This window comes from Eleutherodactylus coqui, chromosome 2 (genome assembly GCF_035609145.1).
Source record: "Eleutherodactylus coqui strain aEleCoq1 chromosome 2, aEleCoq1.hap1, whole genome shotgun sequence".
In the NCBI taxonomy this organism is placed as follows: domain Eukaryota; kingdom Metazoa; phylum Chordata; class Amphibia; order Anura; family Eleutherodactylidae; genus Eleutherodactylus; species Eleutherodactylus coqui.
Genome location: NC_089838.1, coordinates 208648708 through 208792886, shown reverse-complemented (window position 1 = coordinate 208792886; position 144179 = coordinate 208648708). Strand labels below are relative to the sequence as shown.

General features: G+C 43.1%; 3 protein-coding genes across 3 annotated transcripts; 2 read left to right on the top strand and 1 right to left on the bottom strand.

The window, feature by feature from the left end:
* Positions 1-54835: 54835 nt before the first annotated feature.
* ISLR2 (immunoglobulin superfamily containing leucine rich repeat 2) lies at positions 54836-57444 on the top strand. The gene has a single exon (XM_066589946.1). The coding sequence runs from the start codon at positions 54836-54838 to the stop codon at positions 56873-56875; it is 2040 nt and encodes a 679-aa protein (XP_066446043.1). The 3' UTR covers positions 56876-57444.
* A 20158-nt stretch (positions 57445-77602) lies between these two features.
* LOC136612186 (immunoglobulin superfamily containing leucine-rich repeat protein 2-like) lies at positions 77603-81625 on the top strand. Its single transcript, XM_066592366.1, has 2 exons — positions 77603-77697; positions 78668-81625. Exon 2 carries the CDS (start codon positions 78671-78673, stop codon positions 79772-79774), a length of 1104 nt encoding a protein of 367 aa, XP_066448463.1. The 5' UTR covers positions 77603-77697; positions 78668-78670; the 3' UTR covers positions 79775-81625.
* On the bottom strand, positions 80246-143856 carry STRA6 (signaling receptor and transporter of retinol STRA6). The gene is made up of 18 exons (XM_066592365.1): positions 143839-143856; positions 140128-140254; positions 139961-140027; positions 138339-138424; positions 138098-138237; positions 135650-135816; positions 134054-134173; positions 96886-96953; positions 95049-95119; positions 94889-94950; positions 94628-94790; positions 91495-91570; positions 89814-89947; positions 89583-89700; positions 87557-87652; positions 85912-86075; positions 85545-85661; positions 80246-80409 (listed from the first exon to the last, which is right to left on the bottom strand). Exons 2-18 carry the CDS (start codon positions 140226-140228, stop codon positions 80246-80248), a joined length of 1914 nt encoding a protein of 637 aa, XP_066448462.1. The 5' UTR covers positions 140229-140254; positions 143839-143856.
* Between the last annotated feature and the right edge of the window lie 323 nt (positions 143857-144179).

The window sequence follows — 144179 nt, the reverse complement described above, 5'->3', positions numbered from 1 at the left end:
CCCCCTCTTATGATCCCAGAATCTAGCTCTTTCCAGTTCACAATATTTCAAGATGGAGTTTGCCAAACAAGTATGTGTTAATATATAGCTTTGTTGATATATATATATATATATATATATATATATATATATATATATATATATATATATATATATATATAAAATATATATATAAAGTATTTTTGCTCTGTTTTGCTTTTAGTGAATAGTATTTGTTAGTAATAGTATGGTCAGATTGAAAGAAAGCAAAGGGAGATGGCAGACAGGATGGAGGGCTAGCTGAGCTGCCTATGTATATTCATACCCACACCCCTATTACACTGCTGCCTATGTTCCTGGCCTCTGGAGTATTCTAAGCTGTCGAGAAATTAAAATCTGGTTACAAAATCAATTATTTATATTGCTTCCTGGAAGGAATGATGAATAAGGTGGATAAAAATATGTGGAGTTAACCCATTATTCACCAGAATTCTCCAGACACATGAAATAAATAAATATAGGTGTGTGTCTGGCATGAATCACCAATCTGTTGGCTTGGAGCTATTTACATTCAATTACCCCTACAGGGATATGAACCTGAAATAAGGGGAGAGAGGTGCAGAACACAACTGCAGAGGGAGGGGTTCAGCACATGTATGGGGTGGAGGGACACTGTCTTGTGTCATTAATGTTTCATTGTATTTGCTGAGGGGGGCTCCTGCAGCTTTAGCCCACTCACAATCTACAGTAGTTGGGCTGGGGTGTGGGAGTGGACTAACCATAGTGAACGGTTTACTGATGGGAAACTGAGAAAACCCACAAAACCTTAGTTATTTCCTTCATGCCCTAACACATGCTGCCAATGTAGCCTATTATTGTTGATACCTCTGTTCTGTCAAGTTTTAAACTTTGGATAGCTGTTATACTGGAGCCCTGACAAGCGCCCTGGAGGCACAGACAGGAGGTAAGTCACTGCTTTCTAGGAAAAGAGCATTGGGAATGGGTATAGGTGATGAATGCAGATTGTGGCTGTATTTCTATAGATGACATGTGCTTAGTGATTAATTAGCACTATATATACATTGTATATCTAGTATGTGTGTAACAGAAGTATAGACACCAGGTGTCTCCCAACATGCTGCCGACAGAGCGGTGCGCACTATTAGAAGCGACAATGTGTGGTAGTGATCTGGGTAGCAATCTGTGGAGGGATTACACTGCTAGCATCAGGCAGCTGCAGGGTCTGATTCTTATCTATCCTCCGAGGAGATTTTACTTCCAACAAAAGCAACACGTTGAGGCTGCAACAATGTATTCCTTCAAGTGGCTGAGAATTAATCAGCGAGAATTTACTGCAGCACCGCGGACAGCTCCTGATGAATGCAATGAGCCTCTGCCGCCTTATGCCTCCCCTAGGAGGGGACCTGATTGTGTTTTATGGCTGCCTACATCCACTTACACATACTGTATGGGGCTCGTCTAATCACATGTGGTTGTAGAATAAAGACCTATTGTCTATGTGCTCATGTATTCTCACTTTGTGTATATGAATATATGCACGACTGGGTGTGATAGTATGATGAATATGTATACCTGTGTGTATAAAAATGATGTGTGGATGATTATTTGTAAGTAGATCTCTCTCTCTCTCTCTCTCTCTCTCTATATATATATATATATATATATATATATATATATATAACGTGTGCATAGGTCCATATGCGTGTATGTATGAAACTATATGTCAATATATGCATATCTAAGTGTGCATGTACATACGTCCAAATCTATCTTTTTTATATTTATTTATTTATTTATTTATTTAACTCATATCTATCTATTTATTTATCTCATATCTATCTATCTATCTATCTCCATATCATATATTATAAGGCTTACTTATGTACCCCTATATACATATATACTGTATACAGCTATGTATGTACACGCATGATCCTGTTAATATATGCCTGCACGTGTCTTTCTCTCTAGCTATCTATCTGTGACATTGCATTCATCTATCCTTTCCCCTCGATTATCCCTGTGTAGTTTCTGTGCCCCCCTTCCTCCTGCACTCTCCCACTCCCTCTCTGTTCTCCCTGTGTATGTTTAATGCATGTATAATTCCCTGCATGTCTGCATTAGTTTCTTTCTGGCCTCTCAGCATGGGACCACTGGTCTATTCAGAGTAGGACTGGCTTAATTTGTCCCCCCCAACCTGCTCTCTTTGTGGCTGCAGCATTTAAGGTTAATTTAGCAAATGACTGGGACAGGACAGAGAGAGCAGGAATGATGCTATGCAGAGCTGCGAGCAGAGTTAAGAAGAAAAACAAGGATTAAGAGAACAGCACATTTTCTTGCTGGCCTCAGGCGGTGTGTCAACTTTTAAAGGGTTTTCTTTTTTTTAAACCGAGATGTGGGCACCGGCCTGTTTTCTCTGGGGAAAGAGGGAAAGTCATTATTGAAGTGACATTTACTAGGGCAGGTTACATGAAAAAAGGAATGTGGAAATTAAATCAAAAGGAGGAGAGGGAGGAAATATGAGCGCTAAAGTAATGGATTGTGGATTAAAAGAGGGCAAAGGGATAGTCATTCTATTTGAGATAAATGTGAAGGAATAATGCCATCAAATATGAAATCTATTGTATAAACTGTCTTAATTGTGCCGGCACAGTAAATAGAGATCTAGTGGCTAAATATCAAGTGTAAGAACTAAAATGGGAAACGATAAAAAGTAAAGGAATGAAAGATAAATACAGGATGATACTGATGATAATGGTGGCGGTGATGATAATGTGTGTTTTAGAGGTGGGCTGGTAGTTTTGAAAGACGATAGCTAGTAAAGTGCAGTCTTCAAGTCTTATTCCAGAACGTGTGCCAAGGTCACATAGAACAATGCCGGAGAACATACTGAACTCTCATAGAAAGCCTATATGCAAATATAGCAACTCTCATCGTGTGCAGAAACATGCATGTTATATAGATAGAGGTGGTAAGATGCATAGATAAATACTAATTACAACAGACTGCTCAGATATATAGATGCGCTGATATTAAAACAAATAGATGACTAGATAGACAAGTAGATAGAGGCATAGTAGACAGAAATAGAAATAAATAAATCTATATATATACACATATATTTAGAGGATAGATAAATAATTTGCAATAGTTATAAATATTGAGCAACATACATAGCAGAGAGATAGTACAGTGCGACATAATGGATGCAATAAATAAGTCAGTAGAACACAAAAATTCTACATATAATGTTTTTAAATCCCCAGCACTTTAGGAGGAACATTTACATAATAGAAAGCGTTCTCATTACACGTACCTCTAATCTTTCATACCCTTACACAGGCATATATATATATATATATATATATATATATATATATATATACACACACACACACACACACGTAGCTACTGTTTTTGCACCTGCATTAAGACACCGATACGCTATAGGAGTGGCCGATTGCCGCAGTATCAGAGCTGGCTTTTGAAATACTGAAATTCACTGGTTTTCAACATGTTGTATCTGTAGTTTATATCCAAAAACACACTGATAAAATACATTATTTATCTAGATATCGGTCTGTTTTTGTTTAGTTCGACATATAACAATTTATTGTAGAGTTGGGACTGCTCCAAATTACACTGTTTCACTATTCATTCAGTCTTTCATTATTTAAATTCGATTTCGATCCATTTTTAAATGTATTACTTTTGTATACAGACATTACAGCCTTCTGACGAAATGTATAACATAACCGTGTAAAGATAGCAATAGACATATGTACATAAATACACATATATTTCTGCCGGTAAACGAACATTTCCAGCACAAGAAATAAGAAAATTACTTATTCCATACTGAAAAAATGTAATGTAATGTACTGATCAGAGGGCAACAAATTATTACATTTCAATACTTTAAAAAACAATTATAAGACAGACAGACAGATAGATAGATAGATAGATAGATAGATAGATAGATAGATAGATAGATAGATAGATAGATAGACAGACACACGGCATAAAGTTACCTCGATATATTAATTGTAAAATAAACCTCATTGTTTTGCAAATTTAAATCTATTTAATCATATAAGACCCTACTATAATACGATAGGTTGTTATTATTATGACTATATTACACCCTGTATACAATATAATTTATGCCAACTACATTACACATATTGATCATAAACTACACTGCACATCCCAACTACATGACAACTTGCGCTATATTGCGGGTTTTGATGTGCAGGCAGCATTCAGGGATGGCGTCTAAGGTGAGATGCTCTGCAGGGAGCTCTGCATGTCCCTCCATTAGATGCACAGTGATTACACGGCTGATAAGCTGCAGGCATCCTGGACAAGATAATAGAGACACTTCCCTCGGTGACAACGTGTCCTGCTCTCTCTAGCATGGAGGGATTAGCGGTGGATGGAAGGAGGGGGAGGCGGTCATTGTTCTCATGAATGCACACATTCCACAGGCACCTGTTGTCCCGAGTTGTCTTCTCCAAGGCTGAAGAATGCCACTACAGAATATACCTATGGCTCCTTCAATGTTAATGACCATTTGTTGATGTAACCAGCAGAAGTACAGATGCCACAATGGCTTTGTACCAAGACCCTATGTTGTAGGCTGTGTACGGGCTGCTGCAATTGCAGTTTTATTACTAATTTTTGCTTACATGTAGGTTTACATAATGAGTTCATGTTATGCAGGCACATTGCAGCTATCTTTACTGGGTGCTTCAGTGACATTAATATTTCCACATATATTCCCACACCATGTGTACATACAGGGCCAGCTCAAGGTTTATGTGGGCCCTTGGGAAACCCTTGGGCGACAGAATCTGAGGGGCCACTCTTTTTTACATTAAACACAAGATTAAAACAATGCATTAACGTTTTAGTGTTAACAATGTGTTTACTTGCTATAACAAAACATTATTGGCAACCCAATCGTTTTCTATAAAAGTGAATCTACAACTGCCAGTCTTGTAATAGCTATGCTGAGAGTTGTAGCTTCACAAGTTAGAATTCTGCAGACCTTACATGAGATCACTATACTGATGCGACGTGATCAGAGACAGAATACAGTGACAGAATACACAGTGACTCCGAGTGACGCCCTCTGGACTCCTTCCTATTCTTCTGCATGTGGTCCAGATTTTCATGACTTCTTCCAACTACATTTTGCCTCTGCGTACTATTCTGCTCATTTATCTTTAGCTCCTGTGAAATTATAAGCGTCACATGCTGCGTCACCTGAATAGCACTGCTCACTGTGTCCCCAGAAATAATAATCTACACTGTGCACATAATACATGGTCTGCCCCCTGAAATTATCATTTTTTCTTCGCTATCCGTGTCCAGTCTGCCGTGAAGATATCTTTCAGATACAACTCCTCTTTGCATATAAACCTTCTTATCTTGCTGATGCCTCAGATGTCCCTTTTGAGTGACATTTACACAACAATTAACCCCCACTTAGTCTAAAATAATGTCCCCTTTGCAGCCCCCAGCACATTAATAATCTCTTTGCTGCTGCACATATTGTGGATCATCAATAGAAAAAATAAAATTTTCCAGATTACTCCTTTAATCCATACTGTCATAGACATGCTGAAAGTTTTAGTTCTTTCCTCTTAAGTAGGGGAGTAACTAGGTGGGGGGAAGGGGGCAAGTGGGACATGTACCCTGAGACAAACAAAGATTTTCCTGTGCTAGACCATCTAAGGCAGTGGTTCTGAAACTTTTCCAGCCTTGGAGCCCTTTTTGAAGAAAAATTTTTGTGTGAAGCACCAAAACGGGGCAGAGGGTGTGGTCAAGGGAGGGGTTAGGGGCGTGGCTTATCACAATATATGATTTTCACCTCTGTCACTATAAAAAGGATAGGGGCATTAAAAAAAAAGGAATGAACGCTGGAGTGCTGGATGGGTTATTGATATACATGATATTTAAAATTAATATGCTGCGGAATTAAATCCCACTCCACAAGTCAATAACCGCACAGGTTTTGTGCAGATATTTTCCACAGCGTGTGGATGAGATTTTCAAAATGTCATCCACTTTGCTCCTACAGCTACTGTAAATTCCACAGCAACTCCGCCCTGTGTAGTAACAGTGACCCCCTATATTGGTCAGTAGTAATATAGTACTCTATATTGGCCCTAGTAGTAATAGCATCCCCTATATTGGCCCCAGTAGTACTAGCGTGCCCTATACTGGCCACAGCAGTAATAGCGTTCCCTATATTGGCTCAGTAGTAATAGTGACCCCCTATATTGGTGGCCCCAGTAGTAATAGCATTCCCTATATTGGTGCCAGTAATAACAGTGACCCCCTATATTGGCAGAGGATCGCAGAGTGACGCTATGCGGGAAACATATCGCAGCATGTCCTATTTTCCTGCGATATCGCCCATTGTCTTCAATAGGGCAGGTGGCAGCAGCGCTGACACCATAGAAAACAATGGGGGAACTATGTGATCCTCTGCTTTGGCTGTGAGAATCGCGGAGGGGGATTTCTTCAGCTCCGCAGTGATGCGAGGCTGTTTCCACATGGAAACGCCTCGCATACAGGGCTTTTTCAGATGGATGGTGAGGGTGATATTGGGCCGTGATTCACAGCCCGATATCGCCCACACCAGTGTGAAGGAGCCATTGGTCCCCGCTCTACTTACTTCTGTAGCGGTATCCAGACAGGCTGTTCTGAGCAAATGAATGTCCAGGCCCTGTTGTCGACACAAAGGATAGTGGGGACCTAGACCCTCCGTCAGAGCCCCTGACAATCACTCGCGGAGCCCCAAGGGCTCCGCGGAGCACAGTTTGGGAAACCCTGACCTAATGTGTGCCCCATTAAGTTTCCATCTGGTTTGTATGACTTTTTATACTCCTCCCATGTAATGTTCTCTAATATCATATAACAGCATGTGGGACCTGTAGTTCCACCTCTTATAATCTCTCTCTATAATTTCTTCTCTTAAAGACGTGATCCAATCTTTATTTTTTTTCCATTGCTCCCTGACGATCAGCTGATTTCCAGTGCTGCTGTTGCTATACTCAACACAGGAAACGGAAAATGCTGATTGTAGCATGGTGGCCAAAGTTGATATTGCAGGTGCAAGTTGTTTAATTCAATGGGAGCTGCACCTGCAGTAACAGCCTAGACAGCACGATCTGGTTCCTGCGCTGACCTAAATGACAGCGGTCCCGGGAATCAGCTGATTGGTAAGGATCCTGAGTGGTGTCACCCGACAATCAGCTATTGAGGACCTTCCAGTCATCAATAGAAAAGATAAAGTCTACCCCTGTAATTTTTGCTGTTAAAGGGGTATCCTGGGACTTTAAGAGGTGGAACTACAAGTCCCAGCACACTCATGCTATTACATAATATTAGAAAGTATTACAAGGAGAGAGAACAAAAGCACTATAACTTCCAGCACTTATGGATTATTATATTGAGAAGTCAAAAGAAGAGACAACTACAGCTCCCAGCATTTCCCTGGCTATAAGAGCTCACTAAAACATTGAGTATACCAAAACCTTCATGCTGCATATGGAGCTCCACCACTCATGACTACATCCCAGGTCCTGTTCCTTCCCACAGAACCCGCAGTGCTGACTTTCCCCTTCCTGTGCAGCCTGTGGCAAAAGGCCCAACTTGCGTCATATAAGAGGCTCAGCTGGCTGGGCCCTTCCAGGCATGGTATATATATTACAGTACTTTGCAGTAAAAGTTTTAGGCAGGTGTGGAAAAAATGCAGCAAAGTAAGAATTCTTTTAAAAATAGAAGTGTAAGTAGATTATTTTTGTCAATTAACAAAATGCAAAGTGAGTGAACAAAAGAGAAATCTAAATAAAATCAATATTTGGCGCAACCGCCCTTTGCCTTCAAAACAGCACCAGTACACTTGTATACAGTTTTTGTTGGAACAAGTGAGGTTGTTCCCAACATCTTGGAGAACTAACAACAGATCTTCAGCGGATGTAGGCTTGCTCAGATCCTTCTGTATCTTCTTGTAATTCCAGACCGACTGGATGATATTGAGATCAGAGCTCTGTGGGGGCCATGTCATCACTTCCAGGACTCCTTGTTCTTTACACCAAAGATAGTTCCTAAGGTTGTATGTTTGGGGGTCGTTGTGTTGCAGAATAAATTTGGAGCCAATCAGACGTTTGTCTGTTTAAGCCCTCGCGGTGGTTTCAGACGAGCACATGCACAACTATGTTCACCACTGCGGAGTGTAGTTGCGCATGAAAGAGGTTTTTTTTCCCCTATAGCCCAGGGCCCATGGTAGCCTTAATCCCAGTTACCTTTGTCACAGGCAGAGATAAACAGGTTAAAGGGGTATTTCCATTTCAGTGCCTTACACCATCCCGGTATTATTGTACCTTGAGGCCATGGGAACTGGTGGGTGTCCACCAGGGAAAGGCTGTTGGACAGCCGGGTGATGCCCCCTGATTGTGATAGGCTGCAGTGATAGGCTGCAGGGCTGGCTGCATTTCCTCAGGCTCACAGGTCTTCAGCACTCTGGTTTCCTGAAGACATTGGCCGGCTGCCATCTGCCTTTAATGTGAGTGTCCCTGGTGACCTCTCCCCTCATGTGCTGCGGCGCCGCTGCTCCTGCCCCCAGTCTCACTGTAGCCGCCGGCGTTGTCCCTGCAACAGCAAGCTTGCTCAGCTGGCCGTGCTGCTGCCCCCCATGTCAGTGTAGCCGGCTACAGTTTGCATGTCCTGCGTCGCCTGTGCTCCTGCCCCCGCTCTCACTTTAGTCGACAGCGCCCTGTCAGCGGCCTTGTCCCCGCTACAGCAACCTTGCTCAGCTGGCCGTGCTGCTGCCCCCCTGACAGTGTAGCCGCCGCTTTTACCAGCTCCCGGAGGCACTATAACAGTGCACGGCAGCTTCCCCTAGCGGGACTGCTGTCACAGTCCCCTGCGCTACGACCTTGTGCTGCATTAACCCTTTCCAATCCAATTTGTATCCTGGTTTTCCTAGGGGGCTTACTCTTTTTATGCCATTATACAACGGCGCTATCTGCTGGCTAAAGCCAGTACTGCATGAGGGGACACGTTGGATAGGCTCTGACAGCAGAGAGGCTGGCAATATACAGTAAGAGAACCCCAACTGACGTCTTCCAACATCCAAGCTGTAGAGCCTTAAATCATAATGTCTTATGACGTCAGACAGTGGATTGGAAAGAGTTAACGCTGGGTGTCTACGGACACAACAGTGCTCTGTGGCCGCAGCTGAGAGGGCCAGGATGGCAGCAAGATCTCATTACTCAGTGCCAGGAACTGTCAGGCTGACGGCGGGGAGCACGCTGCCAATCCGAAAAAGGGGGCGTCACCCGGCTGTCAAACAGCCTTCCCCTTGTGGACACCCACCAGTTGTGGTGGCGTTAAGGTACAATAATACCCACTATCCTGACCCTGCTGGCAACAATATTCAGACTCCCAAAAATGGATAGGCTTTACGACATCTGTCAAGCACCCTAGTCTACACTGTTTCCATATCTCCCATAGACGTCAGTAAAGCCTATGTAAACAACATAGCACAGTGGCCCACTTTGTTTCCGCTTCTCACATGTTAAGCTTTCATAGGCTGCTTACTTTCGTTTAGGGTATGCTCACAGATTTGACCCCTTTCATTTGAATTCAATTGAAAGGGTGAAATGTGCTGCAGATGTGTACCAAAATTTGTAGCAAATCAGCTACTTGTAAACAACCCCTTACTTCTATAGCAATTAAAGTAACAGCAAGGCACAGTGTGCTTGGCTGTTTCCATAAAACCAGGCCACCTCTGGGAGTCTACATGCAGCAGAAAGGAATATCACTTTATGGATGGCCCACTACTGTGTGCTTGTCCCCCTGGCTAAAATTTGTCAGCCAGCCCCTGTTGGAGGTATGCTTTTTGGGTCACAATTCTTCCATGAAGACCACTTCTGGTCAGACTTCTCTGAACAGTAGATGGTTGTACCTGGGTCCCAATGGTTTCTGCCAGTTCTGTGCTGATGGTACTGCTAGACAGCTTCTGATTTCAAATGGAAGGAAGCATGATGTATCTTTCATCTGCTGCACTAATTTTCTTTGGCCAACCACTGCATCTATAGTCATCAATGTTGCCCGTTTCTTTGTGCTTCTTCAAAAGCGCTTGAACAGCACATTTTGAATCCCCAGTCTGCTTTGAAATCTTTGCCTGGGAGACACCTTGCTGATGCTTTATAACTGCATTATGTGTTGTTCTTGTGCTAGAGACTTGCCATGGTGTATGACCTTTAATATGAAACAGTTTTCCACAACCTCACTTTTGTAGCAAAGGTTGGCTGTTCTTCACTCAGTTTTAAGCCTCCTACACAGCTGTTTCTGTTTTAGTTAATATCTCTATTTCAACCTACATATGAAATGATGATCATTGTCACCTGTTTGGTATAATTAGTTAATCCTACAGCTGACTGTAATCTTACAAAATCCCTGACTTTGTGCGCACCTAGAAGAACTGATGTGGTTTTGAAAGCAAAGCGTGGTCACACCAAATGTTGATTTGATTTAGATTTCTCCTTTGTTCATTCACTTTGCATTTTGATTTTTGTTAATTGAGAAACGTAAAATATAACGCTTCTATTTTTGAAAAAAATATAACTTTGCAACATTTTTTCCACACACACAAACTATGTAAATCCTATCCAACGACTAGGACTAGATTACAATTTGTGGAATTGGGAAGCTAACTCAACACCCTGAACTCTTTATTTTGATCTTCAAACCATTCTTGAACAATTTTTGCAGTGTTGTTAGAGCATTATCCTACTGAGGGAGGCCACTGTCTTAAGGGAACACCATTGCCATGAAAGAATGTACTTGGTCTGCAACATTGTTTAGGTAGATTGCATATGTCAAGGCAACAGCCACACGAATGTCAGGATCCAAGGTTTTCCAGCAGAACATTGCCGCCTTGAACATCTCACTGGCTTCGTCGACTTTCTTTCTTCTCATAGTGCATCATTATGACATCTATTCTCTGTGAAAGGGGAGCACATGCACCACTTTCTTTTATATCATGCCATCCACATGATATAAAAGAAAATGTGATTAATCTCAGCAAACAACCACCTTTTATTGCTGCATCATCCAGCTCATGTGCCTATTGTAGGTGCCCTAATTAAGGCACAGGGATGCACAGGGGCATCCAGACTGGTCTGTAGTACTGCGTATTGACACATTTGTATCACAACCAGATTAATGTTTTCAGAACCTTTTCTGTGGGTTCAGATTAAGTGGGGTAGCCTTCAATCCTCATGCACTTCAATAAGTCTTAGACACCCATGGCTCTGGGACCAGTTGACTTGTTTTTCTTTCTTCAACTATTTTGGCAGAGTATCAACTTACCACTACATGCAGGGAACATCCCAGTAGACCAAGACCTATTGTTTTGGAAGTGCTCTGATCCAGTTGTTGAGCCATCAAAATATGGTTCTTGTGAAAATCACTCACATCCTTACACTTACCCATTTTTTCTGCTTCTGGCACATCAATTTCAGGAACGGGCGGTTCATTTGCTGACTTGTATATCCCACCATAGACAGGTGCCACATAAGTAAAGTATGTGAAACCTTCCTTTGGAATTACCTGTATTTTGGCAGTGATTACTAACAAAATGTAGTCTGATTGAAGTCATAATTATAGGCAAACACAATATAAATAAACTGCTAACACACAAACTGTTTAACCCTTCATCTCTTTCATTAAACATGCTGAGTAAACATTCATGGTGCAGGCAAATAAGTAAGTGAACCTCTGAGTTAATCATTTCTTCAAGAGCTAATTGGTAGAAGGTTTTACAATTAAGTAGATGAGAGTGGAAGTGTAGGTTTTACAGGTACATTACCCATTAAATAAAGGCGCACAAAGCCTGGTTACTGACAATTTGTTCTTCTCAAGAAAAATTGTTTAGTGTGGACCATGCCACAATGCATACAACTTTAAAAAAAACCTTATAAAACATGCTGTACTGAAGCATGAAGCTGGAAAAGGCTATAAAAGCATTGCTAAATGCCTGAGTATACTTCACTCCATAACTGCATAAATTATCAACAAATGCAAAAAAATCTGCATTATTGCTACTCTCCCTAGGAGTGTTAAGATAACTGCAAGAGCACAATGGGAAATCCTGAAAGAGGTGACAAAGAACCCAAAGGTAACAGCAAAAGACCCACAGAAGACATTACAATTCCAAACCCTCTGTGTCCAGTATTAGAAAAATCACTAAACAAGAATTGTGTTAATGTAAGGACATCACAAAGGAAGTCACTGCTGTCCAAAAAGAAAAAAAAATCACTGCAGCCCATCCCAAGTTTTCCTGAGACCACCTGCATATTTCATAATGCTTCTGGAAGTGTTCTATGTAGACATGAGACAAAAGTAAATGTTTTAGCACAAATGTATAATGCTATGTTTACAGAAAACAGAACACTGCAAATCACAAATCTCATCCCAACTGCAAAACATGGCGGAGGGGCATTATAGTTTGGGCCTGTTTTGCTGCCTCAGGACCGGGATGTCCTGGAATCATTCAGAGAGCAATGAATTCTAAGGAGTTTCAAAACATTTACAGGAGAATGTCCAGTAAGGGCAGTAATTCACGACCTCAGGCTTTTTTTTTACGGCCGGCTAAAAAACGTGACCATCTGAGGCATTGGATTTCAATGCATTCGTTCACATGGGCGAATTTGCAGTGCATAAACACGTTGCACTGTAAAAAATAGAACATACGCAACCGAAATAGGCGGAAAAAGATAGTTCTGGATTTATCTTTTGACCGATATATGCTGGTGGCTTCCATAGACTCCTATCGGAGCTAGAAAAAAAGGAGGGGGGGGGGGGCAGTTTAATAGCATCCAATGCTACAAAAAGCTTACAGGTGCCTCTATTTAGGCATTTAAAGTCATTCCGAGGATTTATGCCGAGCGAGGGATTTCTGGGCTGTGATGTATTTTTTCGCTAATACGTCGCACCCAGCTGTGTGAATGGATGAGAAAACGCTAATTAAGCTCGGGACTTGATCGCAGAAAATCGGCCATTCATGCGAATTAACGTCGCGTACGAGCCTTCAGCCCTCAAGCTGAAGAGATGTTGAGTAATGCAACCCAATGACCAAAGTACACAAATAAATCAAGTAAAGAATGGTTGAAGAAGATTTGTGTTTTGCAATGGCCAAATCACAGTACTGATCTTAGCCCTACCGAGAGGCTCTGGCATCACTTGGAGAGTGGTGTGCGTGCAAGACATCCCATATTAATAAAATTAAGCATATTTGCAGGAAGCAGTTATCCAAAATTTCTCAACATTCAAGTTTTATTAGCAGCTACAGGAAACATTAAGTGAAGGTGATTGCTGCTAGAGAGGGATCTACAGGGTGAGGCTTCTTTCCCACAAGCGTATATTGGCTGCCGCTTTCATGGCTGGCCGATATACGCTACGTTGGGAGAGATAAAACAGGTGAACGGGCACACAAATCAAACGCTTGTGCGCCCGTTCAGACGGCATGGGTCCCGGCGCATATACGACGAGACTACCATGCCGTCGCCCCTTTCCCCTCCCTCCCCATCACAGGCTCACCTCCTCTCTACTCCCCACTTCTTCTTTGCAATGGAAGAGGGCTGCTAAACTCCCTCCCATGTCCGGCCGCTGCCATGGGCTCCCATAGGAGGACGACGTATTCCGGCCCAAAAGATATCTTTTGGGCACAACGAAAAAACGTTAAGCACTATATTGGCCTCGACGGAAATACGGCCAATGCATCAGATCACGATATACGCTCAGGGGAAAGAGCCCTCAAGGTGTGATTTACTTTCTCTGCACTGTGGATGTTTAGTCTGAATGTGCTCAATAAAAGATATGACCAGTACAATTGTTTGTATTTTATTGGTTTAGTTAGATTACATATGTGTATAATTGGGAATTAACAATCAGACCAAACAATGAATGCTGAAATGTAAGTTATTCAAAAGGGTTCAATTACGTTTTTCATTCAATCATGTATAGTAAAGACATTTGTTTTTTATAATGAGGTAATATACTTGTTTAGTAATTGGCTTCATTTAATATTATTTATAGTGATTTCCTGCAATAGTGAAGCTTTCAGATCAGTCTAAACCTATATTGAGACAGTGGGGTACATTTATTAAGACTGGTGTTTCACATGCCAGTTTTAGGGCTCTTTCACACAGCCGTAGGCGTTTTTATGTACACCCGCTGGCGCCATAAAAACGCGTGAACATGCGCACAAATCTAACATTTGTGCCCCCTTTCAGACAGCACAGTCCCGGCGCATATATACCGAGGCCGTAATGCTCTTGGGCGTTAGAAGAGAGCTTAGCTGTCTCCCCCTCGCTGGCTCACCTCCTCTCTCCTCCCCTCCGGCTGTATGCAATGGGAGGGGATGGGGGCGGAGCTAAGCTCCCTTCCCCTCCCCATCCCTTGTCCACAGCCAGCAATGGGATGGGGCGAAATGGAGCAGAGCTTAGTTCCACCCCTGTCCCGCCCCCTCCCATTGCAAACAGCCGGAGGGGAGGAGAGAGGAGGAGAGAAGGGGGAGGCAGTTTAGCATGCTGCTAAACTCCCTCCCTACTCCGCCTGCTGTCATTGGCTCCTATAAGAGCCCATGCAGCAGCTGACATATTTTGACCGGAGAGATAGTTCAAGGACTATCTTTCCGGCCCGGCGTAAAAGTGCCTGGTGCTATATTGGCCCGGCTGGATGCTTTTATGCTGTGGGAATACGGCCATCTGATCTGATGCATTGGCATCAGATCGTAGGGTATATCGGCCTGCCGTGAAACGCGTGTGAAAGAGCCCTTAATAAACAGTATGCCAGAGAAAGATGTGCCTAATTTATTAAGAGGCTTGTGCCTCTTAGCAAATGAGACGTACCTCTGACTCCCTGTGCACCTCAGGCCTTGTTCACATGAGCGTGGTTTTAGCGCAGAATAGCCGCATGAAAAGATCACACCTAGCGTGCTCCAAAATCGCATGAATGGAGGAATTTGCCATGCAGAAGGGCTGAGCTGCATTCACGCAAAAATTGCACATTCACTCGAGTGAATGAGCATGGCTACCAGCACAGTCTTCTCTCCATATTTGTAAAAAGGTATTTTGGGTGGAAAATCTCAGAATAATAGGCCTCGTGCAAAAACACAAAATATAAATGTCTGCCATACTTGAACAGCTATGCAATGAGGCTTTTTATAGTGGACGCCCATAGAGGCGAAGCTGTGTGCATAATTAAACATACTTAAAACGTTCTTGCGAAAGAACGTTTTGCTTGGGGAAAAGTGATGTTTACACATGCAAACAAACAGGAGAGCGCAGTAGGCAGCCATCAAAACACCTGATGTATATAGGGCAAAAACTATTCTCGCAGTGCGGCTTTCTGGCGAATAGAACAACCGCTCACATGCTTGCGTCTAACACCCTTCCCCATGGATTGCATTAGCAATTAAATGCCTAATTGGGGCGACCTGAAATCTAGTCAGAGCATGGTTCACAGCTAAACTCCCTCCTCCTCCTTTTTTGTCCTGCTTCCATAGGAGTCTAAGGAAACTGTTGTGCATCACGGACCAAAGATAGGTCAGGTCCTATCTTTTCTCGCAGCACAGACCTTAGCTGCGGGCATTATAGTCACGCATGTCCTATATTTGAAAGGTGCAAGTATTTTGCGCATCTAAAGTTCCTTCATCTGAATGTTTCCATAGTAAACCATTGGTTCTTTTAGACGCAATCTTTTCACGTGCCTATTCTGCGCTAAAACCACACTCATGTGAACGAGGCCTCAAACTGAAATCTATACCAGCTATTTGCTAGCGATAGTTTTCACTATAATTTACATCAATTTCTGACATAGGGGAACAGGTGAATCCCTTGTTGGACCTGTGCCAGGAGTGGGTCCCAAGCCCCCCAATGAGTGGTATACGACATGCCGAACAGCTGCAGGGTGTTGAAGTTTTCTTGCATTCCACAAGTAACCTTCTAAAGCGTGTGGTCACACAAAACCATGCTGACATGCAATTTTACTGCAAGTCAGAATAGCTTTTAAATTGACATCAAAGCCCTGGACATAGGGTTTTGTAGGTGAACTGTTGGAAAGCAATTAAAAAACTGTTCTGTTTTGCTATAAAACTACCTGTCTGCACACGTTTTGGCCATATTGTGGCCATTGCAGGATATGTATTAAATGCCACCTCTGGGATCTTCACCAGGTGAACAGGAGTCCACCAATTCCCACCCAACACATTCTCCATATACTACATTTGGATGCAGGGCTGTGAATCGGATAATATTTGCATGTACTGTACCTGTCCTGGTGGGCCCTATGCACCTAGTACGACACTGCTATGTCCTCTTCCACTAAGCACTAAGCCTTGCCCCGTTTCTCAACAATTTTCAAAAGTGTAGAGAAAATGTAAAAGTCTCACATTTTGCTGAAACTATGTCATGCGTCACAATTTGCAGCTTGTACACGCCAGTAAATTGGCACAAATAGTATGGTAAAACACCCCCGATGCTTTTAAAAGGTTTTGGACAGGTTATTTCAGGTTGTATGTACACGGGCACATCTTGGATGTTTTTCATGCTGCATTTCCATTTTACTGTAGCAGAATTATTTTTGACCTTGGCATGCTGCTTTTCATTCTTTAGCTCTGTTATGCTTTAGGCGTGATGTCTATCTCACTATTTTTGCATACTGACTTTCTAAAATGTAGAAAAGAGACTTTGTGCAGATGTTCTAAATATATTGTATAGTTATCATTGTGGTTTGCTACAGGCGCAATTCTAGGGACACTTCCTAGAACTGCTTGTTATAGTAAAACGTAACCAAACTTGTATCAGATTTTGACTTTTTGTTGCAGTTTTATTTTTGTAGATTGATCTGCAGACACAACACTATTCATCTAATTGCCCCATAAGTGACCCTGGCTCAAGGATGATCAATATAGCAATTCTAGAAATATTTTCTTGAAGCTCTGTTCTGCGCCATTGCTTCGTTGTTCCTCCTAGATATTTATGAATAAATTGACAACTGGCTGTTAGCAATGTGTGTGTATATTTGTGTATGTGGGTGTCCCTACACACTCTCAGACTGTCCAATGAATGCTGCTGGTGTCATTCTGTGTAGGTTGGTGGATTCCGCTCCATACAACATCAGGTGCAGGCTGCTTCTTTCAGATGGCACCCGGCCGCAGCAGGTCCGACAAGCCGCGCCGCTCGTCGGAACTGTTAATGCTTTAACCCTTTCCAATCCACTGTCTGACGTCTGAAGACATTCTGATTGAAAGCCGTACAGCTCCAATGTCGGAAGACGTCCAGCAGGATATTCTTACTGTATATTACTGGCCGCTCTATTGTCGGGGGCCTCTCCAGCATGTCCCATACCGCAGTACTGGCTCTAGCCAGCAGATGGCGCCATTGTACAATGGCAGAAAGTGAAAGCCCCCTAGGAAACCCTGAATCCAAAATTAGATTGCAAAGGGTTAAATGCCACTGTCAGAATTGACGGCGGCATTTAAAGCGCTAACAGTTCTGATCAGCGGCGTGGCTAGTCAGAGCTACTGCAGCCGGGCGTCGGCTGTAAGAAACAGCCTGCACCCAACGTTTGGGGGTCCCATAAAGCTTCCCACAATAAGATCCTGTGATAAGTGGTTGCCATGGCAGCCGGGGTCCTATCAAGCGTGATAGAATGCCTATCCAATCGCTGCACAGTATGATGTAATGCCATGGCTTGTTCGTACCTACTAAGTTTGTAACTCGAATGTTCGCAAGTAGGGGAGTATCTGTATATCTATACATTTTTGATAGGAATAGTAGTGGAATAGCACAACATAGAGTTCTAAAAAAAATAACTCATAATTGTTATTTTATGGGGAAGTATTTACTAAAACTGACATTTCACAATAGCTGATAGGTCCTTTAGGATCCTCAAAGGTCAGTAAGGTATATAATACAGGATGTGAGTATACCGTCTCAAACCTCCCCTTCATCTCCAAATTACTGGAACGCTTGGTCTATTCCCTCCTCATACGCTTTCTCTTTGACTCTGTCCTCGACCCCCTCCAGTCTGGTTTCTGCCCTGAACACTTGACAAAAACCGCCCTCACCAAAGTATCAAATGACTGGGTGACTACTCCCTACTAATCCTCCTTGACCTGTCTGCTGCATTTGACACTGTTGACCATGACTTCCTTCTCACTATGCTTCGCTCTATCGGCCTAAAGGACACTGCTCTCTCCTGGTTCTCATCCTACCTTTCTGACCGCTCTTTCAGCGTCTCCTTTACTGGCTACATCTCCTCTCCACTTCCTCTCGCTGTCGGCGTCCACCAGGGCTCGGTCCTTGGTCCCCTTCTCTTCACTATCTACGCAGCCCTAATTGGACAAACCATCCGCAAATTTGGCCTCCCATACCACCTCTACGCTGATGACACCCAGCTATACACCTCTTCCCGTGACAGCTCTGAACCATTCCTCTAAAATATCACCGACTGTCTATCTGCTGTCTGTAATACTATGTCCTCCCTTTTTCTCAAGCTTAACCTCTCTAAAACAGACCTTCTCGTCTTTACACCTTCCAACTGACCTCCCCTCAATATCTTCATTCCAGTATCTGGCACCATCATAACCTCCAGACAGCATGCCCACTGCCTTATGGTCACACTAGACTCTGACCTCTCCATTACCCCCTCTGCATCCAATCTCTGGCCCGAACATGCCAGCTGCACCCCAGGAATATTGCTAAAATCCAGCCGTTCCTCACCACGGACATGCTAAAGACACTAGTCACCCTCATCCATTCCCGACTCGACTACTGCAACTCGTTATTTATTGACCTTCCCCGCACCAGACTTTCCCCTCTCCAATCCATGCAAAACACAGCAGCTAGACTCATTTTTCTATCTAGCTAGTTCTCTGCCGGTCACTGCATTGGCTGCTCATACGAAATTTTAACTCCTCAACCACAATGCTCTCCATGGCGCCGCACCACCGTAAATTGCTTCCCTCCTGTCTGTACACCACCCAGCCCACATACTCAGACTAAACACCCCTCTAATATGAACCTCACATGCTTGCCTACAAGACTTCAGCAGAGCAGCACCGATCCTCTGGAACGCTCTACACCAAGGCATACGAACAATTCCTGATGCAAAAAATTTTAGACACACCTCTTCAGGGAAGCATACCAAATCCCCTGACCTAGTCCTCCTGCCCCTCCCTATGGCTCCCCACAACTTCCACCCTGCCAATCGCATATGACCTCTAGCCCTGAACCTCCTTACCACCCCACCCTGTTTGCTTCCTAATACTTGATTTCCACATGTAATTCCCATACTGCCTGTGTTCCCCCATGCCAATCTCCTCCTTGTACCTCCTGTATCATCACCACCCCGTTGACTTCAAACTAATTGTATATCACGTTATTGTTGTATTATCTGTGCTCTCCCATGCCTGAAAGCGCTGCTGAATAAGTTGGCGCTATACATATAAAGATTATTATTATTAATCTAGCCACAGACATTAGAGGGAAATCTGCTGTGAGATGTGTGACTTTCCGGTCATATGGCTGCAGTTTTGCAAGCATCCCTAAATACCTTCCCAACCTTGTACATTCAAACAAGTTCAAATTTTAACATACTTTCTTATAATACTGTACAATTGACTGTTGTCAGCCATTATTAGCAGTCCGCATCTCAGTTTAAGGCCGGATTCAGATGAGCATATTGTAACACATCTATAATATGGATCTCTAGCACAGATGTGTTACAGAAGACATTACAGCCTAAGGCCTCTCTCACACATACGTTTTTGTATAGCGTTTAGCGCTGCCTTTTCAGCCCTGCACTAAACGCTGTACAACGCTCCCATTCATTTCAATGGGGCTGCACACACAAGCTTCGAACCACAGCGTCAAAATGCTGCGCTTTGACAGCAATGTAGATTCTATCTTTAGCAGTTTTCAGCTGTGCATCGCTCATTGAAATGAATGGGCAGTGGTTTCAGCGCTGCTGAAAACATGGCACAACTTGGTACCACATTTTGGCAACACTAAACGCCGACAAAGCATCTATTGCTAGTGACAGGGATTGAAATCCCTGCTTCCAGCGAAAGATTGTTCTAATTGGCTGAGCCACAGGCTGGGCCAATCAGAGCTGGGGCTGGATGCACCAATCACAGCCATTCATTTAATGGCTGTGATTGGTGCATCTAGCGCTGGGCAATCAGAGTAATCTTTTGCTGGAGGCAGGGTCTTCAAAACCTGTCACTAGAAAAATATGCATTGTCGGCACTGACAAGTGCCTGCAAGCCTGCCCTGGAGCTCCAGAGAACAGCGGCAGAGATCCGAACAGCGCCACTGGGTAAGTATTGATTTTTTTTTTCAGCTTCCTTGGTTGCGTTTTCAGCTGTGCCGAAAACATAGACAAAGCGCTGACTAAAAGCATGCCAGTGCTGCTGAAACCGCAGTAAACACAACGTTGAAAAACGCTGCACTTCTACAAAGGCTATGTGTGAGAGAAGTCAGTAATCAGTATTTTGTCAGTATGTGATCTGCTTGTGCCTCTGAAAATGGTATTTTCTACTGGACAAAGACTGATCCGTATTTGCCCAATGTAAAATAATACCAATACAGAGGCAAAAACGGAAAAATAAGGTCATACTGCATTTCTAAAAAAAACAGCAATGAAAAATATGGCCATGTGAATAGGTACATTAGCTCCATATTACGGTCCGCAAAACTGTATTATACTTTAGGTGTGATGTCTATGTTACTATTCTTGCATACTGACTTTCCAAAATGTAGAAAAAACTGTTTGCTCAGATGTTTATGTGAATAGATACAGAGGTTTACATTAGCTCTTTGTTACAGTCCACAAAACATGGACCAAATATGGAGCTAAAATGCGCAAGTTTGAACGCAGCCTCGGGCAAAGAAATAGCAAAATAGAAAATCAAATTTTCAGAATGAACAAAAGTTTTCAGAAGAACCTATAAGAGCCAAACTGTTGTTTGATGGGGGGATAATGATCCGCTTTATTTACAGCGAAGTTCTTCCTATGAAGAATCTGTAAAGTATTTGCGGATACAGTACTGGCATAGATGTGCATTTCTATGGGGCTATGTGACTGTTTTTACAATGTGTGGCTTTTTCTCCTGAAGCAGGATTGTATTATTAACAGTGTGTAAGTGAAGGAGAAAATCACTTCTACCACTGTGAGGGGAGAAAATTATCTGAGCTGCTTAGAATTTTTTCTTCCGCAATCATCATTATTGCTACAATTGAGGATAGACAAGCTAAGAGAAGATCCTATTTTAAGGAACATCACTTTTTCTAGCTATAAAGGAATTATTTCATGTAAAGATTGTTCAGATGATAGAAAAGTATCCATGAAAATGGTCAATTTAGACAAAAAGCCAGAGAGTGAATTATAGAAATATTGGTCTGGGCGCAATACAGTCAGGCCTCTTTCACACGGACGACAAAGTTGCGCCTTTTTCTCGCATTACAACAATCACGGATCACATGTATGTGAAGCCCATGCTTTCCTATGGGTTCCTTCACATTTGCGATGTTTTGTAGGCTGCTACATTGCGAGTCAAAAAGCTTGCGGGTTTCACAATATGCACACGACTTGCAAGATTTTGTAGCCCATGTTTCCCTATAGAGCCTTCCTCTCTGCTGCATCGCTCCCCGACACTTGTTTGAAGTCTTCTGTCAGCCCTTCCTGGACTAGAGGATCATAATCCCTGCCTCCAGGAAGGGCTGGCTGTGATTGGTTCACGAGCTCCGCCAATCAGAGCCAGTGCTCAATGAATGAATGAATGGCTATGAATGGTTTATCGAGCGCCTGCAATGATTGCCTGAGCCAGGGCGCTCGTGAACCAATCAAAGCCAGCTCTTTCTTGAGGCGGGGATTTTGATCCTCCAATCTAGGAAGGGCTGGCAGAAGATTGAAGACGGGAGGTGAAGAGGAGACCCGCGTCGGAGATGACAGAGCCTCTTAGGTGATGTATTATTTTATTTTTTAAATGTTATTATTAATCAATCGGAACATATATCCAGCATTACAATAACATCTCAGCCATTTGTAACATTTCCAAGGTCCAGGATCCGGACCAAAACATGTAGTCTTATTACATAGAACCATCTTTGATTGCCTATTAGCAGATAGATATGTGGACACAGTCTCAATATATAATTTTCCTATTTTATAAACTAACAACCAGAAAACAAACAAACATGGTCCAAAAAATAATAAAAAAGAAAGAAATTATAAAATAAAACCCAGAAAGGAGAAAAAAGAAAACCTAGACCTGCTATGACCATAGAGTTGTGTATTGTCTCGTTTTCTTGTTTGATATGGGCAAACAATTTGTACCTGCTTTCAAGAGTTGTTACCAATACACATACATGCTTGGAAAAGACCCCCGGCTTATATATCGGAGACTTGGCAGAGAACATAGAGACCCCCCGTGGCAACAGTACGACAGACAGAAAACCCTAAAGGCGGAGATCCCCCGATGCTATTTGTTCCTAGAACCAACAAGTGTAATAGAAATAATCTCTCATTTTTCTCTTATTCTTTGCGGCAGCAGCTGGACAAAGGTCCTCCAGGTCTCGAAAAAAGACTGCACCTTTTTTCCTTGAAAAGCGTTGTTTCAGCCCAATCCTTTTGAAACAAGAAAGCTAATTTGTCCAGAAACATTTTAAATGGAAGGGCTGTCGGCTGTATCCACATCTGAAGGATAACCTTTAGTCCCGCCGCTGCCACGAAGTGCAAAAGCTTGTGTGCTCCCTTTGAGAAATGATACATGTTTGGGTCTAGATATCCAAAGATCGTCCACAAGGGCTCCTGTGGACAAAAATTTGTCAAATGTGTAGAGGTATATTCACGAACTCAAGACCAGAAAGCCTGAATCAGGGGTCAAGTCCCTCAACTGTGGTATAAGTTAGCATTTGGTGCTTTGCATTTAAAACAATTTGGGGTGGGATATATTCTCATATTGTACCCTCTCACAAGGGTTAGATAAGACCTGTAGACGACCTGTAGTCTCATTTCTAGGAACCTGGCTGAGGGCAGGTATTTGTAAGCCGACGACACAGATTCTATGATTATTATGGGTGTATTGTTTGGGTCATCCAAAGACCATTTTCCGACCCCTGGGTCAATGTCATTCTGCTCTTGCATATTCTGCATTGCTCTATATAGCCTAGAAATCATTCCCCTCATGCCCACCGACCTGGAAATCCATATACCACCCATCTGTGCCAAATTGAACTCCTGGAACTGCGGCAAGAGTCCCAAGATATAGTGCCTAGCCTATAGATATGAAAATAGCGGAACTGATAGGTCAGGGTACATCTTCATCATTTCCTTGTATGACAAAAAGGCAGGTGTAGCAGTTTGTCTGTCAAGTCAATGCTTGGAGTCCACCAATCAAGAAAGATGTTGTGTGGGTTATTGTCCTGACAGTTGGGGTTGTTAATAAATGATAAGTATGGAGATATATGTGGGTACGCATGGCTATCGTGACATAGCTTCCAAGCCGTGAGTATCAAAGCGTTATGCTTAACAGTCTCTGGCAATTCTGCATACGGGAGGTGAAGTATATTTTGTAGCTGTTTGTGAAATTCGACTGGGAGTATATCCAATCATTGATAATGCGGGCCTGTGCTGCTAGATTATAGTCCCTTATATGAGGTAGATTGATTTGGTATTAGTGTATCTTGATGCCACCGGAAGCTAGGGGTTTGACAGGAGGAACGCCCCTCTCACACCCCTAGCTCCCAATGGCTCAAGCCTGTCAGGTCCTTTCTTTTCAGTTTTGCCACTGGCCTTCAGCCTCCTGTCAGCCCCGCAGGTCCCCCACTCCCTGTGTGTCCGCGGCCGCTGCACAGTGCAGGGAGGGCGACAGGGAAGCGGCTCTGGCACTCTCCACCGCCACTCCCTCACTGTCTGCCACTGCCCTCCAGCCTCGCTCCCTCAGTGACAGTCAGGGCCGCAGGTTCCCCACTCCCTCTGTGTCGGCGTCCGCTCCAGAGTGAAGGGAGGCCGACGCTTCCTCACTGTCCGCCACTGGCCTCCAGCCTCCGCGTCCCCTCCCTCCGTTACTCACTGTGAGGCATCACAGTACTGCGGCAGCCACTGCTGCTGATGCCGATGCCTTCGCTGGTCCCCCAAAATCTGACGCCACAGCTAAGTGCAGGGAGCCCAATGGGGAAGTGGCTCTGTCGCCGCCATTCACTCTGTCTCCCCCACCGCTGCACAATGCAGTCAGGCGGCCAGGAAAGCCGCTGTGCCACCGCTCCCTCACTGTCCGGGTACGAAGCCCACTCCAACGCCAGCCAAGGCGCTGTTAGTGAGTGCAGTACCTGACAGGGGGAGTAGCCGGCCTCTCAAGAAGGCACTGTATCTTGTTGCCACTCACACTTCCGGTGGCGTCAAGATACACTAATACCAATTGATTCTACCATTGACTTTGTGTTTGTGTAATGTTTTGAGAGCTATGTGTGGACATTTCCCTCCCCAAATAAAGTTTCTATATAGGTAATTGCTCCTTTTTATATCTTTTAAATTTAAGAATATGGGTAGAGAGTGTAAAATATATAGCAGACGGGGAAATTCTGTCATATTTAGGAGATTGGCTCTCCCCAAGAAGGACACTGTAAAATTTTTCCATAAATTTAGAGTCATTTGTAATTCTTTCATGTAGGGTTCGATGTTTGTTTTATATTAATTGGAAGGGCTTTTTGTGACCTGAATCCCCAGGTATTGTATGGAATGCTTTTCCCAATGAAAAGGGTATTGGGCTGCCAACAAAGGCTTAGCTGGTCCTTTAAGCAGTAGAGCTTCAGTTTTGTCTAAATTTAGGGTATAGCCGGAGGGCCTACCTTTTTTTATTTTTTTTACTGCAGCTAGGGCTTATTTTCGGGGTAGGGCTTATATTTCAAGCCCCACTCCGAAAATCCTCACAGGTGGTGCTATAAAGTCGTGTGACTTTGTAGTGCAACAAAATCATGGTATCGCAGTGAGAAAACGCATCGATATCACACGAATCACCGATGCAATATTGCTGCAATTTTCTTGCAGTGATATTGCACCGCCTGTGTTAAAGAGGCCTTTACGATTAGCTACATCTTTGCCTAAAGACACCTAGAATCAAATTAAAGCAAGTTTGCAAACACTACAATTTTGTGCATACAGTACCTATGCAGACCTATTTGCACAAACCTGCTGCTGCTGGCCATGGATGTAGACCATAAACCTGACTATAGTCTGATTTTGCAGTCATACATGGCTCCTTCTTTCTATGGTCATAGGAGCATAGTCTCACACACTAAGGCCTCGCTCACATGGGCGTTTTTTCGCGCGATTTGCGGATCGCATAACGGATGCGCATCCGCAAATCACGTGACCGGGGCCAACGATTCGCTGAAAAATCTGCACCTAGCAGCGTTTTCAGCGAAAGGGCTGAGCGCTGCCCGCTATCCTCTGCCACAGCTGTTGCACAGCTGTGGCAGAGGAGAACGATGTTCGCCCATTGAATTCAATGGATCCGGCAATACAGCCGGATCCATTGAAAGCAATGGGCTGCCGGCAAGCGCTGTATGAATTTTTGGGGAAGGGCTTAAAATATAAGCCCTTCCCTGAAAAGCATCCTGAAAATGTGTAAGAATAAAAAAAAAAGTATACTCACCTTTTTTCTGAATGTATGAATGGGTGAGTGAGAGCTGCCTCTGATTGGCTGAGGGCTGTGACCGATCAGAGGCAGCCCATTCAGTAGGCGGGGATTTTAAATCCCTGCCTGCTGAATACTGCAGAGAGCAGTTCAGGAGAACTTGCGGCCGGACGCGGCTGAACTCTGGCTGCAGCAAAAAGGTGAGTATACTTTTTTCTTTTTTTTACACATTTTCAGGATGCTTTTCAGGGAAGGGCTTATATTTTAAGCCCTTCCCCGAAAATTCATACAGCGCTTGCCGGCAGCCCATTGCTTTCAATGGAGCCGGCTGTATTGCCGGCTCCATTGAATTAAATGGGAGAACATTGTTCTTCTCTGCCACAGTTGTGGCACAGCTGTGGCAGAGGAGAACAATCTTAGTATATGTTCTCAATGGGGTTGGTGCTGCTGCCGCCGGCCACATTGAGTGCATATACAAGCACCGATTTGCGCAGAACGCAGTTACATGCGTTCTGCGAATCGGTGTGTCATATAATTTTCGGCACATCCGCATCAAAAACGGACGTGTGACCAATCCCATTGCTATGCATTTGGTCTATATATCTGCAGATTGCAAATCGGACCAAAAAACGTCCATGTGACCGAGGCCTTAAAGCTCTTTTATGTGGGCGCTGTGATTTGCGGCTGCCCGCACTGCGGCTAAAAATCACATAAACAAGAGGCAGCTGCAACCAAGTCGCAGCTGCATCTCCAGTTTTCTCGCCCATTCAGACAGACGGGCTGTGGCATATATGCCCCGCAACCCGGAATACCGTCAACCGAGGGGAGAGAGTTCAGCTTTGCTATACTCCCTCTCCGCCCCTTGCCAGCAAAGGAGGGGGGGGGCTTAGCAGAGCTATTGCGCTAAACTCCCTCTCCACATTAGCTTATGGGAGCTGCCGGCAAGGGGAGGGACTTTAGCAACGCGAGCTGCTGCTAAACACCCTCCCCCTTCCCTTTTCTGGCGGCTCCCATAGGAGTCTATGGTAAGAGCCACGCATATTCCCGGAAAAGATAGGGCAGGTCCTACCTTTTTTCGGGCATGCGTAAAATAGCCCGGCCGGAATGCGCATCGTATGCTCTATCTTTTACGGCTGGCAGATTTTACGCACTAAAAAAATCGCCCATCTGAACAAATGCATTGGAATCCAAAGCTTCTGGTGGACCCGAATTTTCAGCTGGCTTTTTATCGCGGCAAAATAGCCGCGATAAAACGCTCGTGTGAATGAAGCCTAAGGGTGATTTCCAACGAGAGTATGCGCAAATATATTTGCCAGTACGGAACATATTTTCACATGAACGTAATCAGGAGATGGCAGAAAACTGGCTGATACATACATACCAGCAGATAGTTCGGTTATTTTGCGATCAAAATGCCAGTTCACACGCTCGCAGGTTACACCCTTCCCATGGAATAGAATGGCAATTACACACCAAATTAGGGCCAGCTGTCTTCTTTTCCTTCTGTTGTACACAGGGTAACTCCCCCCCCCTCCCTTTTTAGGCTGCCATAAACTTCTATGGCAGCTTTCTGCGTAATACGGACAAAGATAAAGCAGGTGCTGTCTTTTCTTGTACAAAGTTTTGCGTGGCAAAAACATGTTCCTCTGAATGAATCTATTGAAATCAATGCTTTTGCTTTGTTATGTTATACGGACGAGATTTTCACGTGCGGAAATGCCTCAGCAAATACATTCATCTTAAAGCGCCCTAAGGGCTTTGACAGACGAGCATGTGCAAATATGCTTACCACAACTAAGCATTGAGCATGAACAAGGTTTGGTGATGGCAACCATCCGGGTGATACACGCGTGTCAGCGCATAATAATGTCATTTTTGGGCTCAAATTGCGAGTTCACATGCAGGCGTTACTACCTTCCTGTGGAATAGAATGGCTATTTAAAGCCAAATAATGGCCAGCTTCTTTTCCCTGTGTTGTCCGCAGGGTCACATCCTTCCCTTCGATTTTTTTTCAGATGCAAAAATACAGAATGTATCTAAGGTTCCTAAATATTTACTTTGACAACTTTTCCCTTCTTTAGAAACTATTCATATTTAAAAAAAAAAAAAAACAGAGAATGGAACACTGATACTGATGGGAATTAAGGCTTTAAAGGGCATTTTGGAGAAAATACATATTTGTATCCTTGCACCCCTCACCTGATTGTCTGTCACACTCTGGAGGTCTCCTCTGTATATTGCAGCCACTTCTATACACTGCAGCTTCCTGTCTGATGCTTATCACGCACCATATTGATGATGAGAGTTTTTAGTTTCATTTTCAGTGAATCCCATGATGCATCCGCACAGCATTAGCTCGAGGGCTATATCATTTCTGCCAGCTGCGGGGCGGGCAGCTAAATAGTGAATGAAAAAAATCACCAGTGGCCCTTTGAAGATATATACAGTATGTTGCATGCTAATATCACACAATGGTGACATTCAATTGTATAATGGCTATTGTTACGAAAAAGAAAACTGGATGGTGACAAATACCTTTATCCAAAATTTAAAGGTTATGTACACAGTTACACCTTAATCAATGTGTTTATGTAAATGAAGACTTTTTGTAATTGATTTTCATTAAAAAATTTTGATTCTTTGATTTTTCTGATTGTATTGTTATGGAAGACACTGCAGACTGGAGAACTGAACTCTTAGCATATTCTTTCAGTCGGAGAAAACTGACAGCTCCTCCCCTAGCCAGCTCCCCCATTGTAAATGTTTGCATTCACTGCCTTTCCACTAAGGTATTACTGAGGGCTGTATAATAATGCTGGGGATGGTGGAGGAGAGCAGAGCAGAGAAAGCTACTACAACAGAAGGCTATATGATGGTGCTGTGGGATGTTGGAGGAGAGCAGGAGGCCAGAAAACAGAGAAAGCTACTATTGCAGAGGGCTGTAATTCACTCTGTGTGAATTTTCTGCTTTTATCAGCAGTGACAGGGAACCATTAAACAGCTACTCAGAGAGGGAGGATGAGAGATATCTGTGTAATATTGAGTAAGGGGGCATGGTTATGCTACACCAGTGATGGTGAACCTTTTAGAAACCGAGTGCCCAAACTACCAACCAAAACCCACCTATTTATAGCAAAGTTCCAGCATGTCAGGGGGTGGGGCTTATCGCGACAAATGATTTTTACCTCCGTCATTATAAAAAAAGGACAGGGCCAGTCAAAATAGACAGAGAGGAACGCTCTGTGTTTTTTTTCTAGCTGGAGCACTGGAGTACAATTGGTGCGGATTTCGACTAAAAATTGGTTGCATATCTGCAGTTCATTTCATACCATGTGGTGCTCCCCCTCACTTCACCTGTAGGCTTCCCGCTGTCAGCGCTCCCCAGTTTCTGGTTCTTAGCATCCTGTAATGGCCTCACTTGACCAGCGGCACTTCAACTGACTAGGCCACTGGGAACTGAAAGCTGCAGAGCGCTGACATTGGGAAGCCTTCGGAAGAGGTGAGGGGCAGCGCCGCATAGTAGGAAATCAGCTGTGGATACATTTTGGATTTTGACTGTATTTTTGATGTGGAAATTGCCATGAAAATTTCCGCTGTGGACATTCCACAGCATTTCCACCTGTGTAAAAATACCCTAAGGCCCAATGTCCACGTGCGGATTTTATTTATAAAGATCCATGCATCTTGCTGCCTATAGGGATGCATTAGCATCCGTAGGGCAGTTAAAAGCATGCAGATGGGATTTCTTCCTGGCGTGTAGGTCGCACGCATAGGAAGAAATCGCAGCATGCTCCATTTTCCTGCGGATGTGCTGCATGGACGGCTCCTGTAGCGTCCATTGAAGCCTATGAAAGCCCTCCGTATCTGCGGCACAGCCACAGCTGTTTTTGTGCTCTGCCGCAAAAACACGGGGGAGCAGGAGTTTAAAAGAAAAAAGCTGTGCACGGCGCATGCGGGCGGCATGCTGCCAGTGTGCTGAGCACATCCGCCGGCCTGCTCAGAGGACAGCTCTGCAGCATCAGGAGAGGGTAAGAAAATGTATTTTCCCTCTCCATGGCCACTTGCATGCACGGATTCCACTGCGGGATTCAGCAGTGGAATCCATGCGTGCAAGTGGACATGAGGCCTTAGGCTTGAGGTACGCTGCCATGTGCGGAGTGGCCTCAGTAGTAATAGTGTTCCCTGCAGTGGCTTCAGTAGTAATATTAACCCCTCTCAGTAGCCCCAGTAATAATAGTAACCCCCTCAGCAGCACTAGTAGTAATATTAACTCCTTCAGTAGCCCCAGTAGTAATATTAACCCCTTCATTAGCCCCAGTAGTAATAGTCCCCTCCAACCCATATACCTACCTTCTCTTTGTAGTCAGCGCCGCTCCTCCTCTTCTCAGCGCTGATCCTGGGTGCACACAGTGTGACATCAGTGTGTGAGCCCGGAATGTTTCCTCCATTGTCCTGTCCTGCGGAACTAAGGAGGAGAGGACTCAGGGGAGAAGTATCCTGGCTGCACACTAACATCAGAGTATACACCGGGGTCAGCACTGCTGCATCACTACGGGTGGAGAGCTGTGGCACCACAGCCAGTAATCACTACCGTGGTGAGTGGCCATTAGCGGAACATGCCAGCAGGGTGGTCTCTGCGTGTGCGCAGGTTCGCCACTACTGTGCTACACAATTTTTAAAGCAGGAGAGATGGGGGTGAGCTGATCTTGTGTATATTCATCAGAGAAACCAACTGATCAGTGCAGGCAATGTCCCCAAGCCAAAAACATGAATTTAGGAAAACCTCAAACCAAGTGTGAGGCTTTCTAAATGTATGAGAAAGAAAACTCCTTAGTTTTCTTCTGCAGGGACTTAGATATGTGTCTATTGATTTTTAATGCACAAAGGTTTCTATAGCCATTAAGTAGAAGGTGACATTAAATATCTTATTAGAAGCAGCACCTTCATTGATATAGCATTTGATAACAGTAGTTACAAGTATCTGTTGTGCCCAATGCCATGGGTCACAATTAACTTAAATATTAAAAAACGAAAGATGGAAGAGTGCACAGTTCACATGATGTAAATCAGTTCCAACTTTATTTAGAGCTCTAATGTCACCAATAACACAGACAATGACTTTTCAAGCTGATGTGGTAACTGTGACTGTTCTTTTTTAATATTGTAGATAATAATAAAGAGAACTAGTCACCTGCCTAAAACACCATAAACTAAGTTCTGGTGATGTTAAGACAGGTGATTAGGAGCCTGGTGAGTTATTTTTCATAGACACCCACTTCCTGTTTCCTATGGTGCCCGCCTGTGAAATCCATGCACCAGTTGAAAACCCAAGTCCAATGTGCACGCTCTTCTATAGACTTGCACATGACATAGCAGAGTGTGTACACGGGACTATAAAAAGAGCACCATGGGAACCAGGAAGCGGTTGAGTATGAAAAATACCTCATTGGCTCCCTGTCATCTGTCCCAACAGCACTATAAGTTAGTTTATGGTACTTTAGGCAGGTGACAGGTTCCCATTAAATACATGGGGAAATTTATTATACATAAATCAGCAAAAATGACATTAATTGCAACAAATTTATCAAACTGGCAGATTCAGCATAATATATTTGCAGATAAAACACTCACTCATTATAGCCATTGGACCCAGAAAACAATATTTTGCTCCAAAAAATGGATCACAAATTTTAAAAAATTGCCTTTTACCATAGCTCTTTGTTTCAACACTTGTTCAAACTGTAATCATGAGAATTGTTGAAAATAGCCTTTTTCTGTATTCTGTGATAGAATTCTGGCACATGTTCCTTCATTCTGAGGATCAGTCATTCTAGAAGAATTATATCAATTTCTAGGGTTGAAAAACCCATTTCACTACTTTTACAATTATATAAATGTGGCCATTCCTATGCAATGCTGCGAAATATGGTGAAACTTTATAATCAGAATTAGAGATGAGCGAGCGTACTCGGAAAAGCACTACTCGTCCGAGTAATGGGCTTTATCCGAGTATCGCTGTGCTCGGGTCTGAAGATTCGGGTGCCGCTGCGGCTGACAGGTGAGTCGCAGCGGGGAGCAGGGGAGAGCAGACGGGAGAGAGGGAGAGAAAGATCTCCCCTCCGTTCCTCCCCGCTCTCCCCTGCAGCTCCCCGCTCCGTGCCGGCACCCGAATCTTCAGGAACGAGCACAGCGATACTCGGATAAAGCAAATTACTCGAGCGAGTAGTGCTTTTCCGAGTACGCTCGCTCATCCCTAATCAGAATCAATCAATCCATATCCACATGAGTGTATAGGCACAGATATGTGTGTAAATAGATCAGCAAGATGCTTTACTGAAGAATAAACTAACAAAATATCTATCGACTGACAGTGATAATAAAAATGATAAGAAAAAAACATTAAAACCTCTAGTTTTCACATTTAATTACATTCCAGTATATATATTTTTTACGTGTATGTATTACCCTGTTTCCCTGAAAATAAGACATACCTTAAAAATAAGACATAGCATGATTTTCCAGAATTTTTGAGGATGCAAAATGATTTTTCAGGCTTTTTGAGGATGCTTGAAATATAAGCCCTACTCCAAAATTAAGCCCTGCTAACAGTTAATTAAAAAAGTCAATTTAAATAGTGTCCAGGCAGCTATACATGTAAAAAAGTTTATCCTTTTAAAACAAAAATTAATATAAGACACTGTCTTATTTTTGGGGAAACACGGTATTTTAATTGTATAGCTGTGCTCCCTATAAGGTTTGATGAAGCTTTATTCCATAAAACATTTAAGCTTAATGGGGCCTATTTACTTAGAGTGACTCCACCCACTTTTTAAAAAACGTGTTGGAACAGACGTAAATGTCTGAAAAGTTGCTGTTTTGGAACATATGTCAAAACTTTTGGATGCCAGAATTCTGGTGTCCAGTGCTCAATAAAAAGTTCCCATTGGATTTATAGTACCTACAAAAATGCTAAATAAATAAACCCATATATACTGCTAGGACTCCCACAATCATTAGTATGGGGATCCTAATTCCCCCCATTTCTATAGAAATGTATGGAAGATAGTAAACATGCTCAACATATGCTCTATACAAGCTCTGACTCACTGATGATGAGGAAGGATTGGTAACTTAGCACCCCTGTTTCACAGAGGTGCCAGTGGTGGGCCATAACCGATTCAATATATATTACCTATCCTGCAGAGAGGCCTCACTTTTAATAAAGACTGCCACTCTGGCATTTTATATAGATAGTCAGTAATGTAATGTCATACAGTGGTATGACATTGCAATAAAGTTAAAAATAAATATGTAATATTTCAAGCTCCCCGATGTGACTATGGAAATATAAATAGATTGCCTAATATAGAAAAAAAATTCACAAAAAAGACAATAAACATGTTTCTTTTAAATGTTTCTTCAATAAAAGTTCTAAAAAATAATAAATAATTTTACATGAGTTTGGTATCTCAATAGTTCTAACAACTGGCGCAATAAAGCTGTATCATAAATGGTCACTATACTTCGAGAAAACTTGTGTTAATAAATAGCCAGTGTGATAACTAGCAAAAATACAATTCACTTTATTTGCCTAAAATCCTGTTTTTATGCTGAAAAATCACTCTGACCAATAGGGGTCTCTTTTATTCGTAATTTGTTGTCCATTGCCTGTTATCAAGTGAAGACTATCTCTAGTGAAAGAGATAGCAAGATGGATAAAAGGAAGTGATGATTTAAGCTGCTCATTGAAGTCTACAGAGAGCAGAGGGAAGGGTAAGGAGATAGAGGAAGAATGGCTCACACAGATGTACTGCCAGAGAAAACAGAAAATTACAAATACAGCCTGCAGAGAAGACATATAATAACTAAAAATAGTGCTATTTCTTATGTATACACATGGCAACTAAAGCCCTATTTACACAAGACGACTGTTGGGCAAACGATGCCGATACTTGTCTCCTCGTGCACTCACTCCCGTGCTGTTGCACAGGAGCAAGTATCGTTGGCTCGCAGTGAGGCAGCTGGAAGAGATTTCCATACTGAACGGCTGATGTTTACACTGAACGATCATTGTTCAGGATTTCATGCAGCTTAAATGATGAGCAATGATCGATGAGTATAAACAGCAGCCATTCAGTACTGAACGGCCGCTATGTTAAGTGAATGGAGAGGATCGGGGGAGAGCTGGGAATGAAATCTCCTCCAGCCGCCCCGCTGCGAGCCAAAATACTCACTGATGTGCAACAGCATGTGAGCTAGTACATGCAGGGACGAGTGTCAGGCATCGTTTGCCCGACAGTCATCCTGTCTAAATGGGGCTTTATTCTGAAACTTCATCTGAAAGTGCAAGTACTATACATTTGAAGTAAATGGTGAAAAGCATACAACAATTTACTTTTTGTCCTTTATACCGTTTAAAGAATAAATCATATATATTAAACATTAACTTATGTTATGACACATTCAACAAAATGAAACCTAAAAATCTTGAACTCATCCCGTAACAAACAGGAACTCAATATACAATGTAACAAAGCATAAAAATAAAAATGCTACGGCTTACAGGAAGTATGTAGGCAGAAGCAAAAAAAAGTCATGTCTTTATATGAAAATGGACTTGGTCCTTGAGAATTAATATGTGAAAATCAATAAGTGCATTATAAAATGTATTTTCATGAATAGCATCGGAGTACTCAGTTAAAGAGTTCAGAATTAGAAGTGACCTATCAGCAGATAATTTTGTCCTCTTCTATCACTGACATTTTACTGTACATATTGCATTGTATTTTAGACACTACATTTATTATATATGATTTTATTATGGGTCCTGTGTTGACACTATGTGACACTATTACAGTATTTGGAAACTACTGTGTATCATCACTTGGGGCATAGCAATGTTGAGATCACAATCCGAAACATTTACTGCTACTCACTATGCTTCCCTCCCTTCATAATGACATTGTAGACACATGACACACTCATGTAATTTAATGCAGTGGGGGAGGGGTAGTTTTGTATGGAAGAACTAATCATGACTAAGAGCGAGCTAAAGCATAGAAGTGATGATATTAGATATAAACCATAAACTACATGTAGAGATGAATATTAACATACTTTTCCACATATTTGCTATGAGCTAACTAGCCCTTCATGCCTGAAATCCCATTCAACTCTGATAAAGTCCTTAAAGCATATTCACATATGGTGTTTTTGAAACACATTTTCACCTAATTTTTCTGTATTTTTCAAATATTTTTACTGAAATCTGAAGAAGAAAAAAAATAAGCAAAAAAAAAAAACAACAACATGCAATCATATCCTTAATCATAATTAATATTATTTTATACAATGTTGGACTGGGGTGCGCACGGCCCACTAGTACATTTTGTTCTGGTGGCCCACTGTACAGCTACATGCAAATATTACCTGATCCCTGTCCACAAATTACTTGCAGCCGCATTCTCGATATACTTGAATAAAAAGGTGGATATGTTTGTATGTGGCCCTGTTTCCTCTGAAGTATATGGAGAATGCAAAGGGCAGGAATTGGTAGTCTACCATATAATAATAATCTTTATTTATATAGCGCCAACATATTCTGCAGCCCTTACAAAACAGGGGAGAACAGATACAAAAAAAAAAAGCAAAGATACAAAAACCCCGGTTATCTCTAGTAATCAGTTGATGGAAATAGTAGGGGTGAGGGTCCTGCTCCAACGAGCTTATATACTACAAATAATGGGGTTATACAGAAGGTAAAGGGGCTGAAGTTGTGCACGGTATGGCGAGGTGGAGAGTGTGGGATACTATATACATAGACAATGGTCAGACATTTAGCCATATAGTGGCTGAATCGGCAGGAGCTGATTGCGGCTAGCAGGAATTGAAATACGTAGGACGTGGAGCATGCTATCAAGCGGAGTACAGAGGGGTTTGGTTTAGGAGATATGGTATGCCTCCCTGAAGAGGTGCGTTTTTAGAGCATGCCTGAAGTTTTGTGTTTATGAGATTGCCCAGATAGTTTTGGGTAGTGCGTTCCAGAGGACTGGTGCTGCTCTAGAGAGGTTTTGGAGGCAGTAAAGAGATGTTCGAATTAAAGGGTACGTAATCTGATTTCATTATACCCAATATCATAGAATCATAGAATGGTAGAGTTGGAAGGGACCTCCAAGGTCAAATCATCCCAGACAGATATTTGTCCAGCCTTTGTTTGAAGACTTCCATTGAAGGAGAACTCACCACCTCCTGTGGTAACCTGTTCCACTCATTGATCACCCTCACTGTCAGAATTTTTTTTTCTAGTATCTAATCTGTGTTTCCTCCCTTTTAGTTTAATCTCATTGCTTCTAGTCTTTCCTTGTGCAAATGAGAATAGGGCTGATCCCTCTGCAGTGTGACAGCCCTTTAGATATTTGTAGACAGCTATTAAGTCTCCTCTCAGCCTTCTTTTTTGCAAGCTAAACATTCCCAAATCCTTTAACCGTTCCTCATAGGACATGATTTGCAGACCGTAACTCTTCTCTGAACTTGCTCTGGTTTGTCTGTCTTTTTTAAAGTGGGGTGCCCAGAACTGGGCACAGTATTCCAGATGAGGTCTGACTAAGGAAGAATAGAGGGGGATATGTACAGATTCTGTGCTTAGCTCAGGCTGGGACTGGAGAACTGGGGGCCCATCCTGCCATCCTGGAGGATTCATCTGTTCCCCTGTGGACCAGTCTGAGCCTGGTCATAAATCGTTTACCCCTTCCAAAGACAGATCAGGCCTTGATGAATTTTTGTTAGGCTTAAAGTGTATCTGAGTCGCTCATCCATGGAATCCCCTTCATTGCAGTTCCCTACAGATACTTCCAAGGGTAATGGATGTTCCATTGGCCTGTGGGACTTCTTGAGCAAGTGTTTTGGCAAATGGTATGCGTGATGCTTATACAGCTCGTACAAGGTTTCATTGTCCACGTTCTGTTCAGTTTATGAATGTGGCTGCACTGGACACACACAAGATGTTTTTTTTTATTTTTGAATAACATTGCCAACAGTGGACTAAAAGCGCTGCCATGTTTTATACTGATTGGTTGCTCAGGTGACATCCCACCACCAGACCGCATTGGAAGACTGTGAACTCTACACTTTGTGGCATTCTGATTGTTCCCGTGCTGGGATATGCCCGAGTGATACTCTTCTTTATACTTAACGCTCACACATACAATTGGCATGTCCTCATCACCTGACAGAACAGGACTGATGGATGTCCCAATACTTCTGTCAGCATAGTGTAACTGCTAGGCAGCCTTCAAGGACAGATTACATAAGCCAATACATACAATATTATCAGGAGAAAAATAGTTTTGTTGCTGAGGTTTGCATTAATATGACATGATTTATAGAGGTAAGGATTAAGAATGCTTACCTGATGTAAATGTTTAGGGATAAAGAAAAGGTCAATTTAACATTTCAGCTGTGTTCACACTGGTTATCTCTTATCTCTATCTCAAAGAATAAGAATAGGATAACTTATCAATTGTTTTAAGACCTCAGCACAGAACTTTTCACTTTTCTATGAATTTAGTCTAACAATTGACTTATGAGGATCTATCTATCTATCTCATATCTATCTATCTATCTATCTATCTATCTATCTATCTATCTATCTATCTCATATCTATCTATCTATCTATCTATCTATCTATCTATCTATCTATCTATCTATCTATCTATCTATCTATCTATATCAGATTGGTTGCAGAAATATCTGTGACTGTCATTTTCACCCGAATAGGCCCTACAGGTATCCATGAGTTAGCAACTGAAGCAACTCCATTCATGTGTACTAAACTGAGTTTCAGTTGCAAAATTTTTTCAACAAATCTGGCATTTATGAAATACCCAAACAAAAAGGCCAAAAGGCGCACTATACTATTGAAAAAAGATATATTTAATCAAATATGGAAAAACACATGCAAGGAGGACAAAAGCAAACAGGACGATCATAGATGAAACTTGCACTAGATAGGATATACAGTTGTATAATAAATAATGAAGGGTAATAATATGGGCCAGCAAGGCGCAGCTCAATATCACAGTATGCAGGAGGTAAATACTCATAGCCAAGCATGTATAGTAAGCCCAGATTTCAAAAGTAACATGAACAGCTTTATACCCATTAGCAGGGTCAGCTCCAACATTTTGGGGGCCCTCGGTCAATAGAGTTTCAGTGGGGCCCGTTGTAGCGTGTCACAACACATGCAGCAGTAATAAGGCAACAGTCTACTCCACTACTGTTGTTTTATTGTATCCCATTTACTATAAGGTTAAAATAAAGTTGGTTCTGTAACATCATATGATGATGATTATCTCTTCAGTCGCATCCGACCTTCGGTCACTTTATGGATCAATGCTCTCCACACATTTCTGTCTTTCCCCACTTCTTTCAGGTCCACAATTGACATGTTCGTGGTGGCCTTGATTGTATCTAGCCATCTTGTTCTTTGTTGTCCCGATCTTCTCTTTCCACTGACTTTGCCAAGCATCAGTACTGTTTCCAGTGAGTTAGCGCACATCACGTGGCCAAAAAAAGAGAGCCCCTGTTTGATGATTTTGGCCTCTAGTGATATTTTCGGTTTGACACGATCTAACACTACCTTGTTCATGGTCATGGCGGTCCAAGGTATCCGTAGCATTCTCCTCCAGCACCATAGTTCAAACGCATCTGTTTTCTTGAGCGTCTAACTTTTGCAACCATACGTAGTTATGGGAAAGACGATTGCGTTGACCAGTCTGGTTTTTGTTGCAATGTTTATATCCTTGCTTTTCCAGATCTTTTCCATTCCTTGCATTGCAATCCTACTAAGTGTAATCTGTCTCTTGATCTCAGCTCCCATTGCCCATTGCAATCGATTTGGATCCAAGGAAGATGAAACTTGGTCTGATTCAACTTCTTTGTTGTTCATTTTTATGTTCGCTGTACCGTTGCTTACCATCATCATCACTTTCGTTGTCTTGCTGTTGAGGTACAGTCCCATGGGTTCACTTTCCTTTTGCACTCATCTGATAAGGTATTCCAGGTCCCTTTCACTTTCCACAAGCAGGGTTGTGTCATCTGCATATCAGAGGTTGTTGACGATTCTGCTACCGATTATGACTCAGACATCTAATTTATCCAGGTTGCATCGCCTCATAATCGTTTCTGCGTTAAGATTGAGAAGGATTGGTGATAGAAGGCAGCCTTGCCGTACGCCTTTCTCGATTCTGAACCAATCCGTGTTTCCATAAGCTGTCCTGATTGTTGTTTCTTGATTGTTGTGAAGCAAAATTATAAGCTGTTCAGTATGTTCTGGAACACCCATTTGCTTCAGACACTTCCAAAGCTTGTCATGCTTTACACAATCGAATGCTTTGCTGTAGTCGATGAAACACATGTACATGTCCTTTTGATAAAACATCATTTATAGTTCGCTACCATATATGTGCGTATCATCGAAATAATGTTTTGATATACTTAGAATATTACAAATATATCTTATTTCAAGTATATCATTATTTGATATACTTAGACTATCAAAGCATTATGGTAAGCAATGGTAAGGATATGCTGAGAGTTTTAATTTCACAAACTAGATAACAACTGTGTTTTCCTGAAAATAAGACCCTGTCTTATATTAATTTTTGCCCCAAAGGAGGCACTGGGTCTTATTTTCAGGGGATGTCTTATTTTACTTAACTAGCATGCTTGGTACAGGTCCCTCCCGCTGCTCTCTGGAGCTCCGATGCGCTGAGCCACGGCATTGATTGGACAATTCATAAAAACTGCCTCCAAAACGCGGGGGCTGTGATTGTTTTTTTTTTTTACCACTGCCCTGCCAATCAATGCAGCGCTCAATAAACGAAATCAGAGCTATAACTTCCTGGAGGTGGGATTTATGAATACTGTAAGCAGGAAGTGATCTTTTGTGGGCGGCCGAGGACTGCAAGAAGCACGTCGGAGCTCCGGAGAGCAGTATGAGGGACCTGGACCAAGTCTGCTAGGTAATATATTCCTTTCTTTTTATGTAATCCAGGTAGGGCTTATATTTCAAGCCTCCTCGAAAATCCTGAAAAATCAGGGTAGGGCTTATTTTCAGGGTTGTCTTATTTTCAGGGAAATAGGGTATGGACCTTGTGATTGCAATATTAACAAAGACACTGGGTGACTCACAGGTGACATCCTTTGGCCTCCTTACCTTTCTTCTCTATCTGCTTCAGACCTTCATGACTTCTGCAGCTAATTCTTGCTTCTGAACTTTTTGGCCCAGACAGCTTTTGGCTCTTCCCACACTGTTACTTGAAAATAATGCTACTCACTGGATGCCTAGAAATAAATTATAATACAGTATGCCCCCTGCAATAAACAATTTGCACTGTGCCTGTTGCAACATGTCAATGGCAATCAAGAAGTGAAACCGAGGTGGTATCTCTACATCAGCCTGTTCCACACTTTTTAAAAAAACATAATGAGCTTTTTCCTGCCCTTCTTATTACTGTATAATCACCTTTTCTCTATTGAGCGCAGTGTTAGGCAGCGTTTTTAACTGCTACAATCCTGCACCCCTGTCAACTCCTCCTCCAACGAGAGGGGAGCTGACTGGGGAGTGGTATTACAGTTACAAACGCTGCCAGACACTTTGCCTAATGTAGAGAGAAGCTCATTACTGTGCCAGGGAGGCACTAACTATACTTCTCTGCAGCTTGCAAGCAGGGGTGGAAGCTGTGACAAATGGGCCCCCACAGAAATAGTGGGCCCCAGCAGCTGTTTGGGTTCATCAGGTGCTGGAGCCAGCCCTGCCAATTAGGATGTTGGTCGACAGGTGGTGGGCAGTTCATTGATAAGACCATCCAGCTTCTCATTTTCCAATAATGCGCCCCTCTCAAACTTCGTTGAAAGGGGGAAATCTCTTTAATTGCATTGTAGAGGCGTCTAGTGGTCAACAAGCTCTACACAAGCGGAAAAAGAGGTCCCCTACACACATATAGCCTCTGAGAGCCTTTTTATGGGCCAAGGGTGGGACCACTTTTAGGGCCTCAGGTGGCAAGAATGTTCATCTAATCACACCACAACTCTAATCATTTGCATATCTGCCTAAGATGGAACAGCATGCTGAGTTTTGCAGCAAAACAACAACTCCTCCTAGGTGCTTGATTTTTTTTTGACAGAGAGTGTCTATCAGAAGCAAAGTTTTTGGTGGTGGCCTTGATAGTCTATATGGTTCTGTCATCATGGTAGACATGCAGCCTGCCCCGCACTAGACTCGCTCCACTCCAATCCATACTTAATGCAGCAGCTAGGCTCATTTTTCTATCCAGTCGTTATTCAGACGCCTCTGCATTATGCCAGTCGCTGCATTGGCTGCCCATCCACTACAGAACTAAATTTAAACTCCTCTACCTCACTCACAAAGCTCTGCATGGCGCTGCACCACCATACATCGCCTCCCTACTGTCAGTATACCACCCAGCCTGCTCACTCCGTTCTGCTAACACACTCAGACTAAACACCCCTGTAATACGAACCTCACATGCTCGTCGACAGGACTTCACCAGAGCAGCACCCATCCTCTGGAATGCTCTACCCCAAGGCATCCGGACAATTCCCGATGCACGGAACTTCAGACGTGCCTTAAAAACGCACCTTTTCAGGGAAGCATACCAACTCTCCTGACCTAGTCCCTCGCCCCTCCCTGTTTGCTTTCTAATAAATGATCTGTACATGAAATTTCCTATTGCCTGTTCCCCACCCCCTGCACCTCCTGTGCCACCCCCAACCCATTTGTGTTTAACCCAATGTATCTCATATTGTAATTGGTTTTTTTTTGCATTTATCCATGCCTGAAAGCGCTGCGGAATAAGTTGGCGCTATATAAATAAAGATTATTCTTATTATTATATTATAAAGCTATGATATTCACTGCCATCCAGACTGGAGGTGCTGCCACATCTCTCGCTCTTTCCACTCTGCTTTAATAGGATTGGGGCTCATCCCCTAATACTAGCCTAGTAACCTCTATTGGACAGGGGATTAGAATAGTCTAGACCAAATACTCTATAGATCAGACATCAATTCATTAAGGTCTATTATTTATCTTAGTTAGCAGCTACATAGTCAATATAGGATTTAGCTGGTCACTAGCTTGGTCTGTACTATAATCTCTCTACAGAATATTTCTTCTGTTCCAAGGGTTCTCTAGTACTAGGGAAAGAGTAAGCGAGGGTTCACAGTCTAAGGGCTACCAAGCCCTAGCCAGCTGGCCATTATTTTGGACTGTTAGATACCCTCAACTCAAACATACGGCAGCCACATTATACATTATTGGTATCTATGGGTCATGATACCCATCCTTTAGATGACAGCTATCTGATATTAGGTTCCTGATGAGTCAACACCTGACAGAAACGTGTTGAACCAATTTATATTTGAGAACCTATCCTAATCGTTGTCTGGGTTTCCTGTACAACATTTTTTCCAGTCATCCATCTGTTTCTAATCAGGGTATTTACCCAGGGTAAAAAATCTTTAGGTGCTTGGAAGTTTATGAGTCACTGACCATCATTCTATTCTATTCTACCTGGCCATACCTAGACTAAGTGACATCTAATATTCAGCATATGGTCACTGGACAGTGGTGGTGACCACGGATACACTGCGTTACCGGCTCCCTGACTGCTTACAACTAATCATAGAGCTTTTTTTCATATAACTTCAATCCCTGGCTTGACATTGAGCCTGTGTTTAGTCTTTGTGTTTTGTTCCTGTACGTGATGTCGTGTCAGTGAGGCACCAAAACGTTTTTAAATATTGTTTAATAAAAGTTATGTTTTAGGGGATACAGACAGTGAATATTTTCAAAGAGTGTATATCAGAAGCAAAGTTTTTGGTGGTGGCCTTGATAGTCTATATGGTTCTGTCAGCATGGTAGACATCATAAAGCTATGATATTCACTGCCATGTGACATCATTGCCAGCCAGTTTTTGCCTGGGCCTCTTATCCATCAGCAGTAAAGGGGTTCTGTCATTAGAAAACAAAAAATCTATACTTACCTATTCCTCCCCCATCAGTCTTCTTATGGCATCTTCTCCTCACTGATCTTCTCCTGGCTCCTGCAGTCCCACCCCCGAGTCACCTTACCTCCAGCCGTCCGATTCATTGTCTTGCAGTGACGAAGCATACATTGCTTGTATTCTGCTTCCTGCAGGGCAATGTAGTCTACATCACTAATGATGTAGCGTTCATAGCCTAGCAGGGAGTGCTGAGCTATTGTCGAGACTGCACATGCATGCTCTCTCTCTGCAATAGTATATGAACACTCACGGCGAGACAGCATACATGCAGAGTCTTAGAAATAGATCGGCATTCTTTCCCAGGCAGTGAATGTTATGCCACTAGTGACGTGACCTACACCGACCTGCCGGAAGAAGAATGCCGAGTAAGGACACATCATAACAAGAAGAAGAAGATCTGGATGGCTGGAGGTGAGGTGACCCAGGGGACTGGGGAAGTTCAGCTAGGAGAAGATGTGGTAAGATGGCTGGGGAGGAATAGGTAAGCATTAGAGATGAGCGAACGCGTTCGTCCGAGCTTGATATTCGTGCGAATATTAGGGTGTTCGGGATGTTCGTCATTCGTAACGAACACCATGCGGTGTTCTGGTTACTTTCACTTCCTTCCCTGAGACGTTAGCGCGCTTTTCTGGCCAATTGAAAGACAGGGAAGGCATTACAACTTCCCCCTGCAACGTTTAAGCCCTATACCACCCCCCTGCTGTGAGTGGCTGGCGAGATCAGGTGTTCGCCTAATATAAAAGTCGGCCCCTCCCGCGGCTCGCCTCAGATGTGGTGTGAGTTAGATGAGGGACAGTGCTGTTTATACCGGAGCTGCTGTAGGGAAAGAATTGGTAGTTAGTGTAGGCTTCAAGACCCCCCAAAGGTCCTTATTAGGGCCACTGATAGCTGTGTGTTGGCTGCTGTTAGCAGTGGGATTTTTTTTTTTCTCAAAATCGCCTCTGCAGACCGTTGCACCTGGCATTAGGGACAGAAGTGCTGCATAGGCAGGGAGAGTGTTAGGAGTGAGTGTAGCCTTCAAGAACCTCAACGGTCCTTTCTAGGGCCATATTTATCCGTGTGCAGTACTGTCCAGGCTGCTGTTAGCTGTGCTGCATTTTTTTTGGGCTTCTCAAAATCGCCTCTGCAGAGCATTCCACCCTCCATTGATACTGCAGGGAAAGAATTGTATAGGCAGGGCCACAACACAGTTATTATTCATAGAATATACGCAGTGCTGCCTGTTGGTGGGAAAAAACTGAAAACAAATCTATTTGTCCAGCCTCTGTCCGTCCTAACGCCTGTGGACACGTGTGAGCTGCGTGAAAAACATTGCTAAATCATACGCACCCAGCTACGCTTTACTGCTGGCTTCGCCATTTGCTTTCCTTAATTGGGAAAAAAATACCTGCTCTGCCAGAGTTATAATAACTCTGCTACCCTCACGTTCTGTGACACATAAGCAGGGACACAGCACAGTTATTAAACTTCTCATGTTCATTGAATATACGCAGTGCTGCCTGTTGGTGGGAAAAAACTGAAAACAAATCTATTTGTCCAGCCTCTGTCCGTCCTTACGCCTGTGGAGACGTGTGAGCTGCGTGAAAAACATTGCTAAATCATACGCACCCAGCTACGCTTTACTGCTGGCTTCGCCATTTGCTTTCCTTAATTGGGAAAAAAATACCTGCTCTGCCAGAGTTATAATAACTCTGCTACCCTCACGTTCTGTGACACATAAGCAGGGACACAGCACAGTTATTAAACTTCTCATGTTCATTGAATATACGCAGTGCTGCCTGTTGGTGGGAAAAAACTGAAAACAAATCTATTTGTCCAGCCTCTGTCCGTCCTTACGCCTGTGGAGACGTGTGAGCTGCGTGAAAAACATTGCTAAATCATACGCACCCAGCTACGCTTTACTGCTGGCTTCGCCATTTGCTTTCCTTAATTGGGAAAAAAATACCTGCTCTGCCAGAGTTATAATAACTCTGCTACCCTCACGTTCTGTGACACATAAGCAGGGACACAGCACAGTTATTAAACTTCTCATGTTCATTGAATATACGCAGTGCTGCCTGTTGGTGGGAAAAAACTGAAAACAAATCTATTTGTCCAGCCTCTGTCCGTCCTAACGCCTGTGGACACGTGTGAGCTGCGTGAAAAACATTGCTAAATCATACGCACCCAGCTACGCTTTACTGCTGGCTTCGCCATTTGCTTTCCTTAATTGGGAAAAAAATACCTGCTCTGCCAGAGTTATAATAACTCTGCTACCCTCACGTTCTGTGACACATAAGCAGGGACACAGCACAGTTATTAAACTTCTCATGTTCATTGAATATACGCAGTGCTGCCTGTTGGTGGGAAAAAACTGAAAACAAATCTATTTGTCCAGCCTCTGTCCGTCCTTACGCCTGTGGAGACGTGTGAGCTGCGTGAAAAACATTGCTAAATCATACGCACCCAGCTACGCTTTACTGCTGGCTTCGCCATTTGCTTTCCTTAATTGGGAAAAAAATACCTGCTCTGCCAGAGTTATAATAACTTTGCTACCCTCACGTTCTGTGACACATAAGCAGGGACACAGCACAGTTATTAAACTTCTCATGTTCATTGAATATACGCAGTGCTGCCTGTTGGTGGGAAAAAACTGAAAACAAATCTATTTGTCCAGCCTCTGTCCGTCCTTACGCCTGTGGAGACGTGTGAGCTGCGTGAAAAACATTGCTAAATCATACGCACCCAGCTACGCTTTACTGCTGGCTTCGCCATTTGCTTTCCTTAATTGGGAAAAAAATACCTGCTCTGCCAGAGTTATAATAACTCTGCTACCCTCACGTTCTGTGACACATAAGCAGGGACACAGCACAGTTATTAAACTTCTCATGTTCATTGAATATACGCAGTGCTGCCTGTTGGTGGGAAAAAACTGAAAACAAATCTATTTGTCCAGCCTCTGTCCGTCCTTACGGGCGGTGGAGACGTGTGAGCTGCGTGAAGAACAGTGCTAAATCATACGCACCCAGCTACGCTTTACTGCTGGCTTCGCCATTTGCTTTCCTTAATTGGGAAAAAAATACCTGCTCTGCCAGAGTTATAATAACTCTGCTACCCTCACGTTCTGTGACACATAAGCAGGGACACAGCACAGTTATTAAACTTCTCATGTTCATTGAATATACGCAGTGCTGCCTGTTGGTGGGAAAAAACTGAAAACAAATCTATTTGTCCAGCCTCTGTCCGTCCTTACGGGCGGTGGAGACGTGTGAGCTGCGTGAAGAACAGTGCTAAATCATACGCACCCAGCTACGCTTTACTGCTGGCTTCGCCATTTGCTTTCCTTAATTGGGAAAAAAATACCTGCTCTCCAAGAGTTATAATAACTCTGCTACCCTCACGTTCTGTGACACATAAGCAGGGACACAGCACAGTTATTAAACTTAGATAATTCATTCACTAGAGGCAGTGGGGCCTTTCGTTTTCCAAAAAGGGCAAAAATTATATTTGGCCTGTAGTCTTGCGCCAATTTATTTCCTGCCTGTGAAATCAAATCACTGGTAATACAGCATGCTGAGGGGTAGGGGTAGGCCTAGAGGACGTGGACGCGGCCGAGGACGCGGAGGGCCAAGTCAGGGTGTGGGCACAGGCCAAGCTCCTGATCCAGGTGTGTCGCAGCCGACTACTGCGCGATTAGGAGAGAGGCACGTTTCTGGCGTCCCCACATTCATCGCCCAATTAATGGGTCCACGCGGGAGACGGTTATTAGAAAATGAGCAGTGTGAGCAGGTCCTGTCCTGGATGGCAGAAAGTGCTTCGAGCAACCTATCGTCTACCCGCAGTTCTGCGCCGTCCACTGCTGCCAATCCGAATCCTCTGTCTGCTGCTCCTGCTTCCTCCCAGCCTCCTCACTCCACTACAATAACACCTGCTCAGGAGCGGGAGCACTCCCAGGAACTGTTCTCGGGCCCCTGCTTAGATTGGGCAGCAGCGGTTCCTCTCCCACCAGAGGAGTTTATCGTCACTGATGCCCAACCATTCGAAAGTTCCCGGGGTCCGGGGGAAGAGGCTGGGGACTTCCGCCAACTGTCTCAACAACTTTCTGTGGGTCAGGAGGACGATGACGATCAGACACAGTTGTCTTGCAGTGAGGTAGTAGTAAGGGCAGTAAGTCCCAGGGAGCAGCGCACAGAGGATTCGGAGGAAGAGCAGCAGGACGATGAGGTGACTGACCCCACCTGGTGTGCAACGCTTACTCAGGAGGACAGGTCTTCAGAGGGGGAGTCAAGGGCATCAGCAGGGCAGGTTGCAAGAGGCAGTGCGGTGTCCAGGGCCAGGGGTAGAGGCAGGGCCAGACCGAATAATCCACCAAGTGTTTCCCAAAGCGCCCCCTCGCGCCATGCCACCCTGCGGAGGCCGAGGTGCTCTAAGGTCTGGCAGTTTTTCACAGAGACGCCTGACGACCGACGAACAGTGGTGTGCAACCTTTGTCGCGCAAAGCTCAGCCGGGGAGCCAACACCAACAGCCTCACCACCACCACCATGCGCAGACATATGATGGCCAAGCACCCCGCAAGGTGGGACAAAGGCCGTTCACCGCCTCCGGTTTGCACCCCTGCCTCTCCCCCTGTGCCCCAACCTGCCACTGAGATGCAACCCCCCTCTCAGGACACAGGCACTACCGCCTCATGGCCTGCACCCACACCCTCATCTCCGCTGTCCTCGGCCCCATCCAGCAGTGTAGTTCAGCGCACCGTTCAGCCGTCGCTTGTGCAAGTGTTCGAGCGCAAGCGCAAGTACGCCGCCACGCACCCGCACGCTCAAACGTTAACCGTCCGCATCGCAAAATTCATCAGCCTTGAGATGCTGCCGTATAGGGTTGTGGAAACGGAGTCCTTCAAAAGTATCATGGAGGCGGCGGCCCCGCGCTACTCAGTTCCCAGTCGCCACTACTTTTCCCGATGTGCCGTCCCAGCCCTGCACGACCACGTCTCCCGCAACATTGTGCGCGCCCTCACCAACGCGGTTACTGCCACGGTCCACTTAACTACGGACACGTGGACAAGCACAGGCGGGCAGGGCCACTACATCTCCCTGACGGCACATTGGGTGAATTTAGTGGAGGCTGGGACAGAGTCAGAGCCTGGGACCGCTCACGTCCTACCCACCCCCAGAATTGCGGGCCCCAGCTCGGTGGTGGTATCTGCGGAGGTGTATGCTTCCTCCACTAAAGCACCCTCCTCCTCCTCTGTCTCACAATCAAGATGTGTTAGCAGCAGCATGTCGCCAGCAGTCGGTGTCGCGCGGTGTGGCAGCACAGCGGTGGGCAAGCGTCAGCAGGCCGTGCTGAAACTACTCAGCTTAGGCGATAAGAGGCACACGGCCCACGAACTGCTGCAGGGTCTGACACAGCAGACCGACCGCTGGCTTGCGCCGCTGAGCCTCCAACCGGGCATGGTCGTGTGTGACAACGGCCGTAACCTGGTGGCGGCTCTGCAGCTCGGCAGCCTCACGCACGTGCCATGCCTGGCCCACGTCTTTAATTTGGTGGTTCAGCGCTTTCTGAAAAGCTACCCACGCTTGTCAGACCTGCTCGTAAAGGCGCGCCGGCTCTGCGCACATTTCCGCAAGTCCCACACGGACGCTGCCACCCTGCGCACCCTGCAACATCACTTTAAGCTGCCAGTGCACCGACTGCTGTGCGACGTGCCCACACGGTGGAACTCTACGCTCCACATGTTGGCCAGGCTCTATGAACAGCGTAGAGCTATAGTCGAATACCAACTCCAACATGGGCGGCGCAGTGGGAGTCAGCCTCCTCAATTCCTTTCAGAAGAGTGGGCCTGGTTGGCAGACATCTGCCATGTCCTTGGTAATTTTGAGGAGTCTACCCAGGTGGTGAGCGGCGATGCTACAATCATTAGCGTCACCATTCCTCTGCTATGCATCTTGAGAAATTCCCTGCAAACCATAAAGGCAGCTGCTTTGCGCTCGGAAACGGGGGCGGGGGAAGACAGTATGCCGCTGGATAGTCAGGGCACCCTCCTGTCTATTTCTCAGCGCGTACAGGAGGAGGAGGAGGAGCATGAGGAGGATGAGGAGGAGGGGGAAGAGACAGCTTGGGCCGCTGCTGACGGTACACCGGCTGATTGCCTGTCATCCTTTCAGCGTGTATGGCCTGAGGAGGAGGAGGAGGAGGAGGAGGAGGAGGATCCTGAAAGTGATCTTCCTAGTGAAGACAGCCATGTGTTGCGTACAGGTACCCTGGCACACATGGCTGACTTCATGTTAGGATGCCTTTCTCGTGACCCTCGCGTTGCACGCATTCTGGCCACTACGGATTACTGGGTGTACACACTGCTCGATCCACGGTATAAGGAGAACCTGCCCACTCTGATTCCCGAAGAGGAAAGGGGTTCGAGAGTGTTGCTATACCACAGGACCCTTGCGGACAAGCTGATGATAAAATTCCCAGCCGACAGCGCTAGTGGCAGAAGGCGCAGTTCCGAGGGCCATGTTGCAGGGGATGTGCGTAGATCGAGCAGCATGTACATCCCAGGCAGTGCAACAGTCTTTAAGGGCCTGGCCAGCTTTATGGCTCCCCACCAAGACTGTGTCACCGCTCCCCAGTCACGGCTGAGTCGGCGGGAGCACTGCAAAAGGATGGTGAGGGAGTACGTAGCGGATCGCACGACCATCCTTGGTGACGCCTCTGCCCCCTACAACTACTGGGTGTCGAAGCTGGACACGTGGCCTGAACTAGCCCTGTATGCCCTTGAGGTGCTTGCTTGTCCTGCGGCTAGCGTGTTGTCGGAGAGGGTGTTTAGTGCGGCTGGGGGAATCATCACAGATAAGCGTAGCCGCTTGTCAACCGACAGTGCCGACAGGCTAACACTCATCAAGATGAACAAAGGCTGGATTTCCCCAGACTTCTGTTCTCCACCAGCGGACAGCAGCGATACGTAAGCAATACGTAGGCTGCACCCGCGGATGGAAGCTACGTTCTCTCTCACCATCCAAAACGGGGACATTTCTGCTTCATCAATCTGTGTCTAATATTCCTCCTCCTCCTCCTCCTGCTCCTCCTCCTGAAACCTCACGTAATCACGCTGAACGGGCAATTTTTCTTAGGGCCACAAGGCTCACTCAAATAATTTTTCAGAACAATTTTTATAAGTTTCAATGCGCTTAAAAGCATTGGAACTTTAACTTGAACCAATTTTTCGTTACACTGGGCTGCCTCCAGGCCTAGTTACCACTTAAGCCACATTAACCAAAGCGATTAATGGGTTTCACCTGCCCTCTTGGCTGGCCATGGCCAATTTTTGGGATGTACATTAGTACTGTTGATACAGCAATTTTTGTGGGCCCTCGCCTACAGTGTAATCAAATTAATTTTTAGCCCACCTGCATTACAGCTGACGTTACCTCAGCTGTGTTGGGCAATGCAATGGGATATTTCTATGTACCGCCGGTGGCTTCCTGGCACCCACCCAGGCAGTGGGTCCACAGGGAGTTAAACCTACATGTGTCCACTTGTAAAGAACCCCAGTCTGACTGGGGCATGCAGTGTGGGCCGAAGCCCACCTGTATTACGCACGACATTACTACCTCAGCTGTGTTGGGCAATGCAATGGGATATTTTTGTGTACCGCCGGTGGGTTCCAGGGAGCCACCCATGCTGTAGGTGCACACTGAGTTTTTAATACATCTGTACACTTCTAAAGAACCCGTCTGACTGGGGCATGCAGTGTGGGCCGAAGCCCACCTGTATTACGCACGACATTACTACCTCAGCTGTGTTGGGCAATGCAATGGGATATTTCTATGTACCGCCGGTGGCTTCCTGGCACCCACCCAGGCAGTGGGTCCACAGGGAGTTAAACCTACATGTGTCCACTTGTAAAGAACCCCAGTCTGACTGGGGCATGCAGTGTGGGCCGAAACCCACCTGCATTAACCCTTTCCAGTCCACTGTGTGACCTGTGAAGACATTAGGGTTTAAGGCTGTACAGCTCCGTTGTTGGTAGACGTCCGTCGGGGTTCTCTTACTGTATATTGCCAGCCTCTCTGCTGTCGGAGCCTATCCTACGTGTCAGCTCATGCAGTACTGGCTTTAGCCAGCATATAGCGCCGTTGTATAACAGCAGAAAAAGAGTAAGCCCCCTAGGAAAACCATATACAAATTGGATTGGAAAGGGTTAAGCACAACATTACTACCTCAGCTGTGTTGGGCAATGCAATGGGATATTTCTATGTACCGCCGGTGGCTTCCTGGCACCCACCCATGCTGTAGGTGCACACGGAGTTTTTACTACATCTGTACACTTATAAAGAACCCCAGTCAGACTGGGGCATGCAGTGTGGGCCGAAGCCCACCTGCATTAAGCACGACATTACTACCTCAGCTGTGTTGGGCAATGCAATGGGATATTTCTGTGTACCGCCGGTGGGTTCCAGGGAGCCACCCATGCTGTGGGTCGACAGGGACTTCACAATAGGGAGTTGTACCTGCCTGTGTCTATGAATTAAAAAGCCCGGTCTGACTGGGGCATGCAGACACCTTGACAGAATGAATAGTGTGTGGCACATAGGTTCCCCATTGCTATGCCCACGTGTGCAGCTCCTGATGGCGGTGGCACAGGATTCTATTTCTCATTGCTTCTGTACAGCATTGTGGGCTATCGCTCCGCCACTTTTAAAGAGGGTCGCTGCCTAGCCGTGCCAACCTCTGCAGTGTGTGCCTGCGGTCCCTCGTCATGGCAGACGCAATTCTAAATAGACATGAGCGTGGTGTGGCATGAGGGCAGCTGAAGGCTGCGCAGGGACACTTTGGTGTGCGCTGTGGGGGGGAGGGGGGGCGGTTGGGCAGCATGTAACCCAGGAGAAGTGTCAGTGGAGTGTCATGCAGGCAGTGATTGTGCTTTGTTGGAGGTAGTGTGGTGCTTAGCAAAGGTATGCCATGCTAATGAGGGCTTTTCAGAAGTAAAAGTTGTTGGGAGGGGGGGGGCCCACTCTTGCCGGTATTGTGGCTTAATAGTGGGACCTGTGAACTTGAGATGCAGCCCAACATGTAGCCCCTCGCCTGCCCTATCCGTCACTGTGTCATTCCCATCACTTTCCTGAATTGCCCAGATTTTCACACATGAAAACCTTAGCGAGCATCGGCGAAATACAAAAATGTTCTGGTCGCCCATTGACTTCAATGGGGTTCGTTGTTCGAAACGAACCCTCGAGCATCCCGGGAAGTTCGTTACGAATAACGAACACCCGAACATTTTGGTGTTCGCTCATCTCTAGTAAGCATTGATTTTGTTTTTTAAATGACAAAACCCCTTTAAGAATAGTAGTTGTCTGTTTCTTTTATTTATTTGGAATGTTAGTCTTGTATTTTTCCCATAACTGCAGCATGATTGCAGCTGAACTACGACTATAGATCAGGATGTGTCAAATAGTTTGTGTATACAGAAACTAGTGGTTGTCACAGGGATCAAAGACTTTGACAGTTGTATATTTAAGGATGCTGCAGGCAATTTACCTATACTCAGCACAGCACTGACAAGTGTATCAGATCATCTGTCTGGAATACCCCTTGGCCAATTTCCGTCATAATACAGACTCAAAACTAAAATGCAGACCTATTGTGATCTAAATTCAATTCAGTAGGAGAGACACTAAAAACGTGACTGTATTTGGGCTGCCCAAAACTGGCCTTAGGGTCCTTTTAGATGAACCGATTCTCTTTTGAACGAGTAAGTGACATTACCGCTAAGTCATCCGCTTGTGTGCAGTCTGCTCAGACAGGTAGATGCATCATTGGCTCATTCAAATGAAAATCGTTAAGAATCGTTTAGTCTTTCTCATTCGCTGTATGAGCAAACAGATTGCTGTTTAAACCGAACAATAAGCGAATAAGCCAACTATGGTTCTCATGCCTGCATAAAATAAACGACAAACAAAAAGAAAATGATTAGCGTTTACCGTTCATTTCTGGCCTGTGTTTAGCTCAAATGATTATTATTCACTTTTGTTCGTTTGAATGATTATTTGAAAGTTAATCATTCCGTCCAAAAGTACCGTTGGGCTGCATTCCCACGAACGTATATCGGCTCGGTTTTCACGCCGAGCCGATATACGTCGTCCTCATCTGCAGGGGGGAGGAGGATGGAAGAGCCAGGAGCAGGAACTAAGCTCCCGCCCCCTCTCTGCCTCCTCTCTGCCCCTCTGCACTATTTGCAATGAAAGGAGGCAGGACGGGGGCAGGGCTAAGTTCCGAGAATTAGCCCACCCTCGTTACGCCTCTCCTATTGCAAATAGTGCAGAGGGGCGGAGAGGAGGCAGAGAGGGGGCGGGAGCTCAGTTCCTGCTCCTGGCTCTTCCATCCTCCCCCCACCCCCCTGCAGATGAGGACGACGTATATCAGCTCGGCGTGAAAACCGAGCCGATATACGTTCGTGGGAATGCAGCCTCAGGTGGTATCTTTTCTGTTATCTTTTTCTGTAAACATTGGAAATATTTGCTGCTTCAAAGATACACTTAATAGATGCTCAGTGCACATCTATGCTCAGAAGGTTAAGTGCAAGCAGATATAATATCAAACACTCTTTTTGTTTCCAAGAAAGTACTTTTTACAGATATAATAGGTTTGAATTGCCTTAGATATGACTCAAATGCCATTCCAACATAATTGGACCTGTTTCTGACTGTATATACTGACATTAGCATTATAATTCAGTTATAATAGTTTCCAATCCAACAAGATGGGAAAAGTTTGGATAATAATTGGAAGTTTAAAAGACACATTAGTGAAACGTTCTGCAACAATATATATACAAGATATATGTCTATGTTCTGGTAATAAAAACTACTTACACTGAGCTCTAATAATATATTTTTAATAGGTGTCATGTACTGATTTAACAAATGTATTTTAAGTGGCATACCTATAAGTGTGGAGCAAAAGAGGAGGAAGAAAGATCAACAAGTTCCAGTGGATCAAAACCACACTCATTAGTGAAAACTAAGAGCATTTGAACACCATTATAAGAAAACTTACAGGAGTTGTCTAAGAACAGACAGTATTGGTATATCGCTACAGTATACCAGTATGTCCAGTCCCTGGGACTCTATCTATAGTGGACACCATTGAATGCTAGAACCAATTAGCATTACTAGAAAATAATTGTAATACTGCATCTTCTATTGGTTCTACTGGGCTTTCTCTAGAGGCATCATGGTTGGCTTTTGACTGAAATGGGCTGACAATGAATTATATACTTTATTTGTTTGAAAATGTGATGGGACCTGCTCCAAGAGGGGACTCTCTCAATTATATGGTGCTGTTAGAGGAGCCATATGGATGCATATATGGCTCCGTAGCAGGATGATGCATAGATGCCATGTTCCTCTTTTCAGGCTCCATGCACATGACTAATAACATGCACATAACATTACAAAAAGGCTTCAGGTTACTGATAAATGAGTTTGAGTTAATCTTTTTTAAAAATATATTAACATTAGAGATGAGCGAGCATACTCGCTAAGGACAATTACTCGAGCGAGTATTGTCCTTAGCGAGTACCTGCCCGCTCAGAAGAAAAGATTTGGGTGCCGGCGGGGGTCGGGGAGTGTCGGGGGAGAGCAGGGGGGAACGGAGGGGAGATCTCTCTCTCCCTCTCTTCCCCCCACTCCCCCCTGCTCACTCCCGCAACTCACCGCTCACCCGCGCCGGCACCCGACTCTTTTCTTCCAAGCAGGCAGGTACTCGCTAAGGACAATACTCGCTCGAGTAATTGTCCTTAGCAAATATGCTCGCTCATCTCTAATTAACATCCATATCTTGTATATAATTCTTTTTTTTAAATTTTGTGGTTTTTATGTGTGGTTCAAAAATATAAGTATTACTGAGCTCGCTAGTTTATTAAGGCACCTTAATTATATTTTTATATACAATTTATAATATATACCTAAATACAGCAATCTAATAAATGTTTGACTTCTTGTTATATACATTAATCTTTATCTTTCTTGCAGGTGGAAGGATGGCTACATTCCTCTTCCTGTATGTTGCTGTGTCTCTCCTGAGGACAACATTCAGCTGCCCCGAGGCATGCTCCTGTGTGGACAAATACAATCAACAATTTGCTGATTGCACTTACAAGAAGCTACAAAAGGTTCCAACTGGGTTTCCATCCAATGTCACCACCCTTAGTCTTTCAGCCAACAAGATCAACTCTCTAAAGAAGTCCAACTTTGTAGGGGTGCCGCAGGTGACATCACTGTGGTTAGCTCATAATGATATTAGTTCAGTAGAAAAGGGTACGTTGGCAACTTTGGTTAATCTTAAAAACCTGGATATTAGTCATAACCAACTGGTGGAATTCCCATGGGAAGACTTGGCCAGCCTCCCTGCCCTTCAACTGTTAAAAATGAATAACAACCGCATGGTCAACCTGCCAACAGATGCCTTTGATAACTTAAAAGATCTTAGGTCTCTCCGAATAAATAATAATCAGTTTACTATAATTCGAGAAGGAACCTTCAAGCCCCTTGTTTCTCTTCTGCATATTCAGATCTACAATAATCCCTTTCACTGCACTTGCTCACTTATGTGGCTGAAAAAATGGATTGAAGAAGCTCAAATCACTGTTGCAGAGAAGGATTTGATTGTATGTAGTTCCCCTGAAGATCTCCAAGGGAAGACACTTATTAAAATTCCAGATTTATCATGTGGAGTACCTACTGTGCAACTGAGCTACCACCCTAATCTTGATAGCACTGAGTTATATGATGGATTTACTCTTTCTTTACACTGTTTGGTCAGTGGTAATCCCAAGCCAACAATCCAGTGGAAGATTCGCAATTCAACTCAAGAAACTGAGATTGAACTGCCCAGTGATGTGGCCAAAGTAGAGTTATCTGGAAACTTTCTGGTTTATCAGAATGGCACACTAGTCATTCCCCACCTTAGCAAGAAATTACAAGGGACATACACTTGTACAGCCACAAATGAGATGGGGAGTAACGAGAGTTCAGTCAATGTCTCTGTGGCAGGAAGTCAAAAATATCCCTCAAAGGTTGAGGATCCAGCAGCAAGAAATATACCTTCAGATCCTAAAAAATCTGCAGGTAAGGAACAAGGAAACAGTGTTCTTAAGGAAGATAAAACAGAGGAAAAATTGAATCCTGGCATGCCAACAGTGTCAACTTCTGGTACTTCAGATAACAACATAAATGCCAAAGAAGGCTCTTACTCAAATGAGAAGAAATGTGGACCTAGTGTAGGAGGCTTGCATGTTTCAAACCATGCATTCAATGAGAGTAGCAACTTGAAACCTCATGTGTTTGATCTGGGAGTAATAGCTCTAGATGTATCAGAGAATGAGGCAAAAGTACAAATAACTCCATACAATACACATTCTGGTAAACAAAACCTAAAGATGCTATACCTCTGCCAGGAAGGTCCTAAAGGTTATTCTTTAGTTCAGTGGTCCGAAATAGAGGATCGAGTAAACTCCTACTGGTTTCAAGGGCTGACACCTGGCACCAACTATTCTGTATGCCTAACGTATAAAGGAGAAGATTGTCAAGTGCAGGTGGTTTTTACTACTAAGAAAGAAGTTCCCTCTTTGATTATTATCATTGTGGTCAGCATTTTCCTTCTTGGTTTGGCTACCATACCGCTGGTGGGAGCCACATGCTGTCACCTGCTTTCTAAATATCATGGTAAAAATTACAAGTTAATAATGAAGAAACAAAAACAAGATCCAATGGAGAAGCACATGGCTGCTGATTTTGACCCCAGGTCATCTTATGTGGAATCAGAAAAGAATTTTGACCCTAGTGAAGCTGGGGGAGAAGGAGAAGCAGAGACAGAAGCAGAACCAGTGCCTGTAGAAGAAGAGGTTGAGAAGGAGATTGAAGAAAGTGGGTCAGATGATACTCTTCCAATATCTCAATCCAAAACCAACCAGGAAGATTTCGAGGTGGGATCTGATAATAGTGATAAGCTTCCTTTAGGAGCTGAGGCTGTGACCATCTCAGAAGAAATTAATGGCAACTACAAGGAACCTGCCCGCTGATATGACATGAGGTCAAGATATCACCTTCATTCAATTCCTTTGATTTATCCACAAATTTATTCAAGCGTGAGACCTTCTTTAATTCACTAACTCATCAGTATTCCTGTGAAACCTCTGCAATTATAAAAACCTGAACAAACCTCCCAGAGTCTCCAGAAATGTTCTCCTTATCAAGAATTTACAGGTGAAAGGAGGAGTGTATAGGAGCATACACAAAAGTTAAAAGGTGCAATGGATAAACTTCACAAATAACCGCAATGGCAGCATTCTCACTACTGTTTGCCAGCCTGAGAATGATAGTAAATCAATACTCACCAGTCCAAAGCCTCAAGGAGAAGATCCTGCTTATAGCAGTAGACAGCTATGCTAATGGTTTCATAACACTGCACATTTGTATGCATGCCCCGTGTCGCATATCTTTGTGCATCAAAGTGTTTCTGTAACAATGTATGTGAATATGCCACAAAATGTGTACTTTAGGTTAGTCTATAAAAAATGTGTGTAAAAGTTTTGCCAACAGGTGAGTGCACAGTGCGTATATATTTATAGGTAAATGTATAAAAAAAGAGTGTTTCTACAGTGAGCACCTAGCATGGTGTATACTTATGCATATACAGTATACACATATCTGGCTTCCTGATTAATTTGACTTCTTGTTCCAAGCATTTGCCATACTTATACACATCATTCGAAGATAATGAGCTACTAAAGATTTGCATATTCAAAAAGATCAAAATATAAATTTTAATACAATGGAGTCTTGAAACCACTAAGTAACCAAGATGATGAAACAATGACTTTTAATATCGTGGCCCTATAATTCTGCAACATTACGAATCTTTTCCATCATATAATGACTGCAGATATCCAATCCTTTTAGACGTATACATAAACCAGGACAATATAGTCATCCTGTAATACACGATCAGATGCTTCTTCATTGCCACTTAAAATAGAAAATCAGATCTATGTGAATCCCAAGGAGATCTAATTACATTAAAACTGGAGGATTATGGAGGAAAAATGAGTAATAAGAGAGCACCTGCACTGCGTCTTCTCCTCCGAGCTACAATACTGTATGCAGCCTTCTAACTGTGCCCCCTGGGACTACATCACTGTCCCTCTGCTGTGAGTCAAAATGGCACAACGTTAACCTCTAACTGCCCTGAAGAGATGACAGCACAATATTTCTGTGGAGCAAATTCTTAGTTATCTAAAGTCAGAGGGTATAAAGATATAATTTGTGGGTCTTCGTGTTCTAATGTCCGGATAAAGTGAATCTGGAAGTCAGCTTTGGACATACCCTTCAGTCTACGATGGACATATGGTTGTTTTTTGGTTTTTTTTTGCCTATACGCATATCGTATTTGTTATAATGTAGGGAGTAGGGATTAGTTTCAAATTTTTATCCCAGATTTTTCTTATTACACAGTGTTTTTATGCTTTTTTTGGAACCTGAAGACTATATTCAGCAATGTTATTACATTTTCTATTGTTTCCCGGTATACTATTACAGATATTCCTGTTGTTATCACCTGGTGAGTATCGTTCAGTTCGATTTTATAACTGCGATGCTCAGCGGGGTGGAAATATTGGGGAAAAATAGTTTTAATACAAATTCTAATCTACTTTTGAATGATTATTACTGGGCCTGCAAGCCCACCGTATTCTTATTATGAACCCTATCAACTTCGACTTAGGGTTGCCAGTGACCGGCACCTAAATGTGAATATGTTACTGCAGGTATGTACTATATTTACAAACAGTATGACAACATATATGGTACATACAATCTGTATATGTTTATACTGCACATATTTATGCACTTAATTGTAACTTTCTCAGTGCCTGAACCATATCCATTGTTAAAGATGTACAAGATTTTTACCTTTGTACTACTCTGTTTTGTTGTGGTTTGATACTTTGGATATTTTGGGTGCTTTTTTTAATTTGTTTTTATAATAGTGACTTCTTTGAATACTAGGGGAATAATATAACATTACATAGGGGGTAGTTTTTAAAAACATGGTGCTCATTATTCAAAATTCTGAAGAGTGATGAAATCTAGAAAGACTCAGAGGGACATTTACAAATATAAAGTGTTGCAGAGTATAGAAAACATAGAGCTCATTGATCTGTGATACAAAGCACATATTGTATCTACTCAAATAGAATTTTCTATTAGCACAAGATTTGCAGTTATATAGAATATAGCTAGCCTAATAGTATATATAAGAAATATTAGACTAGTGTACCTGAAGTCTCCCTCAAAACTAACAACTTTACTCATTTTGACGGAACCTAAAGAGCCTAATGATGTCAACTTACTGTAGTACCTGGACAAAAGAATTACACCATTATCTGATGAAAACACAGTTGGAGAAGTGTATCAAAAGTAATGTAACGGAAAAGTGAAGTAGTTAACCATTGTAGCTCAGCAGTAATTTGGGGGTTGGGCTGGCAAGGTATGTGCCTCAGTGCCAGATAGGGCACCAAGCCACTCTGCCATGGCCAGGGTATTTAGATACAGGATTAGAGTAGGGAACAACATTTTGGACCAACAGCACTTTTAAAGGCAATTTGTCACCTCCCATACAACACTATAAACTAAGGGGATGTGACAAGTCTATGGGAGAGTGCACATGGCAATCTGAAAAAAATCAGGTTCTCATGAGTGGCGGGATTTTCATCTGGTGGCAATGCTGGAACCAGGGAGTGGGTGAGTATAAGAAATACAACACCCGGTTCCTTGTTACCTCCCCTAACAGCACTATAACATAGTTCATGGTGTTGTATGGTGGTGACGAGCCCTCTTTAAAGGGGTTGTCTCGCGAAAGCAAGTGGGGTTATACACTTCTGTATGGCCATATTAATGCACTTTGTAATATACATCGTGCATTAAATATGAGCCATACAGAAGTTATTCACTTACCTTCCCTGCGCTGGCGTCCCCGTCTCCATGGCTCCGTCTAACTTCAGCGTCTAATCGCCCGATTAGACGCGCTTGCGCAGAAGGGTCTTCTGCCTTCGGGTCTGCCCGGCAGCAGCGGCATTCTGGCTCCGCCCCCTTCTACGCATCATCGCGTAGCTCCGCCCCATCACGTGTGCCGATTCCAGCCTCCTGATTGGCTGGAATCGGCACACGTGACGGGGCGGAGCAACGCGATGATGCGTAGAAGTGGGCGGAGCCAGAACGCCGCTGCTGCCGAACCAAGCCGAAGGCAGAAGACCGTTCTGCGCAAGCGCGTCTAATCGGGCGATTAGACGCTGAAGTTAGACGGAGCCATGGAGACGGGGACGCCAGCGCAGGGAAGGTAAGTGAATAACTTCTGTATGGCTCATATTTAATGCACGATGTATATTACAAAGTGCATTAATATGGCCATACAGAAGTGTATAACCCCACTTGCTTTCGCGAGACAACCCCTTTAAGTAACCAGATAGGTTGTAGCTTTCATAGTAGAATCTGATTAGTTGTTACAGATAACTGTGCCACTTTTTCTTTACGCAGGGTTTGATAAACCTCCCCGACTATTCAGATTCATACATCCCTGACTGTCACATCCATCTATTACAAAGGACATTTCTGTTTTTATTTACTAAATCTAACAATAAAAATATCTCGCCATTACACAACACTAGACTCTTACTTCGCTCAAATTTGATCTCGAGTGAGCTCATTTTTCAGTTCCAATGTAAGCAAATTGGCTTGACATGAGTGCAAGGAAAGAAGTGCCTCTTAGCAGAGGCCATGCATGACTAATGATAAATCTGGTCCCTCTAACAGATAAATGATAGCCCATAGTAGTCTTAGTAGACTCTACTTAGATGTGACATCTTTAGTTTTGCTGACATTTAGGTCTAAAAATCTGTAGAATTTTTAATAAATTATTCATTTAAAGAAAGTGCTCATACAGATTGGAAACGCAGCATGGTGGTATATATACATCCATTTATACGTTATAGCTATACATAAAGCACCGCCTATGGCCAGGCACTCAAAGGAAACACTATTTCTAGCTTACAATATGATTTATTTAAGTTAATTTTGCAGAGAGCCAGGTACAACATTTCAAATAAGTGCAAATCAATCTACTACACACACAGCACAAACGTCACTTACTGTCAACCGGTCCTAAGCGCCTTTCTTCTTACATGACCTTGTGTTGTAAAGCCATATTTGGGAGGATGCATTCACTTACTAACAGCTAGACATCACACACGCATCTGCAGCAACTCTATATTATGAAGTAAATTGTAAATGCATTGCTAGTATTTATTGATATGAGACAATTACATCAGATTGACACTACCATTAAAGCGGTTTACTATTTTGAACAATCCCATTTTGATTGAAAGGTCCCCCTGCAGAAAACTGATCAAAGCTGCTGAGACGCCCAGTAATCAGCTGAAATCTCTAAGGGAAAACTAGTGGAAAGTGTTTAATTCTCCTGCAGTGCCTCCGCAGAGGAAACTAAAGAGGTATTCCCATCTGAGACTTTCATGGCATATCCACAGGATATGTCTAATTCTGGCTCCTACATCGCCCAGCTGAACTGTTTGTGGTGGCCAGGGGTGATCAGGAGTTATGGAAACTGCTGAGTGGGCTTTACTCGCTATGCTACTCTGCATCCGTAACTCCCATTGACTTCTATGGGAGTTATGAAACGGCATAGTGAAGCCCGCTCAGGTGTTTCCATACATGCCAACCACTTCGGCCACCACATACAGTGGGGATGGGCATGTCAGAGCCAGACCTAGAGACAGGTCCGTGACCCAGTGGTAGAACCCACATATATCACACTTTCATAGCATATCCTGAGGGTATATCAAAGATCGAGCGACTCCTGTTTACACTGAGCAAGAAGCCGATCGGCACTCATTTCGTTTCAGCGAGCTGAAATTGAAGACTAGCGACTAGTGTGTGGCTTCTTGCTTAGTATCCTATCAGGGGCCATGTGTACACGGGCTGACAGTCACCCATAATCGCTTGTTTGAGTGATAATTTGGCGACTATTGGCTCATGTAAAGGAACTTTAAGTAAGAATTTCCTAATTCATGTAGCTGAAAAGGGCTTTACAGTCAATGACTTTTAAGTGAATACTATTGATTTACATTGGATACTACTGCATTTGCAAATAACCCTCATTATTCTCTATAAAATAAATCTAAATTTCTTTCCTATTAGTGAGTAAAATATCGTAGCACTGAGGGGGAGGGGAAGTTGTATAATGTATAATTGTATACCTAGTGTAATCTTGTATTAAATATTGCTTTTAATGCAAATGTACAAGAGTTAGAGGACTTTGCATTCATGTATATTCCCAACAGTAACGCTAGGTTTCCATTTCCTTTCTATGTATATCACAACTGGTTGTAATTGGAGATGAGCGAGCATACTCGCTAAGGACAATTGCTCGATCGAGCATTGTCCTTAGCGAGTATCTCTCCGCTCGAGAGCAAAGGTTCGGGTGGCGGCGCGGGTGACAGGTGAGTTGCGGCAGTCAGCAGGGGGGAGCAGGGGGAGAGAGGGAGAGAGAGATCTCCCTTCCGTTCCTCTCCGCTCTACCCCGCAGCTCCCTGCCCGCCGCCGGCAGCCGAATCTTTGCTCCCGAGCGGAGAGATACTCGCTAAGGACAATGCTCGATCGAGCAATTGCCCTTAGCGAGTATGCTCGCTCATCACTAGTTGTAATTCATAAAAAATGCCAAAGTTTCATAAAGTCCACAATTACAGCCAGAGATGATGTTCTAAGAATATACTGTAAAACTATGTATTATAATGCACCAGAACAAGAATCTACAAGTGTCCACAGCACCCATCTATGACCAAGCTTAGTAGTAATTTTCCTTTGCTAACCACGAACCTGGGTAATATATGGGTATAAGTACTGTATATTGCTCCCAGAATACTTATTTTAACCATATTTACTGCTATTTTGGCACACATATTTTATTTATAACTCTTTTATATCAAGTCTTTGGTCTTTATTTTATTTCAGCTCAGCTGGCTAGAAATCTTACAGGTCTCTCCAAAGGCTAGTTCTAAAGCATCATTTACTGATCCCCATTTAACTTACCGTGACATCTATTTCTTTTATTTGTCATGATTGACTATGTACTATTTCCCTAACAAATGTGTATTGTTATTAGTAAGATGTTTGTCATTGTGAAATGTTGGTTAAGAATACAGAGGCACTGAGATATGATGTATACAATCCAATAAAATGATAATAACAGGAAGACTGGAAGTGGATATTATTTTTACAGTGACGTCCACTATGAACAATATTTATTTCCCTTCTTTATGTTTTTCTACTATTTTCCATCTAGCTTTCACCAGAGTCTTTTATTACCTACTCCCACTCACACAATCCCAGCTCAAAATCATTTATATGTCTCTGGAATCGTATGAATATATTTCTCTAGATAAAGAAGATTAAGACCCCAGCATGTAATTCAGTGTATTTTATATTCTGTTATACAGTTCACAAAGCTGTGCGTCAGAATAAAATATGCAAATAAGGAAGATGGAACAATACCTCTCCAGCGCCACCTATTGGATGGCCGCATTCCTTCAAATCAATGCTTGACCCTTTATACGGGTCTGTAGAGCAATGATTGGGAATTAAAAACCAAGCGAGAATTCATACACAGACAGCTGTTTCGGGGTGTTTGCTCTCATCAGTGTGCAGTAGGATCCTGGCTTGGCTAGTGAGAGGCCTGTAATGTGAGTCGGGAGGGGTAACATCTCTGCTTAGGGAGAGCACCAAGAAGATGAGTGAGGAGACTTATAAGGCCATCCATGCTCCTCTGGGTAATATGCAAATAAGGAAGATGGAACAGTAAAATATATACTGTATATCATGCTCACATTGTAAGCGTTGCCCAAAACAATATAAAATGAATATACTCACTGTGACACCAGAGGGCTGTTTCTGGGCTCTGGCACCACAGCATCTAACAGGAGATGTCATTGAGTCTTGTAGCCCGATGGCATCCCAATAATTTATCATGTTGGCTCCTAATGTAGAGGCCCTGGCAGGTTTACAGGAAGTCACTAATGATGTCCCTTCCTGAGGCCTCCCATTGGCTGCAGCAGTCTCAGGGGTTAACAACCATGTGACTGCTGCAACTAAAGTCAACAGAAGACCTAAAGTCCAGAATGGTTATAGAGGAGCCACTCAGCGGTGGGAGGTGAGTACTGGTGGCTTTTTTCAATATGTGACTCATCCCTCCACTACCACCAATGCTTTACTACTCAAAAAACTGCATTAGGGCTTCTACCCACTAGCGTTTTTTTAACGCTGCGATATCGCTGCGTTTTTTTTTACTGCATATGTCAATGGGACTTTCTAATGTTAAAATCGCATCGCACAAAAATCGCAAGTTTGTGCTTCTGCGATTTTTGTGCGATGTGATTTTAACATTAGAAAGTCCCATTGACATATGCAATAAAAACAAACGCAGCGATATCGCATCGTTAAAAAAAATGCTAGTGGGTAAAAGCCCTCAATCTTCTTTATTAGGACAATATATTTGAGGGAGTGAATGGACTGTGCAAGCTCAATTTACCCAAGAAGTGGCAATGCCATATCAGTCGAATTCCTTCAAGATGTCTACTCCATGGACAATATGGTGTGAAATATTGCGTCTGGTACAATCCAGAAGTGTTTTAGGATCATATTTGTGATTTCTTTTTACTGAAGAAAAGTCATCTTTTGTTATTAAATATTACTCTAGTCCTTCCAATTCATTCCTTTCCTATGTTTCAATACAAATTGATATTGTACCTCATTTTAATGTACACTATTTTCTGTTTCAATGTTCTTACACATGGGATATGATGTGAATTAAATGTGGAGATTTTCTGCTCCAGGCCCAAGTCTCACACATAGAATTTTACAGCTTCTTGCACAGAAGCTGAAACCTGTCACTTCCAGATTGCTATCATGTTGCTCTGTAACTCCTGCCTTACATGATCCCCAAGGGCATTGCCATCGTGCAAGAGCTGGCACTCTAGATCCTTTTATAGGAGTAACCTTGGCTTCTCCCGCCCCCCTCTTGTCTTCCAACTTCTTTTCACTCTGTCTCTCAATTATTCTGTCAAATTCAGGAATATCAAATAGATTGTGTGAAATCTGCATGTGATAAGAGGTGGCAGATGAACAATTGCTAACAAAGCACCTGACAAGAAGTAGAAGGAATCTAAACAAAGACATGGGAGAAGAAGAGATTTCCGAGTGACAGATGAACTGGTCACGTGTCATGTTCTGTCATTTTATGTATTTTAGATCACAAACATCTTAATTATTGCTATTGAAGATTCACATGATAGCATTTGCTTCAAGGTTTAAAGAATTATATTGAGTGTTATGGATTTCATTAAGCTGGTCGCTGACATCTTCCTGGGCAGAAGCTGCCTACATTCAAGAATCTAACAGAAGCCAATGTGTTTTCATAATGCTACATAGCTATATAAAAAGTTGCTTCTGACTCGATCTACTTGAACTTACTCCATATCGTTAGACTTGGCTCTTCAGCCATATTTTTAGATAATGAAGTAAGTGTTGGATAATGTATAACCATACAGTCATATAAACATTCATAGTCGTTAGTTAAAGGGGTTGTCTGAGAGATTAGGAAATATTAAAAGATAAAAAAACAAAAATGGATCACCTATTAAATCTCCAGCCGCTGTGGTGCTGATGCTCCGGTGCTCCTCACTGGTCTTTGTATATTTTATTGTAGGGATGATATGCCGTACATCTTTCTGACCACTGCAGCCAATGACTGACCTCAAGGGTAATGCTAACACATACGAGACGTGACATGACAGCCAAGGCCAGTTATTGGCTGCAGCGCTCATATGTATGTACAACACATAGTTGATCCAGGAAAATAAACAAAGACCATCGGGGCCCACCGAAGCATCAGCACTGGAGTGGCCGGGGATTTAACAGGTGAGCCATGTGCGTTTTTTTATTTTAGAACATTTCCTGCAATTAGTTTAATTTCTTAACTCTCAGCTGACCTCCTTAAAACTAGATCTCTGCAAATAGACAATATAATGTAAATCTAGAAGCCCATTTACACGGGTCGATGATCGCTCAAAGATCGTGAAGAACTGCTGATAAGGCTGAACGACGATTTTTAGGTTGGACTGAATTTAGCGATCAGCTAGCAGTGCACAAAAAGTGCACGATGCCTGCGCGTTTAGACGCAATGATTATCGCTAAAACAATCGCCTTTTAGAGATTTTTTTTTAGCAATCATCACTTCGTGTAAATGGGCCTTAAGTTTCACACCAGCGCTCGGGGTTCCTCTTTCCTGCTCCGTTCGGGGCATCTGTAGCATATAGTATGTTTAGTTTCTATGTATGTGCAAGATGGAAACATGATCAGAACATAAACAACATACAACCTGCTATCATATATTTACACAAATTCCTATGAACCTAAATTTTTACTATTATAAAATAATGCTGTAAATATTGTCTAAGGCCGTGCTCACACGACCATGTCAGTACAGCGTATTCAACGTGCTGGTCTTGTGTGCATAATACTCTGTACCAACCTGCCATGGGCGGCTATGTTGTTGCTCATATAACTTGCGCAGAATACATGCGCAAGAAAAACTGCAGCATATTCTATCTTGGTGTGTATCATATGTGCATACATGCCAAGATAGTACATGGCAATGGGCAGCATGCAACCAGTACGCAATGCCATTGCCTACTGTCTGCGTTCCACCCGCGTATGTGCAAGACACGGCTGTGTGAGCCCAGCCTTAAGAATATTGTTTTGCTCTCAATGATGCAGGTACATCTTGGAATCTTATAATGATAGATTTGGAAGGGACCTCCAGGATCATCGGGTCCAATCTTCTGCATTTATCTTTTATGTACAGCATCTCATGATTATAACCCCTTTTAAAAATCCCTTTTTGTCCTTGGAATAATTCTCCTAAGGCAACTGAGCCTACATGTTAGAAAAAACAAATTACAGATGCCAACAGATTGTTCTCAGCACTGGCACCTACTCAGTTTGAAAATTGGCAGCAGCTCATAAAATATATCAGAACTTGTTATTTACCCATTTTCTGGACAAATCCTGAGTGTATGAGTTACTGTCATAGTTAACCATATTATGTAGTTTCATATGCCAGGATCAAAACAGATGAGTGATGTTTCACAAAAACTAGTTCTTCAGCTGCGCTGGAGCCTTTGTCGCAGGTCCGGCACAAAATACCAGAAGAAATAATGCTGCATGCAGGACCTTTTTGTCCGCTAAAATGCTGTACAGCTGAAAGGAGACTGAATATATATATATTATAGTCAACAGGGTCCGCCTGGCGCTGTTCGGTTCCGTCATAAGACGGAAATCTAAAGAGGGTATTCTCCTTTTCTGTTCCATAAAAGGACAAGGAAGCAGAACCCCTGACGCAGATGTGAAAGCATCCTTACTTATGGAAAGGTCAGTAAGATCAAACTGACTATATATAGTACATAGAATACACCATTGCATGAATCAGCTCAGTTCTGATAAAGTTGGGAAACATTTGCCCTTCATCCAGAATAATATGCATAGTTGCGCCATTGCCTCATTTTTTTTTTACACATTTCTTACATTCTAGTAATGTTATAGTAGATAATTTTCGCAGGGTTTCTGGTTCTATTCCATGTCACTATTTCCACTCTTACATCAGTCCTCCGCCCCTAGAATTTGCACTGCTAATATATGAGATGAATCACGCAGTACTCATGGTCTGGGTAACGGTTAGTCATGGCACTTCTATCTTCTTTTCAGGCTGTGTGTATTCTTCCCTTCCACCCTGGAGTCTCTCCCTCCAGTTCTTGTGATTTCGAGCATTGCTCTCCATGTCACTGCACACATCTCTTTCCCTCTCGCTCCCTGCATATCAGGCTCTCCCCACCACTCTGTCAAATCCCCCAGGCTGTGATACTTGGAAAAGCTTTTATCGGAGGTGTGATTATTATCTGACCTCAATCTGACAGCTGAAGAAGAGGAGTGTGGTGGAGTGAGGAGGGGGAGGATGCTAAGGCCAGGGAGGGGTTAAAAGGACAATGATGAAACATATGGATACAAAATGAGCACAATTAGAGCACAAAATGGGAGGAAGAAATAAAAAAACACAGAGCTATAAAGTTAACTAAAAAAGCTATCATCTCATTAAAAACCTGCATTGCTATATTCTGTACAGACTTGAGATTTAATGTAATAATTAAATCATCAATGATATCTGAGCTGTGGAATGTCCATGTGGAGGTTTCAAATTTCACAATCCGATGCAGTGCGGCATTCTCAGATGTAATGAAGAACATGGCATACAGTAGTACATACGGTAGATAGTCCAAGAATTATTGTGTCAGGCAGATGGATGTGGATCCCTCTTGCCACACAGTGATTTGACTTAGGGCTATTAATGGATGCGGCATTTGGGGAACCCCAGTTCTCACCCTTGATCTCGCCAAGCGGGATTAGGTCTTTACTTCGGGGTTCGCAAGCCGTTACTCCCTAAGATAGGTCTTGGTTGTGTGGCTGCACAGGGACGAGGCGTGGTACCTGAAGGTGTGATGTGAACTGATACTTGTCCGTATGACTAGCAATGGTCAGGGCTGGCAGCACAGCTTCTCTAATGATATCCAGGCAAAAGTCAGGGCAGTCATCAAGCAAATAGCAAAGTCTAGTAACATAGCCAAATTTGGGAGCACAGAAGTCAGGAAAACAGGCAGAGGTCAGAACCGGAGATAAACACAAACAAGGGCCTTATCCCAAATGGGTTGGGAATCAATTGCTTGGAGAGGATGCCTAATATAGCCAGAGGTGGGGGACGGGATAGGGGAATGCACTCTGGCCATACCCAGACTGGAAATCTGCCAGGCCAGGTAGTTTCCCGGTAGGCCGGTCAGTCAGTGGTCCGACTGTCACTGCCAAAGATCAAATTGCACTGATAATACCGGTCCTGCATTATCAGAGCAGTTTAATAGCGTAGATGAAGGACCTGTGATGAGATCCAAGTTACATGACCATTTCAGGTCCTTCACCAAGTAGTTGAATGGCAGTCTGCAGAGAGGTGATTATGGGTTAAAGTGCTGCCGCCAGTGGAGGAAGGGTGGGAGGCAAGGGGTTAAAGGGCTGCTGCAAATAGGGGAGGGGTGGTTAGGAAGGGGTTGAAGTACAGCAGTCAGTGGGGGAGGCGTGGGAAGGGGTTAAAGTGCTGCTAGTGGGGGGATGGTGTAAAATATTGCTGCCATTTGAGCTTCACTGTTATGTTTTGTGCGACTGGAAGAAATTTGTGCAGTACTGAGATATTCATCTGGCGTTTCTGAGGCAATAATTTAACCCCTTAGTGACGAAGCCTGTTTGTGCCTTAGGGCGAGCACCCACTGGCGTTTGCATTTTCCGCGCGTTTTTCGCGGCGTTTTTCGCGGCGTTTTCGCGGCTTTTCCATTAATTTCCATTGACTTTCATGGGTGCATTAGGAGAAAAATAAGGACACATGTGCAACTGACAGTTCCTATGTTAAAAACGCAAACGCAACGCAAAAAAAACGCCAGTGGACAGGAACACATGTTATCTCTATGCCTGTGCAGGAAAAACGCAAAACGCAAAACGCAGGTAAAAAAACGCCAGTGGGTGCTCGCCCTTAGTGACGCAGCCAAATTTTGGAAATCTGACATGTGTCACTTTAACATAGAATAACTCTATAAAGGTTTTGCATATCCAAGTGATTCTGGCATTGTTTTTCATCACATATTGTACTTCAGTTAGCTGAATAATAGGCGGATCGCAGCACACGTATCACCTGTCAATGTACAGGGAAGATTTTCCTCTCCAGATGGTGCCCGCTCACAGTGGTCCCGGATCCTGGACCGTGTATACAATAGCAGAAAAATACATGCGAGAGCAGCACTCCAGGGGTTAAATCCAAGTGAAGATCTTTATTGCCCACAACGTTTCAACTCTATCTCAGAGAGTCTTTGTCAAGTGCACTTGACAAAGACTCTCTGAGATAGAGTTGAAACGTTGTGGGCAATAAAGATCTTCACTTGGATTTAACCCCTGGAGTGCTGCTCTCGCATGTATTGTACTTCAGTTAGCTGGTACAAATAAATCGATGGAATTTGTGTATATTTATTAAAAGCGCCAAAATTGGGAACATTTTTTAAAAATTATCATTTTTTCACATTTTCAATTGCAATATATCAAATATGTGCAAACATACTGTACAAATTTTTGATGAGAAATATATTTCCATCTGTTTACTTTATTCTGAATGCACATTTGAAAAACTTTTATTTTTTTTTAACCATTTAGGAGATGTACAAATTTAACATTACTTATCAACATTTTGAGGAACACTTTGTTTTCCCACACCAAGCCAAGATAGCCAAGGCTCATAGGTGTCAGAATGATAGATAATGACCCTATTTTAAAAACTACACCCCTTAGTGTATTCACTGAGGGGTGTCATGAGTATTTTGACCCCACAGTTTTTTTTCAGGAGTCAATGCATTTTAGAGGATGAAAAATAAAATTTCATATTTTTGCAAATAGGTAATTTTAAAGGCAGGTTTTTTTTTCTGTAGTGCACATCAAAATGACAATTTACACCCCAAAATGGATACCCCTGTTTGTCCTGTGTACATAAACATACCCATTGTGGCCCTAATATTATGTCTGTATGCACAATGGGCCCAAACTGAAAGGAGCAGCCGAAGGTGTTTTAGGCCCCATAGCACACTTGTAGAGCCCCTGAGTGGCCAAAACAGCAAAGAAGCCCCACAAATGACCTCATTTTGAAAACTAGACCCCTTAATGAATTCATCTAGGTGTGTACTGTGTATTTTGACCCCTCAGTTTTTGAATGAATCTAAGCAAAGCAGTAGGACAAAATTACGATTTTCATTTTTTTGGCATTTGTGTCATTTTAAAAACAGGTTTTTTGTACAGCACATATATGAATGAAGACTTTCACCCGAAAATGGATACCTTATATATCCAGTGTTCAGAAACATACCTACTGTAGCCCTAATCTACTTACAGGACACATCACTAGGCCTATAATTGGGGGAACACCTGTTGGATTTCAAGGCACAACTGAATAATTTCCCGGCTCCATGGCTCACTTGTGTTGAAAAAAATACCCCCCCCCACCTTTTTGGAATTCCCTAAATCTTAGGTAAAAGTAATAATGTAAACTGTGTGGCATGTCTGAAAACAGGGGTAATTGCAGGGACCTGGTTGGAATGGGGACATGGGGCAATAAAACCGGGTATCCCTCCTCCTCCCATGCTTTTTTGGGGAGTATTTCTTGACCTCAGTTGCCAGCAATGGGGTGTAAAAAGTGGAGCTCTGCGAGCCTTTGTAAGCTTGCTGAGGTGTGGTGGTCTCACACAGAAGGCGCCCAGGAAGCTGCTCCTGGCACTACAGGAAGGCGGGCTTTCCCGGGGCTTCTTGTAAATTACGGATTACAGGTAGCGGTCTGAATAACTCTGGCCACACACAGCCGTATGTGGAATCAGCTTGCAGGAGGCCCGCAGCAGATCCCAGCTGTGAGCCCGTCCGTGGCCCTGCGTACGGCCACGTAATGTACTGCGCATAACTGCATACTCAGACAGGCAGTCATGCACAGTACACCTTCTTTGTTTGTATTTCCCATGCTGACGTTTAGCGATGACACATGTACCCGCAGTCTGTACACAATGTAGTTATGTATGGGCTGTAGGTATATCTGTGACCATGGAGCACAATGGACTCTGTGTTGCGGATATCCACGACAAAATAGAACATGCTGCGTTTAGTTTTCTGCGAGTGGATTACAGAATTCCAACCCGCTAATGTGAGCGGAACTGTGTAATCCAATGCATTTGATTGATCGCATATTACCATGGATCAAACGCATGCAGAATCCGTAATTCCTATCCGGTCATGTGAGATTTCCTGGGCAATCCTCGACTTTTGCGCATACGTCTGGCAAGGGGAGATGAAACTTTAGCTTTTAAACTTTAAAAATTTTTTTTACATGATCACTGTTATCCAATGGATAACAGTGATCATGTGACTGGGAACCGCACACAGCGGTCCCCAGTCACATCTCCCTGCACTAGGCTATCTTTGACTGCCGAATGTAGGGAGATTTTAAATTTGTCGGGCTCTCCAGCCTTCTGTGCATGCGCCCCACATCGGCGCATGCACAGATGTCCCTGGCAGGCTTAGGCCGCCACAGGATATCGCGGAGGACGGCAGTGAGTATTTTCAGCAGCCCTCATGGATCTGATCCATGAGAGCATCTGAAACTTTACCTTTTTTAAAACTTTTTTTAAACTTTTCTGTGATCGCCGGTATCCATTGGATACCAGCGATCACAGGCCCAGGGATCGGTCACCACATTCCCCAGCGATATCTCCTGCCTCCCGGCTACCTTCAGGGGCCAGGAAATTTCAAATCTTCTGGGCTATCCAGGCTTCTGCGCGTGACTTTACACATCTGGCGCGCATGCACAGAAGACTGGCGTCAGGTCCTGGAGGACTAGATCACCGTAGGACATTATGGAGGATGGGGGTGAGTACGCTCAGCTGCGCTCATGGATACGATCCATGAGGGCAGCTTAATCTTTAACTTTATTTAGCTTTTTATTTACTTTTATGCAATCGGTGTTATCCATTGGATAGCACAGATTGCATTGCTGGGGATGGCTCCCCACGCCCCCCCAATGACAGCTCCATGTTGTCGGCTACCTCCGGGAACTGACAGCATGGAGCTGTCACGTCCTCAGCCCATGTGGCTTTAATCCTCAGGGGATGCATGTTTTTACGTCCCTGAGGATTAAAGACCACTTAGGCAAGATGTAAAAAGGCAATAGGGCCATCACCAAGGGGTTAATGAGGTATTCCCATTTTGGCTTTTCATAGTCAGCGTTAAAGGGGTTGTCCCGAGGCAGCAAGTGGGTCTGTACACTTCTGCATGGCCATAATAATGCACTTTGTAATGTACATTGTGCATTAATTATGAGCCATGCAGAAGTTATAAAAAGTTTTATACTTACCTGTTCCGTTGCTGGCGTCCTCGTCTCCATGGTGCCGACTAATTTTCGCCCTCCGATGGCCAAATTAGCCGCGCTTGCGCAGTCCGGGTCTTCTGCAGTCTTCTATGGGGCTCCGTGTAGCTCCGTGTAGCTCCGCCCCGTCACGTGCCGATTCCAGCCAATCAGGAGGCTGGAATCGGCAATGGACCGCACAGAAGAGCTGCGGTCCACGGAGGAAGAGGCCATCTTCAGCGGTGAGTAGAGAAGTCACCGGAGCGCGGGGATTCAGGTAAGCGCTCCGGTGAGCTTTCTTTACCTCCCTGCATCGGGGTTGTCTCGCGCCGAACGGGGGGGGGGTTGAAAAAAAAAAAAACCCGTTTCGGCGCGGGACAACCCCTTTAAGGGTTTAAACAGTACATAACAGCAAGTAATACCACCCTCGCTCCTGGGCTCCTGTTTGGCTCCTACAATAAATACAGTTTTTGGGCTATTTCAGGCGACCGTATGCGTTTTTACGACTGCCCGTATGCACTGTAAAATCACATAAATGAAGAATAGCCGCAATGGAGTCACAAAATTTAGCCATGTATTTTCTGCCGATCACATGGGCAGCTGCTGCGTATTAGCAAAAAAAAACAAAAAACGCTACGGCGCGGAAATCCATCGATCAGCTTAAATAGGGCCAGCTGTCTTCTTTCCCCTGCATTCTACGCCAAGTAACTCCCTCCCCGTCCTTTTTTTCTCCTGCTTCTATAGACGTCTATGGAAGCTCCTTACGTATCTCGGCAAAAGATGGAGAAAGAGGTATAAAATCGGGGACCGAAACCGTCAACAGTTATACTTCTGTAATACAGATGGAGTAGCGGCCTGAGTGCAGGTCTACTGAAAGGGGTTTGTCGTTAGAAAACAAAAATCAATACTTACCTATTCCTCCCCAGGCAGTCTTCTTACCGCATCTTCTCCTCACCTATCTTCTCCTGGCTCCTGCAGTCCCCGGGTGACATCATCTCCAGCCGGATGGATCCTCTTCTTTCTGTTATGTAGCGTCCATTTGCTACAGTTCCCTTCCTGCAGGGCACCGAACGCTATGTCACTAGTGATTTAGCATTCGCTGCCAAGCAGGGAATGCCGAATCCTTGGTAGCCTGCTTTATCGTGTGCGTGCTGTCTCGCCGCTAGTGTTCATAATCACACACGCACAATATCCCGCGCCTGTGTGCTACAGCAGGCTGCCAAGGATTCGGCATTCTCTGCTAGGCAGTGAACGATACGTCACAAGTGACGTAACCTATATTGACCTGCAGGAAGCAGAGTGCCTGTGAATGGACGAGACATAAGAGAAAGGAGAGGATCCAGACGGCTGGAGGTGATGTGACCCGAAGGATTGGAAGAACCAGGAGAAGATCGGTGAGGAGAAGATCTGATAACAAGACTGTCTGGGGAGGGATAGGTAAGTATAGGATTTTTTTCTAATGACAGAACCCCTTTAAGGACATGGCCTATTTTGGGGATTTTCATCCCCACTTTTTAAAAGCCATAACTTTTTACTTTTTCCGTTGACATGAACATATGAGAGCTTGTCCCTTGCATGGCGTTTAGTTTTTATTAGTACCATTTGTTGGGTACATATAAAGTGTTGTAAAACTTTTATGAATTTTTTTGGAGGGCAGGGAGAAAAAACACATAAATTCAGCCAGTTTTTTTTTTCTTTTTTCTTTTTAGGCCTCGGTCACACGGGCGTTTTTTGCCGTGATTTGTGGATCGCATGACGGATGCGCATCCGCAAATCGCGTGACCGGGGCCGAAAAATCGCCCGAAAAATCTGCTCCTAGCCGTGTTTCATTAGAAACGGGCTGGAGCAGTGCAGCGCTGTCCAGCGCATTGAATTCAATGGAGCCGGCAATACAGCCGGCTCCATTGAAAGCAATGGGCTGCGGGCGATCTCACTATGAATTTTCGCGAAGGGCTTAAAAATATAAGACCTTCCCTGAAAATCATTCAAAACTGTGTAAAAAGTGAAAAAAAATATATACTCACCTTGTCCCGGCAGAGGGAGTTTAGCTGCGGCCGGCCAGCAGTTCTCCTGAACTGCTGTGAGTAGTATTCAGCAGCTGGGGATTTAAAATCCCTGTCTGCTGAATGAGCTGCCTCTGATTGGTCACAGCCCTCACCAATCAGAGGCAGCTCTCACTCACCCATTCATGAATTCATGAATGGGTGAGTGAGTGCTGCCTCTGATTGGATCAGCGCAGGAACCAATCAGGGGCAGCTCTCAGCTGTCATTCAGTTTCATTCTGTTACAGCTGTGGCAGAGGAGAATGCTTTGTCTAGTATATGTTCTCAATGGGGTCGGCGCTGCTGCCGCCGGCCCCATTGAGCGCATATAGAGAAGAACAGGAATCGCAGATCGCAGATAGGTGCGATCTGCGATTTCTGTTCTATAATTAATCGGACGAGCGCATAAAAAGCGCTCATGTGTCCGATACCATTGCAAAGCAATGGTTCTATAAAATCGCCGGACGCATGCGCAAATCGCGCGAAAAAACGCCCGTCTGACCGAGGCCTCACAGTGTAAATCATACAGCATAAATGACATGATAATTTTTTTTGGCTGGTTGGTAAGATTACAACATTTCTAAAATTATATATAAATTTTTTGTTTTTTTTCACCTTTGCACAATAAAACCACTTTTTGGGAAGTTTTTTTTTTGCATTTCTGCACTCAGAGTTCGATAGTTATTTATTTTTCCATTGACAGAGCTCTGTGAGGGCTTGTTTTTTTTTCCTTTTTGCGTGTTGAGCTGTAGTGTTTACTAATGCCACATTGAGGTACATACAGCTTTTTAAATCACTTTTTAACGAAATAAGAATTTTGGCTTTATTTTTTACAGTTTTTGCCATGATGGACAAATAGTGTGCTCAATTTATTGCTCAATTAGTTTTGAGGAGGGAAACATGAAATAAGTTTGGAATTGTTTAGGAAGATAGGAGATTGAGTTTGTACACTCCTTGTAAAAAAAATGAAGCACCTAGAAGGAGTTGTCGGAATCAAATGAAACTTTGTGTGATTGTAACATTGATATAAGTAAGTGATTACAATATCGGAGCAAAAGGATATTTTATTACTGAAAACTGAACACTTAAAGAGAGGCTGTAGTACCCTGTTGTACCACCTCTAGCTTGGATACAAGATGTGATACAGGTGGGCATAGTGGCATACATGTTCTGTATGGTATCCTGTGGCATATTGGTCCACATTTACTGTAACTGAGCCTCTAAATTGTGTACACTCATAGGCTGTTGAAGTTGTCATCCCAGATAGTACCATACATATTCTACTGGCGATAAATCTGGCCACTGGGCAGACCACAGAAGTGACTTGCTGTGTGTGGCTAAGCATTATCCTGCTGGAGAATACCTCTTGGAAACCGCCGTGAGAGGAACACATGTGGCTGCAAGATGTCCTGAACATATCACTGAGCTGTCATTGTCCCTCCTACCACTACTAGGAGTGACCTAATGTCATATGTGATGGACCCCTAGACCATCACACCAGCAGTGGGGGTAATGTGCCACTCCACAGCAAAGCCAGGATTAAGGCTCTCACCCCAAGGTCCTCAGACATGAATACGGCTTTCGTCAGTGCCTAAATTAAACCTAGATTTATCGCTGAAGACAACCCGATTCCACTCTGTAGCACCACTGTAAATGGAGGCGATGTTAGGTAGGTGTCAAAGGCAGTACATGTAATGTGCACCATGAGACCAAATGTCCTTCAGCCAAGCACCTGGAAATCGTTCCAATCGACACAGGCGCCTGTAATGATGGTGCCACCTGTCTCTGGATGGCAGACAAAAGATTCTCTCTACTGGTAGTCTGTCAAGGGTGTCCTGAGCCCGGTCGCCTTGCATGTGTTACGTCCAACCTTCATTCCCCACTCAAAACTCAAAACCATTGTAGCTGCACGCATAACCAGATGGAATAGCTATAATAGGCACCTCTCGTTCAGGCCTTTAAAAGTCCTTCAAGTAGTTCTGCCGATCAAGGGATTTCTGGGTTGCAGCGTTATTTCACCACAGCCAGCTGTTGAATGGAGGATGAAATTGCAAATAATATCCACGAGTTGGTCGCAGCTATTTTTCGTTCATGCGATTTTCGGTAGAGATCGTCGAGAATTTTTGGCATGGCCAACTTTGCCGTGAAATGACGCTCATGTGAAAGAGGCCTAAAGGCCAGCATGTGATTATTCTCAGCAAGAGAAACCAAGTAATCTTGTAGATATGATACATGATGTTATAGCAAGGTTTCGAACAAGAAGAACCCCAAGTAGATTCAAAAGCTATAACATCATATACTTTTGTTAGCCATTAAAAGGTATAATGTCTACATGATTACTTGGTTTCTCTTGCTGGAAACTATCACATTTTGCTCTACTGGCTAATACTGTACCAAACCTTTTTTCTTTTTATCCAAAGATCAAAACACACGTCCACAGATGGAGCCTGAAGTTTAGACATTCACTTACAGGAAAACTGTAAACACTATTTTGGAAGCAGTTTTCTTCCTTTCCATAAACTGATCCTGTACTACAAACATTCGCAGACACGAGACAGTGGAGGAGGGACAAAATACAACAGGCTGCAAAGATTTCTGCTTTAACTCCAGCTAAGGATACGTTTTGGGGCTGGACCCAGCCTGTTGGAGGAGGAAGAGAAAAAGAAGGGCTGAGTCTATTTATGTTATCCGAATAACGTCAAGGAACAGCTACATTCAGGTAAGAGGAGGCTCGTGTACTAATATACACTACATGGTATTGCTGAAAGGCTCTTGAGGAAGTTCTAAAAAGAAACAAAAATAAGCCAGAAGTGGTAACAGAACTTACGGCATTGTAAACATTAGATGACAGAGCAACTGAAGAGTTTACTGAAGTATACGAGAGCTCAGCAGGCCCGCTACACTTTTATATTGATGACAGTTATAGGTCAAAGAGTCACAGTCAGAGAGGGGCTATAGTTATTAAGCGGAAGTGGGGGCTTTCCTATCTCATTATACTCACAGAATATTTGGTTGTGTCATGTGAAACTAAAGTGTGTGAACAGGAGTTGGCAAATGTCCTACAGTTCCATTGCCAAGCAGAGAGAAAGCTCAGAGCAAGACACTCAAAGAGAGATGATTAATATGAAATACAGGAAAGAATAAGACAAAAGAAAGGAAATGGATTATGTTGGAAATACTTACCTAGAGATATCCTGATAAAATATGCAAGAAAAACAGATCATGGTGGTAATTGTGCAACCTTGTTTGTTACTAGAGATGAGCGAACGTACTCGGATAGACACTACTCGTCCGAGTAATGTGCCTTATCCGAGTACCTCCCCGCTCGTGCTGAAAGGTTCGGGTGCCGGCACGGAGCGGGGAGCTGCAGGGGAGAGCGGGGAGGAACGGAGGGGAGATCTTATCTCTCCTTCTCTCCCGCCCGCTCTGCCCCGCTCCCCGCTGCGACTCACCTGTCAGCAGCGGCAGCTCCCGAACCTTTCAGCACGAGCGGGGAGGTACTCGGATAAGGCACATTACTCGGACGAGTAGTGCCTATCCGAGTACGTTCGCTCATCTCTATTTGTTACCCAATACACAATGATGAAAAGTATCTTTGTCTTGAATGTATAATTGTAGAATGATCAAGTAATCAAACATCGTCAACTGCTGACCGTTTTGTCCCAAATCTCCTTTACATTTATTTTCAGATCATGGGCACCTTTGTTCCTTTATTTGCCATTGTTGGATACCTATGTCTAGTGCCAAGCACATCTTGTCCAGCCATCTGCAAGTGTCTTACTACAGCCCGGTCTTCAGCAGACTGCTCGTACCGAGAGCTTACACATGTTCCAGAAGGTTTTCCTGAGAATATATATCAGCTAACCCTCTCTGCCAACAGCATCAGTGAACTAAACAGAACATCCTTTGCTGGTATTTTGAAACTTACATCACTGTGGCTAAAATATAACATGATCACTACTATACATGCTGGTACATTCCAGTTCCTCACCAGTTTGAAAAGCCTAGACATTAGTCATAACCAACTCAGTGAGTTCCCATGGACGGATCTTTTGACACTTGTGGATCTTGAGCTCCTAAACCTCAACAACAACCAGCTGGCTACTATTCCATTTGGAGTATTCAACAACTCCAGAGGTTTGAGATCTTTGCAACTCAGCAACAATCGGTTATATTCATTGCCAGAGGGTCTTTTCGATCCATTGACTTCATTGTCACATGTACAGCTTCATAATAACTCCTTCCATTGCTCTTGCTCCTTGGCATGGCTGATAGATTGGATCCAAAGAACTTTGATCACAATTGACAGAAAAAAAGAAATTATCTGCCTATCTCCAAAGGATTTAATGGATATCTCATTAGACAAGGTACCTGACTTACAGTGCAGAAAACCACTGGAGGCAGTGAGTGATGATCCAAATTGGGGTAATACTTTGTTATTTTGCAAAGAGGTAGAAGTGCCTTACTTAATAATCAAAAAAGACAAAGATGAGCAAAAAGACTACAATGACATGGAGGTAACAATTAGAAAATTTAAGAATGGAAGTGTCACAGTAACTTCTATTAAGCAGGGTACAGCTTATCTCTGCCGTGAATCCAACTACACAACAGAAAATACCGGGGAAATTTCAGTCACTCTTGCCCATCATCAAATTCCAGATTGGCAAATAGTTCCACAGGAGAAACTTCTACTTCTTCTAGTGTCCGGACACACAAATTCAGGGTCAACAGTTATGGCTATACCTATGCTATTTTGGTTGGCTGTGTTTATGGTATTATGCCATAAAGTTTCATGATCACAATGAAAAAAGTATAATAATCTAACGTCTAAGGAGTTTGGGGATATTATATGATATTACACATCCAACAGAAAAACATATTCTACACATAAACTCTTGTAGTGCACTGTATAAGCTCTCAGCTTTAAATTCACAGCTTGTATTGTGAACACCAGAAAAATATATGAAAAATGTAGGACGAATAGAGTAGTCAACACACATATTTAGTAGTACATACACAAGGTGAAACAAGGAACCACAGTTAGATGATAGAACACCTACATAACAAAGAAGGCACTCACAATCATATAAAACAAATGAGAGTAATGCTCTAGTGGAGAAATAGATTTTACTAAACTACAAAAATAAAGGGGTCACCATCCCTCTACAAAACCCCACCCTGCCCAGCAGTGCTTCTAGGGGATAGGAGGGAAGGGAGGTGGGAGGTAGACTATGTTACTAGAATGTCCCCTGGTTGTTGGCCAGGTGCTATTTAGAACGTGAGGTAGATCCTCCATTGATGGTTGTGGATCCTCGATGACTAAGAAGAGATGGGTTGTGAATGAGAGTATATGCAAGACCCCAGCGAGCCCTGGCTAAGTGAGAACGTGCTCCCTTCAGCGATCGACCATCTGCTGGCATCAGGTGTATTCCTAGACACAAAGAAAAAGTGCTTAATAATTTGTGATATTTGTGAAGTGAAATTCAATAGTAAAATGTTGATTAAGTGGAGAGAAATCAATTTTAGGACTGAAGAAGAGTAATGTGAGGCTAATTACTGTATGGTTAGAAAATAGTATTGATAGCTATGTTTGAATGTGGAAATATGTACACTGACCAAATAACTCAGGGTTAGAATATTGCACATTAAAGGATGTCCAAAGGTTTAAACTTATTCCTGGTCATTGGGATAGGGGTTATGTGTCTGATCGTTGGGGTTCTGACCACAAGACTGGGGTCCCATGCTTCCCTGTATGAATAGCGCAGTGGTCTAGTGTGCTAGCTGCAACTCCATTCATCTCTAGGAGATTGACTTAAATAGTCAAGCGCTATACTCAGTCCCTCCCCGAGATTTTTGTGAAACTTGCATTTTATCAGTAGCAGCAAATACATAGGGGACTACTTGAAGTAGTCCTTGATATTCATGAGCTGCAAGCCAGCTATAGCCACCCCACCCTCCAGCCATTGATTGACAGTTGTCTGTCTATTACTGTGTATAGTAAGAGAGCTGCCAATCATTGGCTGGAGGACGGGTGGGTGTGGCCAGCCTGCAACCTATGATTATGCAGGACTAGTTCTGTGGCTGGTTGCTGCTTTGGTAATAAAATGCAAGTTTCTCCAAAACTCCTGCACAGATCCACACAGCAGACATATCACTGCGATCAGTGTGACAGGCATTACCTTATGATGCTCTCAAAGAGGGCTGCAAAAAGATGGCGACACATCCATCTGTTTAAGCACCAATGCTAGTTTCACACGGTGATCGCGGCAAAATTGCGTCTTTGATCCCGTGATTTTTGAGTGTAAGCGATGCTTTTTTTTGGAGAATAATATCGCACTGCCTGTGATAGAATCGCGCATTTTTTTTATTGCAAAAGTCAATAGAACTTTCTAATGTCAAAATTGCATGGCAACACGGCTTTGTTGCGCTGCAGTGCGATAAAAAGAAGCGTCCATAGGGAAACATGGGAGATAAAAAAATATAAAAATCGCACATTGCAGAAAGATAGAGCATGCTGCAATTTTTGAGAAGGAAACCATTGCAAAGCATTGGGTTCATAATCCGCTTTTTTTACTGACTCTCACATCAGGTGAAAATCGCATGATTTTCTCACCTGTATAAAACTAAGGGTGACTACCCACTACAGTTTTTTTTCACTGCGAAATTCGCAGCATTTTTTTTCTGCAGGGGTCTATGGGACTTGTAATGTTAAAATCGCGATCGCGCAAAATCGCAATTTACCGCGAAACCGTGATTTTGCGCGACCGTGATTTTAACATTACAAGTCCCATAGCCCCCTGCAGAAAAAAATGCTGCGAATTTCGCAGTGAAAAAAAACTGTAGTGGGTAGTCACCCTTAGGCTGCTTTCACACAGGCGACTTGATATGGATGCGGGAAAATCGCTGCGATATCACATTGGTTGTGTCACTACAAAGTCACACAAGGTACTACAAAGTCGCATGTGGCTGTGATTTCATTGAATGGCTGTGATTGGTTCATCGAGCGCTGGCTCTGATTGGTTCACGAGCGCCATGGCTTAGCCAATCACAACCAGCCCTTCCTGGAGGCAGGGATTTTGATCCTCCATTCCAAGAAGGGCTGGCAGAAGGCTGAAGATGAGTGCAGGAGGTGAAGAGAAAACCCGCGCCGGAGCTGACAGCGCTTCTTAGGTGATGTATTATTATTTTGCTTTTTTTTCACTGCAGTTGGGGCTTAGTTTAGGGCTTAAGTAGAATTTCCTACTGTAAGGGCGCCCACCCACTGGCGTTTGCGATTTTCGTGCGTGAAAAACGCTGCATTTTCGCGGCGTTTTTCCCGCATTTTCCGCGGCGTTTTTTGCCGCGTTTTCGCGGCTTTTCCATTAATTTCCATTGACTTTCATGGGTGCATTAGGAGAAAAATAAGGACACATATGCAACTGACAGTTCCTATGTTAAAAATCGCAACGCAACGCAAAAAAAACCGCCAGTGGACAGGAGTACATTCAATTCTAATTGCTCTTGAGAAAAAACGCAAAACGCAAAGAAAAAAAAATCGCCAGTGGGTGGGCGCCCTAAAAGTTGCATCGGCGTTTTTGTGCGATGCAACAGAAAGGAAGGCTCCATACGGAAACATGGGCTACAAAAAATTGCAAATCGCTGCTGTATAGAGCATGCCACGATTTTGTAGTCTTGCAATGTCGCAGGCTACAAAGCATCACTAGTGTGGAAGAACTCATAGGAAGGCATGGAGTCTACATTCATGCAGTTTATAGCACTGTCACATAGTGACGATATACGCTACGTTGTTAATGGGATAGCATTGCGTCTCAGAAATACGCCCATGTGATCTGATGCATTGAAATCCAATGCATCAGATCACTGCGCATATCGGCCGGCTGTGAAAATGGACGGCCAATATGCACTCATGTGAAAGAAGCCTTAGGATGGTTTCACACAGGCGATAAAATCGTGCATGCGAGAGAGTGCGTAAAAAAGCAGATTTATGAAACCAATGATTTACAATGGTTTCCTTCACACTAGCTATGTTTTCACTGATGCGATGTGAAGTGGAAAAAAAATCGCAGCATGCCCTATCTTTCTGCATTTCGCGTTTTTTTTTTTTTATCTCTCATGTTTTTCTATGGAGCCTCCATTTTATCGCATTGCAAAGCACGAACGTGCGATTTTCATGCAATGCGTTTTTAACGTTAGAAAACCTAATGACTTTCGTGCTAATAAAATCGCAGCAAAATCATGTGAGAAAAACGCAATGTTTTAGCAAGAAAAAGCAGCACTGATGCTCAAAAATCATGGGAAAAAAGATGCGATTTTGCTGCGATTTTCTCCCGCCAAAATTGCGATTGCCTATGTGGAACTAGCCTTAGGCTGCTTTCACACAGCATGTAAGCACTGTGGGCACTCCACAACAGAAAACCTGTAACGACTACGCTGTAAATCTGCAGTGGCTAAATGCACACCTAAAAGTTGCGAATTTGGCCACATTTTTAATTGTGGATCTACTGTGGGATTTAACCCTTGTATTTTAAGGGTTTAAAATCCATAAATACACATGCTGTGGTTTTAGAGTTTTTTAAAAGTGCCGCAGATTCATTGTTGAAAATTTCCGTTCCATGGGAAGGACATTTGTGAAGTCTCCTCCACATGGCTTGTACTGTAAATGTTGCAGCATTTCCGCCGTGTCAAAGATGGAAGGTGGAAAGTTAAGTTGAGGCTTTGATTGCATCCGATTCTTGGTATTGATTCCAGTTTTTCCGGGTTTTGCTAAACTTATCTAGTTTAAGTTCTAGAAACCTTCTCGTTTTCTCATAGGATTTGATTAAACAAATCTCATTTACCCTTTCTAGGATGGTTGGTGCATCTGTCCCTTTACAGTACCTTTTGCAGTGTATAGGAGGAGTGTAGTAGAATACTCCGGATTGATAAGGCATGTCCAGATCTAATAGGACAAATTCTGGGGACAACTGTAAGAGTCTTTACAGTACTTTGTACCTTCCTCCAAAATGGTTGAATTATCTGACATTTAAATCACATGTGTGATAGATTGCCATTCTCTCTGTTAGGCCTTAGTCAGACGGGCGTTTTTAGCCGCGATTTGCGCATGCGCATGCGTCCGGCGATTTTATAAAACCATTGCTTTGCAATGGTATCGGACACATGAGCGCTTTTTTTGCGCTCGTCCGCTAAATTATAGAACAAAAAATCGCAGATCGCACCTATCTGCGATCTGCGATTCCTGTTCTCTTCTCTATATGCGCTCAATGGGGCCGGCGGCAGCAGCGCCGACCCCATTGAGAACATATAGAAGACAAATCATTCTTCTCTGCCACAGCTGTAACAGCTGTGACAGAGAAGAACGATGTTTGCCCATTGAATTCAATGGAGCGGCAATACAGCCGCTCCATTGAAAGCAATGGGCTCCCGGCGTGCGCGGGGTGAATTGTCGGGAAGGGGTTAAATATATAAACCCTTCCCTGCAATTCATTCTAAAATGTGTTAAAATAAAAAAAAATTGTATACTCACCTTTCCGCTGCAGCCGGAGTCCAGCCGCGGCCGCTGTCAGTTCTCCTGAACTGCTTCTCGGCACCATTCAGCCGGCGGGGCTTTAAAATCCCCGCCTGCTGAATGATCTGCCTCTGATTGGTCACAGCCCTGACCAATCAAGAGGCCGGTTTCACTCACACACCCATTCATGAATTCATGAATGGGTGAGTGACTGCTGCCTCTCAGCGCTGAGCCAATCAGGGGCAGGTCTGACTCACTTCCATTCATGAATTCATGAATGGGTGTGAGTGAGGCATGCCTCTGATTGGCTCAGCGCTGAGCCAATCAGGGGGCAGGTCTGACTCACACCCCCTTCACACCCACTGCAGGACGGCTGCCGGGAGAAGGTGAGTATACAATTTTTTTTTATTTTAACACATTTTAGGATGAATTGCAGGGAAGGGCTTATATATTTAACCCCTTCCCGACAATTCATCCCGGGCTCGCCCGCAGCGCATTGCTTTAAATGGAGGCGGCTCTATTGCCGTCTCCATTGAATGCAATGCGCTGGACAGCTCCGGCCCGTTTCTAATGAAACGCGGCTAGGAGCAGATTTTCGGGCGATTTGCGGGTGACTTGCGCGCACCGGTCACGCGATTTGCGGATGCGCATCCGGCATGCGATCCGCAAATCGCGCGAAAAAACGCCCGTCTGACTAAGGCCTTACAGCGCCAACACAAAGATGATTAATTGGAATCAATAAGCATCAGTTCTGGGGTTTTATAGCATCTCGAGATCATTTTATAATTTAGTTTTTGCATGCTAGTGGAAATTGAGCGAGAAGATTATTGAATGGGTTTTAAAAATCGCAGTTTTATTGTTTCAACCTCATTAGATATAAAAGGAACTACAACGACTCTAGGAGAGTGGTGCAGCTTTTTGACTGTGTATCAATGTAATTGGGCCTCATATTCTAATTTATTTAATATATATTGATTTTCTGAGAACTCTCCTAGTGCACCAGTTTTTGAATTGTGCTGGACAGACATACAGTAGACACATATTACAGAAAAATGCCTCACCTTCCTCCAGGTCGGGTTTCTTCAAACTAGGTGGTTTCAGGAGCAAACAAAAAGCTCTAACCAGTGGATGACACTCACTGACCTCCAACAGCAAGAAATGACAATAGTTCCTGTAGCCTGCATAGAAACAAATTAATGGGTAACGTGAAGTCCATAAGGAAACAAAGAAATAATGAACTTATGAATATAATAGTATTAAGGGTGGAAGTATGAGAGGGGATAATGATTTCTAATATGTAGGCAGAAAGTCCTAGGTTTACAGCACAAAACAAGACAAAACAACACAACAAAGCTTTGTCTTTTTCTGGACAAGAAATGGTCAAAGAGCAGAAACTATATGGGTATTGGAGTCTTGCGTAACACCTACCTGGGTCCCAGCCTTGTACACTGTGTTGCATTAAACTCAAGTCCAGACGACAGAAGTGGATGACATTAAAGGTAACTGAGACCACAAGCCGGGCGACTGAGAGCAGTAAACCTCGCAAAATATTCACCGGGAGGAAGATATATGTGCACAGGAAGAGACTTCTCCTAAACGTATAGATGAAAAATATGTTTCAATGTCTGTATTTATATCATTTTCTTAAAGTGCCCATTCAGACGCCACATTTTCAGGCCCTGTGCTGTCCGTGTATTCCACAGACCGCACATGGACACGTAAAAGATTATAAGGCTATTCATGCTGCTGCTTTCTCACATGGACCAATGGTTTTCATGGACAAGAATAGCACATGCAATCTGCAGGGTCTGTGAACATTGGCCAGTACACTGTGTCCTTGTGCTTTTTGATGTGTTTTGAACCTGATTTCTATGAGCACAACATGGACACGGTTATGTAAATGTCGCACACGACCCCAACAGCCATCCCATGGACTACTACCTGACTATTGCTCTTGTGCATTACATTGAAGCAATAGTCATTCTGTGAATGGAGGCGGAACAGGCTGGGGATCATTCCAGCCCGCCTCCATTCACAGTCATTCAAACATCGAGTGGCTGCTGTTTATACAGTCTGACAGTCACTTGGTATTAAGTTCCGCTAAAAACTACCAACTCCTACAAGTGAGCGATTTCTTGCCCTGTTGGTGACTGCATGTAGATGAATCGATTATTGCCCAAATTCGCTGTCCAGCGATAATTCGGGTGATATCGTCCCATGTAAAGGTACCTTTACTTTAACACAGAGGTTCACTTACTTTTTCTCTATGCACTGTGGATGTTTATTCAATAAAATACATGAATGATACAACTGTGTATCTTATCAGATTAGTTACATTGTGTTTGCTTATAAATGTGACTTAGATAAGAAGCAGACCACAGTTTTATTAGTAATCAATGCAGAAATCAAGGACTGTAACCTTTTCTTGCAACTGTATATCAAAGGGACATGTTAAGAAAAGTACATTTTATATGAGCCCAGCCAACCATAAGTCACAAACATGGTGTGAACCCCCAGCCTAAACCTAGCAATGCATTTCCAGTAGAATCCTTTCATACTACCACATGCAGTTGAGCATTAAATTATAGGCAGCAGCTTATTGTCCATAATGCCTAAAAGTAATCAATTTTTGAGTTTGCAAGAATAATGTGATATCATTTTCTGATAATGTCCATCTAATATTTCCATAAATAAAAAGTGCCTCGTGCACAAAGGTAAAGCCAGTGCATGCTCCTAAATGAGTGATGGACAAGTGGTATCTGTCATGCAGAAAATTGATATCAATGGAAAGACTCAGGGTTGTGCACATAACCAACTTTACAGAACAAACTGTCAGAACATAGACAAGGAAGTGAAATGGTTTTTCGCTTTTCACATCTATACCCCATCAGGCTTTAGTCTTTTTTTCATATCACTAGAAAAATCTATATTTCTCTTCAGACATAGTTGTCAGCTATAAATAAATATCTATGGTTCTGTAGTTTTCTGGGTCAGGCGTCCAAAAATATAACATTTCCCATGTAGCAGCAACATATTCTGCAGTACTCTACAGAGAATGTAGATGTGTACATACCTGTTAGTAGTCTGCCGAGGACTTCCTTGCGAGAAGATGAAATAGGCACAAAGGTGCTGAACTACTGTGACCAGGAACAAAAGTAACCAGAATGGCCTGAAATACAAAACATTCAAGTTATGGAGTTATGATAAATACTTAATTTTCTGAGTCTCAAGAGATATTTCTGTAACACCACAGGTAACTCCTAACTCCTAATCCATAACACTATAGCATGTTGGTCAATATATCTGTAGTAATGACGAAAGCAGAAATCGAAACGAGGGTTGTGGTCAATGGAACAAACTTTATTACTTGTGGGTATTCACTTCAATGTTATAGCAAAGAGTGATTCCACGGCCCAACAGGATCAGGGCAAGTCTAGTTAACAATGACACAGCTGTCATGTAGTTCTCTCTCATTCAAGCATGCTACAAGCATGGCCAACTGCAGTGGTGAGGGAATCTTGGGGCAACATTCAGGGCAGGATTAGCACGTATCCAAAACTACTTCTATGTTTCTTTTTATAGCAATCGTTCTTAGTGGTTGGCTGGCCAAACTTCACAGGTTCATGCTCAGCTTACAACAAGTCTAAAAAATGGGGATAAAGTCAGTAGGGTGCAGCAGTAGAGACTGCCCACTTGACAATTGACAACCCTGGAGCTAGACCTAATAGGAGCCTACTGGTGTTAAGGGAGGTATGATAAAAAAAATGGGAACAGAGTCACTGGGGCCGTAGCTGCAGAGCCATGCAACCCCACACTGATTTTATCCTGTGAAAGGTCCTCTTTAAGTGTTTTTTCAGGAGTTCTAGAATTAAAGGGGCTTTTCTGGCAGCGCCTGCTGGGATATATCAGGGTTGGAGCAGAAGCCACTGCTCCTATCCATGTGTAGTAGCCGGCTATTGTTCCGACCACGGAGTATCCCAGCGGGGGGCACTGATTGAATTATGATTTTCAGGGTAGGGCTTATATTTCAAGACCCCCCCTCCTGAAATCATCGCTGCGGGGTTGCCTTCATCCCATTGCTTTTAATGGGGTGGCCGCAGCGCCGTTCTATTGAATGCAATGGGATAGCATTGTGGTCCTCTGCCACAGCTGTGCAAGCAGCGCATTTTTTCGCGCACATAGGCGTGCAAATAAGCATGCTCGTCTGACCTTGGCTTAAAATGGGATATTGGAAGCACATTTTTCCAAGTATGCATTTATAGATAAAAACTCAGAACTAGAGATGAACGAATGTGCTCGTTTAGGACAATTACTCGATCGAGCATTGATTTTTTCGAGTAACTGCCTAATCGGGCGAAAAGATTCAGGGGGTGCCGGGGGTGAGCGGGGGCTTCGGGGGGAGTGGGTGGGAAAGAGAGAGCTCCCCCCTGTTCCCCCCTGCTACCTCCGGCTCCACCCCGCCGCCCCCCGAATCTTTTCATCCGAGTAGGCAGTTACTCGAAAAAAACGATGCTCGATCAAGTAATTGTCCTAAACGAGCACGTTCACTCATCTCTACTCAGAACTGACAGCCCCAAATAAAACAAAACTCTTGACATGTCATACAAATGGCTCCTAGTTTGAATATAATTAGTATCAGTACAATTCATCCAGCATACACATGTATACTATTTTCTTGAACCTTGATGCAAGTACTGTATACATGAGCTTAAGATATGAACATGAAGCCATAAAAAGATTAGAAATGCAACATACACAATTTTAGTGTAATGATCATATACAGCGAGTGAACCTGTCCAAGAATATAACAATGAATGATCGATGGTTTGAAAAATCATTCGATGTATCTGATTGACCTTTCTATCAGGACAAGTAGTACACATATACTGCCATTTTCAAACTCAACCATAGCAGCATATGTATTGTAGATGTTTTCTCCCTAACTTTTTTGTGCATTTGGCTTGTGCAATAATCATTATGCTCACTTGGAAATTAAAAGAATGTAACCCATTGTGTAATGTAGCAGTACATCTTCCAAACACCATTTTTCTCATCACGAACATTTCATGTGCAAAATATGTTGCATACATTATACATACCATGTTTTTTCTAGGATATGGAGAATAATCTGGAACTTTCCATATGCGATTGGAATTATGATAAGAAAGGTAACAACCAGGTGAACAAGAAACAGGACCACATGCTGTAGGATAAGACCTTTAGGGACAAGAAGCACAAACACCTGTACATGTGTGGTTACTTTTCCCTAGTTAGCATCACCAGTTCATAATTCACTAAGTAACATCTTTAGGACTAGAAGAAAAAAATACCTATACAGGTCACCGCAGCTTGGTAACTAATGTGACTCATCCAGCTGGCAAGGGCTGGAGGAGATGGATGAAGAGAGCGGGGCTTCAGGAAGACTTGCGATACCTGACCAGCACACAAAGACTGCAATGCCCATCTAGAAAAACAACAAATTTACAGTAAGTAAGAAAACAGGTAAGAGAGGACATGTAATACAAAAAGAAGACACTGTCTTATATTAATGTTTGCCCCCCAAAGAGGCACAGTGTCTTATTTTCTGGGGGTGTTTTAATACTTACCTAGCAGGCGGGGTTTGAGTCCCTCACACTGGGCTGTGGTGCTCTGACAGTCTTCTGTGTATTCCTCAGCGCTGAAAGAGCATTCTCTTCCTGGTAATGGGGCCTGAATACCCTGCCTCCAGCAAGAGATTGTGGATCACGAGCACTGTGGCTCAGCCAATCAGAGCCGGTCATGGATGAACCAAACACAGCCATTCAATGATGTAAATCAGTCGACATTCGGGTGTCATTTAGGTGAGTATGTTTTTTTTGTTTTTCATGTAGTATGGCTAGGGCTTATTTTCGGGGAAGGGCTTATCCCCCCCCCCCCCGAAAATCACTGTAGGGGTTATTATTGAGGTAGGTCTTATTTTCTGCTTCCCTTCATTGCTTTCTCTCTCTCCCCGTTGCTGGGAAATCTCTTCATCTCCCTTTGCTGGCTGGCTCGCATACTCTCCCATAGGAGTTGATGGAGGCTTCTGCTATTTTCTGCCAAAAGATAAGTCAAAACCTATCTTTTCACGCAGCAGGTAATTGCAGTCACTGAATTCCGCCCCTGATGTCCTATCGTTTTTGTTGCGATTTTTTGACACGGCTACAAATTGTTCACCTCTAGGTTTCATTAGAAAACCATTGGTTCTATTAGTCGCAATTTTTTGATGCATGGAACTTAGCTGCAGAAAAGCGCCCATGTGAAAGAGGCCTAATGATGCTTACTAGTGCACAGTGTGCATCAAGTAGTCAGAGAAGTGGTTCAGCTATCTTTGTTTGCCCATGACTAGAGGGTTGCTTTACAAAGCTTGCCCTCCTAATATATATGATCACTGGGAGATATAAGTCATTTTCTTTAACTATGAAAATTACCTATGTATTTTCACCATTTGTCACAGAAACCTGATAGATAATTGTTGTTAGTTACGTAGTTATTTAGAACCACATATATGGACAATAAGCAAATTAGTTCTCCTCCTAAACAAGAAAACCCCTCTCTCTCTAGTGCCACCTATTTGAGATAACTACCACCTTCCTTTTGGAGAAGAGCTAAATTGAATGGAGCATTGCCTGTAAGCCCCCAGCCTAGCAGCGTCTCTACAATGAGAACACTGCCGAGTGTTGCATGGTCAGGCATACTTGCCTGGAAAAGTTGGATTACACTGAGTGAAGCTCTAATAGCTGCCATAGGACTTGTCAAGGAGCTTTCCCAAATGTAACTCTGAACTGCTGACCATAACAACTTGACAGAGGAGGAAAACTGAGCATTAATCTCTGTTCATTCAGGTGAATGGGGCTAAGCTTTTAATACCAGGCACAGGCCATGAGCGAGAGTGGTGCTGATTCCAGATAATAGCAGACCAATTGTTCTAATGTAAATCAAGCATTTTGCCTGCATATGAATTCTGCTCCAATCCCTACCAAATCATCTTACCTGTGTTTGACCAGCGATCGCAGCAGCATTGTTAGTGTAACAGTACAGGACAAAACCAGGGCAGCAATGTAACAGACTGTAGAGGAGAAAATGCAAATATGTTACATTTCTTCACAGAGAAATAAGATTGTCTCAGAATATGACTAAAGGCAATGGGTTTTAGCTCAATCCTTACATCAACCAACATGTCAAATATATGTTTTCCACATGGCCAGTCAGGAGTAATTATAGTTTATACGGGAGGGGGTTATTAGCAAACTGGGCAGAAAGCAGAAGAGCAGCAATTTTTGTGCTTGCAAATTTCACAATTCTACCAAGCGTGAGAATAGTTTGCCGAAGGGATGTATGTACCACAAATATCACTTGAAAAGCATACAGTACTCAAGCCTCATAAAGGCATGTATACACAAAGTGCAATATATCTTCTAACAAGAATGATACATTTCCAGGCAGAAAAGATTTCTGAATAATGAATTTCATCATTTTTCATCATCAATGATTTGTTTATTTGGCAGCAGAAATGCAGTCCTAAGCTCTCGCTCACGACCTGAAGGTTGTGAGTTCAATCCCCGCTTGGTTCAGGTAGCCGGGTCAAGGTTGACTCAGCCTTCCATCCTTCTGAGGTCGGTAAAATGAGGATTCAGCTTGGTGGGGGGTCATAAATAAATTACCTGAAAGTGCTGCGGAATAAGTTGGTGCTATGCAACAAACAACATTTATTTAGTTATTTTATTTATTTGCAATCAGCAATTATTGTAGGAACACTACCTGTAAATTCACACGTTACCCAGAAACACCATTTTATAGACTATCTTTAAATTTATCACCATAAAACGTTGAATAACTTTGTAAGTGCATTGCATTATCTTTCTTGAGCTGATCCCATAGTACAGCCCTTATGAAGTGGAGCGTTGCATTCAGATTTCTTCCAGTTGCTGTGCCAAGCAGTCGGCATCTTGTCACCAAGCTGCCTCTAGCAACTCATGTGGAGCTGCTATGCCCAAATGCCAGCTGGGAGCGGTAAGGCTGACAGTAAATCAGAGCAAATAGACTTCACACAGGTGAGAACATGCGGCATGATAATGGGAGAAAAAAGATCATGTGCTGTGAAATTGAAGTGGAATGATGTGCTGCAGATGCAGGGGGAATAATGTGCTGCAACAACTAGGAGAATGATGGACAACTAGGACAAGTGGCATATGGAATACTATTCTGCAGGGGCAACTTAAAGCAGTGTGTCCAGGGTTAGAAAAAAGGTCTGGTGTTGCTCCAGAAATAATGCTATGTCTGGCTATGGACTGTGTTTTGTATTGCATCTCATCCTCATTCAATTCAATGAAGCTGAACTGCAATACACAGCTCATAGACAGGCGAGGTCCTATTTCTGAATGCATAAGAGACCCTTTTTCTAATACTACACAAACCCCATTAAGGATGTCCATGGTAGAGAGCAGTTCATTTTGGGAACCCACAAAATACCCAGATGTGGAGGTATTATATGTTTCAAGTGTAGGGCTTGAGATGTTACCGCCAATTTTTTACAGTCTTCTGAATCAGTGACCCTAACAACATCGTTGACAGTGACATCATTAAATGGAACACACTACTTCACTGGCAACACAATCCTCAACTTAAAGGGCTGGCATTGCCTTTAATGCCAATACCCATCATGCCCCCAGCTGTGATTTTACCACTTATTCCAGGAGTTTAGAGGTGTCATGTTGGCCAACCCAAATATCATCACATGCACTGGGGATAATCAGCCCATGTCATGACAACCATACCTTTCTGATGACATCATTGCCAAGTCAGTGACATCCCTTTGGCCCCTTTGGTGTCATGCCCACAGTGTCATCACCTTCTGTGGAGACTGTAAGTAGGTGCAGAGTTGTCACCCTATTCATGCCCACACGCTGATTGCAACAAAATGTCTGTCTTATGTATCTGCGAAGCTGCAGCTTGCCCCGTCGACTGTGCCCTCTGGACACTGATTGATAGCTCTCTGTGTATTATTGTGCGTAGAGATAGCTGTCAACCAGTGTCTGTGGGGTGGGCAGGGGTAGCCTACAGCTCGTGAACATTGAGGACCACTTTCTGTAGTTGTCTATGTATGGCTGCTATGGATAAAATGTAATTTCCTGTCAAACTGCTTCACAGACACTACTTCCCTTTAAAAGAAGCTTGTCACCTGATTGTAGCCTAATAAACTCATTGCTTCATAAGAAATGGGACATAGTGCTGAAAAGGAGTGTGCCTTTCTTTTTTTTCATCAGATCCTCCATTACAAATTTGGGGTAAACTGCCCGATGGACAGCTCACCTCCCCTACTCATCCAGGCTCACTCCCCTTTCTTTCAGTAAAGCAAGCTCATGATAATCTTAATCGACATATCCAATTTAGGCTACCTACACATGGGTAAGCCAGCGTGCGATTTACCCACAGATGCGAGGTGTTTTTATGGTATCAGTAAAATTCAGATTCCCTTGTGTGTTTCATGCGTGATAGAAGATTGGAAGTGTTTCCTATTTACTTTAAAGGGAAACTTCGCATCACACTCTCATGCACATCGCACGGCATGCAAGAGCCATGAGAGGCATTAAAGCTCCCGTTGAAATTATTGGGCAATCCAAAAAACGCAAAAACTTAGAGTATGTCACGATTTTTTCCCACACCCCAATGTGGTGCAGGAAAAGATCGCCCGTGAATATGTCTTGCGTGATTTTTTTGGCCAAGTGAAACCAGCCTCAGGCAGATGGAGATGCCGTAAGTACCAGATCTTCTGCACTTGTGTCGCACAGAGGATTGCACATGTGTATGAAGTGAAAAGAATGTGTCACTGCGGTTGTGCTGTCTTCCGTGTGGCCTTTATGAAAGGGGTCTAAAAAAACCCTCTTTTTGTTGCCAATCACAGCACAGCTTGTATTTCATATTGTGGAAAAATGTAAGCTGTTCTGTGATTGGTTGCTATGAGCAACAAATATTTTTTCTAGACAATTTTCATAAATCGGCCCTTTTGTTTTTCACAATGAATAGCACCCTGGTCTCATATTATTGGGTATTAATATTAATAATAATCATTATTTTTTTACACAGTACCAACATATTCTGCAGCATTCAGCAGTACATCTCTCACCTTCCACTGCCCAGATATAGTACACAATGTAGTCCACTGCTTTATTCTTATCTTCATCAACCGTTACTCCAAAGCCAGCTAACATCAGCACAAATTCTCCATCAATAGCACTGCGGATCTTTTGCACTGTTGGGAGGAATCCCACCATAAGAAGGAGGGCCACCTGCGGGTCGTAGGAATGAAACGTCACTTACAATATATGGTTTGCCCATCCCTCCAGTTTAACATACATCCTGTGTAAGATCACGCCCTGCATCTTACCTGATAGGCAGACAGGACTGATACAGTGACTGCCAACAAGGACCTTTGTGATAACCTAAAACCTGTGAGAAAAGGAGACTGTAGTAAAGTAGGGAGTGTGCAATAAACCCGTCCTACCTGATCATGCCATTGGCACTGAAGGGGATATGATGTACTTTACCTGTATTGGAGGAACAAAGATAGGAGCAGAGATTAAGTGACACTTGTGAGCCGATACTCACTGAATCTTTGCTGTAAAACACAGACAGAGAAAATCAGATTAGCTAACTATAATCTGTGAAAGTACTAAATTATATTGTGAAAGTATTGAATTATATTTTTTGGAGTAGTGTCATATGCATAATATTTGTGCCGTGTGTATAGCAAGACGTACGTGTACAAAAAACCCATATTGTAGTTTTACTAACAGGCTCTCAGATGCTGGACATGTAGTTTTGTCATAATCAATCTTTGTAATGTTTTACTAAGATAGACGTATCACACATGCTGTAAACTTTGAATCGTTGACTTTGTGGGGGATGTCACAGTGTGTAACCTCTTGCATTAGAACAATAAAACAGAAGATCTTGGAAACTTCACCTGAGTGTTTCTCATTGTACTGTTCTCTGATCCATCGAAAAATAATTAGGCATACCTGATTGATAAGTCTACAATACCCCTTGATCTGGCCTAATAGGGTGCACTTCTGGATGCCTGTTTTACTGTATTGAAAATGTGGATTGCAGAACTTTGTCTTTTATAATGAACATTCATGGCATTTGCACTCAAATATACATTAGCATACATTTGCACTGTATGGGTTATGATCTGTCTGAAGAAAAAAACTAATGTTCCACTTTGAAAAGGCAAAACCGGATTAATTATACTGATGTGAACTGCACTCAGCTGCATGCCAACTGTAAGCTATTTTACAACAAATAAATTGCACACGTTTAGTGGTTTTCTGGAAATTAATATTATAATAATCTGTCAATTAACTCCCATTCAGTTCAGCTGTTACAAAATGCACAATCCCTTGACCATGTATATAGACAAAAGACAAATGGTCACCAATATGGTCACTCCAAAAGAAAAAGATAAAATATAAATATCTGCAGCACATGGGACATATTTGTTAAAAGGTTTTTGTCAACTACATGAGCCTAAACTAAAAAATGTACCTACAGTAAGTGCTTTTACTGTAGGTATATGGTCATTTTTGAAATTTGAAATTTAACATTTTTCACTTCCACTTCATAAGGCTTTATTCACATAAGCATATATTGGCTGGCGTTTTACGCTACCATCTGATGCATTGGATTCCAATGCATCAGTTCAGATGGGCATATTCCCGCAGAATAAAAGTGCCTGGCTGGCCGATATATTGCCGGGCAGGAAAGATAGTCCTGGAACTATCTTTCTGGCCGTAATACATCGGCCGCTGCATAGATTCCTATGGGAGCCTATGACAGCTAAACTCCCACCCCCTTCCCTCCTTCTCTGTGACACTTGCCGGCTGTTTGCAATGGGAGGGGGCGGGAGACGGGTCAGGAGCTAGTTGCTAAGCTCCCGCCCTGTACCACTCCCTCCAATTGCTGGCAGCTGACAAGGGGCGGAGAGGGGGCGGAAGCATAGCACACTAGCTCCCAACCCATCCCGCCCCCTCCTCTTGCCGAGAGATGGCGAGGGGGCAGAATGGGGGAGGCAGTTTAGAAAAGCTAAACTGCCTTCCCCCGCCTGATGGTATCCCAGGCTCGGCGTATATGTGCGGGGCTTGGGCCATCTGAACGGGTGCACAAACAGCAGATTTGTGTGCCCGTTCTTGCGGGGTTTTTGGCATCGGTGGGCGAGCGTAAAAACGCCTATGCCCCTGTGAAAGAGCCCTAAGCCTTAGAGAGTGACTGATAGATTATGACTTCTAATGGAAATTGCTTCCCCCCAATTCTGGAGCAGGTTGTGCAAATGTACAAATCTGAATAATATCTACTTTCTAATGGATTTACTTTGTATTAACAGACCTGGTTTTGGATACTTTGCGCCTCAGAAGGTTTTTCAGGTATTTGAGGTAGTAATTTCTTTCAGACATCTAAGAATAAAACAAACAGAAAAATACATTAGAATTGTAAATAAGAGGGAGAGGGTAAGGCTGCTTCACATCTGCATTGGAGGTTCTGTTTTCCTGCTCCATTATGGGAACAGAAAAGGGGAATCCTCTGCCTGAATGAATCTGTCTTAGGGCTTTTACCCACTAGCGTTTTTTTTTAACGCTGCGATATCGCTGCCTTTTTTTTTTTACTGGGACTTTCTAATGTTAAAATCGCATCGCACAAAAATCGCAAAAGCACAAACTTGCGATTTTTGTGCGATACGATTTTAACATTAGAAAGTCTGATTGAAAAAAAACGCAGCGATATCGCAGAGTTAAAAAAAACGCTAGTGGGTAAAAGCCCTTATGAGAGAACCGAACAGCACAGAGCGGATCCCACTGACTATAGTGAGATCAGTTCGGTTTCCACTTAGCTGTCTGACATTTTACCATAGAAAAAAGAGCTGCATGCGGTCTTTGTCCTGTATTTCCGCAGTGGCAGCGTCAACTACATGTTGCAGTGTGTCCTGCGGCCAAATTCTGACCCATGAAAAAAGGTCCCTTACAGACACAGAAATACCATATTGTTTAATGTGATGCCTGGGAAAAGTGGGGATTTTTACATTTTCAATATTTAAATCGTCTGATTGTATGTACAATATAATGCAATACTTCTGCATTGCAGTATATTGTACATTTACAGACATTCTATTAAACTCTGGCAGGGGTTTATGAAGATATCCATGGCAGGCCTGAGGGCCTTCACAAGGTCCCAGGCTGCTATGGTACGTGAAGTGCACTGATCTCATCACTGGGGTCATTTGGAAGAAAGAGGAAGCCCGGTCTTTCTGTCAGGCCATTCAAATATACTGACAGTAGCATCTAAATGATTAAACTGCCAGGATCATTGTTATATCTGATTCTCATCATTGCAACTGGGTGTCAGGTGTTTAAGTGCTCCTTCACACGAGTGTATGCGTTTTTACATTTGCTTGGATGTGCCGTAAATTCACATGAATGGATGATTTTCTGCGATCAAGTCCCGAGCCTAATTAGTGCTTTCTTGTCCATTCACACGGCTGGGTGTGATGTTTTAGCGAAAAAATACGTTGCACCCCAGAAAACCCTCACTCGGCATAAATCCGCGGAATGACTTCCAATATCTAAATAGAGGCATCTGTAAGCTTTTCCCTGCGATGGACGCTGTTAAATTGCCTCCCCCTCCCTTTTTTTCAGCTCCCATAAGAGTCAATGGGAGCCGCTGCCGTATATCGGGCCAAAGATAGATCCAGAACTATCCTTTTACCCAGTGTATAATAGCAGGTGCGGATTTCAGTCCCGTATCTTCCAAATTTTACAGTGCAACGTTTTTACACGCCGCATATTCGCCAGTGTGAATCCAATGCCTCAGATGGTCACTTATTCGGCCGGGCGTGAAAACGCAGCAACATAGCTGCATATATATGCTGGTGTAAATAAAGCCAAAGACAGCTGACACCCTGCTGCAGATGGAGTGGGCTAGGCTCCTTGGCCCACTCTATGAACTGACACCTGGCACCCAACATACATGTACAGTGAATGTTGGGAAGTGGTTAATAAATCTGATGCATCATTGACTGTTTTTATACCAGAAATTAAAATCTATGCCTGCTATGAGCAGGAGTAGTTTTGCGTGATCATTTTTGTCAATTTCTGGCATAATTGATAGTAAGGCTGGATTCACACGAACGTATATCGGCTCGGTTTTCACGCCAAGCCAATATACGTCGTCCTCATCTGCAGGGGGGGGGGGAGGGTGGAAGAGCCAGGAGCAGGAACTGAGCTCCCGCCCCCTCTCTGCCTCCTCTCCGCCCCGGCTCTCCCCATTGCAAATAGTGCAGAGGGGCGGAGAGGAGGCAGAGAGGGGGCGGGAGCTCAGTTCCTGCTCCTAGCCCTTCCATCCCCCCCCCTGCAGAGAGAGGCAACGTATATCGGCTGGGCGTGACAACCGAGCCGATATACGTTCGTGTGAATCCAGCCTTAATCTGTTAGTCCCTGTGAAATCCCATCCCCTTCACTAAACCCCACCCAATTGTCTTGACATGTTTGAAAAATGGTGAAGTGTGAAAAGTTACAAGTTATAGCACACATTTGCCATAATCTGCCACCTTCAAGAAAATCAATGAATTTTTAAAGCCTTTTTGTGTGCGGACACATGATGTGACAGTTGACATCTGTCAAGCTGAGGTCGGCATGGTCTTCAGATCAATTGTTAATGGTCCAATGATTGTGCAGGTAAACAGTGCTTGTACCTACAAAGCAGCGCAGTCATTATTAATTAGTGTTTGCTGTTTACCTGCAAATTTGTGTGACCATTAACAATCAATTTGAAAACCACACCAACCGCGCTGCAAATGCCATCTGTCATGTCATTTTTTTGGCTGCTCTATGTGATTTATATCCAGTCTTCAGTCTCACTGATGTCAGTACTTTTTGCTATAGCTATCATTTATCCATGTTTTTTTATTTCTCTTTTGCAAGACAGATAAGACTTTATATGATTTTACTGCAGAGGCATTGTATTATTGACTTTTGGCCATTAGAAAGAAAAAAAATAAACTACACATGGGTCCCCACCTAACAGCCCCCAAACTCTAAAATTATGCCTTACCAAACTTAGGGTGCATTCCCACGAACGTATATCGGCTCGGTTTTCACGCCGAGCCGATATACATCGGCTCTCTCTGCAGAGGGAGGGGGAGCCTGAAAGAGCCAGGAGCAGGAACTAAGCTCCCGCCCCCTCTCTGCCTCCTCTCCACCCCCTCTGCACTATTTGCAATGAATGGAGGCGGGATGGGGGTGGGGCCAAGTGCTGTGAATTAGCCTGCCCCACCTCTCCTCATTGCAAATAGTGCAGAAGGGTGGAGAGGAGGCAGAGAGGGGGCGGGAGCTCAGGTCCTGCTCCTGGCTCTTCCAGGCTCCCCCTCCTGCAGAGAGAGCTGACGTATATTGGCTGGGCGTGAAAACCGAGCCGATATACGTTCGTGGGAATGCACCCAATGGTACAGAGGCATATATTTATATATACACACACACATTTTCCTGTCTATAGTATTATTGGGGTACACAGAGCATCCATTGACTTCTATTGAGCCCGTCCGCACGGAATCCACACTGAAATGGAGCATGCTGCAATTTGTTTTCCGCACCAAACAGTCCGCATATCAAATCTGCATGCTTAGGGCGTATTCACACGTCCGTATATCGGCTAGGTTTTCACGCCCGGCTGATATACGGTGTCCCTTTCTGCAGGGGGAGAAGGCGGGGAGCAGTGCACTGAGCTCCCGCCCTCTCTCCGCTCCTCACCACTGTTTGCAATGGGAGGGCGGGACGGGGGTGGAGCTAAGTTCTGTCCCGCCACCTCCCATTGCAAACAGTGGTGAGGGGCAGAAACAGAGCTCAGTGCCTGCCTCCTACCCCTGCAGAAAGGGACACCGTATAACGGCCGGGTGTGAAAACCTGGCCGACATACGGACGTGTGAATAAGCCCTTAAATTCAGTTGCGGATGCCAATGATTCCCAAATGCTTCTTCGGCAAATCAAATCCGCCTTACTGAATAGAAACTCCAGCAGACACATGAAATTATTCCCAGTACCCCACTAATTAGCCCATATTATAAAAGTGTTCTAGCTTCGCAAATGCAACCACAACCTTGTCCAGGCAGCACATAGGGAGGGAGGTGTGATGAAATAACATCTAGCAGAAGATAGAGTTTCAAAGAGCATTCTAAATAATAAACATGATTCTGCAGAGCCGCAGATGCAGATCTTTGGCACAAGAGAGGCAACAGACTTCGCCTATGCAGCAGCATGCATGTCGCAGGCTGTGTGCAAACTCCAGTGCAGTGCAGGATGGGGCAGAGATGATTGGTCAGCTGTAAATCATGGAGCAATTTGGAGGAGATTTAGTGACAACAGCAGAATACATAGGGCTTAGAAGATTTGGGGATGTCACCCAGTGTATTCTAATGACCCAGACACATTCTGCATGATATTTTATTATTCAGATACCTATATGAGACAGCAGTGGTGTCAGACTTCATGCTTCAGAGCTCTTGCACATGAGTGTATACGTAGATATGCTTGCGTGAGTATGATGTTATTGCGCATTTTATTGTGCATTTTTGCACTGCTGATTCAGCACCCTAATTAGTCCCCGGTGTTAGTAATTAACACAGTGAATCCTGCAGTTACATGTGAGATTTTGTGCAGACAGGGTACGCATTTGCACACCTCCATAGACTCCTGTTGAGCCTTAGGTGCGTGAAAGCACACAAAATAATGCATGTCACATATTGTTCTGCCCGATGGAACCCATTGAAATCACTGTGTTATATTGCCTGCATTTTGCGCAAGTGACTTTGTGTGCTTGAAAACGAATGCAAAGTCGCCCGTGTGCAGGAGCCCTTACATGGCAAAACAACGGTTTCACTAGCTATTCCTTTTAGAGCTTAAAGACATTAACATGTTTAAACCTTATCATGCGGCCGCAATAATCACGGGACAAAACGAAACCACTGATTTCAATTGATTTCAGTGATTTCATTTTCACTAGCGGGATACTTGCCCTATTTTTCCCACATGTATTCTTAACGAGCTGTGGGAATGATAGGGTAGGACCTATCTTCCCCCTGTTTTTTTTCAAATTCCTGTACTATGGTGCTATGAAGAAAAAAAAATAGTTTATGTGTAACTGCGCGCCATACTGACGAGTGTAGTTGCACATACAGCTGTCTGAAACCGCCCTAAGGGCTTATTCAGGCGACCGTACATCGGCTGCGTTTTCACGCCGAGCCAATATACGGTGTCCTTGTCTGCAGGGGGGGAGGGGGGGATGGAAGAGCCAGGAGCAGGAACTGAGCTCCCACCCCTCGCCACTATTTGCAATGGGAGGGGCAGGGGCGGAGCTAAGCGCCGGGACTTAGCTTCACCCCCGCCCCACCCCTCCTATTGCAAATAATAGCAAGGGGTGGAGAGGGGGCGGGAGCTCAGTTCCTGCTCCTGGCTCTTCCATCCTCCTCCCCCTGCAGACGAGGACACCGTATATTGGCTCGGCGTGAAAACGCAGCCGATACACTGTTGTTTGAATGCGCCCTAAGGCCTATTTAACATGAACATATTTGGGGAGCCATTTCCACACATTAAAAAGTCACCTGTAGAACGCGACAAAGCGTTGACTTCTATTATGGATTCATTCAGATGAATGAATCCATACAAAATCCACACAAAATCTTTGTCTGCAAAAGATAGGTCCTGCTCTATCTTTGTCCGTGTTACGCAGAAAGCTGCCCTAGACTTCTATGGTAGGCCAAAAAAAGGGAGGGGGAAAGAGTTACCCTGAGTACATCGCAGGGAAAAGAAGACAGCTGGTCCTAATTAGGAATTTAATTGCCATTCTACTCCATGGGAAGGCTGTAACACGAGAGCGTGTGAACTGGCATTTCAATCGCAAATAAAACGATCAATCTGCTAGGACAGACATATCAGCTTTTTGACATCTCCCAACTTCGTTTATGCGAAAATACGTTCCGTGCTGGCGAACATATTTATGTATACACTTGTCTGAATAAGCCCGTAGTAAAATTCTGCAGTGAGAAAAACGCAGCCAGAATACCCCCTGTGACCCAGCATCAGTCCTCATGCACACGGCCATACAAGGTACACCGCACGGAGCATAGTCGCACATAAACAAGGTTTTTCGACGGACCTTCAAACTCCACCACATAATGTAGGAGTTTGAAAAAAATAGCGGGAAGATAGGTGCTGCACTATCTTTCCTGCACATAGTTAATACTACATGTCGGGAAAAAAGGGCAAGTTCTATCTTTTCTCACCCATACAATTAACGGGCGAGATTACCACTAGTGAAAACGAAACCACTGAAATTAGTGGTTTTGTTTTGTCCTGTTACTTTTTTATTGGATCAATAAGAATTCATAGCGGATGCATAGAGTATCTGTATGCACAGTGATCCCTCGCTATATCGCGGTTCAATGATTGTGGCTTCAGTGCATCACGGATTTTAGATAGACCATATTTGAGGCTGGATTCACACGAACGTATATTGGCTCGGTTTTCACGTCCTCATCTGCAGGGAGAGGAGGATGGAAGAGCCAGGAGCAGGAACTGAGCTCCCGCCCCCTCTCTGCCTCCTCTCCACCCCTCTGCACTATTTGCAATGAAAGGAGGTGGGACGGGGGCGGGGCTAAGTTCTGAGAATTAGCCCCGTCCCCGTCCTGCCTCTCCCCATTGCAAATAGTGCAGAGGGGCGGAGAGGAGGCAGAGAGGGGGCGGGAGCTCAGTTCCTGCTCCTGGCTCTTCCAGCCTCCCCCCCTGCAGAGTGAGATGACGTATATTGGCTCGGCGTGAAAACCGAGCCGATATACATTCGTGTGAATCCAGTCTTAATCTGTTTTCGCAGAGTTTTTCGCTATATCATGGAATTTTGCGATACATACAGGTAATACAGTACCCCACTAGCGCTTGCCAATGCAAGATTGTACACGGCGCATTATTGGCTGATGGAATGTGTTCTGTATCCTGGGCGCTGATTGGCTCACTGATTGTAGCATTGGTCTGTTTATTCACTTTTGTGATTGTTTGGCAGTTCACCCGACAGATTGATTTGTGTAAATATAACGCCACTACTTCGCCGATTTTCATGTATCGCGGGGGTCTCAGGAATGTAACCCCCGCTATAGATGAGAGATCACTGTATTCAGTGCTACATCTTGGAGAAAATAACCCTGGACTTTGTGCAGAACGCCTCCTATATTCATGCTTCGCCTTTGCCTGTCCATTTACAACCACAATAAAGAATCTGTTCATCCTTTGGCTGTGTCCCACACAGGTATGTGCCGCACATACAGAATGAAGCAGCACTTCACATCAGAGCCATATGCCATGCAATACAACGGATTCTGTATGCCTTCAGCAGATGTAACATATAACTCTGAAATGTGCTTAGTCAGGGTTTTTGCTCTTGCATTGCAATGCAAGCATTGTGCACGTATTCCGCAGTCACAAATGTATCTTAAAGTGCCTTTTCCAATAAAATAATAATGTGCTTATGCGCATGGACATATATTGAATCTGTTAGATGGTACCTAAAGGAATCTATGGGCCCCGCAGAAGAATATGGTAACGTGGTGATGTATGAGGGCTGCTTTCTTGGCACCAGGAGTGCCTAGACTGTAAATTTCACTCTACAATGAGTTGATGAAAGAGGGTGTCTAGGATGAACAGTGTGCTACAATGCACAAAAGCGAGAAGCAAAGAAAAAAAAGGCAAAATAAAACATGATTATTAGTAAGCGACGGAGTGGATACAGACTGCCTGGGATAACGTTGACAATATATTGTCTGTTTTGAGCAAATACTTGACTTTCTGCTTATGCTTGTGATCAGATATTAGTAAACATGCATATAATCCATGTTCTACAAAGACACAAATGTATACTGTTGCTGGAGAATGCGCATTGGTAGAATTATCCATTCTATATGCTGAGAAACTTGTTGCTGTGCCAACGCAAATGTCTACCCAGCAACACGGGACCGTCATATGGAAGATGTGTCGGCGTCAGCACTGCAGTTTATAGCACAGGCGCACACATAAATGCACACATTATAGGTTGGTTGGACTCGAATGATGGCTGCTGAGACATCAGTCAAATCCAGCAGATGTCTTTTATGCAAATGATTTCAACTCTGCTGCCCAAAATAAGCACATCTCAATTAGTGATTTGCAATTGAATTACAGCATGTCCAACGTTGTGCTACTGAAAAGAATCCTATTTCTAATCCAAATGCAAATATTTACTTCCATATGTAATAGTGTTACACCCACCATCAGAGCAGAATAATGACAGTATATGTAATGGTTTTCTTTCAAATGTGCACTGCTTGTAGTTCATGTACTCCAATGCCCATAGACAAGCACACACCCGTATGCCTGTTCACACGTTGGCATTAAATCCAACATGTATTTCCAGATATTCAACGCTGGCACTGGGATTTCTGCTGTAGATGTGCCGCAGAGCTGCATGAATATTAGCCCCATTGTCATTCAATGGGGCTAATCCTCAGCTTTTCTGTGTGGAATTTGCAGAAATAAGTAGCATGCTATTTATTTCCATGGCTGATTTTTTTCCCACAGGCCGGACAAAAACCCGCTCAAAAATGTATCCAAACCTGTGAATGGAGTCGTGTTACTTGCATGAGAGGCAAATTCAGCATTGATTTAAAGGGAATTTTGGCACAGAACATCAAATCAAATCCTTTGTGTGTGAACTTACCTTAAAGCTAGTTTCACATAGTAACATAGTATCTTAGGCTGCATGAACACAATGTCCATCTAGTCCAGCCTGTTTTCACTCCCCCTTGTTGATCCAAAGGAAGGCAAAAATCCCATGAGGCAGAAGCCAATTAGCCCATTCGGGGGGAAAATTCCTTCCTGATTCCATATTGGCAGTCAGAATAATCCCTGGATCAACCTTTGATAGTTCTTACCTAAAGGTAAAACACGGAACAACAACCCCGCTGGTCACGTAATGTCTATATCCTGTAATATCATAGCACTGTAGAAAGACATCTAGTCCCCTCATTAACTCCTCTATGGATTTTGCCATCACCACGTACTCAGGCAGAGAGCTCCACAGTCTCACTGCTCTTACAGTAGAGAACCCCCTTCAGTGTTGGTGATGAAACCTTCCTCTAAACGTAGAGGATGCCATCTTGTTACCGTCGCAGTCCTGGGTAAAAACAGATCACGGGAAATCTGTATTATATTGTATTATACTCTAGTGTATTTATACATATCATAGCTATTTGGTCGCCCCTAAACCATCTTTTCTCCAGGGTGAATAATCTCAATTGTGTTAGCCTCTCTGGGTATTCCAGTCCTCCCATTCCATTTATTAATTTAGTTGCCCTTCTTTGAACCCCCTCAAGCACTGCAACATCTTTCCTGAGCACCAGTGTCCAGAATTGTACACAGTATTCCATGTGAAGCCTGACAAGTGCCTTATATAGTGAAAGAATAATGTTCTCGTCCCTCACCCCTATGCCTCTTTTAACCCTTTCCAATCCAATTTGTATCCTGGTTTTCCTAGGGGGCTTCCTCTTTTTCTGACTTTATACAATGGTGCTATCTGCTGGCTAAAGCCAGTACTGCCTGAGGTGACACATTGGATAGACTCCGACAGCAGAGAGGCTGGCAATATACAGCAAGAGAACCCCGACGGATGTCTTCCTACATCAGGGCTGTACAGCCTTAAATCATAATGTCTTCAGAGGTCAGACAGTGGATGGGAAAAGGTTAATGCACCCCAAGACTTTATTAGCTTTTGCAGCAGCTGACTGGCATTGGTTGCTCCAGTTAAGTCTACAGTCCACTAGTACCCCCAGGTCTTTTTCCATTTCACTTTTCCCTAGCAGCACCCCATTCAGTGTGTATATTATGGCCGAATGTCCTGGTCTGACCACGGGTTTAAATAGATTCTTATGAAGCTGTAAGTTTCAGTCAGTGAACCTGTGGTCGAACCACAACCTGAGACCGTTACATAGGTGCAAAAATGCTCCCATATTACTCTCATGTGAAACCACCCTTTGGCTTCCTTTGCACAGTTTTTTATGGCTTTTGTGGGATTAGAAAACATGTAAAAAACTAGTAGTTTTTAAATGCTACTGTAAGAGGGGTGAGCCGGTCCCTGCCCCCCTCTTACTTATGATAGTGCAGGTGAAGTCAGTTTAGGATGGAGCTCCGGAGATAACCCCTGCACTATGCCAGGGACATGGTAGAAGCGAGAGCTGACAGGGCGCTCTGAGCATCGGGACTAAGCCCCACCCTTGGTCTGTGATATGCTGCGGGGCTGAGGAAGATCTCAGGCACTGCTAGCGCCAATGAGTACGAGAGACTTTAGACCCTCAGTGGCATCGGTAGTGATGTGACTAGTGCATTACCATGAAGAAGACCTGGTCTGCAGTAGGTACAGTGAAAAAAAGCTAAGCCTTGCCCTCTCCCAGTATTGCCAAGAACTTTCCACTCACTAGACAGAAGCCCTATAAAAAATAAAGGAGCAGCGCCACAGGCGCTTGTGAAGTGTACTGCAGTAGGGAACTGTACGTAAGTAGCAAAGGCCTGCACAAAAGGAAGAGAGCACCGTAGGCTACAACAATGATCGTGTTCTTATACTTTAAACCAGTCTGGGGCAAAGCAGAGAGCGAGCAGTGGAGGTCAAATACAGGATAGGTCACGTCAGTATATGTCACAATGAAAAACCCTTTTAGTGACAAGGACTGGATACAACGTTTTTCAGTGAAAAAAGGATAGCCTTTCTCAAAGCCGAATCAGTTTTGCCCAGAGTTTTCCTTTATTTGTTCCACATGAAAAAAAAAACCACATAAAAATGTTCCTTAATACACTGTTGCTCAGGTGATTTTACTTCTTTGGTTTCCTCCTGAAGCTGATAAGTACAGTATACACAATACTGATATATGACCACAGAGCTATATCCTGCCTTTCTCTTTGGCTAAGTGAGATGTGACTAAATGAACTGCCTTTCATATGGCTGCGGTGCCCAATGGGGTACTGCCACTGTATTATTAAACGCTAGAATTAAAATCCCAACAACCTACCAAGGCCGCAGTACATTGTCAAGCCCCATCAAGGCAGTTCATTGCTAAGAGCAACTGTAACACAGAGCTTGCTGTGTTTCCAAGGAGAAATGCTCTGAATAGCTAGACCCGCATTAATAATGAAATGCAGTAAGCTATGACAATACAAGCACCTTTACATAAAGTTTGGACAGCGACACAACTCATATGTGAAGAATGCTTCATACGGCTGGTTTAATGCAAGTGTAAAATAGCAATATTTTAGTAGACTACCCGAACATAGGTCACCATAGACGTTTGCTGTGAAATTGTAGGCCACAGAAGGTTCATGATGTAGATGCTGAACGTATCCATATATCAATTACAAAGTAGGGACAGCTCCAAAAAAAACCACTTGCAATTAAGACTCAGGCCTACTTCACATGAACGTCATTTTATTGCTCCGATAGCGGCGCTAAAAAAAAATTGAGGCTATTGGTGCTTAAAATCGTGTGAACAAAGAATAACCGCGACCAAGTCGTGGCTATTTTTCGCAATTTTACACAGCTGGCTGCGGCATCTTGCAGTGCACTCATGTCGCAGCCCGAAAATTCCCCAGCTGCCGGAACAATGGAAATGACAGTTTAATGCCTCACTAGAGGCACTTTGCCGGCGGGGAGGGAGTCTAGCAGCGATGAGCACCTGTCATTGTTTAGCAGCGCTTGCCGCTGCTAAACTCCCTCCCTTCGCCGGCCGATTCCCATAGACTTCCATAGGACTCTATGGAGTCTCCGCCATTTTGCGATCAAAAGATAGGACAAGTCCCATCTTTTGTCGCAGGCAAAATATCAACATTAAGAAAAATGTTTTGATGCGCGATTCTTTTAAGTGTGTCAAAAAATCACTTGTCTAAAAGAACCCATAGGAAGCCATTGGTTCTTTTAGATGCGATTTTTTGATCCGCTTACTCTGCGTTAAAATTATGCCCGTGTAAAAGAGGCCGTAGGCTGCCTTCACACAGGCAAGAAAATCGTTGCGAGACGCACAAATCTCGCTGAAGTAGGAACTCTATTCTTTTGAATGGGGTCATACACATGAGCAATGTTTTCCTGCATGGCACCATGATGCAGGAAACAAATCGCAGCATGTTCTATCTTTCTACATGCTCTCGCATCCCACTGTCTATTGTTTTCAATGGGGCCGGCGGCAGCATTACACCACGTGCTAGGTGCATGCAATGCAAGGTATTCCTTTTTGACATAAAACTCCTCACATCCACAGGGAATTCACATGGTGAGGAGCGCCATATCATGCTGTGATTCACGGACCTATATCACGCTTGCCTGCATGAAGTTAGCTTTACTGAAGTCACCCTCAAGTTGTTAAGACATGATTTGGGCAATTATACACCCTTCTTCAGGATTTTGCTGAAGCAATCCCATACTTTATGTGTTAAGCACCATTTCAGGCATATTATTGCCCCAAATGTTGCTTAATAACTTGGCAGTGACTTTAATAAGGAACATGCAAGTAAGGAAAAAGAACCAGAAACTCTTATTATTGTGAGTGTATCCATAGACTTCTATGGACCTGATGTCCACACAAAAATGGAATCCATTTTTTGCAATGGGAGTCAATGGGGGACATAAGCAACAATATGGCGTACAGCTGTATATGTTGAGCCAATGCATTTGCTTTATACTTTGAGATATGTTGCTGCCATTTATGCCCAACATGCACTGCAAATTTTCAAGAAGCAATAAAGATGCTATAATGTAGCTATAGTAACCGTCCCTCACTTAGTTTTTTGTTGTATTTTAAAATGTACGTGAAGGTCATCTGCAGGTTGAATAGTTTTTTATGGTGTTCTTTCCATCTATTGTTAGCTGCATTATTTTCATTTGTGACATTTTTCCTAACATTTCTGAAACTCCAATCACAAGCTTGTAAAACACCAGAAAAAATCTGCCATAGAGCTGCATTTTGATAAAAATGCCACTGATCCCAAAAATGACACAAAACCAAAAATTCTGTTTGTGTAGATTTCACTATAGACGTTTAGTGTATTCACACACAAAAAAGACTAAAGAAAACATGAAAAATGATCCTGAATGCTGTGTGTAAAACTAGTATATAGGCACCTGGATGCAAAAATCACCCCAGATAGTGTTGCAAAGCTTTGAAAAAATGGAATAAAAATGTTTTTGTTGCTGCTACAGTACACAGCCAGAAATTTATCATTAGTTCACAGAATGCCTTTTACTCCAGTTGCTTGTTAGGGCCTAAACAGAAGGACGTGTTTTAGTCCCATGATGCCGCCGAAAAAATCATGGCTGCATAACGGGACGAAACGAAATCATAGATTTCATTCTCACCATTGGGATTCTTGCACGTTAATACTACTCGGCTGTATATCGCACTTGTGAATGTGTGACCTACCCACGGATGCGAGGCGATTTTTAGTCAAAGTTGCCTCGCATCTGTGAAATTCCAATCCTCTTGCATGATTTTCACATGTGATAAAGTATGGGGGGTGTTTCCCATTGATTTAAATGGGAAACAACACATCGCACTTGCGTGCAAATTGGATGGCATGTAATGTGTTTGACTTTCCCATTGAAAACAATGGGCGATGCATTCCAAAAAATGCAAAAAAATAGGACATGCAGCGATTTATTACCTTGGAGCATCAATGTAATAGAAGAAAAAAATTCAAAAGAATGGGGTTCATATTTGCGCATGATTTGTGTGTTGTGGGATGCACAAATATTGTGCAAGTTTCCCAAGTGCGTGAAAGCGGCCTAAGGGCTTAGTCACATGGGCGTATACTGGCCGGGTTTTCACGCCCGTGTGACATACGCTGCCCCTCTAATGCATTGGCTTACAATGCATCAGTGCACAAGGGCGTATTTCCGCAGCGTAAAAGTGCCCATCCGGGTGCTTCCACACTGGTTGCGGCAGCTGCATAGATTCCTATGGGAGCCTATGTTAGCTGAAGGAGCAGGGAGATGGGAGGAAGATTAGCAGCGTGACTGCTAAACTTTATTCCCCTTCTCTTCTCCTCCCCTTGCCACTGTTTGCAATTGGAGGGGGCGGGTTGGGGCGGAGCTAAGCTCCAACCCCTCCCATTGCTGGCGGCGGACAAGGGGCGGACAAGGGGTGGGGAGGGGGCGTCAGCCTAGCTCCACCCCTGCCCCCCCTCCAATTGCAAATAGCCGGAGGGGAGGAGAGAGGAGGTGAGCCAGGAATATCTCTCCAGGTCCCACGGCATTGCGGCCTCGGCGTACATGTGCTAGGCCCTTTGCCGTTCAGGCATTTTTACGACGCCAACGGGTGCACGTAAATTGCCTACAGCCGTGTAAGTGGGCCCTAAGGGTGGTTTCACATATACCTTTTTTTGGAAATATGCCATATTTCTTATGGCAATTTTCTGGGCATTGTTTGCAGCACTTCTTGTGCCAAAAATGCTGCAGCCAGATGTTAGCTGTAGGTCAATAGTGAAATCTGAAATGCACTACAAACAGTATGTTTATTGTGATGGTTTTATCACCTGTCCTGCATTTTTGGAGTTTGTGGCTCTGTTTTCGCAATCATAAAATAAAACTGTAGGTCTGAAATTTTTTTCTGATGTTCTTGCAAAAAAAATGCTGAAAAAAATGATAGCAAAAGGGGCTCCAAAAATTCTGTTTTAGCTAAAAAAGACTGTTAACCACCTCTACCACCTCTAGTCACAAAACGTCTAGTACTTTGTATTTCCGCCCTGATTGATGCTTCTTGTTTTATAATTAAAACAGAATCAAAAAGGAAACCACAAAATGTATGCAGAATACTCCCAGGTCTTCATCACCCAGCTGCTGCATATATATCTTCATGTCAATAGTGGCTGGAAAGCAATCTGCACCCAACTCAATACACTACAAGCCACAGAGCAATCTACAGTAAGTGCCGGGAAGGGTTCACCGCTCAGCACCCCTCTACCTATGGGACCCTTGGTGGATATCTCCCAAGACCGTGACCGTTTCTGCAATCCACCTTGTATAATAGAAAGAATGCATAATGTATATTTCAGGAAGGAGCCGATTTCCTTAAATACCGTAGCCTGTAAAATTGTGCCTTCACATGGAGACGTTTTATAAAATCAATGGTCTACGTGCCGTGATTAAGACACCTAGCAGAAATCAATGTTGTGTCCTGAATGGTTTCTGCTTTTTATCAATCATTGCACAGAAAAGGCAGCTGCAATTAGTGATCAATTGACCTATTTCACTAGTCATTTAATCAGGTTCACTGCTAGGAGAGTCAAAAAGCCAGAGAGGGGTCATTTGTTATCCTACTTTCTCAAATGCGTCTTGGAAAGAAAACCGCCGCGAACAAAGAATGACATTTATTACAAGAATATATACTGTATAATATATACTCTTGTGCAGCTGTTCAATGATGCTGCTAATACGATATTAGAACCTGCTCAAGATACAGTATATATTATAATACTGATCAACACGCATTTAATTACTTCTCTTGATGATTAATTTTAACAATTGATCAAACAAAAAACCTGAAAATGGATTAATAAAATTATTTAAACTATGAGATTGTTTTAGGCAAACTTCACACGGGCAAATGCGATATTTGGCCAATATAGCCCAAAATCGTGCTCGCCAACATGCGATTTCCTAGCGAATGTGAGGCGCCTTTATCTCAAAACTGCCTCGCATTACTTTGGGGAAGTAGCGATCCGGAGTTTTACCCATTGTTTTCAATGGGGAAACATTGCATTACACAGTGTACACCTATGTTGCTGCCGGCCCCATTAAAAAGAAAGGGGGGGGGGGGGGGTTGCAATGGCATGCCCAAAAATAGGACGTGCCGTGATGCAGGGAAAAAAAAAAAAAATCGCTCATGTGTATGAACCCATTCGAAAGAATTGGGTTCATATTCGAGCGAGATTTGGGCGTCTCACAATGCACAAATCTCGCACGATTTTCACGGCTGTGGGAAAGCGGCCTCATATTTTCTAATAAGAATACTAGCATCAAGTCGTGTTTAAATCAGGCTAGAGTCACACTGTATACCAGAAGATGTATACTGGGGTATACAGTCCGCTAGCTGGAGGTTTTTACATATGTTCTCCATTTTGTCAAAACAACAAAAAGTTTATACAGAAGTTTTTTGTTTGAGGATATGACCCCACAAGGCGAAATTCATGGTAATTGATGCAGAACATCCACAGCAGCAAATACTGCACCAAGTAACTTATATTCTTTTTTGTAATGGATTTTGTTGCAGAATGGACTTGCCACAAATTTTACCTTTTGTGTTTCCAAGGATAACATCTGCAGTGAAAATTCAAATTAAAGGGGTTCTCCATGGAAATACTATTGATGACCTATCATCAGGATAGGTCATCAATAGTTGATCGGTTGGGATCCATCGCTTGGGACCCTGACCAATCAGCTGAGCGGGCGCATGCTGTCAGCACCACAAATACACATTGATTTCAATGGGAGCCGTGCCTGCAGTTACAAGCGCCAGCCACTGCATGGAGGTCGGCGCAGAGGCTTTTACTCCAATCTGTGTGTTATTGCAGCGCTGACAGCATGCACCTGCTCAGCTGATCGGTCGGGGTCCTGAGTGACGGATTCCGGACGATCAACTATTGATCAATAGTATTTCCCTGAAAAACCCCTTTAGGCTGGGTTCACACAGGGCGGATTCCCGTCGGAAATCTCGCGGTTTGGCCGCAGCAAAAACCGCGAGATTTCTGCCGGGAGAACCGCCGCGGTTTAAGCCGCGGCGGCTTTAATGTGGCTCGGCCTCATGCTTTTCCGTTGCGGCCGGCGCTCCCATAGAGAAGAGCGCGGCCGCGATGTAAATAAACAAAAAAAAAAAAGTAAATAGACATGCTGCATCTTTTGAAACCGGTTTCAACCAGATTTACCGCAGAGGATTAGCCGTCCCGTGTGGACTAGATTTCTGAGAAATCTCATCCACATGGCTGGCTAATCCCGAGATTAGCGGCCGCGGGCGGTTTTGCCGCGGGCGGATCTGCTGCGGCAAAACCGCGGCAAATCCGCCCTGTGTGAATCCAGCCTTAATCCGCAGGGAATTTAACACTTTACTGCATCTCAATTTCCACACAGATTTCGTATAGATTTAGGCCAGCTTTACACGGCGGAAATGCATTTATATGCACGATGAGCATTGTGTATTTGGGCGCCCCTCTGTGTTCTAGGGCTTCTTTACATTAGTGTTTTTGCATATCCATTCAGCGCTATAGAGCATATTTGCACATGAACCAGTGAAAAGTTCTTTGTTTTTTTATTTTTCAAACTCTGCGCTATTGCATACGAAAAAAAAGCAGAAAGATAGGCCCTGTCTAGAGATGAGCAAGCACGCTCGGTTACGGCAGTTACTCGAGCGAGCATCGCTCTTCTCGAGGGACTGCATACTCGTTCGAGCAGATTCAGGGTGGCGGGGGGGGGGGGGTGAGTGAGAGAGATCTCAATCCCCGCTATCCCCCGCCCCCCAGAATCTGCTCGGTCGAGTATGCAGTCCCTCGAGAAGAGCGATGCTCGCTCGAGTAACTGCCTTAACCGAGCATGCTCGCTCATCTCTAGTCCTGTCCTATTTTTTCTTGCATATAGATAAATTACGTGTGAGGAAGATAGGGCAAGGCCTATCTTTTCTTGCACAAGTACTATGGCGCAAAAATCACGCTAGTGAAAATGAATCCATTGAAATCAATGGTTTGATTTTGCCACATTTTTACAAAATCACAGTCATGTGTTTAAGCCCTCACTGTATTTTTTGCATGCGTATGTTGTGCATATTTGCGCACGTAAAAAAAACACAAGCATACTCCCACTAATTTCAATGGGTAATTAAGTTAAATTAGTTGAATATGTGCTATGTTCGTGCACAATGTAGCCGACTTGAACAAATAGAGCAGTTCTTGTGTGGAAACTGCAACAATTAGCAGCATTATAACGCTCCTTTCTGGTCTGCAGTTTAATCGGGTCTCACTCACGCCACAGCTGCAGGTATTTGCCGAACTACAATTACTCTCCCTGTTCTTCGTCGGGTTGTTTAGGGTGAACAATGGTGGCAGAATGAACAAAACAATAGCATTAACAAGGAAGAAGGCACATGGAAGGAGAGGCATGAAAGACTGCTTGAATGATAGATCTGACAGTAAGGGCTCTTTCATACAGTCGTGAAGATTTTGGCCGGCCCTGTCACGGCCCAAGTCACGGCTGCAGCTCCTGTTTAAACGCCTGTTCAGACGGCCGAGGCTGTGGTGCATATATACGCTGCAGCCTTTGAATACCGTGGGCCGTGGGTTTGGGAGTTTAGGGAATAGCTCTGCTAAATTCCCTCCCCCTCTTCGCCCCTTGCCGGCAGCTCCCATAGGCTTGAGCGGAGAGGGGGGGGCTAGCTCTGCTAAACTCTCACCCCCTCTCCACCCCTTTCCGGCTGATGACAAGGGGAGAGGGCAGGAGCTAGGCAGAGCTAGTCCCTCTCCCTCTCCGCTCCAGCCTATGGGAGCTGCTGGCATGGGGCGGAGAGGGGGAGGGAATTTAGCAGTCCCACTGCTAAACTCCCTCCCACCTCTCTTCTCCGGCAGGTGTCATAGGCTCCCATAGGAGTCTATGGCAGCAGCCGTATTCCGGCCGGGAGGATAGCTTTAGAACTATTTTTTCTGACAGGCGTTAAAGCGCCCGACTGGAATGCGGCAAAAATGCTCATCTGAACTGAGGCATTGGAAATCGTGAAAACGGGGCCATTATACGCCCATGTGAATGAAGCCTAAGAGCAGCATCACACTAGTGTATTTTTGCATGTGGAAAAATTCTGCTTGCAAAATGTAGAGAATAGAACCCATTGAAATGGGTTCATTCTCATTTCCTTTTTTTGCACACGCAATTCTCCTGGGCACAAAAAAAATAGGGCCTGCTCTATGTTGTGCACATTTGCAACATGTGAACCCACATTTAGTATTCTTTCCTTACTTTAGCAAAAACAGAATGTATCACACAGATCTGTGTGAATCGGATTTCCTGTAACATTTTCTTGTTGGAAATTTCTGTGGTTTGAGTCTACAAGAATGCAGAGCCAGACTGGTCTGCAGGGACTATTATTACTTTGTATACGGCTATACTGCGCACAGACTGCGCGAGTGTGAAAGAGTCCTGAAGGGCACAACAAGGGCACCATTACCTTGTAGAGGCATAGGGGAGGTATTATTACTTTTTTTAGGGGCTCAAATTGGACAACATTACCTGGATGGCAGATACAAAAGTGGATTATTACTAAGGGTGTATGAAGCTGCATTGTGAGGTCAGAAAAGAGGACACTATTACTATTGGGCACAAAGGAGAAATCATTACACTAGTGCCCACAATTGTGGAAACCTTCTGAAAAAAGTGCATTTTTGATGATTTGATGGCTCATAGTATTTTATAATAATACCATAAAAATATAAATTATTGCAGAATGTAATGAGATGCAGAATTATCTGAATTGTATCTAAAGTTATACCTAGATAACCAGAAAAATCAAGCACAGTACCTTTAGGGCCCTTTTTACACGGTCATATGTGCTTTTACCTTTTTCGGCTGTGCCGTAAAATTGCGTGAACAGCCGTTTTTCCGCGCACACAACCAGGAGCGACACTTTTAATGAAAAAATACGTTGCACCCCGGAAAACTCTCGCTCTGCCAAAATCCTTGGGATGCCTTTCAATGCCTATATAGAAGCACCTGTAAGCTTTTCGCAGCGTTGGACGCTGCTAAAATGTCTCCCCCTCCTTTTTTTCCCCAGATCCTATAGAAGTCTATGGGAGCGGCTACTGTAAATCAGGCAAAAAATAGTTCCAGAACTATCTTTTTAGCCACCGTATATACGCCGGCCAGATTTCAGTCGCGTATCTTCCATTTTTGAAGGTCTGACATTTTCACGCATGTACGTATGTACGCCAATGGGAATGAATGCACTGGAACCAATGCCTCGGATGGTCGCGTATATCGGTCGGCAGTAAAAGCGTTTATGCGCTCGTGTGAATGAAGCCTCAGGTTGACATGAACCGGGTTTTTAGACTGAAATATAACCAATGAGCATAGCTGTTTAGAGAGTCAGTGAGGTCACAGTAACCGTCAGCTCTCATGGTCATGTATTAGAGATGTTGTTTAGTTTTTTTCCCCCTTTGTGTAGTGAATTTTTAGAACGTAGTAAAATGAAGGGAAAAAAAACTTTGCAAAGGGTAGACTGGTTTCCCATAAATAGATGTAAAACAGTAATAAAATAGTATTTTAGCATGAATAAGGCTATACCCAAGATGTAATTAGAAAGAAAAATGAAAGAAAAATTGATGGAAACATTACCAAAGGAGTTATTTTGAAACTTTTGAAGAGGTAAAAGAAGACTCAGTCACTACAAAGCCAGACTGGTAAAGGCAAGAAAAGGTGCACAACAGCAGGTGGTGAAAGAGGAATTAGAATATTCTGTCTACATAACAGAAGAAAATCATCTCAGTCTATATAAAGTGAACTGTCTCAACGTGGTATGAAGTTGAGTGCAAGGACTGTTTAGCGCACAATGAAAGAATTTGATCTAAGTGCTAGAATTCCATGAAAAAAAGGCATTTCCAATCACTCAAAGATTGAAAAGATTACAGTGGGCTGAATCCCATGTTAAAGGGACAGAGGAACAATGGGACAGAATCATCTGGAGTGATGAGACCAGAATCTCCCCGTTCGGTAATGATGGCATCAAGTACGTATGGAGAAGAACTGAAGATTTGCATCCAGACTGCCTTACAGCTACCTGAAGCACCCAGTTAGGGCTATGATCTGGTGATTTATAACAGCAAAAGGTATGAGCAGAATGTGTGTGATTAATTGGAGTATAAATTCCAAAAAATACATAAATTAAATATGTGAGCCCAATCTGAAGCCTTTGCATCTGATCTTCTCCAAGATAATGAAGCCTTTACATTTCAGCAGGATTCAGCTGCATGTCATGTTGCTGCTGTGTGCAAAAAGTGGCTTCAGGACAGTCATACTGCACTGCTAGAATGGCCTGGACATAGCCCTAATTGTAACCCCATGAAATCTATGGAAACGGTTAAAGAAACTTATTCATCAGAAGCAACCAAAGAAAAAAACACAATTCATAGAAGCAATAATATAATCCTGGTTTCATATTTTAATGCCTGAAGAACTAAAAAACTTGCTTCACTCCATGGGAAGGCATTGTAAGGCCTAAGGTTTCCTAACTAGGTTTTAATGGACACACAGATATTTAAAATATTTTTTCACAGTCTTTCAATTTTCTTGTCTATAACTGTTGTTTTACTATGATTTTTTTCATAAAATTTGTTGCATTACATTCTACATTAATTTATCTTTCAGCTGATATATCATTTAATGGTATTATCAAAAAAACTGGAGTTATGAGCCATCAAGCATCACAAATGTAGTTTTTTTCAAAAGACTTCCACAATAGTGACCACTAGGGTATAATCTGGTAGACACAATGGGAAATTAATACTGCATAGGGTAACTATCACTTTGTGGGACACAAAAGGGGCACTAATACTGTGTGGGACATAAAAGAGGGCACTATAATTGTGTAGGGTGGCAATAGCAGGACAATGGGGAGAGTGTGCAGAGACAAGTTGTGTCAGGAAGATATTTTTGTGGCAGCTTGGTTCCAGATAGAGAAGAGCATGGTAGTATAATCACCTTTCACTATAGAACTTGTGTGGGATCATTATTGGGTGATTGCATTATTCAGGGGCATCGTATAAAGAACACAAGAACTCATATAGAGCTCACACATATGGCCATAGTGTTTGGAACTGAACCTGATCCTATTCAGTAAATGTCCTGTTGGGGGGCTTTATGTTTGAGAAACAGGACAAAAACTGAACGTGAAAATGAGATCTCATTGCCACACAATTATAGAGAAAAATTACCTGTGGCTGAGCATTTTTCTAGTCACAGACACAATGTAGAACATATGAAAGTCACTATATTGAAAGGCAATTTGAAATCACAAAGCCATAAAAGAATTTGGGAGTACAAGTTTATAACCACCTTCCACAGTTTCAACAGAAGCCTTAATTTTTCAAGGGGATTCATGTGTACGAGATATCTATAGCACAGGTAACACGCTGGCCTGGTGACCCCCTAACACCAATTCAGAAACCATAAACTTTCACATCCTTATTAGTGGACTAATTAAGTATTTACTTTCTCTACTCATCCCGTTCTGCTATTTTCTTTAAGTGCAAATTAATCACACCATCTCTGTGCCTTTTCATACGTATGTATGTATATACATACATGTGTCTTCAGATCTATTCCATAAGTCTGTGACAAAACCCGAAGTAGGTTGGAAAGCTCGCTATAACATCATTTATTTTTGTTAGCCATTAAAAGGTATCATATCTACAAGATTACATGGTTTCTCTGGCTGAGGACAATCCCATTTTGCTCTACTAGCTAACACAATCCAAAAACCTTTTTCATTGGAACTGAACTACATGCCTATATACCTCATAGTTTATAGACAGTATTTTTTTCTTACAGGTTATTTACCAATCCACCAAAACATCTTGTGACGAAAAAATAAATGGGAAGGTCTTGACCTAAATGGGAAGGAGTTGGAGAAAGCCAAAAAGCAAGATGTTGTAATGGTGTTGTCAACCAGATGAATGCACCACTAAATGGGTATATAGACAGAACAAATGTGTTCAGTAACAAAAAACACTGGTGTTAAGGCGCTATCTTTCAGAAAATAAATAAGCAAGTGGAGATAAAGTAAAATCCAATGTATCTTTTAGTTATATGTAAACCTATATAAATAAATAAAAGAGTAGTTGGATTTTTATCTCCACCTCCATCTCATTTGTCTTCTGGAAAGAAACTCTTGGCATAGCATGCTCCATTTGGCTCAGTATATAAAGAGCTATTTTCCCTTAGAATCTGCTTTATACTAGTGAGCATCCACTGTCATACAGACTCCGAACTGTTAGGCACATTTACTAAATCCTGATGTACCGCTGAGCAATATTTAACTATGTAATTACATGACAGGGCTCGCATCTTCCGCAGAATATAACTTCTTCACAGCAGGATGTACCTGATATTGAGTCCCAACCTCTTTCTCAGAAGAAGTTTGGTGAAACTGTTTCGTTAATCAGTTGCATAATCTGTAACTTGAATGCTACACTCATTAAAATGTCATAAGTGGTGCAAAAAGTGGCACAGGAGCTGGATAAATATGATGCCTATACAATAGACCATTATTTCCAAAGCAGAAAAGACAGGCATATTGTCATTGATCCAATGTATCTCCCGGCACTGTAAAGGAAAACTTCCATCCCCCTAAGAGAATTCTCGCAACGGGACCCGACCCGAGGGCTGCAGAGAGCAGCGCGGAACTCACCCGCTCCCGCAGCACTGGCTCTTTCATGTGCCGGCTGCCACACAGCTGGCACATGTGCAGAGCAGAGCCGGCGGCCGGGGAGTGGTGTTTCTGTGCGGGGCTCGGAAATAGAGCATGCCGCGGTTTGTTTTCTGCGCGTGATTTCGCGCAGGCAAACCGCGACCGGCTGCATAGGATTGAGTATTGTAATGCAATCCTATGCAGGCGTGTACGGGTGGAAATTCTGCGTGGAATCCCGCTGCGGAATTTCCGCCCCTCTGTAGGAGGCCTTAAGTCTCACAGCTAAATTCTGGCTACTGCATTTTTGCGGTAAAGAAGACCAAGAACTCTGTAAAATAGACTTGAGTGAATCTGGCTTCAAGGTACAAAGCACTGGGCTGGTGCAGTCGCCTCTAGTGATAATCCCCAAGTTACATTTCTCCTTACTATTGACCTTAAGAATATGTTCACATTGCATTAGGAATTCAGTTTTTCAGTTTTTTTCCCCCAGCAAATATGAAGAAATCTGTGATGGAGACTCCAAATGGAATCTGGAACTAATTATATGATTTTGCAGGAGTTTATAGTTTAATATAATTGAATGTATATAACCTATATAACCACTGGAATATAAGGTCTACAGGGGAACATATATATCCAAATCCAGTAGTACCTACAAAACCACACATGCCCCAAAAATCCATAAAATGTAATACTTTATTAGAGTCAAAAATAATATAAACACACAATGGCTGCAGTACCCAAACTAAGCGCACTATGGGGTTAAATAAACCCAAAGGAGCCTCCTGATTGGCTGGAATCGGCACACGTCACGGGGCGGAGCTACGTGATGATGCGTAGAAGGGGCGGAGCCAGAACGCAGATGCTGCCGGACAGGCCCGAAGGCAGAAGACCCTTCTGCGCAAGCGCGTCTAATTGGGCGATTAGACGCTGAAGTTAGACGGCACCATGGAGACGGGGACGCCAGCGCAGGGAAGGTAAGTGAATAACTTCTGTATGGCTCATATTTAATGCACGATGTATATTACAAAGTGCATTAATATGGCCATACAGAAGTGTATACCCCCACTTGCTTTCGCGAGACAACCCCTTTAAGTAAATTAAAGGGGTGGTCTGTGTTATATTTCTTTAGTAAAAGTCTGTTCTCCATACAGTAAAATAACACATGGGCATATACTCCCCTCTCCCCCCTGTGTCTCGCCCCTCCGCTCTGTGTCTTCCCTCTGACATCTAATTTACATGCTGCAGCCAGTAACAGGGCTCTATCAAAAATTGCTGAGCAACGTTATTGGCTGCAGAGCCTATGACGTTCCGTAAACCGGGCGGGACTGCAGCCTATAAGCAAACAGAATAGTGGAGAACCGAGCAGTACTGTGTGGGACACAGCGGGGAGAGGAGAGTGTATTACTATTTGTTAATAGTGCGTGAAGAACAGACTTTAACTACAAAAATAAAACTTGGACCACCCATTAATAAATCAATGAAGTGCAAATACAGATACATGTATCATTCATAACACATAGGTTATATGTATCAAAAACGAATTATACAGACCCTGAGTCTATCCGTGGCCCTTTGGGTTTATTTAACCCTGTAATGTGCTTAGTTTGAGTACTGCTGCCATTGTGTTTTTATTGCTGTTGCATCTAATAAAGTGTATTCTATGGATTTTGGGGACATGTTTACATATGTATTATTATCATTGAATGTACATATCAATGTAATTGTATTTGGGAGATTATAAAAGGCTCAAAGTATTAAATGTTAATGAGGCCAGACCATCACTGTACAAATCTGCATTCCCTAGACAAGCAAGTGCAGTAATGGATGGACACAGCATGAGCACAGAGGTGCATGGGGGGCAGTGATGTGCTGACAATCCGGACCCCCTACTGAATGTCCATGACAACCAGCCAGATACCAGAAAATTGCTTAGGTGGTTACCGGCACCTATTACTACTTGTAAATTGAAAGCGAAAGGTGTAAGTGGGGCATAGAGAAAAATCATTGGTATAGGAAGTAATTCTAGTTGCTAGTTCATGATGGGAATAATAACTCCTCCTTACTATATTTTTCCTGCACATTATGTTGCACTTAATTGTTTGTTTTTTTTAATAAAAAGGACAACCATTCAAATTTAGTTTTAATTACATGTTTATGTTTTTTCCTCCTATGACATAAGTGGGGGAAAGTCCATGTCAATAAGTATTTGTGAAAATGGTCTAAAAGTTTTTTTCTAGTTACACTTCTATAGTGACTGTTCTATGGTCATTTCTGGAACACGATTATTTGTTGTGGTTTTTTTTTTCTGAGGTATGAAGACTCTTTCACATGAATACTATAAATATGAAGCTGAGATCTCCTTTTCTGGGATCCATAACTACTTATATTTTGGTGCATCATGGATGCTTAAACGTCAATGTGATGGTGAAGCAACAGTAAATAGTACAGATTTGGAAAAATATAACAGGCCTCATCCACAGGCTGGGATGAGGTGGGGAACAGCATCGCTATGTTTGCAAGAATAGCAGCAAGGCTTCTTTAAGAAAATGTCTGGCGCAACACCAGTAATGAATGTGATGCACTATTTTGCAAAACACCACAATAAAAATCGGAAAAACACATATGACATTTTTTTTTAAATGCTGCCATTTTTACATGATTTTTTCAGTTTTTTTTTATTGTCCCCTAGATAGAGTTGGTTCTAGGACAGACTTCCATATAACAGTGCCATATGGCAGCAACATACGGTGGCACACTGTGTACCTAAGACTTCACTAGTTGGTTCAAGACAAGTTTAACACTATGCTGACAGCAAAGAAGCCAAAAAAGCAGGTTAACAACCATGTTGATTTCTCAGCTGGCGCTCTCAGGCCCCGTTAACAGGAGCGTACACGTATTTGCGCTTGCCTGAGTGCAGCGTATTTGCATACTGAACAATGTTTTTTAGCATGTGCATCAGTATATTTTACTGTACGTTTTGCACCCATAAGGCATGTTCATTGTGAGCGGCAAACAAAGGCACACAGATTGAAATAGCTGATTAGTCTAATGAGTTCCAGATGTGTTCCTTCTCCTGCACAATTACGCAATGCTTCATGCCTCTGCTTGCATATCGTTCAAGAATAATAGAGCATGCTGCGGGTATTTTAGCGCAACCAAAATGCGCATGGAAAATATGCGTATGGGAACTAAACTATTGAAATTAATGTGTTTGTTTCTCTGCATATTGTACGTGCAAATTTTGCGTGCACAAATACACTCGTGTGTAGGGGGCCAAAGGCCAAATGCACATGGGCGGGATTTCCCGCAGAATTTCCGCCAGTGCCCGCTGCCATAGGATTGCATTAGATAATGCAATCCTATGTAGACAGCCGTGATTTGACCGCGTGAAAATTCGTGTGGTAGACAAATCATGCCATGTACTATTTCTGTGAGTCTCGCACAGAAACATCACTGCCGACGCGCTGGCTCTGGCCTGCGCATGCGCGGCTGTACAACAGCCGTCACAGAGCGAGATGCCGGGAGGAGGTGAGCTTCAGGTCACTGCATCTACAAGAGGCCCAAGTCATGTGGCGCTCCCCCTCACTTCCTCTGAAAGTTCCCCACTGTCAGCATTCCGTTCCCAAGCGGTCAGAAGTTGCCTCACCTGACAAGGCTACCGGGAACGGACGCCGGGGAGCGCTGACAGTAGGAAGCCTTCGGAGGAGGTAAAGATAAGTGCTACATGGAGGCAGGATTAATGAATTGGCGGAGCCACAGCATTGATTGGCCAATTCGCAAATCCAGCCTCCACAACACGCTGGCTGTTGATTGGTTCTTTGGTCACTGCTCAGTCAATCAGTGCAGTGCTGGATGAACCAATTACAGCCATCGCATCTGTTCATCAAGCGCTGCATTGATTGGCTGAGCAGTGCTCGATGAATCAATCAGAGCCATTGCTTCCGGGAGGCGGGATTTATGAATAAGGCAACCAGGAAATAATCTTCTGTGGGTGAAAAAGGACTGCAGGACGCCCGGCAAAGCTCCGAATAGCAGCAGAAGGAGCTGGACTGAGCCTTTTACGTAAGTATTCCCTTTTTTTTGGAGTGCAGCTAGGGCTTAGTTTCAGGGTAGAGCTTATTTTCTAATGATAAAGTTGCATCGCATGATGACCACAATTTCATGTGTTTTGATGCGACAAAAATGAAGGCTCCATAGGGAAACTTGGGCTACAAAAAAAAAAGGGAAATCGTGGCAATATAGAGCATGCTGAGATTTTTTTCCTCGCAAGATAGCATCAGAGAAAACAGCGCTAATGTGAAGGAACCAATTGGAAAGCATGGGCTTCACATACTTGCATTTTCTCACTCTATCGTATTGCGGAAAAATTCCATCTCCCTTATTTGCATATTACCCAGAGGAGCATAAATGGCCTTATAAGTCTCCTCACTCACATTCTAGGTGCTCTCCCTAAGGAGAAAAGATAGCGTTCCTGACCTACATTACAGTCCTCTCAGTAGCCAAGCCAGAAACTTACTGCACACTGATGACGGGCAAACACCCCGAAACAGCTGTGTGTGTATGGAGTCTCGCTTGGCTTTCAATTCCTGGTCATTGTTACAAGGCTGTACAAAGAGTCTAACATTGACTTGCAGGAATGCCGCCTTCCAATAGGTATGCTGTGCCTGTTTTTTCACATTTTTATTACTATATCACATACTATATATATATATATATATATATATATATATATATATATATATATATGTATATATACCATATATGCTCGAGCATAAGCTTAGTTTTTCAGGACATTTTTAAATGCTGAAAAAGCCCCCCTAGGTTTATACTCGAGTGAGGTAAAAAAAAAAACAAAAAAAACCCCCGCAATACTCACCTCTCAGCCTGCGTCTGTGTCACTGGTGCGATGGTCTCCCTGGCGGTGCAGCGAGCTGCTTGAGAATTCTCCCCACTGTCATCTCCATGCTCAGCTTTGAATTCCCCCACCGTCAGCGCTGTGATTTGATTGAGAACCAGCCAATCACAACCGGCTCTCGGTCATTCACAGCCATTCAGTGGATGACATCACTGAATGGCTGTGATAGGTTTATCGAGCGCTGGCTGTGATTGGCTTGCGCTCAATCCAATCACAGCACTTACTTACACAGTGCTGACGGCGGAGAATTTAAAGCCGAGCAGGGAGATGACAGTGGGGAGAATTCTCAAGCAGCTTGCCACACCACCAGGAAGGCCTTTGCGCCAGGGACACAGACGCAGGCTGGGAGGTGAGTATTGCATTTTTTCTTTACCTAGTATATACTCAAGTATAGCTAGGCTTATACTCGAGTCAATAAGGTTTACTAGTTTTTTGTGGTAAAACTTATTGACACGGCGTATATTCGGGTCGGCTAATACTTGAGTATATACGGTGTGTGTATATATATATATATATATATATATATATATATATATATATATGTATGTATTTGGTAGGAAGTGATACCGTATGTGGTTTGTAATCTATAGTCTATCACTTCTGTTTCAGGCAAATAGAATATGTGGCTGAAGCTTGAGTGGGTTATATGGATGGTTTGGAGCTTTATTATATGCAATTCATGGCTGGCATCCATAGCTGCTGGGACTCTAGAATAAGGGTTACATTATAAGAACAAATGTGCACTTGGTAGAATTGCTCTAAATGTTTCCTGGTAGAAGCTGTCTTTCTGCTTCAGGAGAGCATTAACACTCTTGAAACAGCTGCCAAAGCAATTTTCATGCCCCATGCAGCACAGCCTGTCACCCACAATTATTTGGGGACAGGTAAAATGCAGCAAATGATGCATACATTATGCCAGCAGGACTATTAGTAAATGTATGGTTCCAAGGAAAACAACTGATGTTTGTATGCTGAATCTGCATAAGATGGATGAGAATGTCGGTCATGAAGAAATAAATTCTAATAGAAGGAAGAGTTAAATGATGCTTGTGCCAAAATGTGAATGAGTGCATGCAAGTGACACAAGATACCATAGGCGAGCTTTATGTGCTGTAGTATGCATGAATATACCAATTTGATTAAACTTGCAATTCTTAATAAAATGATCAAAGTTGCTCATATGGAATAAGATGTTGCCACTCATTGGCATGTTGCAGCCTATTCACATGGGCTTATGTGAGTTGCGCTGAAGATTATCGGATGCAACTAGCATCAGACAGCACACAGACACATGTGATACCTGAAGGCGGTTTCAAATAGGCGTAAGGGTTCCAACCCACTAGCAATAGGTTTTAATATAATGAATTCAATGAATGGCTGAGCACTGTCTGTGATTGGCTGAGCACTGTGACCAATCACAGGCAGCGCTCAGCTGTCATTCAATGACGGCTGGGCACTGCCTCTGATTGGTCACAGCGCTCAGCCAATCAGAGGCAGCGGTTTCTGGAGGTGCAAATTTTTCAATCCCCAGCCCCCAGAAGACAGAAGATGACTGCTGTGGCTGGAGAGAAGAGCCGGACAGTTCTTCTAGGTAAGTAAAAAAAAATTTTATACTTTTTTTTACAGCTAGGGATGATTTTTAGGGAAGGGCTTATATTTCAAGCCCTTCTCCGAAAATCATCACTGTGGGAGTTGCCTGCAACCCATTGCTTTCAATGGGGTAGCTGCAGCGCCATTGAAAGCAATAGGATAGCATCGTGGACTTCTGCCACAGCTATGACAGCTGTGGCAGAGGATTCTTTCATACCCTGTCTCTGATTGGTCACAGCGCTCAGCCAATCAGAGGCAGCGCTTTCTGGAGGCGGGAATTTTTCAATCCCCAGCCTCCAGAAGACAGAAGATGACTGCCGGGGCTAGAGAGAAGAGTCAGACAGCTCTTCTAGGTGAGTAAAAAAATTTTAAAACTTTTTTTAACAGCTAGGGATGATTTTCAGGGAAAGGCTTATATTTCAAGCCCTTCTCCGAAAATCATCATTGCAGGGGTTGCCTGCAACCCATTGCTTTCATTGGGGTAGCAGCAGTGCTGGCCCCATTGAAAGCAATAGGATAGTATTGCGGACCTCTGCCACAGCTATGACAGCTGCGACAGCTGTGGCAGAGGATTCTTTCATCCCCGCGATCCCTGCAGGGATGAAGGAATCCCTTGCATTTCTGTCATAGCTGTTTCAGGATAGCGCAATGTACTCCCTATGTTTTTAATGGGGCTGGCCCTGCTGCCCCTAACCCCATTGAAAACAATGGGTGATAGTGCAGATTTTCCTAGCGCTGCGAGGTTTGAGTGAAAACATCGCAAAAGGGAATAAAACCATTGAAAATCATTGGTTTCATGATCATGTGTTTTAACTCGCTCTCTCATTGCAACAAAACCTATTGCTAGTGGGTTGAGGCCCTTAGTGTAAATATGCTTGCCTCAGTGCTACGTATTTGCGCAGTGAACGAGGCTTATTTGCCTGTGTACTTTACGGTACATATTTGCGCAGGCACGGCATATTCACATGGGTGTCCCACGCCCTGATTTAAATGGCTATGCAGCCTAATAAGATCCTGGTGTGTTCTGTTCCTAGCGGGTTTGCGCCGTGCTTAATGTATCCTATTGCATATTTCGTGCACATTTGCACTCTCCCTATAGGCTTTCATGGGGCCATTTGGTGTGAAAATATGCAGGAAAATAGAGCATGTTCTATTTCTTTTCTGCGCACAAAAAAATGAAATGAGAACAAACCCATTGGAATCAATGGGTCATATTCTCTGTGTGTTGCACACAATTCTCTGCACAAATACTGTTGGGGCAGTGGACATTGCATGTCCAGTTCTGGTTTGCGATATGGTCCAGAATAAGACATAATGCAATTTTTTCACATGGACCATTGGTATGTAAAGCCTAATTGGCTATAGTGGGTCTGTGTGCTGTCCATGAAATAGATATCACACGGATGGGAAATACGCTCATGTGAATGCACCATAGGGCCTCTTTAATGTGAATGTCAATTTAACACTCTGATAGTCACTCTAAAGTAGCGCAGCTATCAAAGTGTTTAAACAGGTGAATGAAGAAGAGCCGCAACCAAGTTGCAGCTATTCTCTGCAATCTTACTTGACTGGATGTGGCGTCTTTCACTCCACTGACGCCGCAGCCCCAAAATCCCTTGGCCACCAGAACAATAAAGGGAATACCCACAGGGACTCTCTTCATCTCCGCGGGGATTCCTTTCATTGTCCTAGCACTCCTGATTGCTAAACTCCTTTCCCCTCCCTTTTTCTGCTGGCAGGAAGTGAGTTTAGCAGCGGGGGCCAACTGTCATTGTTTAGCAGCACTTGGTGATGCTAAACTCCCTCCCCCTCCCTTTGCCAGACGGCTCTATAGACTCCCATAGGAGACCATGGTGCCGCCGGCGTTGTGCTATCAAAAGATAGGAATTGTCTTATCTTTTGATGCAAGATTTTTTTCATTCATCTGAAAGAGCCAATGGGAAACCTTGGATTCTTTGAAACACAATTTTTTGACATGCCGACTCAGTGTCAAAACGATGCTGGTGTGAAAGAGGCCTAAGACACAGATTTCTCTTCCTTATGACACCTCATGTACAGTACTAAAAAACAATCACACATCCTTATTGAATTTGCTGCATTTTATGAAACATATTAGTCAAAGTTCTTTCTATACTTTTGAGGTAGATGTAAAACTACATAATAAATTTGGCAACTGTATTTTACTCCATGTTAATGGTGATATAACTCTAGCCTATTATATTGATACCTTTTAGGGCTCAGTCAGACGGGCGTTTTTTCGCGCGATTTGCGCATGCGCATGCGTCCGGCGATTTTATAAAACCATTGCTTTGCAATGGTATCAGACACATGAGCGCTTTTTATGTGCTCGTCCGATAAATTATAGAACAGAAATCGCAGATCGCACCTATCTGCGATTCCTGTTCTCTTCTCTATATGCACTCAATGGGGCTGGCGGCAGCAGCGCTGACCCCATTGAAAACATATACTAGACAATTATTAGACAGCTGTGGCAGAGAAGAACGATGTTTGCCCATTGAATTCAATGGAGCCGGCAATACAACCGGCTCCCTTGAAAGCAATGGGCTGCCGGCGAGCGCAGGGTGAATTTTCAGGAAGGGCTTAAATATATAAGCCCTTCCCTGCAATTCATCCAGAAATGTGTAAAAATAAAAATATATACTCACCTTGTCCCGGCAGATGGAGTTCAGCCGCGGCAGGCCGGCAGTTCTCCTGAACTGCTCTCTGTAGTATTCAGCAGCCGGGGATTTAAAATCCCCGCCTGCTGAATGAGCTGCCTCTGATTGGTCACAGCCTGACCAATCAGAGGCAGCTCTCACTCACACCCATTCATGAATTCATGAATGGGTGTGAGTGAGAGCTGCCTCTGATTGGCTCAGCGCAGGGACCAATCAGGGGCAGCTCTCACTCACACCCATTCATGAATGAATGGGTGTAAGTGAGAGCTGCCTCTGATTGGTCAGGCTGTGACCAATCAGAGGCAGCTCATTCAGCAGGTGGGGATTTTAAATCCCCGACTGCTGAATACTACAGAGAGCAGTTCAGGAGAACTGCCGGCCGGCCGCAGCTGAACCCCGTCTGCCGGGACCAGGAGAGTATATATATTTTTTTTATTTTACACATATCTGGATGAATTGCAGGGAAGGGCTTATATATTTAAGCCCTTCCCGAAAATTCATCCCGCGATCGCCTGCAGCGCATTGCTTTCAATGGAGCCGGCTGTATTGCCGGCTCCATTGAATTCAATGCACTCAACAGCTCCGGCCCGTTTCTATTGAAACGCGGCTAGGAGCAGTATTTTCGGGTGATTTTTCGGCCCCGGTCACGCGATTTGCGGATGCGCATCCGTCATGCGATCCGCAAATCGCGGGAAAAAATGCCCGTGTGACTAAGGCCTTAGTGTCTAACTAAAAAGATGATGACAAATACTTTCGCAAGTTTTTCGGGCTATTTACAGTAGACTTCCTCATTGGGTGTGGTCTAACACAATAGCTGAAGAGTCATACATTAAACAAGAAGGACATAAGAATAGTGTGCTAAATATGTTGTAAGAAAAGTGATATAAAGCAGATCCATGAATATGAAGAGGGTAGTAAAGAGTCGTAGTAGTAAATAAGTGGAACACTTCATAGATAAAGAGCGTAACAATGTTATTCTTTTTTTTATGAAGATCTGGTCCATGCTTCAAATGCCACACAAGGTCAGGTGGCACACTCCTTACGTGAAATTGTCAGGTTTGTGGTGTTGGGATCTGAGGTTCTACAGGTTTCCAGGGGCACACCTTCACAGGTGTGGAATAATTGTGCTGGCTGGGTGTGGATCTCTCCTACCAGCCAATCTCCACTGGTCTGCTGCATATATATACCAGTCCCTTTGCAAGAGGTAGCTGGTATCCCTTCACTCTAGGGTTTGGTTTTCTTGCATGCCTGTCATGTGTTGTGTGTGTATAGGTGTGAACAGTGTCATGTTCAGTGTCTGTACAGGTGGCCGGACATCAGGTGTGAAAGGCATATTCAGTGATGTGTTCTGTGGGTCTGCGCAGGTGGCTAGACATTAGGTATGAACAGTCCTGTTCTGTGTTGCATGCTATCCCTAGTGTGTTGATGTGAACTGTGTCCTGTCCTGCTGTGAATCGTTTACCATCTCTGTGCAAGTTATGTCCTTAGGTTCCAGTGTGGGGCCATACTTATTGGGACGATCAACCTACTTGCAGGCAGATGTCATGTGGATGTAGTCTCATTAGAGTAGGGACCCGCTAGACAACAAGGACCTTTGATGTGGGCTTATGGGCTTAAAAGACTTGGCCAATTTTTGAACCAATACCTCGTACATGTGATAACTATTCTATCTGGTTGTGCATGTGGGTATATAAGGTGCGTGTTTTGGTCATTTGTCAGTCCTTATGTTATGTCTGCCCATGAGTCTAGTATGCAGTTCCCTGTCCCTTTGGTGTTCCAGCTAGCATGTCCTATATGAACGCAATACCATCTTGCGTGGTTGTTGTACATATATGATGTAGCCAAATGAAAAGTATTGATGGCAAAAAATACATTTTGTAAGCTTTACCACAAACGCCAATACCCTAATTTTCCATGAAGACCTGACAAGATTTAAATCCTTCGTATTATGAAATACTAGAATATAAAAATTCCATATCCATGACAGCCAGAATCGTTTCCTCTGTTAGTGGACCTATTGCTAATAGGATAGTTGTGTCTTGAAGGTAGCTGTCTGTATCCATTTATTTACTGCTACAACTCTTTACCCCTCTCCTTGCATTAATATTTCTGCTTTATATGACGTCATAATATTTCTATGTCCTTTTCTGTATAAATAAGTCTAAGTAGACTTGAAAGCTTGTGGATAAGCTAAGGCTCTGGGATAAAGTTTTAAAACTACATGAAGCTTACTGCATAGATACGGTAACAGAACCAGAGCTACAAAAGATATGATAACAGAACCAATCTTACTGTATACACAGTATACAAACCTTAGTAAAGCAAAGTGCATCCATATTCCAATTAAATATAAATATGACAACAATTAAAAAGTCAAGGCCATAGTCATGATAAAGAATAGTACCACCATGGTAATCATAATTATATATACTGTATCTCTCTAAAGTCAATGCAGACCCTCTCTGTAATAAATCCATACAAAGGTTTAAAAAACATAAAAATTCCCAGTCTAGCATAGTTAAATCATCGGTGCTATGGTCAAAATGTATGAGCACAAGAAAAGTATAGGGAAGTAACTGTCAGTGAAGCATGCAAGGGTTAACTAGCACATTCAGGTCAATGTATGTTTCAATTTCCAGACATCCATAAATACCAATACTGCACATATATATGTATAAATGTAACATACACTCACACACATCGGCTATAGTCACATCACCTGATAATTAATCAGATAAAGTCTGCGTTAAGTAACGGCCAGTCACCATGGGAACCAGGCTGATTAATCACATGGGACAGATTTTTGGGACAATGAGTCTATTCAATGGAACTTCATTCCCCACTTGAAATCCCTTTACATGGACACGACTTAGGTAACATCTAAAGTGGGCTGCAGCAATGCCAGCTTTCCCTCAAACGCAGTTTGCCAGGATTTCATAATGGTACAAGGACAACAGTGTATAATTAGTTCTACGTCTAGTTCTATCTGCAGCAGGTGGAAGTCCAGAATGTGGCCCTCTGCATTACATGAAATCACATATAAGGACGTCAGTGAACTGTCTGAAATGTACCCTAGGGGTAAACGGCATGAATACTGTTCGTTGGCATTGGCTGGCAGTATATTAGCTGCCATTTGGCTGGTAATGATAATAAGGCTCCTAGACTGGTTTTGATATGAGGGCACTGTGGCTGTTACTAAAATAGGTGCACTGTGGCTGGCACTCTTATAGATGCCCTGTGGGGTCGTAATATGTGTAATTGGGCTTGACACTGAGGCTGGATCTGTTAATGGGGCACATTGGGTGGATCTACTCTGGGTGCATTTTTGTGGAGGCTGCACAAAGCAGCCTTGATTCGAAGAACACTTTTTACTGCTGTGACACGGCAATCTGCTAACCACTCTGGCTATATAGCACCCTGTACTATGATTAATGGCAATGTCTATGCATAAATATTAATATGTTGGTCCTGTGTGGTGCAGAGTGTTAAGGCAGCAGAAATGTAGTCCTAAACTCTCGCTCACGACCTGAAGACTGCGGGTTCAATCAGGTAGCCCGCTGAAGGTTGACTCAGCCTTCCATCCTTCCAAGTGCCGCAAAATGAATGTTGGGGGCTAAAAGATGACTGGGGAAGGCAATTGCAAACCACCCTGCAAAAACAGTCTGCCAAGAACACATCACGATGTGATGTCACCCTAGGAGTCAGTCATGACTCGGTGCTTGCACCAGGGGCCTTTACCTTTACCTATGCATAAAACACCTACTTTACTAGAGATGTCTTTTTGATTGATTTTGTATGATGTGTTCCTCTCTGCTCTTTGGGCTCTACAGGATTTGCACACCAGCAGGAAATCTGTGAATCCAAATGCCTATAATGGGTGAGCTTCAATCTAAAATGGGAGAAATCTTTTTTTCCTGCCCACTCCTATTACATAATACTTCTACAGTATACTATTAAACAGTCTCTACCCTTCAACCTACCAGCCTACTCCCCTACCATCCTTCTTGTAGTTCCCCTACCCCTTTCTTGCACACGTCGTTCATCATGAGGTACCTTTATTCTGTTGGCGATCATACCATAATTATGGTTGTACTAGTGCTCCTGCCAAATACTTTTATATTTGACTACATCATCAGACTAGATCATCACTGGTTGATCTGCTAGGGTCCACCCCTTACAGATCGTTCTGACCCCTATGTAGTTGCCAGCGCTAGTAATTGCACGCAAGCTACCATTAAAATCAGAGAGAGTTGCTACAGCAGTTTCTGGTGCACTACACAGGGGTTGGACCATGTCCTTCCACCCCCTACCCTGTGATGTGGTGCTGACAAGCAGACACCCAAACCTCTGATCAGCCCGGGTCCTGAGCAGCAGATCCTAGCTGATCAACTATTGATGAACTATCCTGAATAGTATCTGCCCAGGAAAATTACTTTAACTCACATGTTCTAATATGATCCACTTTATACAGTACATCATTGAGCTTGTAGTACAACACATGTGAACACATCATACACCGCGGCAATGAGTAATTTTTTTTATAGTGAGGTATATTAACCTATTTGAACAATAAAACGAAAAAAAAATGTGCCCCACATTACGAAATAAATAAGAGACTCTAACAACCCAATCTCTCCATTAATACCCACAGCAGGACATAACTCGGTGGATGCCAGCTCACACTAAACCCTCTATTTTTATACAGAGCTGAGAAATCTTGCCAGACATCTTTTCAAGCTGTCAGTTATTCTTAAACACAGCATGGCACATTGTATAGAGTATTAGCCACTATTCCAAGCACAAAATCTAAGCAGAACTGGCGTTGCTACCTACCTGCTTGGAGTGAGAGGGCTGGCGTAGTTTTTGAAGGAGAAGTATAGGGTAGATGATACTTAGAAGAAGAAGGCAGCAGATCTGTGGCACGGTTGCTAATAAAGAGTAGTAACTGTAGAACTGAGAACGAAAAAAAAAGAATACAACCATAAGATTAGTTAGCTATGTCACAGAATCTATCAATCCTCTATACAGTACGTGCTCTTCTATATTAACCCTTTTTGGACCGTAATTGATTCAATCACATTTGAAACTCTTTAAAACTATGGGGCAAATATGTCCCTTGGTTCTCAAAAGCTTGAAGGGGCACTAAGCTATGCATATATGCTTTTTCTCTGTAAATACCATTAGCTTATTCTGGATCTCCAAACAAGCATGTTTCTTCACAAAATTACACAAGATTAGAGGGTGTTAAATGTCACAGGCGTTTTCCAGACATTTAACCATTTTCAGTACTGATGGCCTATTCTCAGGATAGGTCATCAGTAGTTGATCAGCAGGGCTCCACTGCTCGAGCCCCCCTGTGATCACCTGATTTTAGTCCCTGCACTCATTGCAGTGGGGTTGGACATCCGTATTGCAGTGGAAGCCAAACCTTCTATTACTCTTCTGGCTCTGACCCTGTGGTCAGAATTGGAAATGTAATAAAAGGCTTAGTATCCATTGAAATTAATGGGTGTGATACCTCCTATATCACTTCTGGCTCCAACTCCAATGTGGACAGAGTCGTTAACATCCGTCTGGCTAAAGTGAGTGTGTGGGCTGAGATGAGGTGATCGTGCAGGGTGCTGAATGGTGGAACCCCCCAATCATCTACTGATGACCTATCCATGACATTGTTGTTGAAATATTTCTTACATGCATGGTCAGTTTAAACCTGAAATTTGTCATTGGCCTCATTCAAACAGCAGTATTCTGGTCAGTATATTAGTTCAGTACCTATGAGCCAAAACTAGTAAAGGAACTACAGAAAAAAGATTTAATGGAAAGATTTGCATCTGTTCCATAGTCTTAACCCACTACTGGTGCAAAATACTGACCATATACTGCCATCTGAATGGGGCCTTGGGTCGCTCTCACATGGCACTATTCTAGTCTTGCCTCCATATTTTGGTTAAGAATAAGGATGAGATGCACATCTTTCCATTATACCCTTTCTCTTTAGGTTCCATTCTTGGATTTGGCTTACACAATACTGACACAAAATACTGGCCAGAATAATGGAGTGTGAAAGTGACCTCATCACTATTTTCTGCGTAGTTGGATACAATCTATTTCAACGTGATTATCAAGAGGAAGTCCAGAAAAATGTCTGCCAAGATCAGTACTCTATCTCCTATATCTCCAGTGCTGAGAACCTCTACAGACATCATGTGCCTGAGATGTGCCAGTTCCTTTAACAGTTTTGGGGCTTTGGATTTAGGAGCCTTTTACCTAACGTTACCTTACTTTGTGGTTCATTTTGGTATGTTTCATTTAAATTTTGGAAGAAACACAAAACATTTTAGTACTATATGAAAAATTATACATTTCAAACGTATTCTCATTAGGCATATTTATGATTTTTCATACACCTGCTAGCAGTTAACGCCTTACCTGTGGTGTCTGTGGACATTCTGCCTTCTGCCATATTAATGCGCCACAGTGCATCCATGATAAAATGGTGCCTGCTATGTAGCCAGGTATATTTTGCACACTATGACCTGCTACAAGTGGGTAGTACAGTGCAGGATAATAGAAAAGGGCAAGGATTTTCCAAAGCTCTGCAGATATATTATTAAATAGCATGAAAATATAAAACAATGAAAACAACCACACAGATCAGATAAGCATCCATACTGAATTACTTGATCAGAAGATTTATCATCCATTATCCTCAGTATTAGACTAATGCCGTATAAGCATAATAGTGATATTTACTGATTTGGTTATGAGAAACATCTTCAGATCTGTATGGTCCACAGTACTCAATTAACCTTAGCATAGTATATACATCTTATGTGTTCATATCTAGTTTACCTCATTTTAGTTACATTATCTATAATAGTCATCCTTAGGGCTCACTCACACAGGTGTATGCTTGCTGCGGATTATGTGTGTAATGTACAATGCTAAAACCAATTGATTTACATTGGACTAGTCAGACTTGCGTTTTTCTTGCATACGTTTCACGTCTATTATGCGTGTAAAGATATGCATATGTAATACACAGTAAACACACGCCTGTGTGAGTGAGCCCTTAGTGGACGACAAACAGGGGAAGACATGGAGATGAGTAAACCCCAGCCAGTATTGGTTGCTGCTACCAGCTCACCAACTTCAGGTACCTCTACACAGGACGACCATTGAGCGTATAAGCACCCGACAGCTGTCCCACTGACTATCGCTCTTGTGCTTTCACACATAATTAATAGTTGTTCAGAGAATGGAGGCAGAGCAACCAAAGATCTCTTCTGGATGTCCGCCTCCATCCACTGCAAACAGGCAGTCATTCATAGATGTACTGTTAACATGGGCTTACAGTCGCTTGGTTTTTAGGTGAGCTAAAAACCAAGTGACTGACAAGCTAGTGAGAAATCCTTCAGTGACCTGTCGGTAGCCATATATATATGAGACGACTAATGTCCAAATTCACTGCTTCCGGCCATTATTCGGGCGACAACCACCCCACATAAAGGCGCCTTTCAAAGAGGAATTGGTGATTGTTTGTCCTCCGTCTCCCCTTTCCATGATCGTTTGGTCTCCTCTGAATGCACTGCGAAGAAGGGATCCCTAAGCATGTCTCCACAACTCGTAAAATAAGTGGTCTGGCTATCCAGAAACAGGTCCTCTATCTCCAGAGGCCCCACACTAGCTGTATTGGCTGCTTTTTTGTACACCCTTTAAGGTAACATAGTAATGCTACAAGATATATGGTGATTTCAATTGAAGTACATTTGTATTCAGAGTATATGAAGAATAATGAAGTTCCCATGCACAACTGTTTTCTATGTATGTATGGTAAGTATTGCAAATATAGACACATGCTTTCTTTTATCAGAACCTACAGTGTCGCTATGGGGCTAATATTCATCCCAGAACAATACTGAGAGTCTAATTGAGAAGCATCATTTGGATGTCTGGTGCAATAGCTACCGTGTTTCCCTGAAAATAAGACAGTGTCTTATATTAATTTTTGTTCAAAAAGGTTTAACTTTTTTACATGTATAGCTGCCTGGACAATATTTAAATTGACTTTTTTAAATTAACTGTTAGCAGGGCTTAATTTTGGAGTAAGGCTTATATTTTAAGCATCCTCAAAAAGCCTGAAAAATCATTTTGCATCCTCAAAAATTCTGAAAAATCATGCTATGTCTTATGTTCAGGGTATGTCTTATTTTCAGGGAAACAGGGTAGCAAGAAAATGTTATTGAAGCACTATTTTGTGTTATCCTGCTTTCTTATATAAATGGCCACAGGTCCTTTTACATGGAACCATGATAGGCAGAACGTCTAGACATGCAAATTTTCATTCCCAATCATTGCCCCATGTAAACATCCGAGTAATCAGCCGACAAATAAGCAAATGCTCATTTGCTTGCATGTCAATGCAGACATTAAAATCTCATTTGTTTGCAGCACATCTTCCTGTGTAAAGAAGGGATGTGCTTCTGACAGTAATGAAACAGTATGTGAACAAACAATCATATGAATGATCATTCGGTCACACACACAGTCAATGGAAATAACTAGTGCCAGTTAAAAAAAGCTCATCAATCATCACTCATTATGGGCAGAAAATCTCACTTTGTAAAACAACCCTAAACTACGGCCAATTTCAGGTTGTTCCACAGCTCAATATGGATTTTAACACACAAATTCAGGCTGATTTAAGCCATTTTCAATTCTGCACCAAAGGGTTAATTTTGTTGCAGAATTTTCCTCAGGACCGCAAATTCTCTCACGTCCTGGCAAATTAACTTTGCCCATGTGAAAGCACCTTAATACTGTGCGGTCATTAGTAAACTTTGTGAAGGTGGAACTGCATGGTTAATAGAAAATTACCTTTGAGAGACCCATCACTGTTTGCAATGAAGTTGAGGGCAGTAGGGTCTAAAAACATCCGAAAAATTGAGGAAAACAGCAACCCAAAAGCTGCACAGGGCACCCAGTTGTTACCAGAACCTTCTAGAAGATTCAAAGGGCTGTAGAGATAAGTATATTAGGTAAATGTGGTGCACTGTATGGAAGCAAATGAGAGGGACAATTGGTTAATCCAGGGAGAGAGATGGTGACAACAAAATACCTGAGAACACCAGGGAGGCCCCAACAGAAAGAGGTGCAAAGCTTTCGCCTTCGAACGAGGAAACATAGAAGCAGCAATGTACACAGCTAAGAAGGAAAGGATATTTATAGTGCAAATTATAAAAAATTATACAGAATCAAGAAGAGTCAATGAAAATATAGAAGAGAAAATCCACTTCACATTATTACTAAATGGTATTAAAACGTGGTGTTTAAATACCTGTAAATCAAATTGGAACATTCTTAACTTTGGGTTTAGTAATGAAACTTACCTTAAATTAGACTAATGAGGACAGATATTTACTGAATAGTGACTTTATTAGAGACACCAATCTAGTTGCGCGTTGGACCTTCTTTGGCCTTCAGAATTGCAGTACTTGTTGTGGCATAGATTCTAGTAGGTGTTGAACTCATTCTTCTGGAATATTGGCCCCATGCGGACAGGAGAGCTTCTTGTAGTTGTCATATCATATAGGTACTGACATGTTCTGAGCAGTTGACGGAAAGGGTTCATCGATTCATGCTGCTGTAATCACATTCTGATCTTCCCATCAGCATGGTGCAACAGCAATCTGGATTCATCTTACCAGCTTATGTTTTTCCACTGTAGGTGATCCAGTTTTGCACTCTTTTGCCCACTTGACTCTTGCCTTTCTGTTTCTTTTAGACAGCAATGGTGTCTTCTGCTCTTATAGTCCACCCGTGGTAAGCAAGGAGAAGTTGTATGTTTGGACATGTTAGTTGGAGCACCAGCATTATATTCACTTGCAATTTGCTCAACTGGGCACTGTTTATTTGTTAGAACAATACTTGACATCCACCTCTGACCCCTTAATTGATGAGTTGTTTATCCTTTTCGCTGGATATTTTTCCTCGATCACACCATTCTCAATATACTCTCAACACTGTTGCATGAGAAAATCCCAAAAGATTGTCAGGCTTTGAAATCCTGGCCCCGGCTAGCCTAGCACTAATGACCAGGCCTTGTTCGATGTAACTAAGATCACTTGATTTTCCTATTCTCATTTGAATTCACACTGAAACTGATCCACCAAAAACTTGCTGACTTGAATTAATGTACTCCATGGTAACATGGCTAATATCCATAGAGTGAAGCTCCAGTTGTGAATGGCAGGTGTCTCTAATAATGTGACAATTCAGTGTATGTACTTCACTGTTCTCAGTTCCTCTGTACCTTTGTTACGTCAAAAGTAAGCAACACAGAAATACAGCTAACCAATGCTGGAAGCAGTGCTGAGTGGACTTATAGATGTTACTCTAGTAACAGTTTTACAGTATAGACTGTTATTTTAAGGAATCCACATGAAAAAATCTTGCACAGACTCAATATTGCCATTATACATTCCAGATTGTGAGAAACAAAGTTGACTAGTTGGAACAGTAATGCACCCCACTCCCCCATCTATCTGCCCCTCAAACCTGAAGGAAGGGTCCAAAAGTTCCCTCAGTTTTCATAGGAGGAAGAAAGTACAATAAATGGTGGGTGATCAGGTAGTCAAGGTCTACTATAATGTCCCACAGTATGACATAAAGCAACAATGATTATAATTTGGATATGAGAAGAAAATACAAAAAAAATGAAGATTAACTGTATACACTCACAGATACAGGTGCAAGGATAAGGTGGTATAATCCATCAGATAGTGTTGGGAAACACGGTAAGATAATTCTAGAAAAAAAGAATTAAACTATGATATATGTCCCATACAACTGTTTAATGTAAGATATAAGGTGGACAAAATCAAAGGTAAAGAAAAAAGTTGAATTACTCATGAGGAGGCACTGTTGGTTCTTGGGGATCATCAATATACCAGTCCTCATAGAGCAGGTCATCTTGTTCCGGTTGAGGGCTCCCCTCTGGACTTGACATGATGCTGTCCACTACTGCTCCTGTAGCTGGACAAGAAAGACCTTGTATTATATAACTGCACTCAGCTGACTGCCCTGCACAGCATCCTATTGTTTAAGGGATTATACATTGAAATGGGCAATTAGTTTAATGAGTTCTACATGTGTTCTTTGCCTGCGCATTTTCACTGGAAAATAGAGCATTCTGCGTATTTTTCTATGCAACCAATATGCGCAGGAAAATATGCACTTGTGAACGATTTCAATGGGTTCTATTTCATCTTATTGTACGTGCAAAATGCACCCATGTGACACAGGCCTAACTTGAACCTTTCCACCCCTTTCAGATGTCTAATTCCCTTTCACAATGGCAGACCAACATGGCTCCCAACAGCTCATTAGTAATATGAGAGTACTACTTAATACAATCTTCCATGTCACATGAGGACAGATGCCGACAGTGATGTCTTAACAATGGCTACAATTATTCAGAATCGCTCAACCTTATTGTGGGTCATAATCCAGTTATTGAACACCATTACTTATCATTAATGGTATTGGCTGCTGTGTACCTTGATGAACAGGAATAGATATAAGCCATATAAATAAGCTGACCTTTGTGCTTTGTTTAACTTTTGATGATTATATCTAGTATGTTTGGTAGTTGTTTGTAAAAAGGATCTCTGCTGGAAATATGCCATCTAGTCGAGGTTTGCCACTCCATCTGACTCAATGTAATTATACTGCTTTGATGCCATTTCAAGTAGTGCTTGGTTTCCTAACCAAGACTCAGCAGAATTGTGATGTTTGTTGGTCTTTATCAAGGGAGAAGAGTGGCCACACTTGCAGTAAGTTTCAGCTGCATTTCTGTATCTGTAATACAGGCCCATGTCCCAGCCTGACCACAGGGTCTACTGACCCGAACTCAGAGCATCATATGTCCCTATGAGTTTGGTTCAGTAAAGCCTGTAATTGGGCAGGGGCACATGTCTACTCAAAGATACTTGGCAAACCTGTCATTAACACCAAGCCTTTATGTGGCACAAAACTGGGTCTTTTCTTGTGTTGAGATAAGATAACTTATCACAGCAAGTTGGCTTAAATTTAGCTACATCCGTAAATTGTAGATGATAAAACAAAATGTCTTATAAATGACCTAATTCAGTCATTTATCAGAATAATGCTGGATAAGGCTGGATTCACAAGGATGTATTTGCACATTAAAAATCCAGAGTGCAGGAGTTTGAAAAAAGAGGTGGGAAGACAGCGGCTGCCCGATCTTCCCCACACAATGTGTTCAGCACATGTGGGGAAGATAGGGCAGGTCCTATATTTTCCTGGCCTTGCAAATCATGGACAAGAAATCCTAGCAGTGAAAACAATACCACTAAACTCCAATCGAGATCAGTGGTCTCATTTTGTCCCCTTATATGAATGCAATTATCATGGCTGTATAAGGGGAGAAAAACAAGCCCATGTTTTTAAGCTCTTAGTCTGCAATCAGATTCTTGGGCGCAGCTTGCACTGGACGCACATCCATGTGCTGTTTGAGCAGCAAGGGCTGCGGACATTCCATGTCATACTCTCGTCTATGATACAGACCAGAATAGGACATGCCGCAATTTTTTCATGCAGACCACTGATCCACATGAAAAAACACACATGCGAATAGCCTAATTGACTCTAATAGGTCCATGTGCTGTCTGTGAAATACATGGCTGCACACAGACAGTAAAAATGTTTGTCTAAATGAGCCAAAAAAGGAAATATGAATGAACCCAATGATATCAATGGGTTTTATACTATGTGCATTGCACACATAGTTTTTGTGTGTGCAAAAACATGCGCAAATACGTCTGTGTGAAAGATCCATTAAAGTAACGCTTCCCCATTTATATTGCTATGAATTTGATATGCTATTGTTTGCCGTTTATATGATTTCTAATTTAAAGTGAAGTTGATGTTACATCACAGTCACAATGAATATATCTGCTTAACGTGTTTAGCCCTTTACTATACACCTACATGTTTAGATTACATTCAACTAAATTCCATCATATGCCCACTAGTAATAAGAGGCCTCAGACATTTGCCGTGAAATAACCTCTTATGTGTTATGTGTTCCCATTTATGCCATCTGTGAATTATTTAGACATTATTTTGTGGTGTATCAGCTTCCAAGTAAATTCTTGTAATTACCATTGTAATGTATTTCACTTTCCAAGCTCTAGTAAATGAATGAGTCTCTTACTCTGAATCCATATTTGCTCAGTATTTTGCCCTTTATGTAGAGACTCCTGATTCGTACCTTGAAGTACATTCATGCAATTGGTACTACATCAGTACTTCAGAATCCTAACCGTTGAGGAACTATACTATCTCTCAATGTCTACTTATGCTACTGTAGCCCGGCTTCAGTAATGTAATGGTGGCTGTTCTGGAAGTGAATGGCCACTTATTTGTAAATTTATGAGTTACCTTTATATTACCCCTATCTGTCACCACTAGGGAGCAGCCCCCCTACTATGTATTGACATCCCCTCCCCTCCTTGTGGAGTGAAAGTAGTGTTGGGCTTTTAATAAAATGGCCTATAATTCTTTAAAGCACTGAATGTTGGGGTGAGAGGCCATCAGAAATGGGAGGAGGACGGAGAGTGTGGAGTTAAAGAATACAACTATAAGACAAGAAATTGGAAATATTTGATATTTTAGCGAAGAATGTTTTTGTTGCACTCTTTTTTTAAGTAGATTTTTTAATGCTACCTATTAGCATGACCAGACAATCTGTATGTATCATGGTGCACAATAGTAGGTCACCATAAGTAAATCAATAAGGAAAATAATTATCAATAAAGATGAAATACAATTTGGCAGTGTTATTATATATTTAGGTAATACAAAGTGTTGGTCTTCTCTCACTGTCTGTAATATTATGTAACACACTATGTTAATATAAAACGTGGATAATCCCTACATTTATAGACATATTATCATAGACCACAAAGTCATGGATCTCTGCACTGAAAGACATACAGACATGAGTCATATGTGAAGAAGGTTCACAATAATAGATAATGCATTTATTCCCTCCCCCATAGTAACATAATAGCAGCTACTTGCCTGTAATGATGTATCTGGCTTCCTATTTCTTGAGCAATTTTACCAGTAACATTATAACCAAGCTGCTTCATTTTGCTCCTCTAACCCTGAAACCAGGATATGGACGTCCAGACAGTTAAGAAACTCATTGGCCATACTAACCTGTATCATTTTAGGAGTTTTTGCATATTAGGATATCAGGTTTTTTAAATTCTAGATCATGAAGACATTATTAAATCGTACAATGTGTTTGTGAGCCCAAGCTATACACAAGTTATTGTTTCTGGTCTACTCTTATTAATACCACTTGTTCGTCACAGGCCAATTAACTCTCACTGTTTTAGACTTTTAACACTCTTAGAAGATCCTGAAAAGTTTCTCTGGTATGAGCCACAATGTGACAGAAAGGTCACCCTTACCCTACTGTGCTGTCTTTCTCTTCCTCATGGACACTGAATAACCTCTGTCACTGCATCCAAGTTTCCAAGAATTTTTGAATAAGAATCCACCTGCTAACAAACAAAATGACAAACCTTTTGTCCTACGGTGGATGTGGCCCTCCCTGTATGCTGCAGGTGCTGGGGCAGCAGAGACACCTGTATCCTGATAGAAGAGAAATATGTGCACGCTCTCCTTACTCTCTGGTCTGGAAGTGATGGGGGGGGGGGGGGGGGGATTTATCTGAGATGAGGAGGTGGGGGAGAGTGCCCAGACAGAGCAGGCAAAGTTCAGTGGGAGGGGGGAGAACTTTACACCCCGCACAGCAAGAAGGTAGTGGATGTTATCCAAGAAAAGGGGGTGTGGATGTTGGTAGTAGGACTCATAAGACTACATCAGCAGCATTACTAACTTCCTGACATACCTCTAGTCTTTG

Bases quoted from the DNA above. Each gene is read 5' to 3' on its own strand.
- ISLR2 (XM_066589946.1), top strand. From the start codon at position 54,836: ATGGCTACATTCCTCTTCCTGTATGTTGCTGTGTCTCTCCTGAGGACA.
- LOC136612186 (XM_066592366.1), top strand. From the start codon at position 78,671: ATGGGCACCTTTGTTCCTTTATTTGCCATTGTTGGATACCTATGTCTA.
- STRA6 (XM_066592365.1), bottom strand. From the start codon at position 140,228: ATGTCAAGTCCAGAGGGGAGCCCTCAACCGGAACAAGATGACCTGCTC. The intron at 96,954-134,053 runs GTAGGTAGCAAC...TTTTATTCTTAG, and splicing joins AGCCCTCTCACTCCAAGCAG to ATGTCTGAAAGAAATTACTA. The intron at 87,653-89,582 runs GTATGTATAATG...TTTGTATTTCAG, and splicing joins CATATCCTAGAAAAAACATG to GCCATTCTGGTTACTTTTGT.